Here is a 144,179-nt window from a genome sequence, read left to right as displayed (position 1 = left end):
GTGTGTGTGTGTGTGTGTCTGTGTGTGTGTGGTTTCTGTAGATAGAATCCAGGATACACACATGCTAGGCAAGCACTCTACCACTGGAAGCATCCAAAGTTTCTTACTTAATATTTCATGCCTTTTTCATTCTTAGTATAAAACAGTAATTAACTCATTTTGGCCATACATAAACACAGCTAATGCATACCAGGTAAACCTCTCACTCTAATCTCTCCCTCACAGTTTACCCAATAGTCAAGCTATCTTATCTTAATGAATTCCACACCACATTTCCCCCAAGAAATAATATGCATGCATAATTATTATGAGGTTTGTGTATGAGTTGGCTTTGATAACTCATTTAAACTTCACATCCTAGTCACAATCTGCTGTAGGATAATGATGGTGCACTGTGAAGATTTGTCGCATATATTGGTTGAATAAAAAGCTGATTGGCCAGTGGCCAGGCAAGAAGTATAGGAGGGACAACCAGACTAGAAGAATTCTGGGAAGAGGAAAGGCAGAAACACAGTCACCAGACAGATGTAGAGGAAGCAAGATGAGAATACCTTACTTGGAGAAGGAAATAAGTCACATGGCTAAATGTGTATAAAAATTATGTGTGAATTTAAGTTGTAGAGGTAGTTAGTAATAAGCCTGAACAATAGGCCAAAGAGCAGTTTATAATTAATATAAGCCTCTGTGTGTTTATTTGGGACTGAATGGTTGTGGGAAAGGGCAAAATAGAAACATCTGTCTACAACTATCTGTATATCAGATGGTGAAGCTAGCCACTAGCTAACAGACAGTCAGGAAGTGATATAGATGGACAGAGAGAGGAATTGATAAAGAAGGGGGAGACAGGAACTCAGTCTCTTTTTGGCCGGGAAGTTGGGAGGTAAAGTGACAGTCGTTTGGCTCCTTCATCTCTCTGATCTCTCAGCAGTTTCCCCAATATCTGACTCCGGACTTCAATTTTTAAGACCTGTAAGAACTCATGCTATACTGGGGGACTGAAGAGATGGCTCTGTGTTTAAAAGAATAAGCTGTTGCCCGCTCTGCCTGCCCCCTACTTCCCTTGGTCCCTGGCTCATTGGGGCTACCAGGAGTCCCTGTGTAGGTGCTGAGAAGTTCCATCTGGATGGGTGAGTGTGTGCTACCCTGGGGCAGACTGTCCCGGTAGAGAGCACAAACCCCCCTATACTAAGGCTACCCAACCAGAGCAGTGAGTGCCTGCCTAGCGGGCAGGCCTCAGCAACCCCGGAAAGGGAGCGCAGGCACCTCCAGCTTACAAGCTGCAGTGTTGCCTGTGTTCTACTCGACCCCGCCCTACCCCCTGCAATCGCCCTTTTTTCCGTGGGTCATTGGAATACCAGGCATCCCTGTTTTGGTGTTGAGGAGTTCATCTGGAAGGGAACGGTTCCTGCCCCTACACTGAGGAGATACACCCAGAGAGATAGTCACAGCAAAGACTGGTCCAAGACACCAGGCCTCTCCTGGCTCCATTTGAAGGAAGAGATGGGCAGGCGCCAATGCAAGAATTCCCCCAACAACTTGAAAGGCAACATGACATCACCAGAATCCAGGAATCCCGAAATAAGTGTACACCCTAATCCAGAAGAATTAGAAGAATTCGACTCAAAAGTGAATTATATGAAAATAATAGAGGACCTTAAACAGGAGGTGAAAAACTGCCATAATCAATTAGAGATTACAAACAAAAAGGTAGAGGAAATGAATAAATCTCTCAAAGATACCCAAGAAAACCAAGAGAAACAAGAAAAAGTAATCAAACAGGTAAGGGAAACGGTTCAAGACTTGAAGAATGAAGTGGAAGTAATAAAGAAAACACAAACCGAGGGAAGGATGGAGATGGAAAATTTGGATAATTGAACAGGAACTACAGAGACAAGTACCACCAACAGATTACAAGAGATAGAAGAAAGAATCTCAGACACTGAAGATACCATAGAGAAAATAAACACTCTGATCAAAGAAAACAGCATAACCAACAAATTCTCATCACAAAACATTCAGGAAATCTGGGACACAATAAAAAGACCAAACCTAAGAATAATAAGGATAGAAGAAGGAGAAGAAGCACAGCTCAATGGTCCAGAAAATATATTTAATAAAATTATAGAAGAAAACTTTCCCAACCTTAAGAAAGATATTCCTTTGAAGGTCCAAGAAGCATACAGAACACCGAATCGACTGGATCAAAAAAAACATCTCCTCGTCATATAATAATCAAAACACAAAACATACAGAATAAAGAAAGAATATTAAGAGCTGCAAAGGAAAAAGGTCAAGTTACCTATAAAGGTAAACCTATCAGACTTACACCTGATTTCTCTATGGAAACCATGAAAGCCAGAAGGTCCTGGATAGATGTACTGCAGAAACTAAGAGACCATGGATGCAAGCCCAGACTACTATACCCAGCTAAGCTTTCGTTCACTATAAATGGAGAAAACAAAATTTTCTAGGATAAAAACAAATTTAAACAATACGTAGCCACAAATCCAGCCTTACAGAAAGTAATTGAAGGAAAATCACAAACCAAGGAGTCCAACAATGCCCACAATAACTCAGACATCTAATGACCCTTCACCAGCACAACTTGAAGAAGGGAAACACACAAACTCTACTACCGAAAGAAAGAAAGAAAGAAAGAAAGAAAGAAAGAAAGAAAGAAAGAAAGAAAGAAAGAAAGAAAGGAAAAATGACTGGAGTTAACAACCACTGGTCATTAATATCACTTAATATCAATGGACTCAGCTCACCTATAAAGAGGCACAGATTAAGAGATTGGATACGAAAACAGGATCCAACATTCTGCTGCTTACAAGAAACACACCTCAACCACAAAGACAGACATCTACTCAGAGTAAAGGGCTGGGAAAAGGTTTATCAAGCAAACGGACCTAAGAAACAAGCAGGTGTGGCCATACTAATTTCTAAGAAAGTTGACTTCAAACTAAAATCAATCAAAAGAGATGGAGAGGGACATTTTTTACTCATAACAGGAACAATTCACCAGGATGAAGTCTCAATCCTGAATATATATGCCCCTAATATAAAAGCACCCACTTATGTAAAAGAAACCTTACTAAAACTCAAGGCAGTCATCAAACCACACACACTAATAGTAGGAGATTTCAACACTCCTCTCTCACCAATGGACGGGTCAATCAGACAGAAACCTAACAGAGAAATAAGAGGATTAAGGGAGGTAATGAATCAAATGGACTTAACAGACATCTATAGAACATTCCACACAAATAGGAAAGATTATACCTTCTTCTCTGCAGCTCATGGAACCTTCTTGAAAATAGACCACATACTCGGTAACAAAGCAAACTTACCTAGTTACAAAAAAATATCGATAACCACCTGTGTCTTATCAGATCACCATGGATTAAAGTTAGAATTCAACAACAAGGCTATCCCCAGAAAGCCCATGAACTCATGGAAACTGGACAGTCAACTACTGAACCACACCTGGATCAAGGAAGAAATAAAGAAAGAAATTAAAGTCTTTCTTGAATTCAATGAAAACGAAGACTCAACATACTCAAACCTATGGGACACTATGAAAGCAGTGCTAAGAGGAAAGTTCATAGCATTAAGTGCCCACTTAAAGAAAACGGAGAAAGCACACATTGGAGACTTAATAGCCCACCTGAAAGCTTTAGAAAAAAAAGAAGCAGACTCACCTAGGAGAAGTAGAAGACTGGAAATAATCAAATTGAGGGCTGAAATCAACAAAATAGAAACACAGAAAACAATCCAAAGAATCAATGAAACAAAAAGCTGGTTCTTGGAGAAAATCAATAAGATTGATAAACCCCTATCCAAACTAATCAAACGGCGGAGAGAGAATACGCAAATTAACAAAATCAGAAACGAAAAGGGAGATATAACCACAGACACAGAGGAAATTCAGAGAATCATTAGATCTTACTACAAAAACCTGTATGCCACAAAATTGGAAAATGTAAAAGAAATGGACACTTTTTTAGATAAGTACCATATACCAAAGTTAAACCAGGACCAGGTGAAAAATCTAAATAGACCTGTTAGTCGCGAAGAATTAGAAGTTGTTATAAAAAACCTCCCCACCAAAAAGGGCCCAGGTCCAGATGGCTTTAATGCAGAATTCTACCAGAACTTCCAAGAAGACCTAATACCTATACTCCTTAATGTATTTCACTATATAGAAATAGAGAAGTCATTGCCAAATTCCTTTTATGAAGCTGTAGTTACTCTGATACCAAAACCACACAAAGACACAACCAAGAAAGAGAACTACAGGCCAATCTCACTCATGAACATCGACGCAAAAATACTCAATAAAATACTGGCAAACTGAATCCAAGAACACATTAGAAAAATTATCCATTATGATCAAGTAGGCTTCATCCCAGAGATGCAGGGCTGGTTCAACATACGAAAATCTATCAATGTAATCCATCATATAAATAAACTGAAAGAAAAAAACCATATGATCATTTCATTAGATGGTGAAAAAGCATTTGACAAAATTCAACATCCCTTTATGATAAAGGTATTAGAGAGATTAGGAATACAAGGGTCGTACCTAAGTATAATAAAAGCTATTTATAGCAAGCCGTCAGCTAACATCAAATTAAATGGAAAGAAACTCAAAGCTATTCCACTAAAATCAGGAACACGACAAGGTTGTCCACTCTCCATACCTCTTTAATATAGTGCTTGAAATTCTAGCAATAGCAGTAAGACAACATAAAGCGATCAAAGCGATTCAAATTGGAAAGGAAGAAGTTAAACTTTCATTATTTGCAGACGATATGATAGTGTACATAAGCGACCCCAAAAACTCCAGCAAAGAACTCCTTCAGCTGATAAACACCTTTAATAGCGTTGCAGGATACAAGATCAATTCCAAAAAATCAGTTGCCCTCCTATACACAAAGGATAAGGAAGCAGAGATGGAAATCAGAGAAGCATCACCCTTCACGATAGCCACAAATAGCATAAAATATCTTGGGGTAACTCTAACCAAGGAAGTGAAGGATCTATTTGACAAGAACTTTAAGTCTATGAAGAAAGAAATTGAGGAGGATACCAGAAAATAGAAGGATCTCCCTTGCTCCTGGATTGGGAGGATCAACATAGTAAAAATGGCAATTCTACCAAGGGCAATTTATAGATTCAATGCAATCCCCATTAAAATCCCATCAAAATTCTTCAAAGATCTTGAGAGGACAATAATCAACTTTGTATGGAGAAACAAAAAACCCAGGATAGCCAAAGCAATCTTATATAATAAAGGATCGTCTGGAGGCATTACCATCCCTGACTTCAAACTCTATTACAGAGCTTCAGTATTGAAAACACCTTGGTATTGGCATAAAAACAGAGAAGTCGATCAATGGAACCGAGTAGAAGACCCTGATTTTAACCCACAAACATATGAACACCTAATTTTTGATAAAGGAGCTAAAAGTATTCAACGGAAAAAAGAGAGCATCTTCAACAAATGGTGCTGGCAGAACTGGTTGGCAACCTGTAGAAGAATGAAAATAGATCCATATCTATCACCATGCACAAAACTCAAGTCCAAATGGATTAAAGACCTCAATATTAGTCTGAACACACTGAACCTGATAGAAGAAAAAGTGGGAAGTACTCTACAACATATGGGTACAGGAGATCACTTCCTACGTTTATCCCCAGCAGCACAGACATTAAGGACAACATTGAATAAATGGGACCTCCTGAAACTGAGTAGCTTCTGTAAAGCAAAGGACACTGTCACTAAGACAAAAAGGCAACCCACTGACTGGGAGAAGATCTTCACCAACCCTGCAACAGACAAAGGTCTGATCTCCAAAATATATAAAGAACTCAAGAAACTAGACTTTAAAATGCTAATTAACCCAATAAAAAAATGGGGCACTGAACTGAACAGAGAATTCTCAACAGAAGAAATTCAAATGGCCAAAAGACACTTAAGGTCATGCTCAACCTCCTTAGCGATAAGGGAAATGCAAATTAAAACAACTTTGAGATACCATCTTGCACCTGTCAGAATGGCTAAAATCAAAAACAGCAATGATAGCCTTTGCTGGAGAGGTTGTGGAGAAAGGGGCACACTCATTCATTGCTGGTGGGAATGCAAACTTGTGCAACCACTTTGGAAATCAGTGCGGCGATTTCTCAGGAAATTTGGGATCAACCTACCCCAAGATCCAGTAATACCACTATTGGGAATATACCCAAGAGATGCCCTATCAAATGACAAAAGTATCTGTTCAACTATGTTCATAGCAGCATTGTTTGTAATAGCCAAAACCTGGAAACAACCTAGATGCCCTTCAATGGAGGAATGGATGAAGAAAGTGTGGAATATATACATATTAGAGTACTACTCAGCGGTAAAAAACAATGACTTCTCGAAATTTGCGTGCAAATGGATGGAAATAGAAAACACTATCCTGAGTGAGGTATCCCAGACCCAAAAACAGGAACATGGGATGTACTCACTCATAATTGGTTTCTAGCCATAAATAAAGGACATTGAGCATATAATTTGTGATCCTAGAGAAGCTAAATTAGAAAGTGAAACCAAAGAAAATCGTATAGTCATCTGCCTGGAGAGAGCAAGTAGACAAGATTGCAGGGCAAAAACTGGGAACTTGCGGGTGAGGTGGCATGGGGCAAAGAGGAAATGGGATGAGAAATGTGAGAAGGGGAGGATGGGAGGAGCTTGGGGGATTGGGATGGTTGGGATATAGGAAGGGTGGATACGGGAGCAGCGAAGTATATAAACTAACTAAGGGAGCCCATCTAGAGGGGTTCGCAGGTGTCCAGGGAGATGTCCCCAGCTGGTACCTTGGGCAACTGAGGAGAGGGAACCTAAAATGACCCTATCCTATACTGATGAATATCTTACATATCACCTTAGAACCTTCATCTGGCGATGGATCGAGGTAGAGACAGAGACTCAATTTGGAGCAACGGTCTGAGCTCTTAAGGTCCAAATGAGGAGCAGAAGGAGGGAGAACATGAGCAAGGAAATCAGGACCACGAGGGATGCACCCACCCACTGTGACAGTGGAACTGATTTATTGGGAGCCCACCAAGGCCAGCTGGTCTGGGACTGAATAAGCATGGGTTGAAACTGGACTCTCTGAGTATGGCGGACAATGAAGGCTGATGAGAAGCCAAGGACAATGGCACTAGGTTTCGATCCTAATACATGAACTGTCTTTGTGGGAGCTTAGCCTGTTTAGACGCTCACCTTCCTGGACGTAGATAGAAGGCCTTCGTCTTCCCGCAGGGCAGGGAATTTGGACTGCTCTTCAGTATCGAGAGGGAGGGGGAATGGTGTGGGGGGAGGAGAAGAGGAGTGGGGATAGGGAGAGGGGAGTGGGGGGAGGGGGCAATATTTGGGAGGAGGGGAGGGAAATGGGAAACGGGGACAGGTGGAAATTTTAATTAAAAAAGAATAAAAAAAAAAGAATAAGCTGTTCTTCCATAGGACTAGAGTTTGGCTTCCAGCCTCCACATAATATAGCCTACAATCACCTGCATCATTTTCAGGGGAATAAATGCCCTTTTCTGGCTTCTTTTGCAGGTACCTGCACACACTTGACACACACACTTATACAGATACACACACATATACATAAGTAAAATTAAAATAAGCATTTAAAAAATAATTTTACCATAGTAATGTAAATGCTGGAATTAGCATTGAAATCTAGACACTGAATCGTGATTCCAAATGGTCACCTTCAAGTTCAGAGGGCAAGAGACAAAGACTCCATCCTTTATTTGCTTCAGCAATCCTTTCTGGGAAAGTGGCCACCCACAGGATTCCCATGTTCCAGAGGCTGGCTCACACCCATGTACATATAAGCATGCCATACCCATACAAATATAAGCAGCACTAATTGAATTTACTGAGTTAACCAAAAGAAGAAAATATGAAGCTGGAAAGAGGACATGTTGAGGAGGGTGTGGGGAGACTTAGAAGAGAGAAGTGGGGGGTGATGTAATCATATTTCATTGTACACAAACATGAAATACCCAATGATAAAGGAAAATATAGTGTAAAAGAATCACGGGGCTGGAAAGATAGCTATGTGATTAAAATCACTTGCTTCTCAAGCACGAAGACCTGAGTTTCTATAGCAACATCAATGAAATATCAACAACTTAGCTCCCCAAGCAAGACCAATGTGGGTGAGGGAAATCTCACAGGGTCCCAACCCTAGACAAAAATCTTTAAACAACTAATGACATAAGAGACAAAGAATCTATCCTCTTCATAAATGAAGCCCCTGATTTATATCCAACCCCAAGTGGTCAGTTCTATATACATGTACACATGAGCAGCACTGACATACTCAACAAGTTGTATTTATATATTTATTAGGACATATGCTATACAATACTAAGATTTTAAATTAATTTATTTATTTATTAAAGATCTCTGCCTCTTCCCTGCCACTGCCTCCCATTTCCCTCCCCCTCCCCCAATCAAGTCCCCCTCCCTCATCAGCCCAAAGAGCAGTGAGGGTTCCCTGCCCTGTGAGAAGTCCAAGGACCTCCCACCTCCTTCCAGGTCTAGTAAGGTGAGCATTCAAATTGCCTAGGCTTTCACAAAGCCAGTACGTGCAGTAGGATCAAAACCCAGTGCCATTGTTCTTGACTTCTTAGCAGTCCTCATTGTCCGCTATGTTCAGCGAGTCTGGTTTTATTCCATGCTTATTCAGACCCAGTCCATCTGGCCTTGGTGTGTTCCCGATAGATCATCCCCATACTAATTTTTAAAAGACCATGATTATGAGGCATGGAGAAACATGAAAGCAATTGTAGGGAGGAGTTAATAATGTAAATCAATTCCAAAATATGAAACTTTATAAACAAATTTAAAAATAATGGAGGCAAATTTCCAAGAGTTAACATTGAACAAGACTACAGTATTTTAATTTCCAAAAACCCAGGCATACATAGCTTCATGAAACCCTGTAATCCTGGCACAGCCGTGGAATAGTTGTGGGAAGAGGAGAGTTGAGAGGCTTACTGGCTACCAGCCGACCTCCAGATACAGTGAGAGAACCCTTCTCAAAGAGAATGGCAAAGTGGCATGCCCATTGTCCTCTTCTGATCATTCCACAAGCACACAGGCAAGTACACTCACATATGAACAACGAGAGAGAGAGAGAGAGAGAGAGAGAGAGAGAGAGAGAGAGAGAGAAATTCTATGGTAACCTTGAAAGTATTTCCACATAGGTAATATATAGGACATTTACGTTTATTTGGCATTTGATTCTCTGGAGGATGAGCTAATCTACAAATTTATTAAAGGGACAATGTTGCACTATTTGGTGTCTTTTCCATATACTCTAAATCTTTTAGTTATTTAGACAACTTTGTAAAATAATTTATTTTATGTAATTTCATAAATCTAATCCTTAAATTGTGGACTTTCTTTCTTGTTATCAAATGCACCCCCAATGTCTCGCAATTGCATAAACTTTGACACAACAAATAAATTTTACATATTCCATGTTTTTGCTATACATAAATGTTATTAATTCTATGTATACTTACATACAACTTAAATTATAATATAAAATTTAGCTAAATTTCAACATTACCAAAATATCTTTTAACAAAATTTACAAAGAAGTTGATTTTCCCCATTTAAAAGGCCAAAGGGATACCAGGTGCTATGTAAAATAGATATTTCTGTGCATAGATATTGGGTAGGTGGTTGGGAAGGTGAAAGAGATTTTTAACTTATGTTACTTGGTGATAATCTTTGGTAGAAAAATCAAATCACCACTGTAATAATGTTTTCATATTAGAGAAAATTAAGGGTTATGTAGGACTTCTAGTAAAGAAAATGGAGACATATTGTGACATAATAAGAAACTAAATATAAGAATATATTTTTTATTTAAAAGAAGGAAATGGAACGCTTATGTTTTTGCTAAATAATGAATGACCTGTGTTACCATTGAAAAGACTGTGGTTTAAATCCTAAGCATTATCTATCTGCCATCCAGTATCTGATAACAGGAATAATGGTTGTAAGTCAGGAGATCAAATGGTCTTCAAAACACAAGCTGGTGGAGTTAAGATAAACATCCTCTAAACATTAACATTACAACATTCTTCTCAAAACTTGGTTCCCAGGAGGATTTTGGAAAGCCTTCTACGAATCTCCTTGGTTTTGATGGAATAGATGACAGGGTTAAGCATTGGAGGAACAAAGAGATAGATAAGTGACAGGAGTGTGTGTACATAATGTGGCACATGCCTCCCATAACGAGCAAACATAGACACACCTACCTTAGGCACATAGAATATTAGCACAGCACACAGGTGTGACACACATGTGTTCAGAGTCTTCAACCTTTCTTCATGGGAGGCAATAGCCAGTACAGAGCGAAGTATGAGCACATAAGAGAGGAGAATGAAAGCAGAATCAAGTCCAAAGGTAGAGATGACAATGGACAGACCAAATATGTTATTAATAGAGGTGTCACCACAGGGCAGGCGAATCAGATCTGGATGAAGGCAGTAGGCATGAGAGAGCACATTAGCCTTGCAGAAGGGCAACCTTTTCAAGAGGAAAGGTAGTGGGAAAATCATGCAGAAACTTCGAAGGAAAACACACATGCCCATCCATACCACCCGGGCATCAGTGAGCACTGTGGAGTAGCGCAGTGGGTTACAGATGGCTACATAACGATCAAAGCTCATGGCCAGCAGGATCCCAGACTCCATGAAAGAGAAGAGGTGGATAAAGAACATTTGAGACATACAAGAGTTAAAACTGATTTCTTTTAAGTGGAAGCAAAACACAGCCAAGACTGTGGGCAGTGTGGAGAAAGACACACCCAGGTCGTTGCCTGACAGCAGAGACAGGAAGTAGTACATGGGCTGGTGAAGACTCTGTTCTTCTTTGATGATGAAAAGTATCAGGGCATTGCCCACTATGGAGATGGTGTAGAGTACGCCAAGGAGCAGAAACAACCAATGCTGAGAGGTCTCCAGCCCTGGCAGTCCTGTCAAGATGAAGGGAGGCAACCCAGAGATATTATGTTCTTCACGTCTCATCCTGGGACCATTTAGATGTTTGGTCCTCTATCCTGTAAAGACAACAAATACACATTATTATGCTTAAACTGTGGAAAACAAAAATTTTTCCCTCATATGACATCCAATCCCTTATTTTAAATCATTAATCTACTTTGATTATTATCACTCATTCTTATCTCTTACTGAAACAAGGTTCTTGAAGTCTCTAAGCTGCCTTCATTAAGTCATCTGAAACAACCCTCTTCTTTACCCGTGCCTATTACTTTTTCCTCTAAAGGTTAGACTATTTCCTTTTCAATGTATGAATAGTGGTTTTTTTTCAAGAACTGAGATAAAACTCCTTTGTTCTCTACTTCCAATATGCCCTCTCCTGAGGCAAGACACATTCACTAGACCACAATCATTTTTCCCTCTTTCCATACTTCCATGCTACTCAACCTTTAATGTCCAGTTATGATTTCCAGTTCCACACCACGGCACAGTCTCCTAGGTCTTCCAGTCAATATACACACAAGTAGCACTATGCAGGCTGAGCATGTTGTATTTGTGCACTTAAAGATATTTATATACACATACATACACATATATACATGTAACACTTAATGAAAAGTAAGGCCATAAATTTGAAAGAGAGCAAAGAGGGGTATAAGGGAGAGTTTTGGGGAAATGGTGATATGATATAATTGTATGATAATCTCAAAAATAAAAACTAAAAGAAAAGTTTAATTAAAAACAATCAGGAAAACAGTGAATAACCAGAAAGACATCCATCCAAGCTCAAATCAATCATACCTGTATTGGCACCTGAGAACCTGAGACAGGAGGATTGTGACTTCCAGTCAGCTTTGAATAGAAAACCAAAACCTGCCGGGTGGTGGTGGCGCACGCCTTTAATCCCAGAACTTGGGAGGCAGAGGCAGGTGGATCTCTGTGAGTTCGAGACCAGCCTGGTCTACAAGAGCTAGTTCCAGGACAGGCTCCAAAACCACAGAGAAACCCTGTCTCGAAAAACCAAAAAAAAAAAAAAAAAAAAAAAAAACCTGTCTCAATTAACAAAAATCCTACGGAGATAGACTTCCAGACACTCATCAGCCACCCAGCTCATTCCCTCCTGCCACCTTATTCTTCTGTCCCTTCATCGCAGTGCATTGCTTTTCGTCCTGAAGAGCTAGACTTATGTGATTTCGTAAAACTTATTTCAGGATTACATTGTACTCGGTTCCTGAAATCAAGAAATTACTAGTAACTTCTGTAAACTACAGCATTGCTTTCACATGTGTTCTGTCTTTGACTGACCTCATCATTATGCCTACAGTTATAACTATACCCCAAATACTGCCCGGGCATCTCCTTTGCCCTCTGCATTAACCAGTGAACAGCAAATGAAGTTACTGACTCAAAGTGCTTGTGCAAGCACCTCCCTATCACATTCAACCTGTAACCCTTGCTTCCAGGCCCAGGACACCACATTACTAGTCTACTATAATAGACTTATAAACGTCACTTCACTCTCTAATTCATCAATAATCTAACACAAGATATTTTAAAGGGCGTGCATGAAATGACACTTTTCTTACTATAAAACTTAAATATTCCCTTATTGAATGACCATATTCAACTTCTTAGCCTAGAACTAAAGGCCTCTATGATCAGTTCTTCATGTTTCCAGCATCAGTTCTCCAAAACATCTTTCTTTCCTTTGTCTCCAGGTACATTCTCTCTGTTTTCATTCCAATATTTGCTTGTATCTTTCCAGTTTTTAATGGTTTTTATGACTATATAACTGCAGTCGTTCAAATAAGGTTTCAGAGTAAAACATGAAAATAGAAAGATTATATATTTTTCTATACGTAGAATGTCAGTTTTTAAAAAACAAGAACTAGCTGAAAGAATAGACTATTATGGAAGAGAAAAGGCAACAAAAAAAGGAGTAGGTGATTTAATAAAAGTATACTGAAAACAACATCATGCATGTATGTCAGGAAATGACATAAACTCACCAATCTATGAATTAACATTAATTAATGAAAGTGAAAATTAAGAAAAACCTCATTTTTCAGGGCTGTAACTCATGGTGCCATCTTCCATGAATTCTTGGTATATAATTAATATAAGTAGTTCCCCTTTTACCTTTATCGTGTTGAGTTGGCACATCCTTTTGTAAGTATGTCTCTACACATACTTCTTACAGTACTGGGATTCTTACCATGAATGGAGCTCTCTGGCCAACAACAAGGACCCAACCTTGACTCCTTTACAGTTAAGTTCCAGTTGTGTTGTTCTTAGCACAAAATCTTGGCCAGAAGAGGTAAGTCACACATTGTTCCTGGATTTTGATTCACGAGTTTTAACACAGAAATGTTAATAAACTAACCTACTAGGAAAGTTGAAAGTCAAAACTGAACAGATGTATACATTCTTTATACCAAAGGTTGTGTGAGTATGAATTCTGAGCTTGCTGTATAGCCTACTCTCTCCCTCTCATCCACGCTCACTCCTCTATCTATGCACAGAACTCCTCTCCTTTCTCTTCGGGATGCTTTTTGTCATATATCCTTTATCAACCTCCCCTTTGTTTCTCTTACATGCAAGCTTTTCATACTCATTTTATTTCTCCCTTAATACTATAAAGTCACTCATAAACTGTAATCTTTTAATATTAAGTAGGATTTAAACGAGCAGGTCTAAAAGAGCCAAGGTCTTTGATGAATATGCTGACTACTAGATTTTTCTGAGAAAAGTATTGAAGGGGCAATAGTCACAAAGCTTTCATATTCAAAGTACAATCTGACGCAGTATTCCTTCCAAGAAAGTAGTGTCTGATACGGAACGCGGGTGGCATGTCTCTGATCAAAAACAACAGACAGAAAATATAGAAAAAGGAAGGCAAGAAGAAGAGTCTGCAGGAAAGGCAAAGGCAAGAAAGAATTGGGTTCTTTAGAAGGTAGTGTTAGTGCTGTAATTGCTAAGCTGACAAGCAAGTCTTAGGACTTGGATTTGGAGTTTCAAACACTTTAGCTCTCTTGTCTGAAAGTCACATGCACGGTCTGTATAAAAAAAGAAAGAGCAGTTCTGGGGAACCTGTACCCCCTCTCCATGATCCCCTGCTGCTTCTTTCAACTCTGTGCTGAGAGCTATATGATTGCATCTGGAAAGTCCCTTAGGTTCTGACCAGCTCAGGTGCTCATGGGCTTCTGGGAATACAAAATATCCACAGCAGCCATGCTTGCTGGACTCAGCATCTCATCTCTCTTGGGGTTATGCCAGAGCAGAAACAATCAGAATTAGAGAAGATCTGCAAGAAGACTGGGTCTTATCCCTCATTCACAGAAGTGAGTGAAAATGACTCCCTAATTTTTGTAGCTTGATAATAATGTATTCTTCAAATCTAAATCTTCCAGTTCAATTTATGGCCAGTCCACCAGTGTGTGTGTGTGTGTGTGTGTGTGTGTGTGTGTGTGTGTGTGTGTTCACACAAGCACACTTCTAGTCAGTATCCACCAAAAATGCTAAATTCTTTAAACAGAACTCAAATCCCACATAAGCTTCAACATTTAACTCAATCAGGACACATGTAAATCATGCCTGATCATGAAAGAAGCTATTCTGAACCCTGGGGGAAGCTCTAGTACACACAGCTGGTCGGGCACAGAGTGTGGATACACGTCATATCACAGAAAATGTTTTCGTAGTAAGGTGTTGAGATGTTTCACTGTGTTCTTTTCTTCCAAGACATCTTTGGAATAACTGCTATTGGGCAAACATTAGGGTAATAGGGATTCGTAGACGAAATAAAGATGAAGAAATTAGATGGCTTGAACTTTAATCTATATTCTACCTTCTGTTCAAGAAAATATCCAACCTCTCCCTGCATAGCTTCATTTTTCACCTATAAATAGATATAGTGATATATCATAGAATTACTGGAGTGATAAAAAAAGAATATGAGAAAGAATTGAGCCTTCTGGCTGCCATGTAGCACTCAGTGAGGTTAGTCTTGGTGTATACGTTTCTGAATTAAGTTCTAATAGGAAATGGATGCTGACTGAAGACTACAGAATGACTTAAACGCTCCCTTTTGCAAACATACCTGCAGGTACATATTAAAGGAATAATGTAGAATAACAAAAGATTATTACTAGTGTAAATTTCAATGCAGTATTAAGACTTCTTTCAAGATGCACAGAATCCTTTCTTGAAGAGCCTGGAAATTAGTTACATATGTAGTATGCTTGACTCTCCATGAAAATTATTATTGATGTCAACATAATAGGCAAAATACCTCTCAAAAGATGTCCCCATTTATAACCCATGAGTATGCTATGTTTTCTGTCAAAAATTAATTTTACATGTGTAATTAAGATTATGGATACTAAGATAATATTTTTGTTCTGTTATTTTTGGATAGAATTAATGATATAAAACTAAGTACATGGGTTCTTGAACTCATAATATGTTTTTAAAGTAAAGATACAGTAGATAAGTAGAGGCCTGAGTATAGGAGGCACTCAGTGCCTCCTTATCTGCAGGAGACAAATGAGAAGGCATGGGCATTACTGAAGGCAGCCTTGAGGGAAAAGAGCTGATGCCTAAATATGTAGTCAGATAACGGATGCCCCAGTCTCATAGCCAAGAGGAAATGAAACATACCAGCCACCTTTAAAGTAGGTTATTCCCCATAGTTTATGACCTATGAAACATATAAGAGTGTCTTGTTTTAAGATACTGAGTGTAGACACATTTCTTGTGGCTGCAACAGAAAACTAACAGAGTGAGCTTTAGGCAAAAGGAAGAGGACAGACAAAGAATAAAGGATTATTTCCAGAAGATCTGACAATCTAAATATAGTGGAGAGAATGCTGACATGGGGAATGGGTGTTACAAGGGAGCATGCGGATGAAAGAGCAGAGAATTTGTTCACATTAACTTATAAGGGCTGTGGGTGGTGGCAACAGTGAGGCCAAGCAATTTAGAGACTGGGAACACTTTCACCACTGCTATAAATAGAGAAAAGAAGATACACACAAACTTATTATTAGGAAATTGAGAGTATCTCTCTATCAGCAATATTCTTCTAAGACAAAATGTAAAATCATAAGCTAAAAGTGAATTTGAGATTAGTAGTTGTGGTGATTTAAGAAGAAAAACCATAATGAAATAGGGTCTAGGATAAAACTAAGTGGAAGAAAACTTGTCTGAGTTTAATACCTCTAATAGCTATGAAAGAGGGAGTCTGGAAATGTTCAAATCTGGGATTATTATAATATTGAGTTTATCACTTCCTTTAATCTGACTACACACTTCATCAGATTACTCTTCAATCAAAGACTTTTTTTAATTGCTTGACAACTACCTATAGTTGGATTTTTCTTTGGGTAACCAGCTTTCAAATGACAACACAGAGACTCATTATTATGAAGGCTCAGACATAGCTTAGGCTTGTATCACTATCTTTTATAACTTAAATTAACCTATTTATTTTAATCTGTGTTCTGCCACATGTCTTGTTACCTCATCTCTCAGTTCTGCTCATACTGCTTCCCCCACATCTGGGTGATGACTCTGTTCACTTCTTTCCAGAGTTCTTTCTCTGCCCTGAAGTCCCACCTATACCTCCTGCCTAGTTATTCGCCCTTCAGCTTGTTATTATACCCAGTCACAGTGATACATTTTTAGTCAGTGTACAAATATCCCCTAACAACCACCCCCTGCAGTCCACTTTTCTCTTCCATGCCTGTATAAAACTGCCATCAAGGGTGTTGCCTTGGTGCTCTCCAACACTCAAATCCTGTGTCCTGGATTATATGTGTTCCTTTCTTTTGTGTTCATACTTATTTGCTGAAGGCATTTCTTTTTCATGCATTATTGAAAATAAGTGAAGTAAAATCCAATGTGCTGATGCAAATATACAGAGAAATATATAGTATGGTTATCAAATCAAAGGAATTAGCATATATTCACCTTTAATAATTATTTCCTTGTGGTGAGAACATTGAAACTCTTTTAACTCCTTTGAAATGTGTGCTGATACCTAGTTTGTACTCTACAAATAAAGCTTGCCTGAAGACCCGAGGGTAGAGCTAGCCACTAGTTAACCATGGAGATCTGGAGGTCTGTACAGACAGACTGCAAGTGGTAAAGTTGGGTGGAGAGAGGAATCTAAGACAGGAGGAGACAGGAAGTTGGCCCTTTTTCAACTAAGGAGTTAGCAAGGTGAGAGTTAGCTATGGCTTGCTCCTTTCTCTCTCTAAGCTCTCAGCATTTGCCCCCTGTCTGGCTCCAAGTTTTTATTATTGAGACCAATTAGAACTTGTGTAACAATTGACACCCAACTTTACTGCACCAATTCACAAGAGTCTCTTGCCTGTAGCTTTGCAGCCACTGACACAAACGGGAGTTGCACACGGGATCTCCTACCAGAGTCGCTGCCCTAACAGCTAGGTTTTCTTTTCTTTTTTCCCCAAGTCTCCTAATGAGTTGGGGATTTTCCTGTTGTAACCTTTCTAAAGCAGTCTCCAGCTGCCACCCAAAACTCCAGAAGCACCTGGTCTCCTAACGCCACAGGACTTATCTGCCCCAAGACAGCTGGCTTTGCCGTTAGACAGCTTCCACCATGTGTGCCCCTTCTTCACAATCCCGTGTGCATTTTTCACACCTCCGGCTCTCTCTCTCCCCCGTGGGGTGCTGGCTTCCCCTAGAACACCTCTTCTTGGGCTGCCGCTCTCAGCTCACAGCTACACGCTAGCAGCTGCAGCTGTCTTCAGCCACACTGTGCCCTGCCAGTGTTCACTTCTCAGATGTGCTACACAAGTTGTTATTGGTCATGGTCAGGAGAAACACTGAGAAAGAAGATTAGATTCAGAGTTCTTATTTGAAAATATAAAGGTGGTTTAGATATACGCTATAAAGGTAGGTTATTGAGTTTTCTCTGAAAGGAAAATGGGGAGATATAGAAATAGAATATTAGATGTAGCGCCAACTACCAGTCTATAGTCCACCATCCCAGAGTAGTTAGGTAACAAGGAGAACCCTAAGATAGACATGTGGATCCTCCTGGGAAGGGGAAACAGATAAGATCTCCTGAGAAAATTGAAAGTGGAGGGGAAAGAAGGAAGGGTGGGATGGAAGGGAGAGGAGAGAAGGGTGGAGTAGGAGAACATGAGGGAACAGGATGCTCAAGAAGGGAGGATAGTGATGGAGAGAAAGGAAGGAGGTATCTTGATTGACGGAGACATTAAAGGGCTAGTGAGAAACATGGCACTAGGGAAATTCCCAGGAATCCACAAGGATGACCCCAGCTAAGACTCTAAGCAACAGTGGAGAGGACGCCTAAACTGGCCTTGCCCTGTAATCAGATTTATGACTGTCTTAATTGTCATCATAGAACCTTCAACCAGCAATGGATGGAAGCAGATACAGAGACCTACAGTGAAGCACCAGTCGAGCTACCGGAAACCAGCCCAAGAGCAGGAGGAGTGATAATATGAGCAAATGGGTCAAGACCATGATGGTGAAACCCACAGAAACAGCTGACCTGAACTAGTGGGAGCTCACTGACTCTGGACTGATAGTGGGGTAACCAACACAGGACCAAACTAGGCCTACTGAGGGACAGCTGTGAGGCTTGAGCAGTCTGTGGGGTCACTGGCAGTGGGACCAGGATTTATCCCGAGTGCTTGAACTGGAGTCTAGGAACACTTTCTCTTTGGAGGGATACCTTGCTCAGCCTAGATATAGGTGGGAGAGCCTTGGGCTTGTTTCAAAGTCAAGTGTTGACTCCCAATGGGAAACCTTATCCTTTCTGAGGAGTGGATGGAATTGGGTAAGGGGAAAGGTGGGACAGCAGAGGGGAGGGAGTGGAAACAGGGATAGCTATATAAAAGGAGAAAAGATTGTATTTAAAAATTCTTAATTAAAAAAAAGGAGAAAAAAAAGAACAGAACAAGTGGACAAGACAAAGTGTCTGGGTTATTTGGGTTTTTTTCCATTGCTCTGAAGTCTTAATTCAGACCTAATCTTGAATTATTTTGGTAATCATGGCAGGAATTTTTAGTAGAACAATAGGAAAGTTTCTGTTAAGGACTGTAGGATCTGCTTGGTGGCACTTTCTGCTGGAACGAAGTGGGAAAGCTCCATCACCTACCTGCCTTCCAACTGCATACTTAGAGGGTGTGCTCTGTAGAGCCTGTAACAGCAATGCACAGGAGGAAGACTCGGGCCCAAACTGCTGTTTCACTGAGACTCCTTAGGTGTGTACTCAGAATGACAAAAGGTCAAATAACCATTGACGCCCAAGTCACTTCCTAGTAACACTTCATTCATACAACATTCTTCTAATCTCATGAGCCCAATAGGTTCTCCACGCATGGTTTTGAGAAATGTCTTCCTTTGCTGCTCTATAGACTAAATATGTTGACATTCCTCCAGTGTTCTGAGCAGGCACACAGACTTCATGGTCCTTAGTCTTACTTTCCATATCATATAACAAAGTGTACCCTCTCTTTCTCAACAAAATGAGGAGCATTTGTTATCTGTTTATAAGAATGAACCATGAACTAATCACTGCTTGAACAGGGAAGGCTCAGTCTTGAGAAGAAGTTAAAGCCAATACCCCAGAGTACATCTGTGACACTGGTACCCACAGCCCTGGGATGGTGTGAATTTTGATGCAAATCTAGCTCTTATTAGTGCACTAGCGAATTGGCCTTCAGTATGTCTCTGGATAAGCCAGGGGCAGACCCAGAGAGAACCATGTCCCACCTACTTACTGGTCTGGGAAGAACAGGACTGTCCTTAGGAAATATCCATGAGTCTCTCCCAGATGCAGAAGACTTTGAAGAGTAAGAGGTAGATTCTTAGTGACCTTATCAACTGTGCTGTGGAGAAATTAGCTTTTTCTTAGGGTTTCCAAAAGCCTTTTACAAGCACAGTGAAGACCCAAAGTTTTGCGTCAGGGTCTTTTAGAGCTGTGGTAACAAGTCAAAGCAATGTGAGGGCATTTGTGGCAGCACTAACTCATTATGTCATATTTATGATAGAGCCAAAATCACTAAACAGTCAAATCAATTTAAATAGATTTATTTAACCCTCCCCCTCCCCCTATCACCTCCAGCTTGAGAAGGAACTGACCTCCCCTTTATCAGTTGCAACACCTGGGAAAGTGGGCCTTGCCCCTCATCTGGGCAGCACAGTAGAGTTGACCCTGTTGAGCAGGAAGGGGTGGACTAGCCCAAGAAATATGAGCATGGAAGATCTGATCCCACTCCTTATCTACCATAGGGCAGCACAGGTAGGGGAAGAGATGCCCCTCCTCTGTGTGCCTGAAGCCGTGGGTGAGCTGGCCCTGGGGGCATAAGGACAGGAGAGCTGCCCCTGCCCCTCACCAGATGCGGAACTTGGGGAACAGGCCCTGTATATGACCCAGGCAACTGTGTTGGCAGAGGTGAGGGTGAGCCCGCCCTGAAGCTGAGTATGCAAGAGCTCCTCACTACTTGTCTGTCATCCAGCGGTGTAGTTGGGGGAGAGTTACCCCTGCTTACCCCTTGCTGCTGGCAACAGACACTCCCCCTTAAACTGCAGCACTCCAGAAAGTGGACCCTGCACCTCGCCTGGGCAGCACAGTAGAGCTGGCCCTACTGATGGGGCACTGCCACAAGAAGTTGAGTGTGGAAAATCTGAGCCCGCCCTTCATCTGCCATATAGTGCTGTGCACAGGGGAGTGATGCCCTCCTCACCCCTCACCACCTGTGACAGGGGAGAGAACTGGCCCCATTCTTTGATCATTGCTGCAAGGGATAAAATAACCAGGGTGATACCAGAGAAGTCACCATGGTAGTACCGACAAGGGAGAGGTTGTGGGCTGACCAACTCTGCAACTACCCAGGCCCAGAACCAAGATTATGAGTTGGCCCACCCTAACATCCACCCCATCTGTGATCTGCTGGAACACAGGAAAGGATCGGTCCTGCAGACCCAAAGCTGCAGGATCTCACAACACAGGGGAACAGCAGGATAACCAAGAGGAGTCTCAGTGAGGGTCCAGCATCAATAGTGTAATACAAACCAGAAGTTTCGAATCAGACCAATGACCCTTCGCCATGACACTTACAAATAAAGATAGATGGATCAAGGGCTTACTCTGTGACCTGTGTCACACTACAGCTCCATGATGAGACTAATTTTTATTTTTTCTTTTATTTTTCTCTTAAATTTTATTTTATTTTGGGTGAGGTTGCAAGGGCAGAAGGTGGATACGAAGAGACAGGGAAATAAATGGGATGGAGATGCACGATGTGAGAGACACAAAAAATAAAAAAAAAGAAAGTTTAAAAAAAATTACTTAAGCATTTGACTCTGTTAATTGCTATTATTATAAACCGTAGTGCATAAGGTATATTCTAAATAAATATATAAAGTACAGTTATAAAATATTTTTTTAAAAAGTTTACTTTATCCAATTGTAATGCAAATAGTATTTACACTATGATAAAAGCTCAATATAAAATTAATCTTTAGTCAAAGCATGATGAATTTTAGAATAAGATGATTGGATGTGATACTTCAACCAGAAAGGTTATTGGTGCACAGCTAGATGAGAATGCAACTATTTGTTCACTCGCTCCTCACTGTGCATCTCTCTGATGCATTGCAGTCCCCGTGATGGAGACAAAAGAGAAGAACAATGGACAAAGCCTAGGTAGAAAGGACAAATTAGCTCTATACTGAGGCGGTAAAAATCTAGTCCCTGAGGGCAGTGTAAACACGATGCAGGTAGCAAGCAGTTAGCTCCACTTGGGTTAAGATTCGGGAACTTTCAGACAAAACATTCCTTTAGACATTGACTCACTCACACACACCATATTTTAAGAGATTTTTTTAACACTAAATTTTCTTTCTACTTGGAACAGGTGCGTACATGTCACAGGGTCATATAGCTGTCAGAAAGTACAATTTGCAGGAGTCAGTCTGCTCCTTTCACTATGTAGATCCCCAAAGCAAACTTGGTGAGTCAAGTTTAGTGACTCATTCATTTTTTTATCCACTGGACCAAGTTACTGGTCTGCATGTTGTATTTTAAAACTCAGTACAGAATCTTGCGTTTGTTACCATTAAATAGAAATTAAATGTATATATAAGATATGCTTGTTATTATATAAATGATAAATTATTTTATTTCTACTTCAAAACAAGCCAATATGATAGATGAAAGACTGATACTTCATTTTACAAGCAAAAAAAATCAAGACTGTAAAATCTCAAATTTCATTTACACTTTCTCTTATTGGAGCAGTGAGAAACTCAGAGAACTAGTAAACACTTTCTAATATAAAACTCTAATTTGTTAGAAGGAAACAATAGTTTATAGGTTTGTTGATTTGTTCAAACTTTATTTTCTTCTCTTAGTTACTCAATTGTTATTCCTTATTCAATCACCCTTCACTTATTCCTTCATTATTAGTCCAACAGATCCTATCTTAACGGGACAATCCTGGCAAGTGTAACGTGGATGGGCAGAATGTCACAAAATTATTGCCACAGAATGGTTCTACTCTTTGAGGAGAAACGTATCTACGAAGAGTGACAGAACAGTCACTACAGTTATAAGCGAAGGGCTGGCAACTTCCATGAGCAGAAACTAAATGCTGATGTACCTCTGGTCTCCCTTGTGGGGAAAACACTTAAGGAATCTTAAAGTCAAATAGATCATTGCAACCGTTCAGACCCCAGGTATCACAACACCATCACTTAAAAATAGCATTTCATTGTTGTAATGGCTAAAGTGCTGTTGGTTTTCTTGAAAACAAGATTGCTTTCTGTCTCCAAAGAAAAGTTAACAAAGTTAAGTTCTAGGTATGACCCTAAATGGTGTTGGCAGGTACTAGCTTAATAATGTAGATTAAACTTCTTAGCAGTGATCTTAGGACTTTAAGCACACACCTCACATCCCTAAATTAATCTCACCCTGCTCTGGTGCATGGCTATTCATACTTCCAACACTAGATCACATTTCTGTCTTTGCCAGAATTACAACTTGACCCTGAAAAGCATCTTGAGAAGTCTCCTACGAATCTCCTTTGTCTTAATGGAGTAGATGACAGGATTTAACATGGGAGGAACAAAGAGATAGAGGGTAGACATGAGGATATGAACCGCATGAGGTAAGCCAGCCCCAAAACGATGCACAATGGACACACTGACCATGGGCACATAGAAGATGAGCACAGCCAAGATGTGGGACACACATGTGTTGAGTGTTTTCAGGCGCTCCTCCCGAGATGCAATGGCCAGCACTGATCGAAGGATAAGCACATAAGAGATGAGAATGAGTGCCGAGTCCAGGCCAAAGGTGAGCAGCACAATGGACAGCCCATAGTGGCTGTTGAGGGAAACATCAGTACATGCCAGCTTAATCATATCCACATGTAGGCAGTAAGCGTGGGAGAGGATGTTCTGAGGGTGGCAGAAGGGAAGTCTGTGCAAAAGTACTGGGAAGACCACAATGAGAACAAAACTCCGGAGGACTGTTCCCAAGCCCATGGCCACAATTCTGGCATTGGTGAGCACTGTAGCATAGCGCAGTGGATTGCATATGGCTACATAGCGATCAAAGCTCATGGCTAGAAGAATGCCAGACTCTGTCCAAGAAAAAAGATGTATAAAAAACATCTGGGCCAAGCATGCGTTAAAGGCGATCACTCGGGCATGGAAACAAAGGGCAGCCAGAACAGTTGGCAGAGTGGAAAGAGACACACCTAAGTCATTCACAGACAGCAGGGACAGGAAGTAGTACATGGGCTGGTGCAAGCTCTGCTCCTCCTTGACAATGAGGAGGATCAAGGAGTTGCCTACAATGGAGATGGCATAGAATAAAATGAAAGGGAGGGACAGCCAGACCTCCATGGCTTCCATTCCTGGAAAGCCTGTCAGAATAAAGCTGGGAGCCTCAGAGGCATTGATCCTGAAGTTACCCATGAGAGGACAGGGTAGTTTGTCACCAGTCAGATCGGTGTTTCATACAAGCTACACCATGTGTCCAGTCCTGGCACAATCCCTGCGGAGGAAAAGGCAGCACGCAGGGATTTTCATGACAACACATGCATAACCTCTGAAGGCAACTGAGCTAAAAAGTAGGGAAACTCTAGCCGTGAGAAGAGGCTTCTTTTTAAGGCTCTTTCAGGAGAAAGAACTGGCAGTCTCTCCAAGGGAGCCGTCTCATTCAGCCTCTTAGTAGCTCCCTGAATATGGTCTTTATGGCCATTCAGTCAGCTCCATCCATATGCTTCACACTTCATAACCATGACCTAAGATGATCTACTGGAAATTAAATTTTCATCCTGAAAAATAAGGAAATAGGTGTACAAGTAAAGAAAATAAATCACCCCAAGGATCTTGATAAGGAAGCTACATGGCTATAATTTCAATTCTAACCCACTACAATCCCCAGTATTTTCCTATAAATTGATTAAAATATCACATGCTTTCATATTCATAACATACCATTGTTGTTCCTCTATTAGAATATCAGATTTCCTTAGATGTAGAAGCTAATAAATGCTACCCTACACCAGCCCAGTGAGATCATGAGAGTGACAAGCCTTTCATTTTACACCCTTCGCCTTTGTTTTCTTATATATGCTTTATAACCATCCATTTGAGAAAGAAAGACACTTAACAATATTTTGTAACATTTCTATGGCAAACCTACAAATCTTCGGGGGTCTGATCAATTTCTGTGTCTCACAGGTAATCATTAACACACACACATCCATCATTGAACAACATACAGTTTCCATATTTACTATTCTATACAACCCTCAGGAAAGATCGTTTTCTGTGGCAGAAGTATTCTATCAGGAAATATTAATACTAAATATCAGGAGAAAATTGCCTGTTGGAGGATAAGGGTTTTGAAAAGAGTCCCAAGGATCCATGAATGAAGGGCAGGTTTGCTGGGAAGCAGCATTAGTTTTGATGAGATAGGAAAGACAGACAAGAAACACTCAGAGAAACCTTTAGAGTGGGATGAACCCCTGACAGCATCATGCAAAGAAAGAACACTGCTGGTTTTAGGGAAAACTGTCCCAAGGTGAACAGACTTCTTGAACACCCTAGTCTCATTCCACTATGAAATACATTCCATGGTAAGGAAATCTAAAACTGCCTTAATAGAAATCTGCTTCTGCAGAGAAAGAATAGCACTCGTATCTGATCCTGCTGTAACCAGAGAGTATGCAGAGGCCTCAGCAGCCCTGCTGATGCTAGCGTCATTTCTGCTTCTTTGTAATTTTCCATGCATTTACACCAAGGAACAAAATAAGAAGAGTGAAGAAAGAAGTGACAAAGAGAAAGACAAAAATAGAAAAAGAGGAGGAAAGGCTGAAATCAAATGGTTTTGTTTGTTTGCTCAATGGTGCTGTTTGTTTTCTCAAGGCAGGGTTTCTCTGTAGCCCTGACTGTCCTGAAACTCTCTCTGCAGACCAGGTTGTCTTCAAACTCACAGAGATTCGTATGCCTCTGCCTACAAAGTACTGGGCCACCACCACCCAGAAAAAAAATGTTTTCTGTTTTTGTTTTTGTTTAAAGAGGAAATAATATGAAATGGTAAGGGTCAAATGAGGAAATGCAAGATGAGAGACAAAAGATTAGGAAGACAGCAACAGCAACACTGAAAATAAGGATTACGAGAAAGACAGATAAAACCACACACAGCTACAAGCAGCTACCTCAGCCTGCCTCATGCTCTTGGCCACCTGTGATGGGGCCTGGTGAAGGATACAGAAGAATCCATATTCATGCTGAATTTCTCAGGAGCCACTTCTCAACTTCTGAGCAATGGAGAACATACAACAAGACCTAATAGTCTTCACCCAAACACTGCTGGGAATAGCTTGTTCATCACAAGATTCTGATGTTTACTACTGTCTATTCCCGTGGGTGCCTCAAATTTCTGCGCAGAGAACATGACAGAAGTCCCTCTGCCCCCAGCCAAACAGAGCTTGCATGCACCTATTGCTTGTCCTCGTGTCTGCTGGAGTCCTGAAAACAATGTGTCAAGTCAGAGCCCAAGAACCAACTCTAGTAAATGATAATAAACAAATATAATTCATTCTTCCTCACCTCCAGATAGACAGAGCCCTTCTTCGCAAGCCTAGTTCTCACTTTAAGACCCCTTTCCAGGTAAGGAGTAGAAACTCTACTGTAAAGCTAGCTAATCTCATAGACAATAGAAACAAATGTTTCTCAATGATGCCCTGAGTTTTCGGTGTCCTCTGAACACCATCAAAGCTTAAGGGCATTGCCTTATTTAATCTTCACAACCAAGTTCACAGACAAGGAATCCCCCCACTTCACACATGAGAAAACTGGAGGCTCAAAAAGTCAAAGCACACTCAAAATTATTAGTACCAAGTGGCAAGGCTGCTTTCAAACACAGAGCATTCGATTATTCACTTACAATTATTACAGCACATACCAGACAGACATGATAATGCAAACCTATAATCATGGCAGACTAAGCCAAAAGGATTATAAACTGGAGACCACTCTGGTTGAGTCTATGGCCTTGGCTAGCATGAGAGAAATATAGCCACACTCGGCACCCATAAATAACTAACCCACTGCTATTTCATTTTTGTCTTCTAGTTACACTCAGTTTGCTGAAAATGGCCAGAATTTACCCTCCTCCAAAGCTGAATAAGCATACTATTGTACATGTATGGTCCATATTTTATTTTTCATTTAGCAGCTTTTGGAGACCGGGGCTGATTTCAGGCCTTAGCTGTAAAAAGCACTGAAACATGCGTGAGACTGCATGTGTCTCCTCATTATGTAGATATCATTCTTTGGGAAATATACCGAGATAGGAATCTAGGGTGGATTTAATTTTAGAAATTTATGACTATATGAGTACCTGTAATAGACCTGCTAGTTCATATTCCTGTCAGGAGTAATGAGTCCCTCCCTCTCCCTAAACTCATCAGTATCTGTTGTAGGATTTTTATTAATTCTTTGAGGGTTTCATGGGGAGGCCCAAAAATATGAGCCTATTTTCACCTTGTCTGATGGTCAGAGAGTTAGGAGGTTCCTCAAAATTGATGACAACATCAGGGTTGCACATTCTGACTCAGGATTTGGTTACTTGGTTCCTATGACATTAAAACGAATCATATAGGTAGATCCACTCCATCCTGACAGATGGTCAGGATATGCGAGCATACTTCTGTTCCTTCTTTTGTAACAGGAGGTTACCTGGGGAGTGGCAGTTTTCAGGATATTTAGTCTAGGGTGGGTTCACTGTCTAAACAGCAGAATGCTAATGACTTGATGTCTCAAAGTGTTAAAACTGTTCGAGTAGGTTTTTTGTATTGTGTTAAAGAAGTCTTTTGTTGCCTTCCCCCCTTTTGTTTTGGGGGTATAAAAGCATACGGAATATTAAACGCCGATGATCTCAGTATTCACTGGAACTCCCTCCCAGTAGTATTCTATGTTTCTGTTTTATTATTTTTACTTGCTTTGTCGTATTCTTTACTAAATTTTCTGATCCCCATGCCCCTACCCTGGCAAGTGGTATTTTTGTCAAGGTTGGTCCCTGATAGTTTCACAGCAATGTGTTCTGATGATATTCAACTCTTTCCAGATCCATGCTCCCTTCCATACTGACCTAACTTTGTGTCCTTTTTATTCTTGGATGTGTGGTCTTCACTGAAGAGTGGATGACTTAACAGGGCCTACACCTTAGAGAACATATGTCTCCCTTTCCCGGCAACTAACAAACGTCAATAGCTCCATGATTAGGGGTAGGATTTTGTGTTCAACTTCTCTCTCCATACTGAGATTTGGTCTAATTGGGGCTTGTTCAGATTTTTATAGCTGTTGCAACTTGTGTGAGTTTATATGTGCAGCCACCCTCCTGGATCTAGAAAGTAATCTTTAGTCATCCCCCACCTCTGTCTGCTACACTCCTTCCACACCTTCTCTACAGTAGGTCTCTGAGTCTTGGGAGAGATATGAGATATGGATGGTCCCTTCAGAGCAGACCATTCTGCTGGTTCAGATTCTCTGCTCTCTAGCTAGTTGTAGGTCTCTATATTAATTGCCATTTATTTCTCTGATGAGGGTTGAGCAATGTATTGATCTATGGGTATAATGATATCATTAAGAGTCTATTTAATAGCATGTTTATTTAAGTAGGGTAACAGTAGTAGATTTTTCTCTAGAACCTATGACCTGTCTAGTCACAGGTTCTTAATCTGATAATGGTACCAGATATGGGTTTCATTTTGTGAATGGAATTTAAGTCCAATCAGAGAATGTTTGTTTACTCCCAAGATGTTTGTGATTCTAAAACACTGTGGACTTGTCTTATCTTTTATTTTGTTAAAAAACAAAAATCAAACCACCTCTTTATATTGTCTTTATAAAAGAGATGAAGAGGACTCATATCTTTTCAGGGTGCTGGGCAGGTATTGAACACTGCTAAAATAAATTCTAAAATAAATTATTAAGTGATATTGAAATTAACATAAATTTTAATAATAAGTTTTTATTGTAAGTATTCTTTTGATGTTTAATTTTCTTTGACTAAGCAAAAATATTCAGAGCAATATGGGGAAATTTGGCTTCCTAAATGACAGCTCTTGGACTCTTCCCTGGTGCACTGCTTCCACAGACACTTGTCAGTCAAATAACCAGCAAGCTAATCAATATATGGGGTGTGGGGGGGGTTGAGAAAGAGGGGGTGGAGAGAGACAGAGATGTTTTCTGGAATTTATCATTCTTATAAAACAGAATAAAATGAAAAACACGTATCAAAAACTATTCATAGTTTTTATGACATTACAGTATTTCTGCCCCATTCAGACATAAGTCACAGATTATGAAGCATACATTACATATAAATTTTAAACACATTATTTTCCTTCTTAGTCATATGTATTCAGATAGTTCACTTGCTTGTTTATTTTTATATGAATATGTGCATGCCTGGGTGAGTTTATGTATACCTTGTAGTCCCTGTAGAAAACAGAAGAGAAAGTATGATTTTCTGTCTGGAGATTACAGGCAGTTAGGAGCTACTGGAGGTGGGTCCTGGGAACTGAAACCAACTCTTTGGCAAGATTAGACATGCTCTTTCCGAAATATTAATAATTTTAAAGTATATTTTGTGAAATTAAGGCTAATGGACAGGGAGTATGCACACGTCCCTGATCATCCCTTAGAGATGGCCTGTGTCCATGGAAATCATAGCATACAGCACATAGCAAAGGAGACAAAAGAAGGAAAGAGAAGAGAAAATGAGCATAAAAATTGGCAACGCTGCAGAAGATATGGAGGAAGGATTGCAGAACTCAGTGACATCAATGATACCACAAGAAAACCCACAGAACTAACTAACATGGGCTCATAAGGGTTCACAGAGACTGAACCAACAACCAGGGACCCTACATGGGACTGACGTAGGCCCTCTGCATGTACTACAGTTGTCTGGCTTGGTCTCAGTGTAGATCTCCTAGCTGTGGGAGCAGGGGATGGCTCTGACTCTGTTGCCTGATTTGGAAACCCATTCCTCCTGCCTGATTGCCTCATCGAACTTTAGTGAAGGAGAAGGTGCCTGGTCTCACTGCAGCTTGATACACCACGACTGGTTTATATCCATGAAATGTTTATCTAAAGAGAAACAATAGAGGAAGAGTGGATAAAGACAGGGAGATACTGGGAAGAGGGGAAGTTTTCGTTACGATGTAAATACGAGAAAATAAAAAAAATGCAGAAATGTTGCTCAATATTTTCCGCCTAAATCCCCATCATGGTAAACCTCTTTTATTCCTTTTTTTATTTTCAACACTTCCTTATTATTTTCTTAAAAAGTTAAAACAATGGATCAAATCCTTCGAGCAAGTCCTCTGAGTTTTAGATTTGAGTATATCCCAATCTATACGCAACCACATCCAGACCTGAAATAATCACACAGAAACTCTATTAATTAAAACACTGCCTGGCTAATAGCTTATGCATATTTCTAGCTTACTCTTATCTCTTAAATTAACACATTTCTATTATCCTGTGTATCACTACAAGGTTGTGGCTCACCTGGTAAAATTCCATCTCGTGTCTGTTTCCTTTGGCAGCTACGTGGCGTCTCTCTGACTCTGTCTTTTTTCTCCCAGGATTCAGTTTAGTTTTTCTTCCTAGCTCTATCCTGCCCTGCCACAGGCCAAAGTAGCTTCTTTATTAACTAATGATGATAAAATATATTCACAGAATACAGATGGGAGTCCCACATCACACATTCTCAAGAAGATATACATAGCATAGATAAGCATTATTCAATTAAAAACTATTCATGGAATATTTTAATGTTATATCTAATCTTAAAACAATTTAGTCCCATCAAATATTTATCAATATACAGTTTTTCTTACAACAAATTATATTCAAAAACCACAGTGAGAGATAACAAAATTAACTAACGTCTAGTTTTTATATGCTTCATATTTATTTACTCATAAAATAACACCCAACTTATTCTACATATAGTATATTACTTATTGTTCTGTTGCTGTGATAAAACTCCGTGACCAATCGCATCTTAAAGTTTATTTTGGTATATGGTTCCAGATGGACAAGAGTCCATGTTGGACAATTGAAGGCATGGCACCAAACAGCAAGCATAACATCAAGAGTAGGAAGCTGAACGCTCGTATCTTCACAGGCATGAAACAGAGAGAGAAACCTGGAATTAGGCACGGATTCTTAATCTTAAAGTCTGCCCACAGTGGTATACTTCCTCCAGCAAGGCTGCATCACATAAGTCAGCAGCAGCAACAGGGGCCACATGTTCAAACCACCACACACAGGTAAGAAAGATCACTATATTGATTGATAAGCTATTTTTTGTTCACTCCGAAACTAGGCTCTGTGCTCTGGTTGAGATGCCTAGGGTGAGCCTACATTTTTTCTTTGCTAGTCAGCAATCTGTTTATCTCCGCCATGAAGAGGCCTTGAAGGCAGCCTGGAAAAGCAATCTGAAAAGGGATTGATGTTACCATTAATATCTTTCTTTCGTAGTATCACTCAAGCCCCTAACTTTTCATTAGCAACAATAGCTGATTTTTCAATTTCTCCATTGTAGTCATCCTCATCACACCAGCAATCCACACGTTTCCACAGAGTCTGGAGTGTAGGCTTCAGACAACCAGAATTCCTAAAACTGTTGCTAACCTCTAACTATGGTACACATCCTACATGGCAGAAGCAAGAGTCATTCCCATTGAATTTGTTTATATCAACCACATTCTTCCAGTGTACTGCTTTACATAAATAAAATTAAAAGTGACTGAATGTGAACTGTATTCAATTTCATTAATGTTGGACACATAAAGTAATTCAAAAGAAAAGAGGAAGCTGTATTCATCTAACTAGGGAAAACGTTTTCTGAAATGTTTGTTTATAAGTATAATAACTGATGAAATGAGAAAATTAACTTTCCTTTGTGAGTGGTTATCAATTAGAGACAGTTTCTGGCTTAGGGATAGAGGCTGGTTTTATTTCCCCTCTCCAACCTGTGTAGGCCCCATGCATGCTGAATGCACATATTTTTATCTTATGTTTGTGGATATTTTGCATGCATATATGACTGTGTGCCATGTGCATGCAGTGTCTTCAGATGTCAGAAGCAGGCATCATATTCCCTGAAACTGAACTTACAGCTGTAAACCACCATGTGATTTCTGGGAATCAAACCTAGGTCTTCTGGAAGAGCAGGCAGTACTCTTAACTGCTGAGCCATCCTTCCTGCCCTTTGACTGTGGAATTTTAAGCGGCATCTGGGGGCACAAGGGCATTCACCACCACTGACTGCTATTACTCTATTCACATAATATTTCTTCCTGAGCACAGAATTCTGGGGAACCACAGTAACTGGGCACTCAAGAAAACTCAGAATGAAAGAAAAAAAAAAAAAAAAAAAAAAACGGAAGCAAGGAAAGAAGACAGACCAAGACCAGGACAGAGAATAAAGAACAGACAAGAGTTAATTTCCACTTCCCTTCAAAAGTTACTGCAATTTTTTTCCTCACTCAATTCTTTCCTCATTTATTAGCTTCTCATTTTCTTTCTCCCTCAAGAGGTACACAGCATGTCCCCTCAGAGGAGGACATGGAGTCTTTCCTCCTGAGCATTGCAGAATGAATCAATAAATAACCTCACTTAATGAGTCATGTGACCAAAGCAGAGCAGAATACAAGCTGAGCGGAAGACATTCAGAGAATTCAGAAAACTTTAAAAGGGGCAGACAATTCAACAAGAATAACGCTGAGTCTCCTCACTCTCTCAAGCCACATCCATCTGAATTTGCAAGGACACCCACCTTCCACTCCAGCAAAGCTTCAAACACAGGTACACGCCTGTTCAATTCGTTGTACCTCTTCTTTCTCTCTCAACAACTCTGCATTTATGTAATACATCTCAGAGCGGCTGTGAGCCCACACAGGACTGCAGGGATCAACACTCCACCAAAATGGATGCCCCCTGCACAGGTATGTTTCTAAAATCAGATTCCAAAACAAAACTGTGTTTGATTTAAAGAAAGAAAGAAAAGTCTCTCAGAGTTACAGCACTTGTGGTGTGTGAGTTTGACTAAACTGCGTTTGTCTAAGCAAGATCTCAAAAACTCAGTCACCAGAGTGATTCCAAAACAGCTGAGGCACATTTGGAAGAGGCCCCAGTTGTGAAACCAAGTGAGACACTAACTCAATATGCCTTCATACTGTGTTTGTACTCTGTCCCCATCCTCTCAGCCACAGATGCTGACAGAGCAGCAGATTTCTCACAACAATAGTTGGAAATCCTGCACAGGTATAACGCTGGGCCAAAAAGAGGGAGAGGGAGTGTGTAGTGGTTCCAGCTTGCCAGATTCTACCACGACAGATCATTACCAGAGTAAGCCAAAACCACCCAGTGTTATCCCTGGAAATCTCAATGCAAGTAGGAAGAGGGTACAAAGTTCAGACACGGAGTAAAGTTATAACATTAGGAAGCGACAAGGAATAAAATGGTTTCTTTGGAAGTGATAGAAAATTAAATATTGACATTGGGTGAAAAATACCAACACAGAATCTGGATATATAAAACCAAGTTTAAGTCCTACAAGAAACATTGAGTCCACATCAAATAGGCAAGAGTTTAAAGATGGCTAAACAGCATAATAGTGACAGAAGTACCCTGGAATGCTAACTGAAATAAGAAAAAATATATAGAAGGGGAAATAAAGAAAACTGAAAATTATGTGGGTGGGGATATGGGTGAGGAAAACGAAGAAAAATCCATCCAAGGGAACAGGCTAAAAGACTCTAGATAATACACAAGACTTTTTCACAACACGAGTCAGGAAGTATTTGTTTAGGAACATAAACAGATATCTTGTGTTGTATATAAGAGTAGCATTGATGAATAATAGAGGAAATATCAGAGGCTTCAAGGGATTCTTGAGCAAGTGACAGACCATTTTCTCAGCCTACGAATGTGTGAATGAGCCTGATACATATTATTGCAGGGCAGGCATGCCGTCACCCCTTGGATAGAGCCCTTCATGTGCCAAGACGGACGTCAGCCTCCAATGTAAGTGACAGTCTCCCAGTCACTTTCTTCCTGACTGGGATCCCAGGGCTGGAGTTTGCCCACCCCTGGATTGCCATCCCTTTCTGTGTCATGTATCTGGTAGCACTGCTTGGTAATGCTGCCCTCATCTTTGTCATTGGGACAGAGAGTGCGCTTCATGCACCCATGTACCTCTTCCTCTGCCTTCTCTCACTCACTGACCTGGCTCTCAGCTCTACCACTGTACCTAAAATGCTGGCCATTCTGTGGCTCCATGCTAATGAGATTTCCTTTGGCGGATGCCTAGCCCAGATGTTTTGTGTCCACGCCATCTATGCTCTAGAGTCCTCAGTTCTCCTTGCCATGTCCTTTGATCGATATGTGGCTATCTGTAACCCTCTAAGATATACAACCATTCTCAATCATACTGTCATAGGCCAAATTGTCTTTGCTGGGATAGTCCGCAGTGTAGTTATTGTGTCCCCCTTCATCTTTTTGCTAAAGCGACTGCCCTACTGTGGTCACGATGTCATGGCCCACACATACTGTGAACATATGGGTGTTGCTAGGCTTGCCTGTGCCAACATCACTGTCAACATTGTCTACGGGCTGACTGTGGCTCTGCTGGCCATGGGCCTGGACTCAGTTCTCATTGCCGTCTCCTATGGTTTCATCCTCCGGGCTGTCTTTCGTCTTCCATCCCGTGATGCTCAACGCAAGGCTCTGAGTACCTGTGGCTCTCACTTTGGTGTCATTCTGGTTTTCTATATACCTGCCTTCTTCTCCTTCCTCACCCACCGCTTTGGTCACAACCGAGTTCCCAAGCATGTACACATCTTCCTGGCTAACCTCTATGTGCTGGTGCCTCCCGTGCTCAATCCCATTATCTACGGAGCAAGAACCAAGGAGATCCGGAGTCGATTTGTAAGACTGCTTCATTTGGGAAAGGACTTGGTATGAAGTGTAAGCAGAAGTTGGAAACAAAAATAAAATATTCTGGGTATTATATCATCAGATCTCTGGAAGGAAGAGGATTGACCAGATGAAGTGGAGACTTAATGCTTTTATTAAACAGTTCATTTTTTTTCACTGGGGTTTTGAAGGAATTCTGAATTGTCCAGAAGAATGATATTTTCATTCTTCTCTCAAAAGTAATGTCCTGGCTAGCTTTACGTCAACTTGACACAAGTTATATGGAAGGAAGGAACCTCACTTAAGGAAAGCCTCCATAAGATCCAGCTTTTCTTAATCTGTGACTGATGGGGGAGGGACCAGATATCGTGGGCGGTGCCACCTCTAGGCTGATGGTCCTGGGTTAGCAAGCTACCCAGTATGTGCACCCCTTCCATTCACAGCTTCTCCATCAGTTCCTGCCCTGCCAGAGTTCCTGCCCTCGCTGCTGTTGATAATGGACTGTTATATGGAACTGTGGGGGAAATAAACCCTTTCCTCCCTGAGTGGCTTTGGTCTTGGTGTTTCATTGCAGAAATAGTAACCCTAACAAAGAAAAGTGGCTACTGCTTGCTAAAGAAGGCAGCTGCCAGCCTTATGAAAAGACTGGGGTTTGTGAAAGGGACACTCTCCTGTGAGTTCAAGTGAAAAATAAAAACGAGTTTAGAATGAATTTGAATCTGAGTTCTGCCATGTCACCCCTTCAGAGAGCAATTGAAGTCCAAAGTGTCCAATCAGAGTGCCTGAACTTAAACTTTTCTACTCGCTAATTGTGTAGCTGTGGACATGATGCTTAGTACCTATGTGTCTTATCTTGGCCAGTTATTAAATGGAGGTATTAGCATCTAACTCATATTAGGGTATGAAATGTATATGTCAATAAGTGTAGGAAATGTTTTAGGGTATTGCTTGTAAAGGTTCAATAAGCAGATAAAATTAAGAAGTTTGACTGCTTCTCTAAACATTAGTAGGAACTTCTTTACCTCTTTTTTAACATTATTGTATTCCACGGAGTTATTGTGGTAACTACATTATAGAACAAATATGTAATATGTAAATGGTGTTTAAGGTGTAATTGAAGTCTAATGAAACTGAATTTCCTCCCATCGTTCCTCCAGTCTTCTGGTTTGAGATCTAGTTCATTTCAGTCCTAAAGTTGCCCCTTATGAACATTCCAGGGAGCTGAGTCAGACTCGATCAGTAATCTCAGTTCTAAAACTTACAAGTTCACCTACATTGTTCAAACCAGGTGACAGCTAATATTTGCATTTCAAAATAAGATGATGTAATTCGGGAAAACACCTAAGGTTATCCAATGATGTAGACAGTATCCTGTTTATTATCTAGTCTTTTGTGATAAAAAACTAATATAAGCTCTGGAACCTGGTGACCAGAAGTTTAACTCTCAGCAACTTGATTCAAGACATCCCATTTAACCAGCCCCACCTCAGTAAATGCTTGTTGTGGTATCTGAAGCAAAGCAAGCAGTGGATTCAGAATGGTAGTAGTTAATGGTATTCAGTTAATACTACTTAACTGAATCTACATGTTTTCAATCTCCCATCCTTAAACAGAAGTCATCTCCAATTGACTTTCAAAGGAACCATTCGTTTTCTTCAATGGAAGGTTACTGGCTACATAAACCACACTTAGGAGCAGGTCACATGCTCAGCAGTGCACGGCAACATAGAGAAAACTCAATGATGGTTTTGTAAATGTTTTTGTATCATAATGTTTGTGCATTTTTTAATCTGCCTAATCTTTCACTTGAGTATTATGTTTCTGATTTTGTGTTTATGGGTTATGGTCTTGGATGTCTGTGTGTGTTATGTTTTTCCATTTTTTAAAATTCTGGTTTGTTTGTTCTGCTTGTTTATTTTCTAAAGAAAGAGAGGAAGAAGGTGTGGGGCTGGGTAAGAGAAGAGGTGGGGAGAATCTGGGAGGGTGAACTGTGACCAAAATTAATTGCATGAATTTTCAATACATTTTTTGAAGATCTTTATTAAAAAGATCTGTGTGTTTCACATATTTGTATGACATTCCAAAATAATATAATGGCTACTTCTTTGATGCTTTGTTATTATTTGAAGTTGTATAATAGCAGGTGTTTAATATGTGCTTGATAAAGAATCAATAATATGCTAATACTGTGGCAGAATTGTTACAACGTGCTGTGTGCATAATAATCTTTGATAACTCAATAAATAAATGGTGTGTTCAATATGTTATTGTGATAAGCAATTTAAAAGCATGCCTAGTACATAGACTGGTACTGAGACACGGCTGAGTGACTCAACTCTTGTTTCTAGTCCACTGAGCCTGCTTATCCACAGACTCAAGACAGAAATAAAGAAGAGCTGTTTTTAGCCAGCAAGGCAACTGAGGGAGAGTTATCACGATGTTCACGAGTGAAACTCTAAGACAAGTGTCAGCTCTCATCATAGAGTACCATGCTAAGCTGTAAATACAAGTTCACACACCAGGAGCCACCAGGAGCCAGGGTTTCGTGTCTTGGTACAGGAAGTTCAAAGGAGAAGATCAAAATGTGGAGAAGAGATAGTAAGAGAAAAGGGCAGAGCAGAAAAGAGACACAGAGGACCGGTGAAAAACTGTGTTTCTATGGGTGAAGAAATCCAAATATTGAGGCTAGACAAAGTTCTCCATTTCCAGAGCACAAGCAACTGCTTCAGCCTGCTCAGTAAGCCAGGTCATGCTAGAGTCTTAGACAAATTGAGAAGTCCTTACTCTTACATAAGAATCAATGAAGTTGGTTTGCCATAAACCTAAACTGGGACCCTATATTACTGAATGTGCTTGATTCTTTTTCTTTTAAGTCTTGTTATTTTAGTATGCACAGATGGGGCCCTTCTAGAATCAGTTCTCAGTGATTCAGCCCTCTTGAGAAACCAAAATTCTTCTGCAATTTGTATGAATGCCATTAGTCCGTCTATTTTTAACTTTCTTTTATTAACTCTTTGTGTCTTTCATACATGCACGTCCGTCCCACCTCCCGATCCTCTCACAACCATTGTCTGCCCTTGCAACCCCCCCACCCCAAATAAAATAAGATAAAATTTAAGAGAAAAAAAAGGAAAAGAGAGAAAAAAACAAAGGAAAAATTGATCTCATCATGGAAGCTGTAGTGTGACACAGTGAGTCACACAGCAAATCCTTTTATCCATATATCCTTACTTGCAAGTTTTCATTACAAAGAGTCATCGGTCTTGTTCAAGACCTCTAGTTTTTGCTATGCTGTCGATGCTGGGCCCTCATTCAAACTCCTCTTGGTTATTCTGCTGTTGCCGTGTATTGTGGAGATCTTGTAGCTTTGGGTCCTCAGGACCAGTCCCTTCATGTGCTCCAGTAGATCACAGATGGAGTGGATGTTGGGGTGGGCTAACACATAACTGTGGTTCTGAGTCTGGATAGTTGCAGGTTTGGTCAGCCCACCAGGTCTTCCTTTTCCTCACCACCAGGGTGAGCTCCCCTGCATTGCCCTGGTTAACTCACCCCTTACAGTGATGAACTAAAGGTGGGGCCAGTTCTTCTGCTTTCCTGTCCTCAAGGTCGGTTCTCCCACACCTACACCTTCAGACCAGCTCTACTGTGCTGCCTAGATGTGGCATAGGGGCCACTCTCAACAGTGCTGCAGCTGATAAGGGGCAGCAACAGCTCTCCCACCCTTGGAATCTCAGGGTCAGTTCTCCCATTGATGGGGTGATCTCTCCCCGACCCATGCTGCCACATGATAGACGAGTAATAGGGACGACTCTCCTATGCTCGCTCACCCACACCTTCCTTCACCAAGGGTTCTGGCTCACCATAGTCCATCTTTAAGCCTGCACCCCCAAGTCTATCTTTCTCTCATACACCCTCACCCCCTAGACACACACATAGATACCTACACACATATACAGTTTAGTATGTATATACAAAATTAAAAAAAAAAACCCAGTCCTTCTCTTAGGTAGAAGGTTAGATACAAGCAGATTGGAAACAGACCTTTCATAATCAGTACCTGCAGAAAAAAAAAGAAAAGAAAAGAAAAGAAAAGAAAACTGTCTGACTCTGATTACTGATCAAAGCTAAGAGATTCATATCTTTGACCTTGGGTGAAGACTCAATTCTAAACTACTCGGAAGATCCTCAGATGATGTCTGCCCATTGGCTTTCTGAACAAAGAACAAAGATATGCCATTGTCACCAACCTCTTAAGGCCCCTAAAAGGTTCATAGGCACATATGCTTGTAACCAAAATTTTTCACCAAGAACTTTCAGGTGTAGCTTTTTATATGAGTCACAAAGACCACTATCCTCTACAAAACACTTACCTAATAGTCTCCACTGATGGCATAACATCAGTTCTGGAGATAGTTCCTATAACCAATGTTTTCATCATCTCAAAATAACTCTGTTATTCTCCTTGTTCTGCCTTTAAAGACACTTGGTTTTATTTGTGTTGACACAACCAAAATTTACAAAGGCAACTGCATCACCCATTGCAGTGTTCTGCTATTATCTATTAAACTAGTTTCTTTTGAAGAACTATCCTGTTATTTAATTTCACAGAAGTTAATTTGGACAGCACAGCAGCAATGAGACTGATATTTTTTTTAATTGGTCAGATTCAAAGTCTATTTTTGAAGCACTCTCAGAATCTGCTAATGAGCAGGGAAGAGGATAGGAAGGAAGGAGGTTTGGATGGGGCATAAAGCAGGGAGAAGGAAGGTAGGAAGGAGATTGCGGTGGGGGACCAAGGGTACCTGTAATACTGTAAGGTATTTGGTTAGAAAAGATGGATTTTGCTATTTTCCTTTTTTGATTCTTCTTTCTTTATTACCTCCTCTTCTTCTTCCTCCTCCATCCTTTCTCTTCCTTCCTTCATTCTTTTCTGGAAAATGGGGGGAAAACCCTGGAAAAGGGGCAAGTTTTCAGAAGCTCACTAATGGCTTCATTATTTGTAACACATCACTGTGAAAGCTTTCACAGTTTGGCTATCTTACTTTGAGATCCAGAAAAGAATCTAGACTATCTTTATTCATCTGTCACATGACATCATGGGTAGGAAAGAGATGCCCTCCCACTCCCATCAATGCCTGAGGCAGGTGGGAGGGCTGGCCTTGAAGTCATAAGAGCAGGAGAGCTGACTTTGTCCCCCACCACTTGCAACACTTAGAAGAACAGGCCCTGCATCCTCCCTGGGCAGCAAAATAGACTCATTACTGTTGGTGGTGTGTGTGAGCCAGCTCTAAAGTTTGAGCATGAGAGAACTGTCTTCATTATTCATCTTTCATGTGGCAGCATGTGCTGTGGGAGCACATCCTGCTCCTTCAGCCAATAACCTTTAAGATACCAGCCCATGTGGACATGGTCTCTTATACTGTACAGCAGTAACCATGTACCTGCTCTTTTGCATCCAGCTCCTGCTTCCGGCTGCTACACTCTGTTTCTGTTCACACAGAGGACTGTTGTTTAGGACAGTGATCTGTAACTTTTCCCCTTAAATAAATAACCCTTTTATTATCCATAATTTTGAACTGGTGTGGGATTGTTTTGTGACTTAAGTCATCATCTGGCACCCAAACATTTGGTTTTAGAACCTCCCTGCTCTACTATCTGCTGCCAGCTTGGAGTGTGCTCAGCTAGGCAAGAGCCCTCCCTCAACTGGCTGCAGCCTCTGCGTGGAGCCAGCAGTTCATTTGGATATAGAATTCTCGTGAAGTGGCAGCTTTTCTTGCTGCAGATCAGCCATGGTTCTTTATATTATCTTATTACTCACCTCAGAGCGGCTTCTAGTCCCACTGTCTGTGTCCCACCACATGCATACTGCATGTAAATTCAGATTGGATACAGGCTTTCCTGGGTACCTGCTGTTATCTTGTTATCCCTGTGCTCCTGCAGCTGCTAACTGATCAGGGCCCACCGTGGTGCACACAGTTCGTGATTTATATTAATAACTATTTTTTGATCTAAGCATATCTTTCAGCATTTCACACTAAAATCAGATTCATACCAGTCACATGACTCCAAGTGCATCACTGGGCCCAGCTGGGTTAGTTTTGTAGGTAGCCTGTGACACATACTGGCAGGTAACGCTTATTGCACCTAATCCAGCTAATTAAACCACAGGTAAGATTTAATATCCTAAATATAGATCATAAGTTGCTAGTTTAAAATGGCAATATTTCAGACAACCTAACTGTGCAAGATTTCAATAGCCTCTTTACTTACACCATTTGTGAGGTTTTACAAGACTTATATGATGTCTCTTCTACATCACTATTTTTGATTCTGGGGATTAGTATTGTCCTAAATATTTTTTTTCTTAAAAATATGGTTTGACAATAGGAGCTAGAATGAGGCATTTTTAGGAGTGGTACAGTCTTTACAGACTAATACCACACTTCTCAAGAAAGAGTTTGGAAATCTGAAGAAGGATACTACCACTTTAACTAACAAAACTCAGTCAACTTAGGTACTTTTAGAAATGGTAGAGACTGGGACCAAGCTTCTTGGAAAAGCTGTAATTTATTTAAAGGAAGATTCAGCAATCAGGAGAAGGAAACAGCCGATTTGGCACATAGAACCCAATCAATGACATTGGGTGCTGGCACATTATTTGAGAGAATTCACACTGTTGAGCATATTAAGCATACTCTGTCAAGGGGTATGACAGATTGACTGATAGAATGTCTCTCCAGAAAAGTAATATGCATGCTATAAAAATTATGTCCAAGGATGAGACATTATCTCTACTGGACAGACTTCATACCTTGGAATCCTCAAAGAGGGCAGTAGAGCAAGACATTGGACAGGAGATTCAGATATTACAAAAAACAGTGGTAAACAGATTTGGAAAGATTGAGAAAATTGAATTTGATGACCAGGAACAAAAGGTAAAAAGGCAAAATTTAACCTTGTCAGTATGTAATAATTTATGGGATAGCTTCCTCAGAGTTCTGCCTGCCTTTCCAGTAATAACATCAGAAAAAGTATCTGGCCCCAAATACCAGTTGTTGGGATAACTCCTGATTTAATAATTCATTTAAACAAAACCTTAGATGGTGATAAAGATTTGAATAGTCCCAGAGAATTAACAGCTGAAGCAGAAAAGGAATTGACAATTGTTGAGGAGAAATTACAGGAGGCACATGTGGATAGGGTGAATCTAAATCTTAATTGTATTCTAGTTAAGATTTCCAGAATTTCTCCTACAGGAATTTTAATGCAGAAGGACAATATTATCTTAGAATGGATCTTTTTACCACATAAACCAAGTAAAAAATTAAAAATTTATGTAGAAAATGTCTCTGAATTAATTATAAAAGGTAAACTGACACTTTGTCAATTGGCAGGTATAGACCCAGCAGAGATTATACTGTCATTTACTGCTGAAGAAATAAAAAAATTATGGGAAGACAATGAATCCTGGCAAAGGGCTTGTGCTAATTTTTGGGAGAAATTAATAGCAATTATCCCAAAAGCAATAAACTTAACCTTAAAAAGAGAACTTCTTGGATTCTTCCCCGAATTGTAAGTAATACACCAATAACTGGAAACTGTACATTTTATACTGATGCAAATAAATCAGGAAAGGCAGGTTATAAATCAGAAAAATTAAGTAAGGTGGAACAAAGCCCTTATAATTCTGTACAGAAGGCAGAATTATATGCTATTCTTATGGTACTAAGGGATTTTAAAGAACCTCTTGATATAGTTACTGATTCACAATATGCAGAAAGAGTTGTTTTGCATATTGAAACTGCTAAATTTATACCAGATGATATGGAATTGACTTCATTATTCATCCAGGTACAAGACATAATCAGGAATAGGCTTTGTCCTATATACATAACACACATCTGGTTCCATACAGGTCTGGAAGGTCCTTTAGCACAAGGTAATGCAAAAATTGATCAATTATTGAATGGAAGTGTGTTGCAGGCCTCAGAATTTCGTAAAAAAATACATGTCAATAGCAAGGTTTAAAGAAAGAGTTTTCTATTACATGGCAACAAGTTAAGGAGATTATAAAGAGATGTCCTACTTACTCTTTCTATAATCAAAAAACATTGCCTGCAGGGACTAACCCAAAGGGTACTCAGAGGACTAAGATCTGGCAGATGGACGTGTTCCACTTTATGGAATTTGATAAATTAAAATATATACACCACACCATAGACATGTATTCAGGTTTTCATTGGGCAACAGCTCAGAAAAGGCTGATTCAGTAACCACACATTTATTGGAAGCTATGGCCATCATGGGTATACCTGCACAAATAAAGATAGACAATGGCCCAGCATATGTATCTAAGAAAACGAAGTGGTTTTTTTCTTATTAAACTATATAAAGCACATTACAGGTATACCAAATAATCCTATAGATCAGGCAGTTATAGAAAGCTCAAAACATACTATAAAGGATATGCTGAACAAATGGAAAGTGATTGAAAATACCCCCAGAAATAGATTGTGTAATGCTATATAACCTTTAATTTTCTTAACGCTAAAGAGAAAGGAACAACACCAGCAGAGAGGCATTGAATAATGGAAAAAATTTCTGAATTGAATCAACCAGTATACTTCAAGGATGTGTTGACCTCACAATGGAAACCAGGAGATGTGCTATGTTGGGGAAAGCGTTTTGCTTTTGTTTCTACAGGAGAAAAAAATTATGGATACCATCAAAATTAATAAAGATTTGCTTTGAAAAGGAGAAACCTATTGAAACAGAGCAGTGACAGCTCATCCAAAGTGTTGACAACCATACAGGTGGTAAGGAAAGCCATATAGAGTTGGGGCAGGATTCTGCTCTTATCTTTGCAGGAATATACATGTCATCAAAAATTTAAGAGACCCTGGATATTTGAATGCTGACAGAAGAAAAAATAACTATCCACTAAGGATCATCTAGAAAAACAGAATATGGATTATGTATACAAGTACTGGTTACACTTACACACACATGCACACATACACATATTGATTTTGGAGTTGGACAATGGCTCTGTACTTCTCTAAATCCAAGGGTGTTGTTAAAAGGAACATTCAGAGTTTCTGTCTCATATTGGGAGCCATCTGGTATGGGACAGAAGGAAGATTTTAGGAAAAAATTTACTTTCCCCATGTCTATTTTGTCTATATTATATTCTTTGTTGAATGTATGTTTATATGAATGATGTTTAAGTTTTCTATGATGAACAATAGATTTTTCCTACAGATTCTTTTTCTACAGTAATCTTTGAAGTTTCCAGAAAGAAGATGGGGCCTTACAGCAACAACTCCACCTACTTGAGATGTCATTGGGATGCTGACAACGCTACTATAAGACTGCTTTTTTATTTACCAGCTGCTGAAATGGTGCACCTTCTCATGACGTTCTGGCCAGAACTACAAATAAGAACTTTGGGGGAAAAAAACCCTATCAACTGCTCAGAAATTGTTTGCAGCCATACTAGACAATAATTGTGAAACTTAACCATCACTTTACTTTTGCAGTATCCCATTAAGAGAACATTGCCCCCATGGCAGCAGGAAGCAATTCTAGAAGATGATGCCCCCCATCCCAGAAAACTTTGTCCATAGAGTTGGGAACACTGTTTAGGGGTTGTTGATTATTACTTGTACTAGATAGAGGGTTGGGGTGAAAACTATGTTTGTTCAAAAAGGGGGGATAGTAATAGTGGCTAATAGAGTAAATACTTGTGAGCTATTATTCATGGATAATTTACATTGGTATTTTTTTGTATATTGATACAAATTCAAATTATATTTGCTATTTTTGTTTACATTATTTGTACACCTATACAAAGTTATTCTGTCAGATTGTGTGCATGCATAGTCTTACCTCTGTTTAGGACATTTTCTATATTGATACAACTTTTAGGATATATTTTCATATTGCATTATTGTTCCTACCTCTGATCAAGATACTTATAGATTGTTTACATTTTGAGGTCATTGTCCTCATTTGTTGCATATTTGTTTACAGATTATTTAATATTCTGACATGAAGTTTTAGTCTTTAAGTTATACCAGTATTAATTAGTATGGGTCAATAATTGTTCATGTTTATTGTACATACAGTCAGATCAATTAGGTTCTTTAGATACATAGAGATTGTATTCTGTCTAGATAGGTAATCTTCAACCACTTCAAGGATCTGTGGAACATGGCATTTAAATAATTTAGGGTTCTGTTGACATGAGACATGATTACTTCTGACAGCACCGATCTATTTCTGAGAGAATGTTGAGCATTGAAGACACTCCACTTGGAAGTTGTTTTCTTCTTGGCAGAACTGGCCTTTGGGCAAGGAACTGACAATGTCTCAACCACTGACAGGTTACATGATATCCGGAAATGGATAAGCAGGACTGTCAAATCTTGCCAAGACAAGGTAAGATGGTTTTGAAATTTTTTCCTACCTCTAAAAATAGTCTGTCATTTACACTGGGCCTTATCCAAAGTTGGTTGCTTCAACATCGCAAATGAGACTTTGGGTGATTGCTCAGGTAGCTAATTGTCTCCATCATATATTGTTTGCTTTGGAAGCTACTTGATTGAACTTCCTACCTGCTCAAGTAATATTACCACCCTTCTCAGTCCTCTGATGGGGTTGAAGATTAGATAGTCATAGTTACTGTACTCTTATGATCTAGCCAAGCCATTTCCTATGAATAGAATTTATACATTTAGCATATGTTCCTTGTTTAATATTGTTTATACTGGTTGTAATGCTAATTATACTTGATATTTGTTCCTAGTGTGTATAGTTTTGTATTGGGTTTGGAACTCTCTTATTTAAGCAAAAGGGGGAGGTGCTGTGGGAGCACATTCTGCTCCTTCAGCCAATAGCGCTAAGATACCAGCCCACTTGGGCATGGTCTCTTATACTATAAAAGCAGCAGTAACCATGTACCTGCTCTCTTGCATCCGGTTCCCAGTTCCGGCTGCTAGACTCTGTTCCTGTTCACACAGAGGACTGTTGTCCAGAACAGTGATCTGTAGGTTTTTCCCCTTAAATAAATAACCCTTTTATTATTCATAATTTTGAACTGGTGTGGGATTGTTTTGTGACTTATATCATCAAGCATGGGCATGGGAGAGATCCCACCCTACTGTCCATGAATGCCTAAAGCAGGTGGGAGAACTGACTACAAAGTTACAAGAGTGGAAGAGCTGTCACTGGCCCTGATCAGCAGCAGCTCTGGGGAGAGGGACCACTATGCCATGCCTGGACAACATTGTAGAGCTGACCTGAAGGTGTAGTTGTGGGAGAACTGACCCTGGGGACAGGAAAGCAGAAGAACTGGCCCTGCCCACTGCTCACCACTGCAGGGTGAACTAGCCAGGGCAATGCTGAAGAGTTCATTGTGATAGTGAGGACAAGGGAGAGCTGGCAGACTGACCAACCCTGCAACTACCCAGTCCTAGAACCAGAGTTATAAGTTGGCTCAGCCCAACATCCACACCACTTGTGTCTGCTGGAACATGTGAAGGAATCAGTCCTGCAAACTACAGGATAGCCTATCCAAAGCTACAGGATCTCCATGATACAAGGCAACAACAGTATAGCCAAAAGGGGTTCCAGCGAGGGTCCAGCATTGATAATGTAGCAGAAACCAGAGGACTTGAGTAAGACCAATGACTTTTTGCAATAAACATCTGCAAGTAAAGATATATGGACAAAGGGGATGGGGGAATGATTCTAGCCTTTGAAATGTGAACTTGCAAGTTATCATGATGCTTAAAGTCATGTAACCAGATACAAACACCATGGAAATGAAGGGCAAAGAAATGACTTCAAAATTTATGGACTAGGGAAATGTAGTCAATTTATTTTTAAGTCTATAAGAGAAAAAAATTAAGTTAAAAATTTAAGGTTCCATGGTGCCAAAGTGCTAAGATGTGACTGCTGAATTCTCAGCCTTCAATGAGGCATCTGCATCTCATGCTCCAAGGCTCAGTAACATCACAGAAGGGAAATAGGGGCCAGAGGACAGAGAGGAGCACTATAAAATACTGTCTTCTGTATATGACTTGTCTGTCACAGTTATGAACACACAGCAGCTATGGCTGCCTACTTTAAACGAGTATGCAAAGAAATAAAATAAATCGGCACAGAATTGAGGATAGTTAAAAAGAACAGACCTGTTCCCATTCATTGCAGTTCCATTAGCCACTCAGCAGGCAAGGCTTCTGCAGATAGACCGCTCCACTATCACTGGCCATCAAAACCTGTAATCTACAAATCCCACTCTGCCTCACAAACCCACCCATCCCCCACGACCTCAGCCCCTTCTCAACACAGATGGGATCTGTACCACTTCTTGGTCCAGTTTCTAGGTTCTAGGTCCCAGGACACACCCCGAGCCCACCTCCATTCATCATAGCCCCACTAGCCAGTCCACAGGCAGGCAGCTCCACCACTAAACCTCAGTGGACCTTGTAATCTACAAGCTGCACTCCACCCCACAACCCAACCATCCACCTAGGTGTCAGGGGTCCCTGTAGGCACAGATATACCCTGCACTAATCTTATTAAGAGTGCTCCCAGGAGGCACAGGATCTTGGCTAGGGATCAACATAATAAAAATGGCCATCTTACCAAAAGTAGTCAGATTGATTACTATTATATTTGTCATCATAGAACCTTCATTCAGTAGTTGACAGAAGCAGATGCAGAAATCCAGAGCTAAGCATTGGACCAAGCAACTGGAGTCGAGTTGGAGAGGGTGGAGGGATTATATAAGCAAGGGGAGACAAGATCATGATTGGGAAACCCACAGAGACAGCTAACCCAAGCTAGAGAGAGTTGTTGGACTCTGGACTGATAGCTGAGGAATCTGCATGGGACCTAGGCCCTCTGAATGTGGGGGAAAGTTGTGTAGCTTGGTGTGTTTGTGGTGCTCCTGGCAGTGGGACCAGGACTTATCCCTAGTGCCTGAATTGACTTTGGGGAGCCCATTCCCTATGGTGGGATACCTTGTTAAGGCTTGATACAGGGGCGGGGGGCTTGGTCCTGCCTCAATTTGATGTGCCAAACTTTGTTGACTCTCTATGGGAGACCTTACTGTCTCTGAGGAATGGCTGAAGGATAGGGAATAGGTGGGGGGAGGAGCAGGAGGATGGGAGCAAGGGAGACCTGTAGTTGCTACATAAAATGAAAATAAAATAAAATAAAATAAAGAAGTTGAAGAAAGATTGGGACTTCTAATCCCAGAGAAAGAAGCAAGGGAAATAACCCACAGAATCATGGGTAAATACACTATTACACAGAAGGCCTTAAACTGATTTCAAACACTTCTGGCTTTACTGCTTGCAGGGGTGGCGAGGAAGGGATGGACAGCAGTGTCTGTCTTGCAACATAAGATTCTTGGAGCAGCTCAAAATTAAACATTAGTAAAGAAGAGAGTGAATACCATCTGGAAAAATACCTGGACCTCTCTGGACCTTCAGATTTCTCTTCCCCAAGTCCACAGTTTAATTTGAAACTAAGAAGGGGTAGGGAAATAGTGACTGCCGGTTTCCTGCTGACTGCTCTAGGGGTGAGGAGCTGTCCACATGGTGGGCATCATTCTTTTGTCTGAGGTTTTTGTCCTGCCTAGTTCCCTCAGTCGTTAAGCCCCTCCCCCCAAAAAATCACACAGCAGTCTACATTAGTTAAAAACTGATTGGCCCATTAGCTCAGGCTTCTGTGTTACCCATGTGGCTCAGTACCTTTTTCAGCGAGGCAGTCACATCTTGCTTGTTCTGTGTCTGGGTCATGACTGCATTTTAATTAATATAATTTTAAACTGTTTTAATTAATATAGTTTCTGTGTGGTTATTTCGGGCTGAAGCTAGCTGGGTAGCTGGGATGAACAAGCAGCCTTCTCCTTACAACAAGATAAAAAAAAAAAAAGACTACCAAACCTTGCCAAGACAGGGTAAGACAGTTTTGAAAATTTTTCCTGCCTCTAAAAATGGTCTGTCAGTTACTCTAGGCCTTAGCCAAATTTGGTTGCTCCAGCATTGCAAATGAGACTTTGGGTGATTACCCAGGTAGCCAGTTGTCTCTGTCACTTATTGCAAATTTTGAAAGTTGCTTGATTGTACTTCCTGTTTACTCAAGTAATATTATTTGCCTTTTCAGGACTTTGATGGGGTTGAAGACTAGATAGTCATAGTTACTTCCCTCTCATGACTTAGCCAAGGCATATATAATACAAGATTTAGAACCCTCAGGATAGGTAACTATTAAAACCTGTGGATTCATTGCAAATTTATGTGGTTTGAATCACCGAGACCCCCTGAAATGTTGATGTAAAATACTCCCAAGAACGCAGCACCCCCACTCAGCAGGAAGTAGGCAGACAGGTTGACGACGCCCAAATTCCCTAAAAGATTGTTAAAGCAGGGCCCCTTCAATGGTTCAGGAGCAGGAGCAGCGAGCCTGCTTCCCTGAGTTCTGCTCCACTCTATGCAGCAGTTTGGGTCCAGAGTGAATGCTGCTGGGGCCAGAAGGCAGCTGGAGCAGAGTTTTTCCACCACAGCTACTGCTGCCGGACTTGATCTCTCACAGACAGTGCAGATGGCTGAGACTGTCAACCAGCAGGCTGAAAAGAGTCAGCAATGCTTTGGACATATTCAATTGGGCATATTGACCTTGAACCAACAAGTAGCTCTGGTTCAGGAGCAAGCTGACTATCTTTGGACTTTTCAACAGTTAATCATGTTATGTGTGTTACTCATGGCACTGTATTGCATGCTTCTGCTACTGTTATGGAACTCAGCCATCATATGAGAGGGGTTTGGAATACTGCTTTTGTTAATTTTACCACCTGGTTAGTGCATGCTAGATGGTTGCAGCACTGTTCTGGCTCGTTGGTTGTCAGTCCTGGGGATACTTGGTTTAGGGCCAAGTGTCTGGGTAGCCATGGACGGTCAATACTTTGGGGGAAGAATGCTCCCTAAAACAGTGAATATTAGAGGGCTATTCACCATGACAGGCAAGGTATTATAAAATAAAATGGGGGGGTAGTTGTCGTGATTCATTCAGCTGCCTCCACTCCCCCTGACTGACAGTGGAACGTACTTGTGGTCTAAATTGACAAGGATGTTTGTGTTCTTTCTGGCCAGTGGGTCTCCACAGAAGCAGAGGTATAAAAGGTTGCAGGGCAAAATAAAGGTTGCTGTTCTTCCACCTGAAAAAGCAATGTCTCGATCTCAATCCCAGCATTCCACGCCAATCTCGGCTATCCAGGCTATGCTGGCTGTAGCACTAATTAATCTTTATCAATAAAAAAAATCAGGGGTAAGAATCTAAAAGATCAGAGAACAGGGAGCAGCCAACAGTTGCTTCCTATCTCTTCCATTCCTCTGTCCAAATAGGACCAGATCCTCTCTCGCCTTGCTACTTCCTGTCTCCTGTCTCCAGTTGTCTAAATCTCTATGGTCACCTAGTGGCTAGCCCTGTCTTCTGACTCCAAAAAAAGCTTTATTTGTCAAACACAGTCAAAATACTATACAACAGGGCTGGAGATGGCTCAGCGGTTAAAAGTACTGACTGCTCTTCCTAGAGGATCTGGGTTCAATTCCCAGCACCCACATGGCAGCTTATAACTGTCTGAAAATCCAGTTCCAGGGGATCAGACTCCTTCACACCAATGCAGATAAAAGAAACTTAAATAAACCATAAGAAATATATTTTTAAAAAATACTATACAGAAGGAGTTAGAGGAATGAGCAACCATGTCTTTGTCTACTACAGATTTGAACCAGTACCTCCTCTGTTTCTTCCAACAGTCTTCTTGGGAATTAAAACCATAAAATGTTCAGACAGTCATTTAGGTCTTCAAGAACTTTCTCTGCAGACACAATTTCACTCCTGTCTCCATACAAAGATTTGACTTTGTGGTCAAATCAGTCTGCAATCAATCCCTAAACGTAGTGACAAAAATGAAGGCGGCCAAGAGAGCACAGCACTGGTCATACTGCTGAGCAGTGCCACAATGTGTGAGTAATTGTGCAAAATACACAGTGGCATTTAGTTCAGAGGAAAGGCTTTCCCATGAAACATAATTATAGAAAAATTATTAAACAAAAAGGACACAAGAGAGCTATGAAGTTAGGTTTTTTCTATAATGAATTTATAATTTGATTAAAGTAAAAATCATCCATTGTTTTTTACTACAGGTATTCTGATTCTTCAAACAAAGTATGGTGATGTTTTGAGTGGCTGATACATACTCTGCCAGCATGTAGTGCTACAATCTCCAATCTGCATGATGCCCTGTAACTGCTTCTCTGCAGTCACAGATACAGACAAGATGGAGCTCTACTCAAAATGAGTCCCCAGCAGATCCCTTGCCAGTGTCACACCAACCTAAGTGAGTTTTCATGAAAGGGTATCCTGTGTGTGTCACATGACTGCCGTGCCTCCTGCCTGGCTACAGGCTCCTGCTATGAACCTACCCCTTCATCTTACAAAGCATAAGTACAGTCCTGTTCTCCCACCACTGGGCCCCTGACGCTATCCAGAAATCCCTCCATTTGGTCTTCTCTGGTCCTGGAGCCTGAACTCTCCTGGGAACACCCACTATGCTGTGTCATCTCAGTCTTTCTGTTTACTTATGGCAATCTGACTCCAAATAAACTCCGTATTGAGCAGTAAAATCTCACCGTGTCCTCTTGAATCAACTACCTCATCAAAAACCTCTTTAAATGTAAAACAAAACAGCACAGGGTCTTATTTCTTAATTGAGCCTGGACTCAGATGTACAGCAACTGTACTGTCTCTGTCTCCTGAGTACTGAGATTGTATCAAAACCATCATGCCAGGTTCTGGTATTCAACCTCACCAATCCTTTATTACAGTCACACTGATCACATCAAGGAGACAAAACAGACACCATAGTGGATATCATTTATATGCCAGAGGCAATGTAATTTCCTAGAAACATTCTATTGTTCATATTTCACAACACATCACAAGGGTAGTTCATGGGCAACACCATCATTCACTGTGAAATGGAAATCACAGGATTTAATGTACTTCATAAGAAACAAAAGGAACCCCACAATTATCCTCTCAAAATATAAGTGTGAAAACAAAACAATAATCATAGATATCTACAACATTTTAGAATACACTTAGTGACAGATTCCAGGATCTAACACCAAGATATCAGGAAAGTCAAATCTTCACTCCTCCCATTTGCCCGCTTTTGCATGGATCACCATTCCAGGACATCTCCCCAGTAACTAACAGAGAAAGCAACTACTGAGTGTGCAGTGGATGCTTGATGTGCATCAAACTTGCTCTTTTTTAAAAACTTACATAATGCGTTCACATTTGTGTATGTGTCTAGGCCTGTGCGTACTGCATCATGTGTGCGGAGGTAGAGGATAATCTGTGGGAGTTGCCTGCCTCCTTCCAACATGAGGTTTAATTGATTGAACTCAGGTCAGAGAGTGAGCTTGGAGGAAAATGCTTCTACCCTCAGAGCCTCCTAACACAGCTGAAATCTATTTTCTGACACTGACCTACAGTATTGTGCACTCTACAACAGTAAAATTGTGAAAACAACAAACAATAAACAAAAAAAGCAAAAAAAATCAAAAAACCCCACAAAGCTTAAGTTTTTGAGGTTGCTATTCAGGGTTACACTACTATGTGGAATGACAGGATTAGAACCCAGGTACTCTGAACACAGTCTTAGTGGTTACCATTAGAGATATTTCCTTATTAAGTTTTGATGAAACACAGCACTGTAGTTAAACTGATGTACAACTAAAGGCTCATTCCTAGGCTGGAGACTCTGACATATATTTTCTCCAAGCTGGAGAAGAACTTTCTGTCATTTTCTGTCAGTGACAGAGGACTGGGGTTTTAGACGTGGCAGAGCTGAGACAAGTGGCTCAGGGACAGAGCACCTCCTCAGCATGCACAAGGCCCAGGCTGCCATCTGTAGCACCACAAAACAGGAAGAGCGGGTTAGCAGAGGTCTTACCTCACCTTGTGAGGAGTCATTGTCTTTGGAAATATGGGAAGAGATGAATTGCTATTGTCTTGTAAACAGACAAGTAACTGGATTAAGGAAAAGAATCCATACTGGTTTGTATTTAGAAGTGTAGAGTATTAAAATAGAAAGACCAGATGTTAGTGCCAGTGCTTACTTACCAGGCCAATTCACCTGATATAGCCATAAGGAATTAAACAAGGCCTAGATTGGAGGGACCACAGCAAGACAGAGGCTGTGACAATTTTGTTGAGAACAATCAAACTTTTTATACAGAATATAATCATAATTTCCAGGATCAATACAGTTTTAGTTGCCAGGAAACAATGAAGTTTAGAAGCTATACAGGGTACCCAAAATTAATGTCTAAGACCTATGGCCTGTCAACCTTCCATGTGTCCTTGACTACTAAGGAAACATACAGAGCAACACAAAGTAGGTTGAATGCTTTACTGTTTGAGGGAGTGCATCAGTATCTCAGAAACTGAAAGGCAGGAGCCATGGACTCTAACCTGAAAAACCTATAACACATGCTTCTCATGTAACTCCATGGTTCCCTACAACCAATGATAGAAAAAAACTGTAATGATACCATGGACTTTGGGCATTTGAGCTACATCAGACATGGGGCACTGTGCAAATATGGGTGAGGGGTTAGGAGGGTGACCCACAGACTGTCATTGGCTCTGAACATGTCATAGGATTAAAATATGGATAAACAGCATCAGGGAAAGAACAGTCACAGAATCTATAGATGAGAGCTCCATGGTTGGAAACATCATAAAATGAGAGAGTGCTAGCTTCTCGGTCCAGGAAAACTCCAACACGAGTGGGAGGATGAGTCGGAGAGAGGAGCAAAACACTGGCATTGTGGGTGACAGAACACTCTTCAAAGGCATTATATACAGACCTGTTCGTCATCCCTATAACCCAGTAGCCACATTTTGGCTGATATTTTACATCCTGTTTAACAATAGAATTTTTTAAGACTCTGAAGCCCTTTTCATTCACTGCATGAAGCTGGGGTTGAGCACATCTTCCATCATTTATTCCCAGGAGCCAGGCATCACAGCTAGACACGTCTACTTCCCAGTAATGTTTTCCTGAGTAGATAGCTGGATACCCTAGGACACCTAAATCATAGGACTCGGAAACTTGCAAATTTCTTCTATAACCACTTCTATGTTGTATTTGTCTTTTGTCCACATTAATGACAATGTTTTTATTGTTGAGTTGAGGCAGGGTCACGTGAACTGCAGAAAAATGAGACATATAAATTATGAGTCACATGAGAAACAAGGTACTGCCTTATTTGTGATTTAAGTTGCAATGGCCTGAGGAGAAAGTGAGAGGGATCTTGGCAGAGCCATTTTTAAAGTCAAAGAGAGGCAGATTGTTGTGCATATTGGGAGCAGTAACATAAAATGTAAGTATTAGTAGAGAAATAAACTCTGAAAGACATTAAGATGAGAGAGGCTGATGGTGGGATTTCTCCTTACCCCAGTGGCGCTGGGCTTTCCGGAGCTCTGAAATCATGAAAATGCACAGCATTAAATGCAAGCAAGGGAATGAGAACATTAAAGTCAATGTGCTCTGCGGAGTTGGGGAAGGTCTGAAACAGTGACATAGGACGGGATGAATGATGATGTCCATTAAATATATTGCCATCACTGGGACACACTATCTGCTCTTCTCAGTTTCTCTACCCATGATCAGAGACATCACTCTCTATCCAGAGAGTACAGCCCCAGCCACCCCTTAAAGTCCCCCAGGTAACCGCAGAATGTAGCTGCTCTCACCTTGAAACATTTGCAGCATGCTCTTCAGATCCGGAGCTGGTACGATCCTTCTGTGTTTCCTTGGAACCATTTTAGGCTGTTTTAGACTTAAGGTCTGACTCCTAGGGACAAAATATTGACCTCCACATCTCAGACAGTGTGACTTCTGACCACCATGTGGTGCAGGACAATTGTCTATATTCTGTCAATTATATTTTAAATAAATGCTGATTGGCCAGTAGTCAGGCAGGAAGTATAGGCAGGACAACCAGATAGGAAGTAGAGGCGGGTCAAAGAGAACAGGAGTATTCTGGAAAGGAGGAAGCCCATTCCTTCCCAGTCCTGTCCAGCCACCGAAGAAACAGAATGTGACCTGCCCTGCTGAAAAAGGTACTGAGCCATGTGGCTAACATATACTAGAATAATGGGCTAATATACGGTATAAGAGCTAATATGAAGCCTGAGCTAATGAGCCAATCAGTTTATAACTTATGTAGACCTCTGGGATTTTCTTTGGGATTTGCCGGCTGTGGGAACTGGGCAGGACAGAAACCCCAACAAGCAAGTCCTCATGTTACAACCATGGACTCCCTATCACTCCCTATCATTCTAACCATAGAGGTCCTGAAGTTCTCCTGAGAATTTTGAGAAGGGAGAGAGTAGATACTAACCCTGCAGACATGAGAGACACACTCATGACCCATCACAGTTACTTGCTGTGTGATATTTCGAATGTCTTCTTAGGAGCAGAGCTGCTCACTCGTACAGTTAAAAACTTTCTTCCCCACTCTCACATCTTCCCTCCTGGAACTGTTAAGAAATGATTAACTAGCAAATCTTAAAACAAATCAAACTAAGGTACCTAAAAATTAATGTGTAGGCCAGGCAGGGGGCCAAAAGCCTTTAATCCCTGTACTTAGGAGGCAGAGGTAGGTTGATTTCAGACATCAATGACAGCCTGATGTACAGAGTGAGTTCCAGGCCAGCCAAGGCTACACAGTAAAACCTTGTCTGAAAAACAAAACAGGTAGGCAGGTGGGCAGGAGGGAGGGAGGGAAGGAAGAAAAGAAGGGAGGAAGGAAGGAAGGAAGGAAGGAAGGAAGGAAGGAAGGAAGGAAGGAAGGAAGGAAGCTGTGTTCTCAAGAACAGTCTAAAGTTGGGGTGCAGAAACTGCTCCTGGGTAATAGAGTCATAGAGTCTGAGAAAACCCTCTGGTGAAAATCAAGACTTCAAATACTTTTGTCAATATGGATACTCTTAGCCAGCTTCTAAATTAAGTTCTATTTTAAGAAGACAGTTTTGGAAAAGAAGATAGGAACATCAACTTATACAGAAATAAGCTGCATATGTTCAGAACATGCCTGATGCTGACAATCTGCATGTGACTCTTTACATAGAAGGGCACAGCTTTTCAGTCTTCTGAAGTATGTGGCTTAGGTGGAGCAGTTGTGCCCACAGACTCAAGTTGTTTTTGAAAAATCTAAGTACCCAAGACCTTCAGCGACTCACTGAGATACAGACTGCAATGCACAGAGTGGGCCAAGAGGTGAGTGGCCAGCCTCCCATCTGGACAGCACAGTCTCTAGGCCCTAGGAACTGAAGCAAAGCCCCAGGACCCTTCCACACCCATCTCAGCTGCACTAGTGATCACTGGGCAAGCCTCCTTCAGGAAAGCTGCTTTATCACCCCCCACCAGACCCTGTAACTACAAGTCCCACTCTGCCTCTAAACACACCCATCCCATGAAAACGCAGCAGTTCCCTGACACACAGAAGGGACCAATAGCAACTCCCTGGGACAAGGCAGCAACTGCAATGATTGGTTCAAGAGAGGATTCCTAAGACACAGACGCCAACTTCAAGAATTGAACCAAAAAGCAAAGACACTGCCTTCACCACTTGGAGGAAGAGATGGGTAGGGACCAATGCAAGAATACATTCAGAATACATTTGAAAACCTGATGAGCAATATAGCAATACCAGAATCTAATGGTCCTACAACAGAAAGGCATGAGCATCTTAATCCACAAAAAGCAGAAGAAAATGACTTTAAATATAACTTTATGAAGATGATATAGGCTCTTAAAGGGGAAATGAAAAACTCTTTTAAAGAAAAAGAGAAAAAGAGAAATATAAAATTGGAATAAATCAATAAATCTCTACTGAAAGCCAAGAAAACAACAACAAAAAAAAAAGGAATCAAACAGGTGAAGCAAATAATTCAATAAGTTCAAGACTAAATTTAAATGGAGGCAATAAAGAAAACACAAACCTAGGGAATTCTAGTAATTGAATATCTGGATAAATGAACAGGAACTACAGATGTAAGCATAAACAACAGATTACAAGAGATGGAAGAGAGACTCTCAGGTGTTGAAGATACAATAGAGGAAATAGACACATCAGTCTAAGAAAATGTTAAATCCAACAAATTCTTAATGCAAAAATCAAGGAAATCTGGGACACGATGAAAAAGACCAAACATATGAATAATAAGGAAAGAAGAATGAGAACTCCACTTCAAAGGCACAGAAAATATATTCAACAAAATCACAGAAGAAAAACTTTCCCAACCTACAAAAGGATATAGCTACAAAGGTACAAGAATCTTACAAAGCACCAAATAGACTGGACCCCCCCAAAAAAGTTCCCTCATCATATAATAATCAAAACACTAAATATACAGAATAAAGAAAGAATAGTAATGACTGCAAAGGAAAAAGGCCAAGTAACATATATAGGCAGACCTATAAGATTTACACCTGATTTCTCAATGGAAACTCTGAAAGTCAGAAAGTCCTGGACAGATATGTTGCAGACACTAAGAGACTACAGAAGCAAGTCAATACTACTATATCCAGCAAAGCTTTCAACCACTATACACAGAGAAAACAAGATATTCCATGACAAAACCAGATTTAAACAATACCTAGTCACAAATCCAGACTTACAAAAAGTACTAGAAGGAAAACTCCAATCCACGGAAGTCAGTTGCAACCACAAAACCACAGGTAACAGATAACCTCACACTGGCAGACCCCAAAGAAGGGAAACACACAAATACTACCACCAGAAAATAATAGGAATTAACAGTCACTGGTAATTAACATCTCTTAATATCAATGGACTCAATTCACCTACAAAAACACATGGGCTAACAGAGATACAAAAAGAGAATCCATCCTTCTGCTGCATACAAGAAACACAATCAAACCCCAAAAGACACACATTACCAAAGAATAAAGGGTTAGAAAAAGATTTTCCAATAAAATGGACCTAAGAAACAAGTTGGTGTAGCAATCTTAATATCTAACAAAATAGACTGCACACTAAAATCAATCAAAAGAGATTTAGAAGGATATTTTATATTCATCACAGGAAAAATCCATCATGATGAAGTCCCAATTCTGAGCATCTATGCCCCAAATATAAGAGTACTCACAAATGTAAAAGAAACATTACTAAGGCTTAAATTGCACATCAAATACCACACACTAATAGTAACAGACTTCACCACCCCGCTCTCACTGATAGACAGCTCTGCAAGACAGAAACTTAACAGAGAAATAGAGAACAAACAGATGTCATGACTCAAATGGACTTAACAGACATCTTAGAACATTTCACCCAAGCACAAAAAAATAAAAGTTCTTCTCAAAGTCAGACTCTCACTGCTGATAGTTTACATAAGTGATCCCAAAAATTCTACCAAGGAAATTTTACAACTCATAAACACTTTCAGCAATGTAGCAGGATACAAGATTAACTTAAAAAAAATCAGTAGCCCTCCTGTACACAGATGATAAAAGTCATGGGGAAAAAAAATCAGAGAATCAACACCCTTCACAATAGCCACAAATAGCATAAAATATCTCGGAGTAACTCTAACCAAACAAGTAGAAGACTTGTATGACAAAAACTTTAAATCTTTGAAGAACAAAATTGAAGAAGACACCAGAAAGTAGAAAGATCTACCATGCTCTTGGGTAGGAAGAATTAACAGAGTAAAAATGGCAATCTTATCCAAAGCAATATCCATATTCAATGCAATGTCCAGCAAAATCCTCCAAAGACCTTGAAAGAATGGCACTCAACTTCATATGGAAAAGTAAAAAACTCAAGATAGCCAAAGCAATCCTGTACAATAAAAGAACTTCTGGAGGCATCACAATCCCTGACTTCAAACTCTACTACAGAGGTACAGTACTGAAAACAGCTTGGTATTGGCATAAGAAAAGACAGGAAGACCAATAGAACTAATTTGCAGACCCAAAGATCAATCCACACATCTTTGAACACCTGATTTTTGACAAGCAAAAAATATCAAATGGAAAAAGAGCATATTTAACAAGTGGTGCTGGCATAACTGGATATCAACATGTAGAAGAATGAATATAGACCTATATCTATCACCATGCACAAAACTCAAGTCCAAATGGATCAAAGACCTCAACATAAAGCCAGCCGCACTGAACCTTATAGAAGAGAAAGTGGGAAGTACACTTGAATGCGTTGGCACAGGAGACCACTTCTTAAATATAACCCCAGCAGCACAGACACTGAGAGAAACAATTAATAAATGGGACCTCCCAAAACTGAAAAGCTTCTGTAAAGCAAAGGACACAGTCAACAAGACAAAATGACAGCCTACAGAATGGGAAAAGATCTTCACTAACCCCACATCAGACAGAGGTCTGATTTCCAAACTATACAAAGAACACAAAAAAATGGACACCAGAAAACCCACATAATCCAATTTAAAAAAATGAATACAGACCTAAACAGAGAATTCTAAACAGAGGAATCTCAAATGGTTGAAAGACACTTAAGGAAATGTTCAACATCCTTAGTCATCAGAGAAATACAAATCAAAACAACTCTGAGATTCCATCTTACACCTGTAAGAATGGCCAAGATCAAAAACACTGATGAAGCCGGGCGGTGGTGGCTCACGCCTTTAATCCCAGCACTCAGGAGGCAGAGGCAGGCAGATCTCTGGGAGTTCGAGGCCAGCCTGGTCTATAAAAGCTAGTTCCGGGACGGGCACCAAAGCTAGAGAGAAACCCTGTCTCGAAAAACCAAAAAAAAAAAAAAAAAAAACCAAAAACAAACAAACAAAAAAAAAAAACACTGATGACAACTTATGCTGGAGAGGTTGTGGGGAAAAGGGAACACTTCTGCATTGCTGGTGGGAAAGCAAGCTGGTACAGTCCCTTTGGATGTCAGTGTGGCGATTTCTCAGAAAAATAAAACTGGAAAGGAAGAAGTCAAACTCTCACTATTTGAAGATAATATGATTGTTTACATAAGTAACCCAAAAATTCTACCAGGGAACTACAACTGATAAACACCTTCAGTAATGTGGAAGGATACAAGATCAACTCAAAAAAACACTAATCCTCCTCATTAAAAATGATTAATGGGCTGAGAAAGAAATAAGAAAACACCACCCTTCATAATAACCACAAATAAAATGAAATATGTTGGGATAGCACTAACCAAAGAAGTGAAAGACATATATGACAAAAACATTAAGTCTATGAAGAAAGAAATTGAAGAAGATATCAGAAAATAGAAAGATCTCTCATGCTCTTGGAAAGATAGGATCAACAAAATAAAAATTGCCATCTTACCAAAAGCAATCTACAGATCCAACGCAATCCACATCAAAATCCCAACCCCCACATCAGACAGAGGACTGATCTCTAAAATATATAAAGAACTCAAAGAACTAGACATCAAATACCAAATAATCCAATTAAAAATAGGATACAGATCTAAACAAAAAATTCTCAACAGAAGAATCTCAAATGGCCAAAGGACACTTAAGGAATTGCTCAACATCCTTAGTTATTAAGTAACTGCAAATCAAAACAACTCTGAATACCATTTTACACCAGTCAGAATGGCTAAGATCAAAAATACCAATGATAGCTTATGCTGGAAAGAGTACAAACTTGATCAGCTGCTGTGGAAATCAGTATGGTGATTTCTCGGGAAATTGGGAATCAATCTACCTTAAGACATTGGAATACCATTTTGGGGCATACACCCAATGGATGCACACTCATACCAAAGGACATTTGCTAAACTGTGTTCATAACACTATTTGTAATAGCTAGACGCTGAAAACAACCTAGATGTCTCATCTGAAGAATGGATTTTTAAAAATGTGGTTCATTTACACAATAGAGTACTAGCCAGGGATAAAAAACAATGACATGTTGAAATTCTCAGGCAAATATATGGAACTAGAGACAAACCACCTGACTGAAGTAACCCAGACCCAGAAAGACAAACAGGGTATGTACTCATTCATATGTGGATACTAGATATAAAGTAAAGGATAATGATCCTATAGTCCAAAACCCCAGAGAAGTTAGATAAGAGAGACAAACAAGGATCTCCATTAGAAGGGGAAATAGATGAAATCTCCTAAGAGAATTGGAAGTAGAGGAGGAGAAAGGGGGGGCAGAAGGTAAAGGGATTAGAAGAAGGGGAGGGGGAAGAGAACATGAGGGAATGGGATGGTCAGGATGGAGAAAGGACAGAATGGGAGAGCAAGGAAACAGATATTGTCATTGAGCAAGCTATTATGGTACAAGAAAGAAACCTGGCACTAGGGAAATTTCCAGGGATCCACAAGATGATCTCAGCTAAGGTCCTAAGCAATAGTGGAGTGGAGAGGGTGCCTAAACTGGCCTTCCCCTGTAATCTGACTAACAACTACCTTAATTGTCATCATAGAACCTTCATCCAGGAACTGATGGAAGCAGATGTGGAGATCACAGTTAAGAACAGGGCCAAGTTCCAGTGTCCCATTGAAGAGAGGGAGGAGTGATAATATGAAATAGCTGATATGAGCTAGTGAGAACTCACTGACTCTGTACTAACAATGGGGTTATCTGCATAGGACCAAACTAGGCCCTCTGAATGTGGGTGACAGTTCTGTGACATAGGCAGTCTGTAAGGCCACTAGCAGTAAGACTAGAATGTATCCATACTGCATGAACTAGATTTTTGAAGCCCATTCTCTTTGGAGGGATACCTTGTTCAGTCTAGGTATAGGGGAAGGGGCCTTGGTCTTGCCTCAAAGTGATATGCCAAACTTTGTTGACTCCCCAATGGAAGCCTTACCCTCTCTGAGGAGTGGATGGGGGTTGGGGTGGGAGAAGGTGGGCAGAACAGAAGAACAGAGAAGGGGAGGGAGTAGGAACTGGGATTGATATGTAAGAGAAAAGATTGTTTTTAAAAACAAATAAATAAAAACAAAAAAAAAGAAAAGAAAAATTTAAGTACAACCACAAGGGAACTCTAGATCTTTTCTATCCCCATGAGAAAAACACAGATCCACAGGAATTTTTCCCAGTATACAATTCTGTAAGCACTGCAGACAAGGAAGACATACCCTATCTAGGATAACTCTATCAATCAAGTACCTATGAGCTGCAGACAGAGCCAGACACAAGCACAGAGCATGGACAGAATGATGGAACCACAAGGAGTCTGAAAGTTCCTGTGATTCCATTTGCCTCTTCCCACTGCTGAGCCTAACTCTATGGTTCCCCTTACCTAGTCCCCTAAAAGAGAATCAAATCTGTCCCCAGTAGTTACAAAACAGTCAGAGCCTGTCTTTCTTTACATCTTCCTCCTTCTTACTGTAACTTCAGAATAACACTTTGTCTAAATTCCCCCAAATCCACGGGAGATTTATTCTAGTCAGATACTAAATCATTCCCATCACACAACAGGGCTATTCTTCCATGTCAGCTCACACATACCTTGTTAGGACATGATTCACACCCTAGAGAGAAGGGAGAAAACACAGTCACTAACATGTTCTGTATGTTCTTGCAAATCTTGGTCACACTCTCACTGGGTGCAGAGACAAATTCAGAGAATTAAATCTGTCACCCACAGTTCTCCAAGACAAGATATAAACAGAATACATGACTCTTTACTTGACTTACATGTAAACTAAGACTATTTTCTGTCCCATACTACAAGGTTTTGGAGAGCAAAGTTGAATAAATGGTAGTTTGAAAGCTTACCTAGGTTTTGCTGTGTGTACAACTAAACACGCAAACACATGACTCTATCCATACTCCATGTCAGCTCTCCATCACCTTACTTACAACTAACAATATAAGAAGCTGATTCCTAAATTATTTGAGTCATTTAGACACAATTAAATATGTTAGGAATAAAGAAGCCACAAGGACTAGAACCATAGATAGTTAGATACTTAAAACCAACTAACAAATCTCTCAATCTCTTTTTCTTTTCTCTGTAATTGTTCTAGCAGGATAAGAAGTTAATCTAAAGAGACATATGTGTTAAATTGAAAAACTATTGAAACAATAATCATCCCCCAAAATGGGAATTTCTCCAGGATTCTCACACTGGAGAAGAAAAACAGCTCAGAGAGAACTGGTCACTGAAAAAAGATTTCAAGCACTTTTAATTACTTACCAGACCAAATTAAAGTATGAGTCTATGATGGAGGAAGGTCATTGGTTAATAAAGAAACTGCTTGGCCTGATAGGTTAGAACATAGGTGGGTGGAGTAAACAGAAGAGAATGCTGGGTAGGAAGAGGAAGTGAGCTCAGAAGCCATGCCGCTCCTCTCCAGGGCAGACGCAATAAAGCAAACCGCCAGGTCAGACATGCTGAATCTTTCCCGGTAAGACTGGTGCTATACAGATTACTAAATATGGCTTAGGCAAAATGTGAGAATTAGCCATTAAGAGGCTAGAACTAATGGGCCAAGCAGTGTTTAAAAGAATACAGTTTCCATGCAATTATTTCGGGGCATAAGCTAGCCAGGTGGCCAGGAGCCGGGTAGCAAGATCGCAGCCCTCAGATCCTTCTACAAGTCTATAGCCCAGATAATGATGGAAGAAAGATCACACTTTGACAAGGAATACTCATTTTTGTATATCTTTGGTTCTCTACTTAAATTTTGATAATACTTTGAGAAAATGAAGATGGACAAAGGGGTTTTGTTAAAAAAAAAACCCTTTTGTCCATCTTTCAAATGCAGCCACATTAATAAATATCCTCTTTCATCTTTCCAATATAATTTTTGCTCCTTTATATAAATAGATATCAAGACCTGACCCACCAGGTCCACTCTGATATGTTAAGTGGACACCCTAGTTAGCCATATATACTGGGTTTGAGACCTAATATTGTGCAAATATTCTCTCATGTTTGGATTTCAAATAACTTTAGTAGATTTAAGTCAAGTTACAATCTTTGAGAAATGTGACCATTCTTCTAGCAACTAGCTAGGGCAAGTAGTAATTCTACGTCCTTGTATATCTGTGAATACCTTAAATAGAATGTTCTTTCCTTGGATGTTAAGCACTGACCAAAAGCCTTCTGATAAAGATAACTGCAGAAAAGCAGATCTTTGCTTTTGCCTAGGGGAGAGGAACAAGGCCTGGTAGTAGCCCACATGTAGCCCAAAGGTATAGAAAACAGTTCTGAACTGTGAAAATTAATTGCCAAATATGCAACAGAAAGGGAGTTACCTAGAGCAAAAGTCTATAGCAAAAGAAAGACATCTAATATAGGTGCATAATTCCATCTAATATAGGTGATGAATGAGTGTCCTCAATAATAATTAAATCAATGCAAAGTAAACCAATAAACTAAAGGAGTATAACTTCCTAGAACTACCAAGGTCTATAAGATTGGCAATTGAGGTGAAGGAACCAAATTCTTACAGAGACATTCATCACCAGAATATGACTTTGGTTTAAAGTATTTAAAAATGAGATAGACATAAAGTGCAATACAAACTTTATACGTGTACAGATAGAGAAGACATCTTTCATCTCAGCAACTCAAAGACAGAGGAGGGAAACTCTCTGAGATCTTAGATGGCATCTGCCCTCCCACTGGCCACACCACTGAATCAGAGACAGTGGGGGTGAAAGTCTCCAAACATCCAAGGGGAGACCATTGACACTAATATCAAATTCAGGTGAAAAGACTGTTGAATATGCTTCACACATGCTCACAATGCAGTAGGGTAGTAACTACCCATGGTGCAACAGATCTCTCCAAGATTCTGCTACTATACTTTGTTTGATAAACTAAAACATGCCATTTCTGCTTGCCATCCAGGCATGCAATGATTTCCCCAGCTTCTGAAACTAGTTCAGGAAAAAGTTCAGGAAGGGTCCAGAGAGCCCTACTGTCCTCCCCAGGAAGATCACAGCAGCACAAAGGGAGGGAAATGGCTTCCAGGTGTCCTGACTCTCAGCTGCCGACCTCCTGTAGTCTTACCTGCAGCATCTCTACGTTTGAGCACTGCAACTGATGCTTGACAGCTGAGATGAGGTCTCTTACTGACTCCCTCTGCTTCTCCAGTTCATTTTCAAACTTTTCCAATCTTTTGACAATGTCTTCCTCCTCTTGCACCAGCTTCTCCACCTCATTCTTCTCTTTGGAGTCCAGGAATTTTCGCATTTCTTTAAACTCCTTCTGGACATTTTCTACATCCCTCTGTATTTGACTCTTCAGGGATAAGAAAATGGAGAGTTATTCAGACTGTCCTAATGGGACTGAAAGACAGAAAACCACTGTTCTGATGGGGAGTTCTAAACAGGAACTGAGCTTGGGAAGGGAAGGCATCTGTCTCTTTTCAGTGTCTGTTCATGACATTCCAAAACAAAGATCTCAGATCACCTTTACCAAGGCTACCTGAGCCAAAGTGGGTATGTGGGTGTGACTCAGTTTTCACACAGCTGTTCCTGACTCCAGTTCCTGCCTGTATATCCCTGATTCTACCTCTGAATCCCTGAGAAAAGCTAACCCCAAAAATAGAACTGTAACAGTTCCCACGCATCTTCCCAATGGTCAGTTCCAGAAAGCACCACAGGAAGAGTCCCAGGACTCAGTGCCATTCTCACCAGGCCCCTGCCATGCTGTCAGCTCCTCACACAGCCAGGCTCAGGTCTGATGCACTCTCTCTGCAGCCTCAGCTCCAAGGGAACAGGCAGAGAGGACTAATCAAGGCCTCTTGTTCCCATCAGCCTCCAAGGAATGAAGAGCCAGGGAGCTTCTTGCCCAGGTTCCTCCCAGGCATCAGGCTAACTTCTTTAGGAGGTAGGGTCCCCACTTGCCTCCCAGAAAGTTCTCTCCTTTTGAAGGTCATCTTTCAATTGGTCACATCTTTTCTCATTAGCCATCTGCATCTCCAGGACAGACTGGAGCATCACCTGTAGGAGAGGAAATGTAGCAGAGTCAAGCTGCGTGCTTAGTAGGACAACTGTTCCTAGTCAAAGGCCAAGAAATCCTTCTGAAAAGACAGGAGGTCTAAGACTGTTCTCTTTTCAATATCATGTGCCATGATTTATGGACATAAAGTATGTAATCTTCAGTCTCCAGCTCAATCCATACTTGATTTACACACACACAGCCCCATACAGACAGACATAGAAATCTCTCTTAGTCAGTCATCCCACCAAGTACACACATCTCATTTTGATTCTGGCATCAGAAAATTGGGGTAATTTTGTTAGCTCTTCTGGTCTTTCCCATAAACATATACATACACACATGCCCTGCAATTGACACCTGCATATTCCTTTTCTTTTCTTTTCTTTTTTTTGAACCTGGGTCTTACTATACAGCCCAGGTTGGCCTGGAATTTCTGTCTACACCTGTATAACCTCAAACTCATCAGTGGCCAGAGTCCTGGTATTGAGCCATACCCACCACACTGTCCATGTGTATTTTCTTTTGTAACTTTTTTCCTTTTTTTATTGTATTTTTTTCTTATGTTGTCACAGGCTGCCCTACATGGGGCTGCCATATGTTGGGAGCCACATTTTTTAGGTGACTTTTGCCAGGTTCCTAGCCATAACCAGTTTCTACATTCCAGGGTTTGATCATGAGGATTAGAAATGTTAGATAGGAGGAACAAAGATAAGAAAGAATCAAAGAGACACAGGATAATAATAGGAGGCTAACAGCCTCCTACATACTGAGTTGGGAGTTCTGAGTTCTCTGAGTTTGCTCCTGTTTAACTTTTCATACACGTTTGTACCTCAATACAACACAGGGAAGAAGGCAAAAGACTGCTTTAACATGATAAAAATGACAACTAGAACAGTTGCTTGCATCAATACTTTAAGACATCAAGTCATTATTACAAGGAAAGCATTCTGTTGTTTAGGCAGTCAACCCATCCTATCCAAGTATAATGAAGGCAGCCTCTCCCTAGGTCAATCCTCCTAATTCAAAGGGGAGCAAAAGTATGCTTGAATTCTCTGTCCTTTGGTCATGGTGGAGAGCATCTCCCTATATGGGCCATCTTAATGTCCAAAACACCAAGTGACCACACCATAGGTCCGGGTGTGTAGCCACAGCTGTCAACAACTTTGAATAAGCTCAAACACTCTGACCTTCAGATGAGGAGGAATAGGCTCACATTTTTGGGTCTCCACAGGTTTTTTCTCATTGAAAATAGATTTTTTTTTATGCAATACATTGTGATTACAGATTTCCTGGCACCTACTCCTCCCACTTCCTCTCCACCTCTCCTCTTATTCAGATCCACACACTGTATGTCTCCTGTTACAAAACAAAAAAGCAACTGTTTCTCAGCCTCTAGAGATTAACCCAAACATAACAAAGGCTTCGATGAAACATTTCACTTAAAGCCAGACACAAGGCTTTACTTTCCATATCGGTACAGCCCTGACTTATCATTATGAGAGAAAGAACCCCCAAATATGGGTGTAGTTCATTTTGTGTGGTCATCTGTCTCCTACAGGGCACAGGACCTTTCCTTAAGAACAGTTTATTTCCCCAGTGAGACTCGCTTGGAGAAAAGTAAGCTTACAAGTAGGTATCAACTGGAGCTTTCTTCTGGGCTACGGATGGGCCATGTGCCCACTTCTTCCAGCTCTAGAATCCCATCTGGTGCAGACACTTGCAGACTCTGTGCATGCTGCAACAGTCTCCATGAGTTTACATGTGCGCTCACAAACAACCAACAGAAAACAAAGTCCCAACACGGAACTTGCCTCTGCATCTCACTATGGAATTATTTCCCCTCTTCCCAGATGTTTCAATGCTACACGCACATTCTCTTCACTGCTACACATCATTCACTAACTATCCCCATGGTTGGACGTCCTGGGACTGGTTTTTAGATAGTAGGAATGAATCTGATTCATTCATTAAAAAACATAAGAAGATAAATATAAGCAGTTCTGTTCTTGGCTTTTCTTGGTCATCAACTCAACTTTACAGGACAGTTTCAAATTTATTTTTCTACCCTAGTATTTGTAGTCCAGGCAGATTCTCGTGCAAATAAGTGGAATAAGTCATTGTGTTCTTTTAGGACTCTAAAGGTAGGAAAGGATGGAATGATATACCAACCCCAGAGCCTATGATGTCCAGGTAATTGACCTGACACACCAAGTGGAGATTTCCCATTTGTTACTGTCTCCTGCTCTGTGTCCCACACCCTCCCACTTCTTACCTTATACTTATTGGCCACCTCTTCAACGAGAGATGTTTGGTGACCACGGTGATCCTGAGATCTCTCACAAAGCCAGCAGATGGCCACCATGTCCTTCTCACAGAAGAGCTGGAGTTTCTCTCCATGTTGTGCACAGACATTCACCTTCTGCTCCTCCCCAGAGCTGGACTTGAACCCTGTTAGCCTCTCCACTATGTTGGCCACATGCCAATTAGGTCTCAGATTCCCAAACAGGTAACTATCTCGGCACACAGGGCAGATGCCCTCCCCTTCTTTGCCTTTGCTGGACTCATAGTTCAGTGTGATGCAGGCTCGGCAGAAGCTGTGACCACAATCTGCACTCACAGGCTCCACCATGAGGTCCAGACAGATAGGACAGGTCACCTCCTCCTTGACCATCCCGAGGACTGATGAGGCCATTGTTGCTGTGATGCGAGTCTGTCTCTCCGAACTCCTAACACTTCTGCTCAGGTACCTGAGTGACTGGGATGATGAGAAGGGGCAGAAGTGAGAAAGGGAAAATCAGCACTGAACCGTGAAGAGATCAATGAATGTCCTCGATGATAAGGGAAAAGAACAAAGGAGAGAGATATGGAAAGTTCAGAGACATGGCAAAGGAGCATGTTGTCATCCTTTCCAGTCCTCTGCTATGTTTCATCCCAAATGACTAATTTCAGATGCAGGATTGTTATTTCCTTTCACTGAAGACCAAGAAGATCGTGTTTCCTTCCATCAGCCTCGTGTAACCGACCTTCTGTCCTTCCCTTTCTTTTCCAGGACAAAATCATATCTTCAGTGTTACAAGCATCAAACTACTCACTTCTCCCCTGCTGTACTTCCTCCTTCATTGGCACCAGGCAGTGTGACTTTCTGATCCTCTGCTAACCAGTCTCTTACTAGAAGCCTGGTGCTGACCTGGAGTGTACACAGTCCCATCTCCTGATAACTCATAGGCAATGATTTCTCTTATTGTCATTTAATAAATGACAATATCTGTGTTTGTATAAATGGTTAAGATAAGCCCTGCACTAGATGTATAGTGATGGCCACTTACAAGGCTCACTTGTCTTCAATACACAAAAAGGGGATAAATAGCAGCCCTTTAGATGCTATTTAGACCTCTTTCAGAGGACCCTGCTCTACCCCATAGAGTTCACCAAAGGAAAAAGGTGACAGCCAGGACAAAATTGATAGCCAGAACATTGGATGTGTGGAATTATTTCTCCAAACACTGCAGATTCTAAGGAATCTTGTGTCTGTAAGTGTTGAGAATTTATCCTGTATGTTTCCTCAAATACAGTGGCTGCCCCTTAAGCAACTGCGTCCTAATCAGCACCTGCAACCTGGCAGCTACCAGCAGTCTGAAGGGCACAAGGGTGCAGGCTGTAGAAATTCTGTTCCCTCACAGGTTCTCTCAAGGCCACTAAGGTAAACTTCAACTAGATCTCTACCCTCTATGACCCCAGGATTCAAAGACTGAGGTGAAATTCTGCTCCTTCAGAGAGCTTGAAAAATCAATAGCTAGTATAATGATCTGTTCTGTCTCTTTAAGAGACAAGCCACACCCACTCACTCCCCTGTCCATTGTGGCAGGCTGATCTTCAGCTTCCAGCCTGAGCTCCTTCCCTTTTTCCATCTTCCTTTCAAAGGGGCAGCTCCTGCCTCTACCTACTTTTCCCCTTCCCCCTTCTGTCTCCTCTCTCTCTCTCTCTCTCTCTCTCTCTCTCTCTCTCTCTCTCTCTCTCTCCTTTCTTCTCCCCTTCTAACTTCCCCCTCTATAACTCACTGAATAAATATCAAACCTCACTCTGCCTGGCATGCCTATACATGTCTCTGCCTCTTGCCTGCCGCTGCCTGTGTCTCCCTGCCCTGGACCAGCCACCTCTGAGGCTCTGAGGGACATGCATCTGTCCCTGCCTGGGACTGGCTGCTCTTAGGGCCTGCTGCCTGCTGCCACTGTTTGGGGACCTGCAGCATTTCTGCTGCCTGCCACCACAGCATTTTTATTAATTCATTTCAGCTAGCCCTTTCTCCTTGCTTGCTGCTCACAAAAGCAGTGTGTCCCTCTGCTCCACCCACATTTAAGAGTCCTTGATACATCAGGTCCATCCCTACCAACTCCTGTCACCTAGTTGCTGTCTCAACCTCTTGATCTTAGGTTAATTTTATTTAATAAAGCAAATGTAACATGTCTTTTCATTGTTAACAAAAGCAGTAGGGAAAAAAAATCCAATACACTTTAAAGTAATATTCCACATAAGTATGGTCTAGAAATTTAACAAATATGTTGATGGGAGATTCCATGTATGAAGGACAGCAGGATACTGAGTTCAAAATCACATCAGAAATATACTTCAAAGTAAATTAATTTTACCTGATAACATGTCATATTAGTTCAGCAGTCAAAGCCAATGGGCAACCCACAGCTCATCTGATGGAGGAGTTACTTTCATTTAATACAGAAACTGCCTTGGCCCATTTATAGGCCAGCCCTTAGATGGGTGGAGTAAACAGACAGAATGCTGGGAGAAAGAAGCCAAGTGAGTGAGTTGCCATGATTCTCTCACTCCAGACAGACGCAGGTTAAGATCTTTCCTGGTAAGCCAGCTCGTGGTACTACACAAAATATTAGAAATGGGTTAGATCAAAATGTAAGAGCTAGCCAATAAGATGCTGGAACTAACGGGCCAGGCAGTGTTTAAAAGAATGAAGTTTCCGTGTAATTATTTCAGGGCATAAGCTAGCCATGCGGGCGGCCGGATGCCAGAGACACAGCCCTGCCGCTCCTATATTACAACACTCATCAGCAAACGAAAGATGAGGAACTCTTCCCATTTTTGCTCGAAACTATATAATAACACACGCCATTGTTTCAGGAATAAAAATCCTATAAATGTTTATTTTTAGGTATAAACATAAATTTCTTCATCTTAAAGCCATGCATGAAAACTACACCACTAAGTAACAAATTTAAAGCAATGGAAAGAAAACCTTTTTTAAAAGTCATGCTGAAAACAATGGTGTTCATTGTTGTCATTTCTAGTAAACACAGCGGGACAGGGGAAGTACCAGCAGTACTGGAAAGAAGTAAAACAAATACAAGACAGGGTTCCTTTGTGTAGTATAGCCATTCAGGAACTTACTTTGTACACTGGGCTGGCCTTAAACTCATAGAGATTCACCTCTCTCTGTCTCCTTAGCATTTGGATTAGAGGCTTCTGCCACCACCACCCAGTCACGTTTGTTTTCCAGGTGAAAGAAAAGCCAGTGAACTCAGTAAAGATGCAGGATGTAATAGCCAGTATAGAAAAATCATAAAGGGTGAGGAACCCAAAGGGAAATTAAGAAGCTGGGGCTGTTGTGCTGACCTCTAAACCTGGCTTCTTGGCAGGCGATGCCAGAGGATGGCAATCTCAAGGCTCTACAGCTCAGCAGTGGTGCACTTGCAGCACAGTAAAAGGGCTGGAGGGGTGTTCAGTGGTTGAGCTCCACCTGCTGTCACACAGACCCTAAGCTACAGGCCCAGTGTAATAATTCTGAGTGGAAGGAACCTTAGCAGTGGGTGAGAGCCACGGAGGAACAGATAAATATACCATAAAGACAGAGCTTAGGTGAGGAGTTTATTGGGAAAGATAGAGAGACATGCTTGCCTCTTCTGAATAGAGGAAAGAAAATGGGAATGGGTGGAGCTTCTCTCTCTCTCTCTCTCTCTCTCTCTCTCTCTCTCTCTCTCTCTCTCTTCCCAGCTTGTCTCTTAAAGGGACCTTTTGCCCCTTAGAAAGCCCACCAAGGGTCAGCCCCTCCCCCAAGGCTGCTCAAGACCCTACCTATAGGCTATTTAAGACCTGGCTGACAGACCTAGCCCATGTTCTTCCATCTGCTTCCCTGAGAGTCACCCAGCAGTTTCCTCTCTGTTTATTAAACCGGATTTGTTAATTCGGCTTGATTAGCTTATTGCCTTGGTGGTAGAGAACACCCAATAACCAGGAATTCAATACTTAATAGTTTCCATTGAACTAAGTTGCTATAGCATCCTTCAAATGTTCCCCCATTCCAGAAAAATAAATCAGTTTTTAAAGAGACACCAAGGAACGATAACTAGGTTTTTTAGATGCAGACAATACAGCTGCAGACAGGTTCCTTCTTTTGTGGCTGGGGTGTGTGATGGATAAGGAAAACTCCATTGGTGTAGACATCCATTCTATATTCCTAAAAAAGAGAAGCTCCTGGCTACTCTCACTCCTTGCTTCCCTCTACAAATTGCAAAAGTGTTATAAGTAACTCTTATTCCTAAAATAATGTGGGGGAGTCCCCCGGGGGGCTCACGGACCAAGCTCTGGCGGGTCCCCAGCGGTGCCGGGTGCCGGCTCCAGGGTCCGGCACCCGAGCGGCGGCAGAGGGAAGCCATGCGGCAGAATTCCCAATGCGCGGTGGTTGTGAGCAGACCCACGGACACAAAAAGTAGCCATAAAAACATTTATTAAAAGGGGAGAAAGGGGGGAGGGAGAGGAGAGAGAGAGAGAGAGAGAGAGAGAGAGAGAGAGAGAGAGAGAGAGAGAGGAAGAGAGAGAGGAAGAGAGAGAGGGGGGAAGAGAAAAGAGAGCGCGTGGCCACGCTAAAGAAACAGAGAAAGAAAGATGGCACAGACAGGTCAGAGGTAATGGGAGTGGGTGTGGCTTGTCCCTTAAAGGGAAAGGAAAGCACAACAGTAACTGCTTCCTCTGGCTTCAGGAACCCACTTACTGCTGTGTGAGAGAGCTCCTCACAGCTGAGGGAGTTCCAGCAGTTTCTCACTCAGCTATACATTCCACACAAATGAGATAATTGGCTGCTCAGCTTAAAACACCCCTCCTCCAACCTCATGTGTGACAAGCCTTTGATTTGTTCTTAAGGCTATTGTTGGCCTTCTAGCAGTAATTAATAAATTCATTTAATTATAATTTAAGTAGAGTCTGTGGTCTTTTGTTGGAATGTTTTCTTTGTCAAGGCCACACCATCCTCTGGCTCTCCCTCCCTTCCCCTCCCACCCCAGCACTCAGCAAGAAGCAAGCAGTTCCTCTTTCCCGACTCTTATCAGTTTCAAATTAAACTCACCAAAACAAAGAGTGTTTTCTTCCAAATTCTAGCCTCTAGATATGCTCTCAGGCCTTCAGACACCAACCAAGAGATCCTGGATCTGTAGAGAGAGCGAATGGAGGCCACAGTGTCCTGAGGACTCCGTCCCTAAGTCTGATCTCTGCTGAGTCAGAAGAGAAATGAAAGTTAAGACACTAAGGGCTGAAACTGAGAAAGAGAAACTAAATAACTACCAGCCAATGGGATGCTAGCACATTGTTATCTGGTTCTACCATCAGAGGAATTCAGTTCCCCTAATTCGGCTCTGCTTTCCCCAAACTTAGGACACAGTGCTACAGGAAATTGACAGGTTACATGTTCAGACTCATGTTACAATCATCTAAAAATGTCTTGATCCTCTGGAAAGCTGCCCCTGTTGGAAAGAAAGCCTTCCCCATGGGCTCCTCTTACACCTGAGCCCCTGGCTGGGTTTTTCTTTGCAGGGCAGGTGTGGCTCAAAGGGAAGGAAAGACAAGGTGTGAGGACAGAGAACTTCAGTGTCCTCTGGGGCTGGACTCTAGCACTTTCAGGTTGAGAACAGAGAGGAAGCTGCAGTTCAGGGCAGCTGCTCACAATCAAGATTCCCACCCAGCAGGGACAGGATGGGAGGAGCCCCATGCAGAGCCCTAAAGAGACACTTCCCACACTCCCAGCAGTGAAACTAGGGAACTGCAGGGGCTCTCCAGCTGCCCAAGGGTGTCCTGCAGACTAGTTGTTCTGTTGCTGTCCAGAGCAGGGTCTCTTCCCAGTCCTGATTTGATGCATTCATTATATCCCTTTGAGGAATCCCTTCCCAGAATGGCTCTATAGGCTCCATATGAGTTAGGATTTCTATTACAGACCTCTGATATTGACTCAGCGTCCCCTGAATTAGAAGTTGAAATTTTGTAGGGCTCAGAATGAAATGAGATTCAGTTGGTACCTTGCATGCCCAGCAATCCTGGAACCCTAGCATGGATTCTGAGTGGCAGAAAACCACATGTGGTGGCATATAGGTATGTAATCTGCCTTAGTTAGTTTACTATTGCTGTGAAGAGATACTATGATCATACACATGATGATGACAAGTAAAGGAGAACATTTCATTAGGTCGGTCTTACATTTCACAGGTTTTGTTCAGTAGTATTTATCACAGTTGGAATCATCGCAGCTTGAAGACAGAGATGTTGCAGAGACAGCTGTGCCCTTGCATGAGCAGGCAGCAGGAAGAGAGTGTCTGTGATGTGGGATTCACCTCTGTATGCTGTGAATAAAGAAGCTCTTCAGCCTATAGCAGGGCAGAATATAGCCAGCCTGGAAGAGATCTAGAGAGAAAGCAGGTGGAGTCAGAGAGATGCCATGTAGCTGCTGAAGGAGACAGACTCTGGAAGGAACCTTACTGGTAGGCCACCACTTATTGCAACACAAAATAACAGAAATAGGTAAATATAAGATGTAAGAGTTAGTTAATAAGAATCCTGAGCTAATAGACCAGCAGTGTTGTAATTAATATTGTTTCTATGTGATTATTTTGGGTCTAGGTAGCTGGGAATTAAAGAGCAGTTTTTGCCTACAGGCCTGGCTGGAGCTACTAAAACCCTGAAGACCCTGCTAAGGGCACACTTCCTTCTATAATGCCAAACCTTCTCAAACAAAGTCCCACCTACTGACAGTGCTGCTTACTGCCCATGAACCAACTGAGCCATTTCCATCCAGACCATCACACTATGATAATCACCATGACTAGGGCACTGTTTGATTCAGAATAGTGTTTTATTTGGTGCTTATAGCTTCAAAGGGTTAGGGATCATGACCACCACAGTAAGGAACATGGCAGCAAGCAGAAAGGAACAGTGACTGTGATGGCTATCCTTCCTTGTCAACTTGAGTACATCTAGAATTAACTAAAACACAATGACTAGGCACCTGTGAGAGATTTTGCCTCAATTAAATCATTTGAAGTTGGAAGACCTACTTCTTTTTTTTTTTTTTTTTCAACTTCCTTAGCAATCAGGGAAATGCAAATCAAGACAACATTAAGATACCATCTTACACCGGTCAGAATGGCTAAAATCAAAAACACCAATGATAGCCTCTGCTGGAGAGGTTGTGGAGAAAGGGGCACTCTCATCCATTGTTGGTGGGAATGCAAACTTGTGCAACCACTTTGGAAAGCAGTGTGGCGGTTTCTCAGGAAAGTCGGGTTCAACCTACCTCTTGACCCAGCAATACCACTATTGGGAATATACCCAAGAGATGCCCAAACATACAACAAAAGTATATGCTCAACTATGTTCATAGCAGCATTGTTTGTAATTGCCAGAACCTAGAAACAACCTAGATGTCCTTCAATGGAAGAATGGATGAAGAAAGTATGGAATATATACATATTAGAGTACTACTCAGCAGTAAAAAACAATGACTTCTTGAATTTTGCATACAAATGGACGGAAATTGAAAACACTATCCTGAGTGAGGTAAGCCAGACCCAAAAAGAGGAACATGGGATGTACTCACTCATATTTGGTTTCTAGCCAATAAAGGACATTGAGACTATAATTCGTGACTCTAGAGAAGCTAAATAAGAAGGTGAACCCAAAGAAAAACATGGAAGACCTACTTCTAATGCAGATCTTTGAGGCAGGAAATACTCCCTTAATTTAGATCTTCCCAGGTTGGAAGACACATCCTTAATCTGCACTACACCTTCTGCTGGCAGCCTGTATAAAGGACATGAATTAAGGAACCGTGCCCTTTCTTTGTGTGCTTTCTCTTGCTCTCACTAGCAAGTCCATTTCTTCATTGACATTAGAGCCCATTTCTTCAGGATTCTAAAATATGCTGAAGATCACTTAAGAAATCAGCTCGTGCACTGAGTAACTACTGAATTCTTGGACCGTCCATCAGTAGACAGCCATTTTTGGGTTAGTTGGCCTGTAAGTCATTCTAATATCTCCCCCTCATATAGATGCAATCTGTTAAGTTCTATTCCTTTAAAGCAGTGGGGTTCTAAACCCAAGGTTTGTGCCCCATTTGGCAAGCCTCCAACTCCAAAATATTTGCATTATGTTTTATAATAGTAGCAAAATTACAGCTATGAAGCAACAACAAAAATAATTTTATGGTTGGGGCCATCACAACACAAGAACCAGTATTAAAGGGTCACAGCATTAGGAAGGTTGAGAATTCTGACTAATACAGTGCTGAATCAGGGGATGAGAGATCACAACTCAAGACACAAACATGAAGCAGAGGGTGGGGAACATTGGTAATGGCCACATCTATTGTCACTTCAAAGCCTGCTCCCAATGACACGCCTCCTTCAATAAAGCAACTCATTTGTTCCTTATCCTCTCTGACCTACTGAAAATTGACATAAGGTGTGGCAGATAAACAGATATGTCACCACAATTGAATTTTACTTAACGTACTTGTTTTTCTTCCTACTTCTCCTCTTTTGAAATATGGTCTCATAGTAGACCCTAATTTGACCTCTGAGCTCCTGCATCCCCAGTGCTGAAATCATGAGCTTCTGCTGTTCCTACCCTTTTAGGGATTGAACCCAGGGCCTTGTGAATGCTGGGCTAGTGCTCCATTGCTGAACTAATCCCTCACTGAAGCTTCACATCTTGATGAGGTCATGAGCCTCTATTGTTGTTCTTCCTATGAACAATTGTAATGTGTACCTATCCTTCTGAATTGTGACTAATGATGTAGAAACCTTTTACCATTTTTGTTTTGTTTTGTTATTGAGGCAGAGTTCTTCTCTGTATCCCAGCCTGGGCTGGAACTCACTATGTGCTTAGGATGCTCTCCAACTCCTACCAATATCCCTCCCTATCTTAAACTCCTGAGTACAGGGATTACAGGCTTGAGAAACTAGGTCTTCATCCCTATCAAATATTAACCATGCCCTTTCTGTTTTCTCCCGAAAGCTTTCTTGTGTTAGTGATGAGTCTGTCCCTACCACTATGCTCTTCCTACATCAACTACTTTGCTAAACAGTTTCCTCAAAATGGAGGAATGTCACTGTATTGATCTTCAATCAAACTGTAAGTTCTGTGAAAGAATCATGAAGCTTTCGAGAGACAGAGACAGAGAGAGACCTGCTTGCCTTTTCAGAAGAATAGAGGAAAGAAAATGGGAGTGGGTGGAGCTTGTCTCTTAAAGGGACCTGCATATGGACTACATAGTGACATAACAGACATAGCACTCTGGGCTGGCCAAGGTACTGCCTGAGTGTGTCCTGCCAGGTGACTGGGGACAGCATAATACCTGAATCCTAACACCCAGACCTCACATGACTGCTCAATGCTACCTGTAACTCCAGTTCCAGTAGATCTTAACATTCTCTTCTTGTTTCTGACAGTGCTGCATCCAAATGCTGCAGAGGTATACATACAGGCAAAACACCCACAGATATAAAATGAAAATAAATGAGTCAATAAATTTAATAAAAGAAAGACAGAGAACAATGATATTTATGTAACCATCAAAACTAGGAAAAATGAATGATTAGGAAATAATTACTGCGAGATGAAATACCTGCACACAAAAAGTATAGTACTGCTGAAAAAATCTAAGGTAATACTGTTACATATAAGGATGGAACCTGTATTCATGGATTTGAATATTGTTAAAATGTCTATACTAGGGGCTAGACAGATGGTTCATGGGTTTGAGCACTGGTTTCTTTTCCTTGGTCCTATTCTCAGCACCTACAAGGTGAGTCACAACTGTCTGTAACTCCAGTTCCAAAGAATCTGATGTCATCTTCTGGCATCTGTGGGCACCAGGCATTCAAGTTGTGCACAGACCTATATCTAGGTCAGACACCCATACACATAAAACGGCATTAAAACAAAACAAAAAAAAAATGAATCAATGAAATGTCATGCTACCTAGGGCTGGAGAAAGGGTTCATTGTTACACGTACTCACTGTGCCTTGCAGAACATCCTAGTTCAGTTCATGGCACCCACGTGAAGCAGCTCATAGGTGCCTGTAACTCCAGTTTCAAGGAGTTCACCAGTTCTGACCACCTCAACCATCCTTTCAAATGTATATATACACAGGCAGACCCACAAATACATAACCCCAAACAAAAAGAAACTTTGTTAGCTTATTCTTGGGTTTTTCTCTTTTTTTTCCAATAGTGTTTGGTTTTTACCCTAGGTCCCTGGGTTACCTAGCCTCTGACTTTTTTTTTTTTTTAGAAGCAGGATATTCTGAAGGGCCGTCATACCTTGTCTTCGCAAAGCTTAACACTCCTTTCTCTTGTGTCCTACATGTTCAATTAGTACAGCATGCTGTCAGCATTCAGGGCAAGAGCATTTTTTTTATTCCATGTGGAGTTTCTTCAGTGCCCATCATGTTCTCTGAAGTAAATTGGTGATGCTAGGCACAGGCATGTCTCATTTCCATATATCAAAAAAAGAACCTATGTTAATAAACATTTTAAATGCCATATTCTGTAGGTCTCTAAAGTGTTTAAAGATGACCTTTCTAGAATTTATCTCTGACCTTAAAAACATACCTGTTGAGGGAGCTGCGGGTCTCTTCCCACAGCCTGGCTCCCGGCCGCCTGGCTAGCTTATGCCCTGAAATAACAACACACAAATTGTATTCATTTAAACACTGCCTGGCCCATTAGCTCTAGCTTCTTAATGGCTAATTCTTACATCTTGATTACCCATTTCTACTAATGTGTGTAGCACCCCAAGGTGTGCTTACTGGGAAGATTCTAGCCAATGTCCATCCTGGGTTGGAGCTTCATCACGTCTGCCCCAGAGAGGAGAGCTATCGAGTCTGAGCTCACTTCCTCTTCCTCCCAGCATTCTGTTCTGCTTACTCCGCCTACCTAATTTTCTGTCCTATCAGGGCCAAGGCAGTTTCTTTGTTTAACCAATGACCTTCCTCCATCACATACCTACTATGAATACAAGTTTGATTGTAATAGACGACTAATTGCTAACCTGCATTTCCTTATTATCTTAAATACTTGGTAATAATAACTTTCAAGGGCTAGAAACTCACAATACATTGCTAAATGAATTGCATGGGTGCCATATCTTGAACAAAATTAGAAATGTATATACAGTGTATTCTAACAAAATAATCTCCAAGTTTGTATCAATATGCAAAAAATACAAGCCAATGTAAAATATTTAAAACTAGCAGTTGCTTTTTGGTATAAAAGTAGATTCAATAATCTACCTTTTAATCCTATTTCTATTTCTTTTCAGAGTAGATTCAATAATTCTCTCTATATCCCTTCATGTCTATATCCCCATTGATAATATCTTCCCTCTGCATCAATTTTCCTGTAGGAGAATGCTTAGAAGGTAAAATAACCAAAATGCAATCAAGTATTGGATCCAAATTATTTATCCTGAAATTTCTATTCAACAAAAGTCAATTCTCTCTCAGGTTCAGCTGATAATGCTCTTGGACTATTTAAGTCCTTGACACTGCCTAACGTTTTTAAGAAATTTCTCAGGTCATATTTTCTATTCCAGTAGTGGACCTTAGATGTGAAATGTCTCCTAGCAATCTATGGAACTCATTAAGAGTCAACAATGGGCCAGGCCGTGGTGGTGCAAGCCTTTAATGCCAGCACTCGGGAGGCAGAGTCAGGCGGATCTCTGTGAATTCGAGGCCAAATTGGTCTACAAGAGCTAGTTCCAGGACCGGAACCAAAAGCTACGGAGAAACCTTCTTTCAAAAATTAAAAAAATTAAAAAAAAAAAAAAAAAAAACAAGTCAGCAATGGATGTCTCCAAATTCATACATTTCGGGGTATAATTTTCTGTAGAACTGTTTTATATCCTAAGTAACTAGTAGAATCTCCTCTTTGAATTTTTTCAGGAACAATTTGTAACCCCCAACAAGGCAAAATTTTCTTTACCTTTTCAAATACTCTTTCTAAAGTATTTACATTCGAGTTAGCTAGTAAAATATCATCCATATGATGGTAAAAAATAATATTTGAGGAAATTGCTTACATATAATTTACAATAACGGACATAGATCTTAGATCTGTTACCATTCTCCATTTTCCACATTTCTTTTTAATAGCTAATACACTTTACCTATTCACCTTCCCAGCTGAAAAGTGACTGAGCTCCTGTGTCATTAAACCTTACCACTTCCTCTCAGCCCAACAATATCACTTCTGTCTGTCTGTACAGACCTCCAAACCTCTAAGTTGGCTAATGGCTAGCTCTGCCCTCTGATCTTCAGGAAAGTTTTATTTGAAAATAAGATATCGCGACTCTTTTATTTTCTTTAGACCTGATCATATTAGGTCCCCCAACAAGTCTTGGACTTTGTATCTTCCTACATCAGCTATCTTTGTAGCTGGAGTTACTAGTACAGGCTGAATTTTATTTAGGCATGGCAGACATGAATCAAGGAAAAGTCAGACATATATAATCACTTTTAAGTAACATTAACAATTCTCTACAGACTTGAGGCTGATTTTGTTGTTGTTGTTGTTGTTGTCACACTACAAGTAAATGCATAAGATTCTGCAGAAAGACTGGGACTTCTAATCACAGAGACAGAAGCCAAGGAAACAAACTCATAGAAACACGGGTAAATACACTATTTCACAGAAGTCGTTAAACTCTGTATTAAAACACCATTCTGATTTTACTTCTTCAGTGAGGGACAGCAGTATCTGTCTTGCAACAGGGAATTCTTGGTGCAGCCCAAAATTAACCATTAAAAAAGATGAGAGTGACTGCCATCTGGAGAAATACCTGGACATCTCTGGACCTTGAAACTGGTCCTCCTCAAGGCCAGGCTTCCTTCTGGCTCCTCATCCCTAGAGCACTCAGCAGGAAGCCAGCAGCCATCCTTTCCCTACCCCTTCTCAGTTTCAAATTAAACTCATCAGAGCAAAGGCTATGTTTTCATCTCAATTCTTCCAAACTCTGTCCTCTAAAATTGTTCTCACACCTTCAGACAGCAACCAAGAGATCCTGAATCTGTGGAGAGGAGCAGATGGAGGCCAGAGTAAATGTCTTGAGGATTCATTCACTAAGTCTGATTTCTGGTAAGCCAGTAGAAAAAATGAAAGTTAAGAGTTTGAGGGCTGGAACTGAGAAAGAGAAACTACAAAACTATCAACCAATGGGGTGGCACCACACAGTACTGGCACTGTGACTGTGCAGCTCACTCTATGTAACTAGAGTGAATCAGTATAGGTCAGCCCTGCCCACCAGTAACTTGGGACATTTTCCAGTGCTCCAGGGACTTGTTATGTCACTGTTTCAAACTCGTGTCACAATCAACCTAAAAAATCCTAACCCTCAAAAATCTTCTTCTAATGGGAAAGAAAGAATGCCCCTGGGATGCTCTTGCACCTGAGTTCCTGATTGCATTTTACTTTGTAGGGGCAGGTGTGTCCCAAATAGAAGGAAATACTAGGTGAGGAACACAGAATTGCAATGTTCCTCTGGGGTTGGACTTAGCCACTTACAGGATGAGAACAGGAAGGAACATGCCATTCAGGGAAGCTGCCACACAGTCAGAAAAGATATCTCACTCAGCAGGGACAGGACCAGGAGTTTTCACATGCAGAGCCCAGCAGGAACACTTCATAATGCTTGCACCAGTTAACCTAGCAACCTGCTGAGGGCTCTCCAGCTGCTCAGGGGTGTCCTACAGATTATGCATTCTGTTGCTGACCAGATGAAGTTCTCTTGGCAGGGCTAATCTGATTGACACATTGCTTCCCTTCCAGGAGTCCCTCCACAAATTATCTCAGGAGACCTATATCTGAGTTAGAATTTCCATTACAGACTTCTGATGTTGCCTCAGTGTCCCCTGATTTAGAAGTCGAATATATGTAGAGCTGAAAATGTGCCTAGCATGGGTGGAGTCCTGGGGTGCATCCTCACTACTATGTAAAAGTAGTTGTGGTGATGTATGCAAGTAATTACTTTTTTACTGCTGTGTGTTTTAGCATCAATTTCTACTGCTGGGAAGACATACCATGACCACATGAACCCTTATAAATGAAAACATGTAATTGGGGCAGAGTCTTAGTTCATTATCATCCTGGCAAGAGGCATGGCAGCATACAGATAATCAGCAGGCAGCAGGACGAAATAAGCCACTGGGTCTGGCTTGAGCTACTGAAACCCTAAACCTCACCCCCAGTGATACCCTTCCTCCAACAAGGCCACACCCTACTCAAACAAGGTCATACCTCTTAATAGTGCCATTCTTATGAGCCATGGTCATTCTAACCATCACACTGTGATAATCATGACTGAGGGACCATATAAGGAAGGTATCAGATTTGGGGCTTACAGTTACAAAGGGGCTGAGATCATGAGGATGACAGTGGGGAACATAGCAGGAGGCAGGGAGGCATGGTGTTTATGATGGTTATTTTTCATTGTCAACTTGACTCCATCTAGAATTAACTAAAACACAAATGACTAGGTACCTTTGAGAGATTTTTTCCTTAATTAACATTCAAAGTGGGAAGACCCACTTCTAATCCAAATCTTTGAGTTGGGAAAATCCACCTTTAATTTAGATCTCACCAGCAAGCCCATTCCTTCACTGGCATTAGAACCTATTTCTTTGTGCTATTGATTTATGCTGAAGACCATTTGAGATATCATCCTGTGGACTGAACAACTACTGGATTTGTGAACCTTCCAATGTTGGATTAGTTGGCCTATAAGTCTTTCTAATACCTGCCCCTATTTATAGATTCATTCTATCATTTCTATTCCATCAGAGTAGTGGTTCTCAAGGCAAGGGTTGTGCCTCCTTTGGCAAATCTCCAACTCCAAAATATTTGCATTATGATTCATAATAGTAGCAGAATTACTGTTATGAAGTAACAACAAAAATGATTTTATGTTTAGGGGTCACCACATCATGAGTAACTGTACTAACGGGCCAGAGCATTAGGAAGGTAACAGGGAAGTTTTGTTAACCAATTATCTTTAAGAGGTTGGACTAAGGTAGGGTGTGGCTTTCTCGGACTAGGAATAAAATTGGGTGTGCAGCTCACATGCTCTCTCGCTCTCTCTCTCTCTCTCTCTCTCTCTCTCTCTCTCTCTCTCTCTCTCTCTCTCTCTCTGTGGTTCCTTCACAGCACAGCTGAGCTTGAACTTCTTGTTCCCATTTTATGAGTTTTTTCCTTATAATAAATAAAAATATAATTGCTTTCTCTTTTAGCTACCCTGATTATTTCCCAAATTGAGCTAACTTCTACAGTTGCTCCCTGAATCGTGGGGTTGAGGTCTCCAGTGGCTCTAGCCAGTCATCATCAGGCTCCACGTCATTCATTTAGGTATGGAATTCCTCCTGTGCAGTGGCCCTGAGTAGCTGCTAGCTGCTAGTCCTTCATATTTTCTCATTAAATTCATCAGAGCCACTCCAAGTCCTCAGGCACCTTGACGCTCCGCAACTACATGGATGGCTTCTAGTGGGATTTACACTAAATAACTGTTTTTAATCTGAGCATATCTTTCAGCATTGAACACTAAAATCAGATTCAAACTGACCATGCAGCTACATGTGTACAGTGACACCTACTGGCAGGTAACAGTTATTATACCTACTCCAGCTCAAACTCAACCACAGGTAAGATTATAATTTAAAATTTATATTATAAATTATAATTTAAAAGGTCAAGATTACAGACAATTTAACAATTCATGAGTTCAAAAGCTTTTCTACTATGCCATGAACGATGTTATGCAAGGTTTATATGATTTACCTCCTACATCCCTCTATTTGATTCTGGAGATTGGTTTAATCCTTCATAATTTTTCCTTAAAAAGATGGTTTGAGAAACCGCCACACTGCTTTCCAAAGTGGTTGCACAAGTTTGCATTCCCACCAGCAATGGATGAGTGTGCCCCTTACTCCACAACCTCTCCAGCAAAGGCTATCATTGGTGTTTCTGATTTTAGCCATTCTGACAGGGGTAAGATGGTATCTTAAAGTTGTCTTGATTTGCATTTCCCTGATCGCTAAGGAAGTTGAGCATGACCTTAAGTGTCTTTTGGCCATTTGAACTTCTATTGAGAATTCTCTGTTCAGTTCAGTGCCCCATTTTATAATTGGGTTGATTAGCATTTTACAGTCTAGTTTCTTGAGTTCTTTTTAGATTTTGGAGATCAGACCTTTGTCAGTTGCGGGGTTGGTGAAGATCTCCCAGTCAGTGGGTTGCCTTTTTGTCTTAGTGACAGTGTCCTTTGCTTTACAGAAGCTTCTCAGTTTCAGGAGGTCACATTTATTCAATGTTGCCCTTAATGTCTGTGCTGCTGGGGTTATACGTAGGAAGTGGTCTCCTGTGCCCATGTGTTGTAGAGTACTTCCCACTTTCTCTTCTATCAGGTTCAGTGTGTTCAGATTGATATTGAGGTCTTTAATTCATTTGGACTTGAGTTTTGTGCATGGTACCACTCTTGGGAATATACCCAAGAGATGCCCTATCGTACAACAAAAGTATATTCTCAACTATGTTCATAGAAGCATTGTTTGTAATAGCCAGAACCTGGAAACAACCTAGATGCCCTTCAATGGAAGAACGGATGAAGAAAGTATGGAATATATACATATTAGAGTACTACTCAGCAGTAAAACACAATGACTTCTTGAATTTTGCATGCAAATGGATGGAAATAGAAAACACTATCGTGAATCAGGTAAGCCAGACCCAAAAGGAGGAACATGGGATGTACTCACTCATAATTGCTTTCTAGCCATAAATAACGGACATTGAGCCTATAATTCGTGATCCTAGAGAAGCTAAATAAGAAAGTGAACCCAAAGAAAAACATATAGTCATCCTTCTGGATATTAATCTTCATCAGGTGATGAAAGGAGACAGAGACAAAGACCCACATTGGAGCACTGCACTGAAATCCCAAGGTCCAAATCAGGAGCAGAAGGAGAGAGCACGAGCAAGGAACTCAGGACCGCGAGGGGTGCACCAACACACTGAGATAATGGGATTGATCTATCGGGAACTCACCAAGGCCAGCTGGACTGGGTCTGAAAAAAGCATGGGATAAAACCGGACTCGCTGAACATAGTAGACAATGAAGACTGCTAAGAAGTCAAGAACAATGGCATGGAGTTTTGATCCTACTGCATGTACTGGCTTTGTGGGAGCCTAGGCAGTTTAAATGCTCACCTTACTAGACCTGGAAGGAGGTGGGTGGTCCTTGGACTTTCCACAGGGCAGGGAACCCTGACTGCTCTTTGGGCTGATGAGGGAGGGGGATTTGATTGGGGGAGGGGGAGGGAAATGGGAGGTAGTGGCCGGGAGGAGGCAGAAATCTTTAATAAATAAATAAATAAATAAATAAATAAATAAATAAATAAACATGGTTTGATAATAGGGCCAAGAATGAGGCAATGTTTAAAATGATACAGTCTTTACATACTGATAATGACAAACTAAAAGGGAAATTTTAGAGCAACAGGGAAAAGCAAAAGGACTTGAGATATCCCAAGATCAAATTCTAGGTGAGGGACTTTACTCTGATCTTCAGGACCAGGCTCTCTACAACAAAAACACCTTATCCCTATGTAGCACAGCAGCTTTAAATGCTTGTACAGGATTCAGGAACCATAAAAGAGAACTGAATCATATATTAGGGTTAAACATGGTCAGAGAGAACTCTTTTATGACTTTTTACAAAGATTAACTAAGGCTGTACAAATAGGGGTAACAGACCCAAAAACTAGACATGTACTATTTGAATCTTTTGCTTTTGAGAATGCCAACTTAAAATGCAAAAAGATCCTTGGGCCATTAAAGGTCAGATCAGTACCAATGAATGAATGGATTTTGTATACAATAATTGTTGAGACACTTGACTATAGTACTAAAGGTTATATAGGAAAAGCAATTTCCAATGGTATGAGAAAACATAAAATACCAAATGTTTTAATTGTGGTAAAATAGGGCATCTGAGAATGGATTGTTGACAAGGAATTCCTAGAAATAATGTCTGCTCTGAGAATGGCAAGAACAGAAGGACTCAGCCTTCAGGTATATGTAAGAGGTGTGGCAAAGGCCGACATTGGACCAATGAATGTAGGTCAACAAAAGACAGACAAGGCAACCCGATACCACCAGGAAACTCCTTGGGGGTCCTCTCACAGGCCCCCATGATAAACGTGGCCCATTATAAGTAATGTTTAAGTTTTCCACGATGACCAATAGCATTTCCTACTGATCCTTTTCCTGCAGGAATCTTTGAAGTTTCCAGGAAAAAGATGGGGTCCCACAGCAACAACTCTGCCTTGTTAAGATCACTTCATGATGCTGATAGCAATGCTATAAAACCACTTTTTAAGTACCAGCTGCTGAAATGGTACACCTTCTCATGATGTTCTGGCCAAAACTCCAAATAAAAACTTTGGAAACAACCCTATTGACTGCTCAGAAATCATTTGCAAATATACTAGACAGTAATCTTGAAGCTTAACCATAATTTTACTTTTGCAGATCCCATAAAGACAACATTACCCCCATGGCAAGGGAAGCAATTCTAGAAGACGATGTCCTCTCTTCCAAAAATTTTGTCCTCAGGATTGGAAACACTGTTTAGGGCTTATTGTGTATTACTTGTATAAGGTAGATGGTTGGGGTGGAAACTATGTAGGATTAGAGATTTTTTAAAAAAGGATAATAATAGTGGATAATAGAGTGAATACTTGTGAGAAATATTATTCATGGATAATTTACATTGTTATAGTTTTTAATTATGTATACAAGTTCAAATTATATTTGTTATTTCTGTTTACAATATTTGTACACCTATTCAAAGTTATTCTGTCAAATTGTATATATGCATGTTTCTACCACTGTAGAAACATTTTGTATATTGATACAACTTTTAGAATGTATTTTTTCATTGCATTTTATATTATGCTTAACTCTGACCAAGATATGTATACATTGTTTACATTTTGAGGCAATTTTCCTCATTTGTTGCACATTTGTTTACTGATTATTTAACATTCTGACTTGAAGTCTTAGTCTTTAAGTTGTACAAGTACTAAATATTATAGGTCAATAGTTGTTCATGTTTGTTATACATATAGTCAGATCAATTGGGTTCTTTAGATACAAAGAGATTCTATTCTACTTAGTTAGCTAATCTTCAACCACTTCAAGAATCTATAGAACATGGCATTTAAATAACTTAAGTTTCTGTTGAACTGAGACATGATTGCTCCTGACAGCACCAATCTAGTCCCGAGAGACTGTTGAGAACTTAAGACACTTCACTCAGAGTTTGTTTCTTCTTGGCACAACTGGCCTTTGGGCAAGGAACTGCCCATGCCTCAACCACTAACAAAGTACATGGTATCCAGACTGGATAGGCAGGACACAAAAAAAAGACTGCCCAACCTTCCCAAGACTGGGTAAGACATTTCTGAAAAGTTCCCTGCCTCTAAAAATGGTCTGTCAGTTATGACAGGCCTTAACCAAAGTTGGTTGCTCCAATGTTGCAAATGAAACTTAGGGTGATTGCTCAGGTAGACAATTGTCTCTGTCTTATACTGCTCCCTTTGGAAGCTGCTTGATTGAACTTCCTGCCTGCTCAAGTATTATTGTCTCCCTTCTCAGGTCTTCAGTGGGGTTAAAGATTAGATAATCATAGTTACTTTCCTCTTATGATTTAGCCAAGCTTATTTCTGATGCAAGACTTTGACTATTTGAAATAAAATGTTTATTAAAACATTTATCATTTGTTCCTTGCTTAATATTGTTTATGTTGTTTGTAATTTTATACTTGATAACTGTTCCTATTGTATACAGTTTGGTATTGGGTTTGTATTGCTCTTGTTTAGACAAAAAAAAGGGAGGTGATGGAGAAGTTTTATTAACCAATTATTTTTAAGAGGTGGAACCAAGTTAGGGTGTGGCTTTCTGGGACCTAGAGAAAAATGGGTGTACAGCCCAGGTTCTCTCTCTCTCTCTCTCTCTCTCTCTCTCTCTCCCTCGCAGCACAGCTGAGCTTGGATTTCTCATTCCTGTTTGGTGAGTTTTTCACTTATAATAAATAAAAATATAATTGCTTTATCTTTTAGCTATTTTTTGGTTGTTTCCCAAATTGAGCTAACTTCTAAAAGAAGTCTGAGACCACTGCTTTAGAGAATCCTGACTAATACAGTGCTGAATCAGGGGGTAAAAGGTCACAACTCGAGACACAAACATGAAGCAGAGGATGGAGAGCATTGGTAATGGCCACATATATTGAAACTTCAAAGCTTGCTCCCAATGACCAACTTCCTTCAATAACGCAACTCATTTGTTCCTTATATTCTCAGATCTAGTAAAAAGTGACATAAGGTGTGATGTTAAACATATGCCACCACAATTTAAATTTAACATATTTGTTTTTTTTTCCCTATTTCTCCTCTTCTTATTTCAAAATATAGCCTCATAATATATCCCAACTTGACCTCTGAGCTCCTCCTCCCTCAATCTTTCTAGTACTGGAATCATAAGCTTTTGATGCTCCTGTTTTTGTTTGGTATTTGCACTTCTAGGAATTGAACTTAAGGCCACGTGGCTATTTGTTGGGTCCCTAGAGGATAGGCCTTCGCACCCCCACTTGATCTGTTTTGCACTCTTGTGATTGGTTGAAAATTGGAAGAATCTATTGTTTTCAGCAATGTTTCTACAAGGATGTTTACCCCTATGCCATCGAAAAGCAGGAAGTGATAAGCTTCCTGCTTTTGCTGGTTTGGCCTCCCCTGCTGAGGGCTATATATACTGCATTAGAAAGTGGAATAAAGGCTTGTCTGCAGAACCTGAAGTTATGTTGTGTGTTAATCCCTATGTCCCTCGCTCAGAAGAGCAACAGTTGCTGTTCTGGTGCAGCAAAGTGGAGGTTTCCACCGAGATATGAGAAAGAAGGGGTAGCAGACGGGGTTGTCCTAGGCCAGTAAGGGTGGATTGCGGTAAAATGGGATCCACAAGCAGTAAGAGAGATACCTAAATTGTTAGAGCAACAAGGAACTGTGGTCAAAGAGAGAACTATAGAGGAATTTTTAAGAATATAGCCGCAGCAAACCCATGTTTTTTGACAGGTGGAGGTTTGAACATCTCCGATTGGAAGGTAAATAGAGGTTTGTAGAAACGGCTGCAAAAGGAGGGTGCTGATAGCATCCCTATATCTACCTTTTCGCTATGGCACCTGGTTCATGGCTCTACTTACTGATAAAATGAAAGTGAGACCAGAGGTTGTTGCGGCTAAAGAGAGGGCTCAGGAAGAAGAGGAGGTGTCTGTTTTCCGGCCTGGCACACAGTTGCTCTGGTTATAGAGGTACTCTATCCTAACAATCCAGGACAGGTGCTGAGACATCATGTGACTTTGGGCTTTAAGGAAATGAAGCAACTGAAAGAGGCCGAGGCAGAATACGGCTCTCAGGCCCCATTTACTCTTGCCATGGTAGAGTCTTTTGCGGCATTGGAATCTTACACCTAGCAATTGGTAGCAGCTATGCCGTGCAGTATTTTCAGGAGGAGATTACTTATTGTGGAGGGGAGAATATCAAGAAAATTGTTTACAAAAAGCTAGGCTAAATGCGCAAGCAGGACAGGCACAGCACAATCTAGACATGCTAACTGGAGCAAGAGCTTATGCTGACTTGGCCAATAAAATTGTGCTCAATTCTGCCGTATATATCCAGATGGTGGCTGCGGCTACCAAAGCCTTGCCGAACAAGGCCACAGGGTTTCAGCTGTCAAAAGTTATACAAGGGCCTTCAGAACCATTTCTGGACTATGTGGATAGGATATTGCAGCTTGCATTTGAGAATGCAAATAAATACTGTAAGGAAATCTTGCAGCCACATAAGGCAAAAAGCTTAAATGAAAACGTCTGAATCTGCCGGGATATTGACTGTCACATCATACAGGGCCAGGTGATTACCACCGCCATCAAGCCTGGGCAAGGATCACGGACAACTGGGGATAAAGCCTGTTTTAACTGTGGTGCCCCTGGGCATTAAAAAAAAACGATTGTCCACAGCTTCCTCAGGGAGCTACCACCAGACCAGGAAAGTGCCCACGATGTAAAAGGTGGACCCATTGGGCAAATGATTGCAGATCAAAGACAGATATAGATGGAAGGCCTCTGCCCATCTAAGCCAACAACAGGTCAACTGGCAGAGGGCCCTGCTCCAAAGCCCCAGAACCTAAGTGTATGGAGCAATGACACCAGGAGTCAGGGGGTCCCACTGGGCAGTGGCCGTATCCAGTTTGTTCCTTAGGGCAATCCTTTTGTGTCACAGATCTTGCCCACACTACCCCAGGAAGTGCAGAGGTACTGGACCTCAGTACCTCCACCCGAGTAGTCTTGACAGCCCAAATGGGGGTTCAAGCTTTACCCAGTAATGATTTGGGGCTGCTCTGTAGAGGGACCTTAGGGCATATTTTAGGAAGAAGCAGTACCATCTTGAGAGGAATTCAAATACATCCTGAGGTTGTTGGTGCAGATTATCAAGGAGAAATAAAAATTATGACATCAAGTTACTCAAGGAGTTACAGTAATTCCTCAAGGGATCGTATTACCCAACGGGTCTTAGTATCCTTAGTTAACATCTCCAACCCTGTGGCCAGGTTCAGTCAGGGTGCTAAGGGTTTTGGGTCATCTGGCACTGCAGCCTTTTGGGTAGCTCATATGAAAGAAAGGCCACGATTGGAATTGACTATAGATGGGAAGTCATTTAATGGGATTTTAGACTCTGGAACTGATGTCTACGTCCTGTCCTTAGAATTCTGGCCTAAGAAGTGGCCATTAGAAATTAGTACTGCCACCCTACATGGAATAAGCAAGTCCCCAGAAGAGTGGAAAAATATTAAAATTGCAGGATAATAAAAGCCATGAGGGTTACTTTCAGCCATATGTCCTCCCAGGACTACCTGTTAATCTCTGGGGAGATGTCCTGAGTGAGATGGGAGCTGTCTTCACCACTTAGCCCACACTACCACCAGCAGCGTCCCAAATTATGCAGCAACTAGGATAGAGACCAGGACAGAGGCTGGGAAAAAATCTGCAGGGCCAGTTGCAGCCAGTGATACCAGATATACAAATTACCAGACTGCTGGGAGACTGAAGTATTCTAGGTCATTTTTAGTTAGGGTCACTTTTCCTAAGCCTGCCCCAATATTTATAACTTGGAAATCTGACGATCCAGTTTGGGTGGAGCAGTGGCCCTTAACTCAAGAGAAATTGCAGGTTGCTCATGCCTTGGTCCAAGATCAGCTGAAGGCTGGGCACATTGTCCCCTCTAATTCCCCTTGGAATATACCCATATTTATCATTTAAAAGAAATCTGGAAAATGGAATCTATTACTTCAGGAACTCAGGACTGTCAATGAGGTGATGCAATCTATGGGTCCACTTCAGCAGAGATTTCCCTTCCCTTCAGCCATACCCCAGGGCTGGCATATAATTATAGTGGATTTAAAGGATTGCTTTTTTACTATTCCTCTAGCCAAACAGGATGCCCTCGTTTTCCTTTTAGCCTCCCTTCAGGTAATTTTAAGGAACTAGCTTTGCGATTCCATTAATTGTACTCTCACAGGGAATGGCAAATAGTCCTATCATCTGTCAAACTTATGTTGCTGCTGCTTTGGAGCTTGTCCTCTGTCAGTTTCCACAGTTATATATTGTTCATTATATGGATGATTTATTAATAGCAGGGCTTGATCAAGATCAACTGCTCAAGGCTTATACTGAAATGCAACAGGATTTAGAGAAGGTGGGGCTGATCATAGCTCCTGAGAAGGTCCAAATGCAAGCCCCATATTCTTACCATGGGAACCAATTGGCCATGAATAAAATTAAGCCAAAAAAATTAACTATTGGGGCTGGAGAGATGGTTCAGAGGTTAAGAGCATTGCCTGCTCTACCAAAGGTCCTGAGTTCAATTCCCAGCAACCACATGGTGGCTCACAACCATCTGTAATGGGGTCTGATGCCATCTTCTGGCCAGCAGGCATACACACAGACAGAATATTGTATACATAATAAATAAATAAATATTTTTTTAAAAATTTACTATTGACACCTCTCATCTAGAACCTTATATGATTGACAGCAATTACTCGGAGAAGTACAGTGGATACCCCCCTCTTTAGCAATTGAAACAGGTGACTTAAGACCATTGTATGATATGCTCTTGGGATATCCCGACCCAACTTTTCCTCGAATAGTGATGCCTGCGGCCAGGCAGACCTTAATGCTTCTTCTGGACAACATTGAAAGGGACCACCTCCAGCAGATTAATTATGATCAATCGTTAAATTTTGTAATTCTTGCTTCCAATTTTGCCCCTATGGGAGTCTTTTGGCAGGATGGACCTATTTTATGGGTACACATGCCTGCCTCTCCAGCAGGGGTAGTCATCCCATACTATGAAGCTATATTACAATTACTTTGGAAAGCTAAGAAGGTTGCTGTCCAGACTTTTGGGAAGTACCCTGACTAGATTATAATACCTTATACTAAAGACCAGCTAGCACATTTACAGCAGTACCATGATGGGTGGACCCTTTTTCTCACCTCCTTTTCCAGAAGTTTTGGTTCTCATTATCCTCAGCATCCATTAATGGTCCTATTCAAAAATCATCCCGTTATATTCCTCTGAGTGATTAGAGGATCTCCCATATCCTCAGCTCATGCTGTCTTTACAGATGCTTCCCCTAAAGGTAATGCAGTAGTGGTTTCTGGAGGAAAAGTGTGGAAACATCCTGTGGGGGATGTATCAGCCCAAGCTGCAGAGGTAACAGCCTGGCTCATTGCTGTTCCCTCTTCCCTGGGGAACTTGTAAATTTGTATACTGATAGTGTGTATATGGCCTACATCTTTAAGCCACTGGAGACATCACCCCTACCTCTAAGGTGCATCATTTGCTCAGTTGTATTCAGCATTTGATTTGGCAGTGGACTGAGCCTTTGTTTGTCAGAATATCAGCAGTCATACCCAGCTGCCTGGGCCATTGTCAGCAAGTAATGATTTAGCTGATAAATAAAAACATGCTTGTTTTACTTCTGACCTTGCCCAAGAAATACATGATAAATTTAACCTTAGTGCACGCTCCCTTCGGCATCATACTCAATGCAAGTGAGAAGTAGCACGAGCCATTACATCTTCTTGTCCTTGGTGTGCTCCTTTCCTAAGCAGACCCAATTTAGGAGTTAACCCATGAGGGTTGTGACCAAATCAGTTATGGCAGATGGATGTTACACACCTGATTGTCGCAGGGACACTTAAGCTTGTCCATGTATCAATAGACAACTTTTCAGGAGTAATTTTTGCATCCTTGCATTCACTAGAATGAGCAAAAGATGCCATTGCACACTGCCTATCTGCTTTTGCCTATATGGGCACACCTGAGGTTATTTTTTTTATCATTTATTTTTTATTTTTATTTTTTTATTGAAAAAAATTTCCGCCTCCTCCCAGCCTCCCATTTCCCTCCCTCTCCTCCCACTCCCCCCCCACTCCTTTCCCCCTCCCTCTCCAGTCCGAAGAGCAGTCAGGGTTCCCTGCCCTGTGGGAAGTCCAAGGTCCTCCCCCCTCCATCTAGGTCTAAGAAGGTAAGCATCCAAACTGGCTAGGCTTCCACAAAGCCAGGACATGAAGTAGGATCAAAAGTCAGTGCCATTGTCCTTGGCTTCTCATCAGCCCTCATTGTCTGCCATGTTCAAAGAGTCCGATTTTATCACATGCTTTTTCAGTTCCAGTCCAGCTGGCCTTGGTGAGCTCCCAATAGATCAGTCCCTCTGTCTCAGTGGGTGGGTGCACCCCTCATGGTCCTGACTTCCTTCCTCATGTTCTCCCTCCTTCTGCTCCTCATTTGGGGCCTTGGGAACTCATTCCGGTGCTCCAATGTGGGTCTCTGTCTCTATCTCCATTCATCGCCAGATGAAGGTTCTATGGTGATATGCAAGATATTCATCAATATGGCTATAGGATAGGGCCATTTCAGGTTCCCTATCCTCAGCTTCCCAAGGAACTAACTGGGGACATCCCCCCTGGGCACCTGGGAGCCCCTCTAGTTTCAAGTCTCTTGCCAACCCTAAGAAGGCTCCCTTAATTAAGATATATGCTTCCCTGCTCCCATATCTATCCTTCCTTTATCCCAATCATCCCAATTCCCCAAGTTCTCCCCATCCTCCCCTTCTCATTTTTCTCTCCCCATTTCCCCCTACCACTATCCCGCCCCACTCCCGAGATTCCAATTTTTTGCCCAGCAATCTTGTCTACTTCCCATATCCAGGTGGATAACTATATGTATTTCTTTGGGTTCACCTTCTTATTTAGCTTCTTTAGGATCACAAATTATAGACTCAATGTCCTTTATTTATGGCTAGAAACCAATTATGAGTGAGTACATCCGATATTCATCTTTTTGGGTCTGGGACACTTCACTCAGGATAACGTTTTCTATTTTCATCCATTTGCATGCAAAATTCAAGATGTCATTGTTTTTTACCGCTGAGTAGTACTCTAATGTGTATATATTCCACACTTTCTTCATCCATTCTTCCACTGAAGGGCATCTAGGTTGTTTCCAGGTACTGGCTAATACAAATAATGATGCTGTGAACATAGTTGAACAAATGCTTTTGTAATATGATTGGGCATCTCGGGTATATTCCCCAGAGTGTTATTGCTGGGTCCTGGGGTAGGTTGATCCCGAATTTCCTGAGAAACCAGCACAATGATTTCCAAAGTGGTTGCACAAGTTTGCATTCCAACCAGCAATGGATGAGGGTACCCCTTTCTCCACAACCTCTCCAGCAAAGGCTATCATTGGTGTTTTTGATTTTTGCCATTCTGACAGGTCTAAGATGATATCTCAAAGTTGTTTTGATTTGCATTTCCCTGATCACTGAGGAGGTTGAGCATGACCTTAAGTGTCTTTTGGCCATTTGAACTTCTTCTGTTGAGAATTCTCTGTTCAGTTCAGTGCCCCATTTATTAATTGGGTTAATTAGCATTTTAAAATCTAGTTTCTTGAGTTCTTTATATATTTTGGAGATCAGTCCTTTGTCTGTTGCAGGGTTGGTGAAGATTTTCTCCCAGTCAGTGGGTTGCCTTTTTGTCTTAGTGACAGTGTCCTTTGCTTTACAGAAGCTTCTCAGTTTCAGGAGGTCCCATGTATTCAATGTTGCCCTTAATGTCTGTGCTGCTGGGGTTATACATAGGAAGCGATCTCCTGTGTCCATATATTGTAGGGTACTTCCCACTTTCTCTTCTATCAGGTTCAGTGTGTACAGATTGATATTGAGGTCTTTGATCCATTTGGACTTCAGTTTCGTGCATGGTGATAGATATGGGTCTATTTTCATTCTTCTACAGGTTGACATCCAGTTTTGTCAGCACAATTTGTTGAAGATGCTTTCTTTCTTCCATTGTATACTTTTAGCTCCTTTATCGAAAAGGAGGTGTTCATGTGTTTGTGGGTTAAGATCCGGGTCTTCTATATGATTCCATTGGTCGACTTCTCTGTTTTTTTGCCAATACCATGCTGTTTTCATTACTGTAGCTCTGTAACAGAGTTTGAAGTCAGGGATGGTAATGCCTCCAGATGTTCCTTTATTGTGTAAGATTGTTTGGCTATCCTGGGTTTTTATTTTTCCATATAAAATTGATTATTATCCTCTCAAGATCTGTGAAGTTTTTGATGGGACCTTGATGGGTATTGCATTGAATCTATAAATTGCCTTTGGGAGAATTGCCATTTTTACTTTGTTGATCCTCCCAATCCAAGAGCAAGGGAGATCCTTCCATTTTCTGGTATCCTCTTCAATTTCTTTCTTCAATGCCTTAAAGTTCTTGTCAAATATATCTTTCACTTCCTTGGTTAGAGTTACCCCAAGATATTTTATGCTGTTTGTGGCTTTTGTGAAAGGTGATGCTTCTCTGCTTTCCCTATCTGCTTCCATATCCTTTGTGTATAGGAGGGCAACTGATTTTTGGAGTTGAAATTTTATCCTGTCGCATTACTAAAGGTGTTTATCAGCTGTAGGAGTTCTTTGGTGGAGTGTTTGGGGTCGCTTATGTACACTATCATATCATCTGCAAATAAAAAAGTTTAACTTCTTCTTTTCCAATTCGAATCCCCTTGATCCCCTTATGTTTTCTTATTGCTGTTGCTAGAACTTCAAGCACTATATTGAAGAGGTATGGAGAGAGTGGACATCCTTGTCGTGTTCCTGGTTTTAGTGGGATGGCTTTGAGTTTTGCTCAGTTTAATATGATGTTAGTTGTCGGCTTGCTGTAAATAGCTTTTTATTATATTAAGTATGACCCTTGTGTCCCTAATCTCTCCAAGACTTTTATCATAAAGGGATGTTGAATTTTGTCAAATTCTTTTTCAGTATCTAATGAAACAATCATATGTTTTTTTCTTTCAGTTTATTTATATGATGAATTACATTGATAGATTTGCATATGTTGAACCAGCCCTGCATCTGGGATGAAGCCTACTTGATCATAATCGATAATTTTTCTAATGTGTTCTTGGATTCGGTTTGCCAGTATTTTATTGAGGATTTTTGTGTCGATGTTCATGAATGAGATTGGCCTGTAATTCTCTTTCTTGGTTGAGTCTTTGTGTGATTTTGGTATCAGAGTAACTGTAGCTTCATAAAAGGAATTTGGCAATGACTCTTCTGTTTCTATATTGTGAAATACATTAAGGAGTATAGGTATTAGGTCTTCTTGGAAGTTCTGGTAGAATTCCGCATTGAAACCATCTGGTCCTGGGCTTTTTTTGGTAGGGAGGCTTTTGATAACAGCTTCTAATTGTTCACGACTAACAGGTCTATTTATATTGTTCACCTGGTCCTTCTTTAACTTTGGTATATGGTATTTACCTTTTAAAAAGTGTCCATTTCTTTTACATTTTCCAGTTTTGTAGCATACAGGCTTTTGTAGTCAGATCTAATGATTCTCTGAATTTCCTCTGTGTCTGTGGTTATGTCTCCCTTTTCATTTCTGATCTTATTACTTTGCGTATTCTCTCTCTGTCGTTTGATTAGTTTGGATAGGAGTTTATCAATCTTGTTGATTTTCTCCAGGAACCAGCTTTTTGTTTCATTGATTCTTTGGATCGTTTTCTGTGTTTCTATTTTGTTGATTTCAGCCCTCAGTTTGATTATTTCCAGTCTTCTACTCCTCATAGGTGAATCTGCTTCTTTTTTTTCTAGAGCTTTCAGGTGGGATGTTAAGTTCCCAACGTATGCTTTCTCCTTTTTCTTTAAGTGGGCACTTAGTGCTATGAACTTTCCTCTTAGGACTGCTTTCATAGTATCCCATAAGTTTGAGTATGTTGAGTCTTCGTTTTCATTGAATTCAAGAAAGACTTTAATTTCTTTCTTTATTTCTTCCTTGACCCAGGTGTGGTTCAGTAGTTGACTGTTCAGTTTCCATGAGTTTGTGGGCTTTCTGGGGGTAGCATTGTTGTTGAATTCTAACTTTAATCCATGGTGATCCAATAAGACGCAGGTGGTTACTAATATTTTTTTGTAACTGTGGAAGTTTGCTTTGTTACCGAGTATGTGGTCAATTTTCGAGAAGGTTTCATGAGCTGCAAAGAAGAAGGTATATTCTTTCCTATTTGGGTGGAATGTCCTATAGATATCTGTTAAGTCCATTTGCTTTAATACCTCCATTAATTCTCTTATTTCTCTGTTGGGTTTCGGTCTGATTGACCTGTCCATTGGTGAGAGAGGAGTGTTGAAGTTTCCTACTATTAGTGTGTGCGGTTTGATGACTGCCTTGAGTTTTAGCAATGTTTCTTTTATGTAAGTGGGTCCTTTTATATTAGGGGGCATAGATATTCAGGATTGAGACTTCATCCTGATGAATTGTCCCTCTCCATCTCTTCTGATTGATTTAAGTTTGAAGTCAACTTTGTTAGAAATTAGTATGGCCACACCTGCTTGTTTCTTAGGTCCATTTGCTTGATAAGCCTTTTCCCAGCCCTTTACTCTGAGTAGGTCCCTGTCTTTGTGGTTGAGGTGTGTTTCTTGTAAACAGCAGAATGTTAGATCCTGTTTTCATATCCAATCTCTTAGCCTGTGCCTCTTTATAGGTGAGTTAAGTCCATTGACATTAAGTGATATTAATGACCAGTGGTTGTTAACTCCGGTCACTTTTTTAGTAGTAGAGTTTGTGTGTTTCCCTTCTTCTGGTTGTGCTGGTGAAGGGTCTCTAGATGTCTGAGTTATTGTGGGCATTGTTGAACTCCTTGGTTTGTGATTTTCCTTCTATTACTTTCTGTAAGGCTGGATTTGTGGCTACGTATTGTTTAAATTTGTTTTTATCCTGGAAAATTTTGTTTTCTCCATTTATAGTGAATGAAGGCTTGACTGGGTATAGTAGTCTGGGCTTGCATCCATGGTCTCCTAGTTTCTGCATTACCTCTATCCAGGACCTTCTGGCTTTCATGGTTTCCATAGAGAAATCAGGTGTAAGTCTGATAGTTTAACTTTATAAGTAACTTGACATTTTTCCTTTGCAGCTTTAATATTCTTTCTTTAATCTGTATGTTTTGTGTTTTGATTATTATATGGCGAGGGGATGTTTCTTTTTATTTTTTTTTTGATCCGGTCTATTCGGTGTTCTGTATGCTTCATGAACCTTCATAGGTATATCTTTGTTTATGTTGGGAAAGTTATCTTCTATAATTTTATTAAATATATTTTCTGGACCATTGAGCTGCACTTTCTCCTTCTTCTACTCCTATTATTCTTAGGTTTGGTCTTTTTATTGTGTCCCAGATTTCCTGAATGCTTTGTGATGAGAGTTTGTTGGATTTGCTGTTTTCTTTGATCAGTGCATTTATTTTCTCTATGGTATCTTCAGAATCTGAGACTCTTTCTTCTATCTCTTGTATTCGGTTGGTTATGCTTGTTTCTGTAGTCTCTATTTGTTTACCTAGATTTTCCATGTCCAGCTGGTCCTCAGTTTGTGTTTTCTTCCTTGCTTCGTTTTCAGTTTTCAATTTTTGAACTGTTTCTATTACCTGTTTGATTGTTTTTTCTTGGTTTCCCAGGGTATCATTTACGTATTTACTCATTTCATCAAACTTTTTGTTATACTTCTCATCCATTTCTATAAGGTCGTTTTTTACATGCTGTTTAAGGGCCTCTATCACTTTCATGAAGTCAATTTTTTCTAGTTCTTCTTGATTAAGGTGTTCAAGTCCTCCTGTTGTAAGGTCGATGGATTCTGGTGGTTTCATATTGTTTTTCAGATTGTTGGGTGAATTCTTGCATTGGCGCCTGCCCATCTCTTCCTCTGAATGCTCCCCTATGGATCTTCTTTTACAGGATCAGGTCTCCTTGCCCACTGATCTACCTTCCCAGTGATGTCACTCCCCAGTGATGGCTTTCCTGGTGCCTAGATCAGATCTCCCTGCTGCTTGGGTAGCTCATAAACAAAGGGCCTACCTTGCTTGCTGCAGGCAGGCGATTGAGACAAAGGAACTACCTCCCTCCAGGTTGCCCTCAGGATTCGGTCCCAGTACCCAAACAGGCTGAGCTAGGTGATTTTATGGGCCCGAAGAGGGGAGGCAGAAGGGGGGGTTCTGGATGCAAGCTGGGTGGAATAGGAAGAGAGAGGCAGTATCCGGGAGTATAGTCCCTGCAAGAAGACCAGGAAGTATAGGGGAGATGAGGAACGTCTGAGTTCCATGTCCCGGGCTGCTGCCCCGGGTCAGAAGGTCACTAACCCCAGTGATGGCTCTCCTGTTGCCGAGATCAGATCTCCCAAACCTGAGGTTATTAAGACAGATAATTGCCCAGCATATATCAGCAAATAAATTTTATCCTTTTGTTCATTCTATGAAATTTTCCATAAAACAGGCATCCCATATAACCCAATGGGTCAAGCAATTGTGGAAAGAGCTGATCAGACCCTCAGCAATATTTTCAAAAAATAAAAATCCAGGGGTTCATATTTTCCCCAGCAACTCAATTATCCACCATTCTCTTGGATGCTGAAGTGTGCTTGCCTATGGAGCGCCATACACAAGTTAGGGCTCAGAGCCTAGGATGAGTTCATTGGAAAGATCTGCAAACAGGAAGATGGATGGAGCCAACCCCCTCGTTAGCAAAGTTGAGGGGGGCTGTATGTGTTTTTCCTCCAGATGTGGATAAACCAGTTTGGGTGCCAGAGCAGTGCGTAAGGCCAGTGACTCAGGAAGAAGACTGTGACGCTCCTTCTGCTTCAGATGATGACTCTGGTAACAACAACGGAATTATGAGTGATGGGGAGTCTAGTGAGAAACCCCACCACACTTTTAATGCCAGTGAGTATTACATAATACCTATGGTCCCAAACCTGCTGCTTGGTGTTGGGATGCTGATAGAGATTTTAATCTCCACTGCACAGTTTATTGGGAGAATGTATCACTCAAGAGCCTGAAGTACAATACTGTTGGATACAATATGACTATTTGATCTTCTGTTTGCATTCCTGCCCCAATTTTTCTTTGTATTGTGGAATGACACTTTGGGGGGGGCGTGATATTCTTAATTGTTGTTCCAAGACCTGCAAGCTGAATAATTGCTGGGACAGTCTGATGGAGCTTTGATTGTTTGAGTGCCAGCTGTGATTCCTCTGCTGGTGCTGGTGTCTCAAGAACATCAGGAGATCATCCTTTATCGACAGTTGGTGAACAGCTGCAATTGTTACTGCTACTGCTGTCACTGCCACTGCAGCTGCGGTTGCTGGAGATGCCATTTCACCGACAGCTGTGACTACAAAGACTGTAGATCAGCTGTCTGGAAGGGTTAGCGAGTCCCTAAGACACAGAGTGCTCTGGACTCTCATATTGGACTTGGACTTTTAAATTTAAAGCAAAAAACTGTGCTTTTGCAAGAAAAGGTAGATTCCCCTTGACTCCTGCAACAAGTGTCTTGTACGTTATACCTGCTAATGTTATAAATGCTTCTGATGTGGCTGAACAGTTGAATGCATGTTTGGATGGCCCTTAGAATTCCTCCTTTTTGAATTTCACCCTGCAGACAGCTCATCATATTATTAGTATTAATAGCACATGGGTCCCTGCTGTGTCTGGATCCAGTTTGGGGAATGCCATGGCCCAGCTTGGGGGCTGGGTCCAGCGATTGCCTGAAATGCTCTCACTTGTACTGATATTATTAATGGGGTTATCTGTTTTTGGATTCTCTGCTGCTTTGTGCAACAATTCCACATATAGCACACTGTCACTTGACAAGTGTTGCTCAGGCTGTCTTCCGGTAATCAGGAAGTGCCCCAAGTCTGTCTGCAGATGCTGCAGAAGTCATGAGGGATCCCTATGTTGGGCAACTGTCCTGGTATAGAGAGCTCACCTAAGACAGGGATTAAGGCCTCCTGTAGACGGGTAAGAGTCTCTATATGGGGGAGTCCTAAGACAAGGGCTTTCACGCTTTTAAAATAAAAAGGGGGGAATTGTTGGGTCCCTAGAGGACAGGCTGTCGCACCCCCCTTGATCTGTTTTGCACTCTTGAGGCTGGATGAAAACAGGAACAAAAAAGGAACAATTTGATGTTTTCAGCAATGTTTCTAAGCATGTTTACCCCTAAGCCATTGAGTTATGGTGATGAGCTTCCTACTATTGCTGGATTGACCTACGCTGCTGAGGGCTATATATACTGTGTGAAAAAGTGAAAATAGGCTTGTCTGCAGAACCTGAAGTTGTGTTGTGTGTTAATCCCAACGTCCCTCGCTCAGAAGAACGACAGTTGCCATGTTGGCACAGCAGCAGTTGTGTAAGAAAAACAATGGGGAAGACTGAGCCATCCCCATTTTCAGTCTCACCCCCACTCTTGCATGCCTATCTCATGTGTTCCTTATAGTCTCAGATATACTAAAATATGACATACAGAGTGACAGCTGAGTTTTGTTTATCATACCTGTTGCCTCTTCCTCTTTCTATTCTTATTTTTAGAGACGGGCTCTCACAATGAACCCCAACCTGACCACTGTCTGAGTTCTGACTCCTTCAGCCTCCCCAGTGCTGAGACCATGGGCTTTTGCTGTTGTTTTCCTTTGGTCTTTGCACTTCAGGGACTGAATCCAGAACCTTGTGAATGTTGGGCCACTGCTCCATCCCTGAGCTAAACCCCTAGCCCAAACCCCACATCTTGATAATGACAAGAGACTGAACTGCTGTTCTTGCTGTGGACACAATGACTGTCAATCAATATTATGGTATTCTGATTTTTCTGAATTGTTAATAATTATGAAAAATTTTTACATCTTTTGTTTGGTTTTGTTTTCAAAGCAGGGTTATAATTAATATCCCAGACTGGGTTGGAACTGACTAGTGTTCAGAATGGTCTCTAACTCCTTGCAGTACTCCAAACTCAAACTGGCGAATACAGGTAGAATCATTATCCTTATTAATCTTTATCAACTAAAAAATCAGGTGTAAGAATCTAAAAGATCAGAGAACAGGGAGCAGCCAACAGTTGCTTCCTATCTCTTCCATTTCTCTGTCCAAAGAGGACCAGATCCTCTCTCGCCTTGCTACTTCCTATCTCCAGTCCTCTAAATCTCCATGGTCACCTAGTGGCTAGCCCTGCCCTCTGACTCCAAACAAGCTTTATTTGTCAAAACACAGTCAAAATATCACACAGCAGGTATAAGGGGAAGAAGTTACCATGTCTTTGTCTACCACAGATTTAAACCAATGCCTCCTCTATTTCTTCCTACAGCCTTCTTGGGAATTAAAACCACAAAATATTCAGATAGTCAATTAGCTCTTCGAGAACTTTCTCAGCAGACACAATTCCACTCTCGTCTCCATACAAAGATTTGACTTTGTGGTCAAATCAGTCTGCCATCAGTCCCTAAATGCAATGACAAGAATGAAGGTGGCCAGGAGAGCACAGCACTGGTCATACTGCTGAATAGTGCAGCAATGTGTGTGAGTCTAACTGTGTCAATACACACTGACATTTATTTCAGAGGGAAAGCTTTCTCATGAAACACAATTATAGAAGAAATATTAAACAAAAAGGACACCAGAGAGCTATGAAATCAGGTTTTGTCTTTAATGAATTTGTAATTTGATTAAAGTAAAAATCATCTATTATTTTATGCTATAGGTATTCTGATTCTTCAAACAGAGCATGGTGATGTTTTGAGTGGCTGATGCTTTCTCTGCCAGCATGTAGTGCTAGAACCTCCCATCTACATGCTGCCCTGTTACTGCCTCTCTGTAGTCACAGATAGAGACAAGATGGACCTATACTAAAAATGAGTCCCCAGCAGATCCCTTGTTGGTGTCACACCAACCTAAGTGAGTTTTCATAAAAGGGTATCTTGTGTGTGTCACATGACTGCCCTGCCTCCTGCCTGGCTGCAGGCTCCTGCTGTGAACCTAGCCCTCCATTCTACAAAGCATAAGTACAATCCTGTTCTCCCAACAGAGGGCCCCTGATGCTATCCAGAATTCCCTCCATTTGGTCTTCTCTGGTCCTGGAGCCTGAACTCTCCTGGGAACACGCACTATGCTGTGCCCTCTCGGTCTTTCTGTTTACTCATATCAATTTGACTCCAAATAAATTCCATATTGATGAGTAATCCCTCACCATGTCCTCTTGAACCAACTACCTCTTCCAAAATCTCTTTAAAAGTAAAACAAACCAGGGCAGGGTCTTATTTCTTAATTGAGCCTGGACTCAGATGTACAGCAACCATCCTGTCTGTGCCTCATGAGTACTGGGATTGTATCAAAACCATCATGCCAGGTTCTGGTATTTAACATCACCAATCCTTTATTACAGTCACACTGATCACATCAAGGAGAAAAAACAGATGCCATAGTGGATATCATTTATATGCCAGAGGCAATATAAGTTCCTAGAAACATTCTATTGTTCATATTTCACAACATAGCACAAGGGAAGTTCACAGGCAACACCATCATTCACTGTGAAATGGAAATCATAGGATTTAATGTACTTCGTAAGAAACAAATGGAACCCAAAATTATCCTTTCAAAATATAAATGTGAAAACAAAACAATAATTATAGATATCTACAACATTTTAGAATACACTTGGTGACAGATTCCAGGATCTAACACCAAGATATCAGGAAAGTCAAATCTTCACTCCTCCCATCTACCTGCTTTTGCATGGATCACCATTCCAGGGCATCTCCCCAGTAACTAACAGAGAAAGCAACTACTGAGTGTGCAGTGGATGCTTGATGTGCATTAAACTTGCTCTTTTTAAAAACTTACATAATGCATTCACATTTGTGTATGTGTCTAGGCCTGTGCGTACTGCATCATGTGCGCAGATGTAGAGGATAATCTGTGAGAGTGGCCTGCCTCATTCCAACATGAGGTTTAGTTGATTGAACTCAGATCAGTGAGCTTGGAGGAAAATGCTACTACCCTCAGAGCCTCCTAACATAGCTCAAATCTATTTTCTGATGCTATGTGTGCACTCTACAATATGTGTGCACTCTACAACAGTAATACTGTAACAACACCAAACAATAAACAAACAAAGCAAAAATAATCAAAACAAAAACCTCACAAAGCATAAGTTTTTGAGGTTGCTACTCAGGGTTACACTTCTATGTGGAATGAAAGGATTAGAATCCGGATATTCTGCACACAGTCTTTGTGGTTACCATTAGAGAAATTTCCCTATTAAGTTTTGATGAAGCATAGCATTGTAGTTAAACTGATGTACAACTAAAGGCTCATTCCTAGGCTGGAGACTCTGACACATATTTTTCTCCAAGCTAGAGTAGAACTTTCTGTCATCTTCTGTCAGTGACAGAGGACTGGGGTTTTGACGTGGCACAGCTGAGACAAGTGGCTCAGGGGCAGAGCACCTCCTCAGCATGCACAAGGCCCAGGCTGCCATCTGTGGCACCACAAAACAGGAAGTGCGGGTTAGCAGAGGTCTTACCTCACCTTGTGAGGAGTCATTGTCTTTGGAAATATGGGAAGAGATGAATAGCTACTGTCTTGTAAACAGACAAGTAACTGGATCAAGGAAAAGAATCCATACTGGTTTGTATTTAGAAGTGTAGGGTATTAAAATAGAAAGACTAGATGTTAGTGCCAGTGCTTACTTACCAGGCCAATGTCACCTGATATGGCCATCAGGAATGAAACAAGGCCTAGATTGGAGGGGCCACAGCAAGACAGAGGCTGTGACAATTTTGTTGAGAGCAATCAAACTATTTATACAGAATATAATCATAATTTCCAGGATTAATACAGTTGTAGTTGCCAGGAAACAATGAAGTTTAGAAGCTATACAGGGTACCCAAAATTAATGTCTAAGACCTATGGCCCTGTCAACCTTCCATGATTTTTGACTACTAAGGAAACATACAGAACAACACGAAGTAGATTGAATGCTTCACTGTTTGGGGGATTGCATCAGTATCTCAGAAACTGAAAGGCAGGAGCCATGGACTCTAACCTGAAAAACCTATAACAAATGCTTCTCAGGGTAGCTAGGCCATGGTTTCCTACAACCAAAGATAGAAAAAAACTGTAATGATACCATGGACTTCTGGTATTTGTGCTACATCAGACATGGGGCACTGTGCAGATATAAGTGAGGGGTTAAGAGGGTGGCCCACAGACTGTCAGTGGCTTTGATGACTCCATAGGATTAAAATATGGATAAACGGCATCAGGGAAAGAACAGTCACAGAATTTATAGATGAGAGCTCCATGGTTGGAAACATCATAAAACGTGAGAGTGCAAGCTTCTCGGTCCAGGAAAACTCCAACACGAGTGGGAGAGCCAGTCAGAGGAAGGAACGAGACACTAGCATTTTGAGGGACAGAGCACACCTCAAAGACGTTATATACAGACCTGTTTGTAATTCCTATAACCCAGTAGCCATATTGGGGCTGATATTTTACATCCTGTTTAACAATAGAATTTTTTATGACTCTGAAGCCCTTTTCATTCACTGCATGAAGCTGGGGTTGAGCACATCTTCCATCATTTATTCCCAGGATCCAGGCATCACATCTAGACACGTCTACTTCCCAGTAATGTTTCCCTGAGTAGATAGCTGGATACCCTAGGACACCTAAATCATAGGACTTGGAAACTTGCAAATTTCTTCTATAACCACTTCTATGTTGTATTTGTCTTTTGTACACATTAATGACAATGTTTTTATTGCTGAGTTGAGGCAGGGTCACGTGAACTGCAGAAAAATGAGACATATAAATTATGAGTCACATGAGAAACAAGGTACTGCCTTATTTGTGATTTAGGTAGCAGAGGCTTGAGAAGAAAGTGAGAGGAATCTTGGCAGAGCCATGTTTAAAGTCAAGGAGAGGCAGATTTTGTGCATATTGGGAGCAGTAACAGAAAACTTAAGTATTAGTAGAGAAATAAACTCTGAAAGACATTAAGATGAGAAGCTGATGGTGTGATTTCTCCTTACCCCAGTGGCACTGGGCATCCCGGAGCCCTGAAATGATGAAAATGCACAGCATTAAATGCAAGCAAGGGAATCAGAACATTAAAGTCAATGTGCTCTGCAGAGTGGGGGAAGTCTGGAAACTGTGATATAGGACAGGATGAATGATGATGTCCATTAAATATGATTCCATCACTGGGACACACTTTCTGCTCTTCTCAGTTTCTTTACCCATGATCAGAGACATCACTCTCTATCCAAAGAGTGCAGCCCCAGCCACCCCTAGCGTCCCCCAGGTAACCACAGAATGTAGCTGCTCTCACCTTGAAACACTTGCAGCATGTCTTTCAGATCCGGAGCTTGGAAGATCTTTCTCCGTTTTCTTGGAATCATTTCGGGTTGTTTCAGACTTAAGGTCTGACTCCTAGGGACAAAAGATTGACTCCACAACTCAGACAGTGTGACCTCTGACTACCATGGATTCCCTATCACTCCCTATCATTCTGACCATAAAGGTCCTGGAGCTCTCTTAGAATTCTGAGCAGGGAAAGGGTAGATACTAACTCTGCAGATATGAGAGACACACTAATGACCCCTCACACTTACTTGCTGTGTGAAATTTGGAAAGCCTTACTTCTTAGGAGAAGAGCTCCTCACTTGTACAGTTAACTTTCTTCCCCACTCTCACTTCTTCCTTCCTGGAACTCTTAAGAAATGATCAATTAGAAAATCTTAAAACAAATCAAACTAAGGTACCTAAAAGTTAATGTGTAGGCTAGGCAGGGGGCCAAAAGCCATTAATTCCTCCACTTAGGAGGCAGAAGCAGGTTGATTTCAGAGATTAATTATAGCCTGATGTACAGAGTGAATTACAGGCCAGCCAAGGCTACACAGTGAAACCTTGTCTGAAAAAAAAAAAAAAAAAAAAAACAGGCAGGCAGGCAGTCAAGAAGGAAGGAAGGAAGGAAGGAAGGAAGGAAGGAAGGAAGGAAGGAAGGAAGTTGGGTTCTCAAGAACAGTCTAAAGTCAGGGTGCAGAAACTGCTCCTGGGTAATAGAGTCATAGAGTCTGAGAAAACCCTCTGGTGAAAGTCAAGACTTCAAATGCTTTTGTCAATATGGATACTCTTAGCCAGCTTCTCAATTAAGTTCTTTTTTAAGAAGACAGTTTTGAAAAGAAGACAGGAACACCAAACTAATACTGACATGTGCTACATATGTTCAGACCATGCCTGATGCTGACAATCTGCATGTGACTCTTTACATAGAAGGGCACAGCTTTCCAGTCTTCTGAAGTATGTGGTTTAGATGGAGCAGTTGTGCCCACAGACTGAAGACTGTTTCGAAAAATCTAAGTACCTAAGACCTTCAGCGACTCACTGAGACACAGACTGTGATGCACAGAGTAGACCAGAGTAGAGGTGAGTGGCCAGCCTCCCATCTGGACAGCACAGTCTCTAGGCCCTAGGAACTGAAGCAAAGCCCCAGGACCCTTCCACACCCATCTCAGCTGCACTAGTGATCAGTGGGCAAGCCTCCTGTGTTGTAATAAGAGCGGCGGGACTGCGTCCCCGGCACCCAGCCGCCCACATGGCTAGCTTATGCCCCAAAATAATTACACGGAAACTGTATTCTTTTAATCACTGCCTGGCCCATTAGTTTCGGCCTCTTATTGGCTAGCTCTTACATATTGATCTAACCCATTTTTAATATTTTGTGTAGCCCCACGAGCTGGCTTACCAGGGAGGGTCTTAACCTTTGGTCCTGTAAGTTTATTTCCTTATTAAAGCTGTATATATCTATATAATCTGTCTACATTCATTTGCGCCACCACACTCCTGCAGGCAGGCTACTTTATCACACCCCCACCAGACCGTGTAACTACAAGTCCCACTCTGCCTACAAACACACCCATCCCCTGAGACCTCATGGTTCCATGACACACAGAAGGGACCAGTAGCGACTCCCTGAGACACAGACAGCAACTGAAATAATTGGTCCATAAGAGTATTCCTGAGACACAGACACCAACTTCAAGAATTGAACCAAGAGGCAAAGACACTGCCTTCACCACTTGGAGGAAGAGATGGGAAGGGACAGATGCAAGAATACATTCGACAACCTAATGAGCAATATAGCAATATCAGAACCTAATGGTCCTATAACAGTATGGCATGAACATCCTAATCCACAAAAACAGAAGAAAATGACTTTAAATATAACTTTATGAAGATGATATTGGCTCTTAAAGAGGAAATGAAAAACTCCCTTAAAGAAATGGAGGAAAAGACAAATATAAAATTGGAATAAATTAATAAATCTCTTAATGAAAGCCGAGAAAAAAAAAACAACCAAACAGGTGAAGCAAACAACTCAAATAGTTCAAGATTTAATTTAAATGGAGGCAATAAAGAAAACACAAACCTAAGGAATTCTAGAAATTGAAAATCTGGGTAAATGAACAGGAACTACAGATGCAAGCATAACCAACAGATTACAACAGATGGAAGAGAGAATCTCAGAAGTTGAAGATACAATAGAGGAAATAGATACATCAGTCAAAGAAAATGTTAAATCCAACAAATTTTTAACGCCAATATCAAGGAAATCTGGGACACCATGAAAAGACCAAACCTAAGAATAATAAGGAAAGAAGAATGAGAACTCCAGTTCAAAAGCACAGAAAATATATTCAACAAACGCATAGAATAAATCTTTCCAACCTAAAGAAGGATATAGCTACAAAGGTACAAGAAGCTTACAAAGCACCAAATAGACTGCATTCCTTCCAAAAAAGTCCCCTCATCATATAATATAATAATCAAAACATTAAATATTCAGATTAAAAAACAAATATTAATGGCTGCAAAGGAAAAGGCCAAGTAATATATAAAGGCAGACCTATCAGAATTATACCTGACTTCTCAATGGAAACTCTGAAAGAAGTTCCTGAACAGATATGCTGCAGACACTAAGAGACTGCAGGAGCAAGTCAACACTACTATACCCAGCAAAGCTTTCAATCACAATAGACAGAGAAAACAAGATATTCCATGACAAAGCCAGATTTAACAAATACCTAGCCACAAATCCAGACGTACAAAAATTATTAGAAGGAGAACTCCAACCCATGGAAATCAGCTGCAACCACAAAAACACAGGCAACAGATAACCTCACACTGGCAGACCCCAAAGAAGGAAAACACACAAACACTTTTACCAAAAACTTATCACTGGCAATTAATACCTCTTAATATCAAAGGACTCAATTCACCTACAAAAACACAAAGGCTAACAGAGACACAAAAAGAGAATCCATCCTTCTGTTGCATACAAGAAACACATTCAAACCCCAAAGATATACATTACCAAAGAATAATGGGTTGGAAAAAGACTTTCCAATAAAATAGACCTAAGAAACAAGCTGATGTAACAATCTTAATATCTAACAAAATAGACTTCACACTAAAATCAATCAAAGAGATTTAGAAGGACACTTCATATTCATCACAGGAAAAATCCATCATGAAGTACCAATTCAGAACATATATGCCCTAAATACAAGAGCATCCACATATGTAAAAGAAACATTACTAAAGCTTAAATCGCACATCAAACCCCACACACTAATAGTAATAGACTTCACCACCCTGCTCTCACTGATAGACAGCTCTGCAAGACAGAAACTTAACAGAGAAATAAGAGAACTAACAGATGCCATGACTCAAATGGACTTAACAGACATCTTAGAACATTTCACCCAAGCACAAAAGAATATAACATCTCAGAATTTCATGGAACCTTCTCTAAAACTTACCACATACTTGGTAACAAAGCAAAGCTCAATACAAAAAAATTGAAATAGCCCACTGTATCTTCTCTGATTACCTTGTCTTAAACTTAGATACTAATTGCAGAAAACCTACAAACTCATGGAAATTAAACAATGCTCAACTGAATCACCCCCATGGTCAAGGAAGAAATTAAAGACTTCCTAGTCTTCAACAAAAATGAACACACAACATACTAAAACCTATGTGACACTATGAAAGTAGTGCTAAGAGAAAAGTTCATAGTGCCTACATAAAGAAAGTGGAGAAATCTCATCCTAGCAACTTAACAACACAACTGAAATTCTAGAAAAATAAAAAGCAGACTCACCCAGGAGGAGTAGATGACAGAAATAGTCAAATTGAGGGTTGAAATCAATAAAATAGAAACAAAGAATCAATGAAACAAAGAACAGTTTCTTTGAGAGAATCAACAAGATAGACAAACACTTGAAACTAACAAAAATGCAGATATAGAATATTGAAATTAACAGAATCAGAAGTGAAAGGGGGGACATAACAACAGACACTGAGGAAATCCATAGAATAATTAGATCCCCAAAACTGGAAAATATGAAGAAATGGACAATTTTCTGGATAGGTACCACATACCAAAATTAAGTCAAGATCAAATGAACAATTTAAATAGACCTATAGCTCCAATAAAGGAGGAGGAGGAGGATGACGAGGAGGAGGAAGAGGAAGAAAAAGAAGGAGAAGAAGAAGAGGAATAAGAAGAAGAAGAAGAAGAAGAAGAAGAAGAAGAAGAAGAAGAAGAAGAAGAAGAAGAAGAAGAAGAAGAAGAAGAAGAGGCAGTCATCAAAAGTATTCCAACTAAAAAAAAAAAACCAGGGCCAAATGGTTTTGGCACAGAATTCAACCAGAACTTCAAAGATGAGCAATTCCTCAAATTGTTTCCCAAAATTGAGAGAGAAGGAACATTGCCAAAATCTTTTTGCGAGGCTATATTTACCTTGATACAAAACCAAACAAGGACTCAACTAAGAAAGAAAATTACAGACCAATCTTCCTCATGAACATTGATGAAAAAATGCAATAAAATACTGGCAAACCAAATCCAAGAACACATCAAAAAAATCATCCACTATGATCAAGTTGGTTTCAGCACAGAGATGCAGGGATGGTTCAACATATGAAAACCTGTCAATGTAATCCACCACATAAATAAACTGAAAGAAAAAAAAAACATATGATCATCTCATTAGATGCTGAAAAATCCTTCAACAAATTCCAACACCCCTTCATGATAAAGGTCTTAGATAGATCAGGAATACAAGGAATGTATCTAAACATAATAAAAGCAATATATAGCAAACCAACTAACAACATCAAATTAAATGAAGAGAAAGTCAAAGGGATACCACAAAAATCAGGAACAAGACAAGGGTGTCCACTCTCTCCATATCTATTCAACATAGTACTCAAAGTTCTAGCTAGAGAAATAAGGCAACAAAAGAAGATCAAGAGGATAAAACTGGAAAGGAAGAAGTCAAATTATCACTATTTGAAGATGATATGATAGTTTACATGAGTGACCTGAACATTTTTACCAGGGAATTACAACTGATAAACACCTTCAGTAATGTGGGAGGATACAAGATCCTCTCAAAAAAAATCAGTAGCCCTCCTAATTAAAGATGATAAATGGCCTGAGAAGGAAATCAGAGAAACACCACCCTTCACAATAAACACAAATAAAATGAAATATCTTGAGCTAACACTAACCAAAGTAGTAAAAGACATGTATGACAAAAACATTACATCTATGAAGAAAGAAATTGAAGAAGACATCAAAAAATGGAAAGAGAGGCACCGATGCGCAGGCGGCGGAGGCACCAGCGCGCAGGCAGGCCCAGGCGGCAGAGACACCTGCAGGCAGGCAGGCCCAGGCAGCGGAGGCACTGGCAGGCAGGCGGGCCCAGGCGGCAGAGGCACCGGTGTGCAAACCAAGCGGTGGAGACACTGGCAAGCAGACTCAGCGGATGCGGGATAGTACAAGCATGAAACAGTGAAGCCCACACTCAGAACAGATCACCCCGCTACAATTAAATCAAACCCATTAGAAAGCATCGATAAGAGGAGATGGGCAGACGCCAAGGCAAGAATTCACCCAACAATCTGAAAAACAACATGAAAACACCAGAACCCAATGATCTTACAACACAAGGACTTGAACACCCTAACACAGAAGAAGAGGAAAAAACTGACTTTATGAAAGCAATAGAGTCCCTTAAACAACATGTAAAAAACGCCCTCATAGAAGTGGATGAGAAGTATAACAAAAAGTTTGAAGAAATGAGTAAATACGTAAACGATACCCTGGGAAACCAAGAAAAAACGATCAAACAGGTAATGGAAACAGTCCAAGAATTGAAAACTGAAATGGAAGCAAGGAAGAAAACACAAACTGAGGACCAGCTGGATATGGAAAATCTAGATCAACAAGCACAGACTACAGAAACAAGCATAATCAATAGAATACAAGAGATAGAAGAAAGAATCTCAGATTCTGAAGACACCATAGAGAAAATAAACAGACTGATCAAAGAAAACACCAAAACCAACAAATTCTCATCACAAAACATTCAGGAAATATGGGACACAATAAAAAGACCAAACCTAAGAATAATAGGGATAGAAGAAGGAGAAGAGGCACAGTTCAAAGGTCCAGAAAATAATTTTAACAAAATTATGTAAGAAAACTTTCCCAACATAAAGAATATTCAAAAAGCATACAGAACACCAAGCAGACTGGATCAAAAAAAAACGTCCCTTCACCATATAATAATCAAAACACAAAATATACAGATTAAAGAAAGAATATTAAGAGCTGCAAAGGAAAAAGGTCAAGTAACTTATAAAGGTAAACCGATCAGACTTACACCTGACTTCTCTATGGAAACCATGAAAGCCAGAAGGTCCTGGATAGAGGTACTACAGAAACTAAGAGACCATGGATGCAAACCCAAACTACTATACCCAGTCAAGCTATCGTTCACTATCAATGGAGAAAACAAGACATTCCAGGATAAGAACAAATTTAAATAATACGTAGCCACAAATCCAGCCCTACAGAAAGTAATAGAAGGAAAATCACAACCCAAGGAATCCAACATTGCCAACACTGCCTACAATAACTTGGGCATCTAGCGACCCTTCACCAGCACGACTCAAAGAAGGGAGACACACAAACTCTTCTACCAAAAGCAATAAGAATAACCGGAGTAAACAACGACTGGTCATTAATATCACTTAATATTAATGGTCTCAATTCACCAATAAAAAGGCACAGCTAAGAGATTGGATACGAAAACAGGATCCAACATTCTGCTGTTTGCAAGAAACTCATTTCAACCACAAACACAGGCATCTACTCAGAGTAAAGGGTTGGGAAAAGGTTTTTCAAGCAAATGGTTCTAAGAAAAAAGCAGGTGTGGCCATACTAATTTCTAACAAAACTGACTTCAAACTGAAATCAATCAGAAGAGATGGAGAGGGACAGTTTATACTCATAACAGGAACAATTCAGCAGGATGAAATCTCAATCCTGAATATCTATGCCCCTAATATAAAAGCACCCACTTATGTAAAAGACATCTTACTAAAACTCAAGGCAGACATCAAACCACACACACTAGTAGTAGGAGACTTCAACACACCTCTCTCACCAATGGACAGGTCAATCAGACAGAAAACTAATAGAGAAGTAAGAGAATTCTTGGAGGTAATGAAGCAAACGGACTTAACAGACATCTATAGAACACTCCACCCAAACAGGAAAGAATACACCTTCCTGTCTGCAGCTCATGGAACCTTCTCGAAAATTGACCACATACTCAGAAACAAAGGAAACCTCCACAGATACAAAAAAATATAAGTGCCCACCTGTGTCTTATCAGATCACCACGGATTAAAGTTAGAAGGCATCAACAATGCTACCCTCAGAAAGCCGACAAACTCATGGAAACTGAACAGTCAACTACTGAACCACACCTGGGTCAAGGAAGAAATTAAGAAAGAAATTAAAGTCTTCCTTGAATTTAATGAAAACAAAGAGACAACATACTCAAACCTATGGGACACAATGAAAGCAGTGCTAAGAGGAAAGTTCATAGCACTAAGTACTCACTTAAAGAAAACGGAGAAAATACTCCCCGGGCTCCCTGCAGGGGCTCTACCCCCCATACTGCCTCTCTCTTCTTGTCCCACCCAGCTTGCACCCAGAACCCTTCTTCCTTCTGTCCCCTTTCCTCTTTGGGCACATAACACCATCCAGCTCAGTCTGTCTGGCACTGGGGGCAAATCCTCAGGGCAAATAGGCAGGCGAGACCTACTTTGTCTCACTGGCCCGCCTGCACCAACCAAGGTAGGCGCTTTGTTTACGAACTACCCAACCTGCATGGAGATCTGATCTCGGCACCAGGAGAGAAAGCAGTGCGGTGAGTTTGTGACCAGCGGTGGCGGAAGCAGCCCTGGACAGGGAACTCTGAAGTTCCTCATCCCCCTCCCTATACTCCCCGGGCTCCCTGCAGGGGCTCTACCCCCCCCCATACTGCCTCTCTCTTCTTGTCCCACCCAGCTTGCATCCAGAACCCTTCTTCCTTCTGTCCCCTTTCCTCTTTGGGCACATAACACCATCCAGCTCAGTCTGTCTGGCGCTGGGGGCAAATCCTCAGGGTAAGCAGGCAGGCGAGACCTCCTTTGCTTCACTGGCCCGCCTGCACCAACCAAGGTAGGCGCTTTGTTTACGAACTACCCAACCTGCATGGAGATCTGATCTCGGCACCAGGAGAGACAGCAGTGCGGTGAGTTTGTGACCAGCGGCAGCTGAAGCAGCCCTGGAAAGGGAACTCTGAAGTTCCTCATCCCCCTCCCTATACTCCCTGGGCTCCCTGCAGGGGCTCTATACCCCGCATACTGTCTCTCTCTTCTTGTCCCACCCAGCTTGCATCCAGAACCCTTCTTCCTTCTGCCCCCTTTCCTCTTTGGGCACATAACACCATCCAGCTCAGTCTGTCTGGCGCTGGGGGCAAATCCTCAGGGCAAGCAGGCAGGCGAGACCTCCTTTGTCTCACTGGCCCGCCTGCACCAACCAAGGTAGGCGCTTTGTTTACGAACTACCCAACCTGCAAGGAGATCTGATCTCGGCACCAGGAGAGACAGCAGTGCGGTGAGTTTGTGATCAGCGGAGGCGGAAGCAGCCCTGGACAGGGAACTCTGAAGTTCCTCATCCCCCTCCCTATACTCCCCGGGCTCCCTGCAGGGGCTCTACCCCCCCATACTGCCTCTCTCTTCTTGTCCCACCCAGCTTGCATCCAGAACCCTTCTTCCTTCTGTCCCCTTTCCTCTTTGGGCACATAACACCATCCAGCTCAGTCTGTCTGGCACTGGGGGCAAATCCTCAGGGCAAATAGGCAGGCGAGACCTCCTTTGTCTCACTGGCCCGCCTGCACCAACCAAGGTAGGCGCTTTGTTTACGAACTACCCAACCTGCAAGGAGATCTGATCTCGGCACCAGGAGAGACAGCAGTGCGGTGAGTTTGTGATCAGCGGAGGCGGAAGCAGCCCTGGACAGGGAACTCTGAAGTTCCTCATCCCCTCCCTATACTCCCCGGGCTCCCTGCAGGGGCTCTACCCCCCCATACTGCCTCTCTCTTCTTGTCCCACCCAGCTTACATCCAGAACCCTTCTTCCTTCTGTCCCCTTTCCTCTTTGGGCACATAACACCATCCAGCTCAGTCTGTCTGGCGCTGGGGGCAAATCCTCAGGGCAAATAGGCAGGCGAGACCTCCTTTGTCTCACTGGCCCGCCTGCACCAACCAAGGTAGGCGCTTTGTTTACGAACTACCCAACCTGCATGGAGATCTGATCTCGGCACCAGGAGAGACAGCAGTGCGGTGAGTTTGTGACCAGCAGAGGCGGAAGCAGCCCTGGACAGGGAACTCTGAAGTTCCTCATCCCCCTCCCTATACTCCCCGGGCTCCCTGCAGGGGCTCTACCCCCCCATACTGCCTCTCTCTTCTTGTCCCACCCAGCTTGCATCTAGAACCCTTCTTCCTTCTGTCCCCTTTCCTCTTTGGGCACATAACACCATCCAGCTCAGTCTGTCTGGCGCTGGGGGCAAATCCTCAGGGCAAATAGGCAGGCGAGACCTCCTTTGTCTCACTGGCCCGCCTGCACCAACCAAGGTAGGCGCTTTGTTTACGAACTACCCAACCTGCATGGAGATCTGATCTCGGCACCGGGAGAGACAGCAATGCGGTGAGTTTGTGACCAGCGACAGTGGAAGCAGCCCTGGAAAGGGAACTCTGAAGTTCCTCATCCCCCTCCCTATACTCCCTGGGCTCCCTGCAGGGGCTCTATACCCCGCATACCGTCTCTCTCTTCTTGTCCCACCCAGCTTGCATCCAGAACCCTTCTTCCTTCTGTCCCCTTTCCTCTTTGGGCACATAACACCATCCAGCTCAGTCTGTCTGGCGCTGGGGGCAAATCCTCAGGGCAAGTAGGCAGGCAAGACTTCCTTTGTTTCACTGGCCTGCCTGCAACAAGCAAGGAGAGACATCACTAGAACACCAGGAGAGCTAGCACTGCAGAGAGCCATCACTGGGAAGGTACATCAGTAGGCAAGGAGACCTGATCCGGTAAAAGAACATCCAGAGGGGAGCATTCGGAGAAAGAGATGGGCAGGCGCCAATGCAAGAATTCACCTAACAATCCGAAAAACTATATGAAACCACCAGAACCCAGCGACCTCCCAACAGGTGGACATGAACACCTTAATCATGAAGAGGTAGATAAAATTGACTTTATGAAAGTGATTGACGCCCTTAAACAACATGTAAAAAATGCCCTTATAGAAATGGATGAGAAGTATAACAGAAAGTTTGAAGAATTGAGTAAATCAGTGAATGATACCCTAGGAAACCAAGGAAAAACAATCAAACAGATAATGGAAACAGTACAAGACTTAAAAACTGAAATGGAGGCAAAGAAGAAAACACAAACAGAAGGCCAGCTGGACAGGGAAAATCTAGGTAAACGAATAGAGACTACAGAAGCAAGCATAACCAACAGAATACAAGAGATAGAAGAAAGAATCTCAGATTCTGAAGATACCATAGAGAAAATAAACACGCTGATCAAAGAAAACAGCAAGGCCAACAAATTCTCATCACAAAACATTCAGGAAATATGGGACACAATAAAAAGACTAAACCTAAGAATAATAGGAATAGAAGAAGGGGAAGAAGCGCAGCTCAACGGTCCAGAAAATATATTTAATAAAATTATAGAAGAAAACTTTCCCAACCTAAAGAAAGATATACCTATGAAGGTTCAAGAAGCATACAGAACACCGAATAGGCTGGATCAAAAAAAAAACATCCTCTCGCCATATAATAATCAAAACACAAAGCATACAGAATAAAGAAAGAATACTGAGAGCAGCAAAGGAAAAAGGCCAAGTTACTTATAAAGGTAAACCTATCAGACTTACACCTGACTTCTCTATGGAAACCATGAAAGCCAGAAGGTCCTGGATAGATGTACTGCAGAAACTAAGAGACCATGGATGCAAGCCCAGACTACTATACCCAGCCAAGCTTTCGTTCACTATAAATGGAGAAAACAAAATTTTCCAGGATAAAAACAAATTTAAACAATACGTAGCCACAAATCCAGCCTTACAGAAAGTAATAGAAGGAAAATCACTAACCAAGGAGTCCAACAATGACCACAATATCTCAGACAACTAGAGACCCTTCACCAGTGCAACACAAAGAAGGGGAACACACAAAATTTACAACTTAAAAAATGACCGGAGTTAACAACCACTGGTCATTAATATCACTTAATGTCAATGGACTCAACTCTCCTATAAAAAGGCACAGACTAAGAGATTGGATACGAAAACAGGATCCAACATTCTGCTGTTTACAAGAAACACACCTCAACCACAAAGACAGGCACTTACTCAGAGTAAAGGGTTGGGATAAGGCTTATCAAGTAAATGGACCTAAGAAACAAGCAGGGGTGGCCATACTAATTTCTAACAAAGTTGACTTCAAACTTAAATCAATCAGGAGAGATGGAGAGGGACATTTTCTACTCATAACAGGAACAATTCATCAGGATGAAGTCTCAATCCTGAATATCTATGCCCCTAATATAAAAGCACCCACGTACGTAAAAGAAACATTGTTAAAACTCAAGGCAGCCATCAAACCGCACACATTAATAGTAGGAGACTTTAATACTCCTCTCTCACCAATGGACAGGTCAAGTAGACAGAAACCTAACAGAGAAATAAGAGAATTAATGGAGGTAATGAATCAAATGGACTTAACAGACATCTATAGAATATTCCACCCAAATAGGAAAGAATATACCTTCTTCTCTGCAGCTCATGGAACCTTCTCAAAAATCGACCACATACTCGGTAACAAAGCAAATATCCACAGTTACAAAAAAATATTAATAACCACCTGTATCTTATCAGATCACCATGGATTAAAGCTAGAATTCAGCAACAATGCTACCCCCAGAAAGCCTACAAACTCATGGAAACTGAATAGTCAACTACTGAACCATACCTGGATTAAGGAAGAAATAAAGAAAGAAATTAAACTCTTCCTTGAAGACAATGAAAATAAAGAAACAACATACTCAAACCTATGGGACACTATGAAAGCAGTTCTGAGAGGAAAGTTCATAGCACTAACTGCCCACTTAAAGAAAACAGAGAAAGCACACATTGGAGACTTAACAGCCCACCTGAAAGCTCTAGAAAAAAAAGAAGCAGACTCACCTAGAAGGGGTAGAAGACTGGAAATAATCAAACTGAGGGCTGAAATCAACAAAATAGAAACACAGAAAACAATTGAAAGAATCAATGAATCAAAAAGCTGGTTCCTGGAGAAAATCAACAAGATTGATAAACCCCTATCCAAACTAATCAAACGGCAGAGAGAGAATTTGCAAATTAATAAGATCAGAAATGAAAAGGGAGACATAACCACAGACACAGAGGAAATTCAGAGAATCATTAGATCTTACTACAAAAGCCTGTATGCCACAAAACTGGAAAATGTAAAAGAAATGGACGCTTTTTTAGATAAATACCATTTACCAAAGTTAAACCAGGACCAGGTGAACAACCTAAATAGACCTGTTAGTCGTGAAGAATTAGAAGCTGTTATCAAAAACCTCCCTTCCAAAAAAAGTCCAGGACCAGATGGTTTCAATGCGGAATTCTACCAGAACTTCCAAGAAGACCTAATACCTATTCTCCTTAATGTATTTCACAATATAGAAACAGAAGAGTCATTGCCAAATTCCTTTTATGAAGCTACAGTAACTCTGATACCAAAACCACACAAAGACCCAACCAAGAAAGAGAATTACAGGCCAATCTCACTCATGAACATCGACGCAAAAATCCTCAACAAAATTCTGGCAAACCGAATCCAAGAACACATTAGAAAAATTATCCATTATGATCAAGTAGGCTTCATACCAGAGATGCAGGGCTGGTTTAACATACGCAAATCTATCAATGTAATCCATCATATAAATAAACTGAAAGAAAAAAACCATATGATCGTTTCATTAGATGCTGAAAAAGCATTTGACAAAATTCAACATCCCTTTATGATAAAAGTCTTAGAGAGATTAGGGATACAAGGGTCATACCTAAATATAATTAAAGCTATATACAGCAAGCCGACAGCTAATATCAAATTAAATGGAGAGAAACTTAAAGCCATTCCACTAAAATCAGGAACACGCCAAGGCTGTCCACTCTCTCCATACCTCTTCAATATAGTTCTCGAAGTTTTAGCAATAGCAATAAGACAACATAAGGGGATAAAGGGGATTCAAATTGGAAAGGAAGAAGTTAAACTTGCATTATTTGCAGATGATATGATAGTGTACATGAGCGACCCCAAAAACTCCACCAAAGAACTCCTACAGCTGATAAACGCCTTTAGTAATGTGGCAGGATACAAGATCAACTCCAAAAAATCAGTCGCCCTCTTATACACAAAGGATCTGGAAGCAGAGAGAGAAATAAGAGAATCATCACCTTTCACGATAGCCACAAACAGCATAAAATATCTTGGGGTAACTCTAACCAAGGAAGTGAAAGATCTATTTGACAAAAACTTTAAAGCATTGAAGAAAGAAATTGAAGAGGATACCAGAAAATGGAAGGATCTCCCTTGCTCTTGGATTGGGAGAATCAACATAGTAAAAATGGCAATTCTACCAAGGGCAATTTATAGATTCAATGCAATCCCCATTAAAATCCCATCAAAATTCTTCACAGATCTTGAAAGGACAATAATCAACTTTATATGGAGAAACAAAAAACCCAGGATAGCCAAAACAATCTTATACAATAAAGGAACTTCTGGAGGCATTACCATCCCTGACTTCAAACTCTATTACAGAGCTACAGTAATGAAAACAGCGTGGTACTGGCATAAAAACAGAGAAGTCGACCAATGGAATCGTATAGAAGACCCGGATTTTAACCCACAAACCTATGAACAACTGATTTTTGATAAAGGAGCTAAAAGTATACAATGGAAGAAAGAAAGCATCTTCAACAAATGGTGCTGGCACAATTGGATGTCAACCTGTAGAAGAATGAAAATAGACCCATATCTATCACCATGCACAAAACTCAAGTCCAAATGGATCAAAGACCTCAATATCAATCTGAACACACTGAACCTGATAGAAGAGAAAATGGGAAGTACCCTACAACATATGGGCACTGGAGATCGCTTCCTATGTATAACCCCAGCAGCACAGACATTAAGGGCAACATTGAATAAATGGGACCTCCTGAAACTGAGAAGCTTCTGTAAAGCAAAGGACACTGTCATTAAGACAAAAAGGCAGCCTACTGACTGGGAGAAGATCTTCACCAACCCTGCAACAGACAAAGGTCTGATCTCCAAAATATATAAAGAACTCAAGAAACTAGACTTCAAAAGGATAATTAACCCAATTAAAAAATGGGGCACTGAACTGAACAGAGAATTCTCAACAGAAGAATTTAAAATGGCCAAAAGATACTTAAGGTCATGCTCAACCTCCTTAGCGATCAGAGAAATGCAAATCAAAACAACTTTGAGATATCATCTTACACCTGTCAGAATGGCTAAAATCAAAAACACCAAGGATAGCCTTTGCTGGAGAGGTTGTGGAGAAAGGGGTACCCTCATCCATTGCTGGTGGGACTGCAAACTTGTGCAACCACTTTGGAAATCAGTGTGGCGGTTTCTCAGAAAAATTGGGATCAACCTACCCCTGGACCCAGCAATACCACTCTTGGGAATATACCCAAGAGATGCCCTATCATATGACAAAAGCATTTGTCCAACTATGTTCATAGCAGCATTATTTGTCATAGCCAGAACCTGGAAGCAACCTAGATGCCCTTCAATGGAAGAATGGATGAAGAAATTGTGGAATATATATACATTAGAGTACTACTCTGCGGTAAAAAACAATGACTTCTCGAATTTTGCATGCAAATGGATGGAAATAGAAAATACGATCCTTAGTGAGGTAACCCAGACCCAAAAAGAAGAACATGGGATGTACTCACTCACAATTGGTTTCTAGCCATGGATAGGGGCCACTGAGTCTATAATTTGTGATCCTAAAGAAGTTAAACAAGAGGGTAAACCCAAGGAAAAACATATAGATATCCTCCCAGCTATGGGAAATAGACATGACTGATGGGCAAAAAATTGGAATCTTGGGGGTGGGGTGGGATGGGGATGAGGGGTGATGGGGAGAGAAAAGTGTGAAGGAGAGGATGAGGGGAAATGGGGGAATCGGGGTGATTGGGGATAAAGGAAGGTTGGATAGGGGAGCAGGGAAACTCATACCTTAGGTAAGGGAGCCACCTAAGGGGTGGCAAGAGACTTGAACTTGGAATGGCTACCAGATGCCCAGGGCAATGTCCCCAGTTAGTTCATTGGGGCACCTGAGGATAGGGAACCCGAAATGAACCTATCCTATAATCATACTGATGAATATCTTGCATATCGCCATAGAACCTTCATCTAGCGATGGATGGAGATAGAGCCAGAGACCCACACTGGAGCACCGGACTGAGCTCCCAAGGTTATAATGAGGAGCAGAAGGAGAGAGAACATGAACAAGGAAGTCAGGACCATGAGGGGTGCACCCAACCACTGGGACATTGGGGCCGATCTATTGGGAGCTCACCAAGGTCAGCTGGACTGCTACTGAAAAAACATGGGATAAAACCGGACTCTCGGAATGTGGCGGACAATGAGAGCTGACGAGAGGCCAAGAAGAATGGCACAGGAACTTTCAACTGGCGATAGATCGAGAGAGAGACAGAGACCCAAATTGGAGCAATGGTCTGAGCTCTTAAGGTCCAAATGAGGAGCAGAAGGAGGGAGAACATGACCAAGGAAATCAGGACCACGAGGCGTGCACCCACCCACTGTGACAGTGGAACTGATCTATTGGGAGCTCTTCAAGGCCAGCTGGACTGGGACTGAATAAGCATGGGTTGAAACTGGACTCTCTGAACATGGCGGACAATGAAGGCTGATGAGAAGCCAAGGACAATGGCACTAGGTTTCGATCCTAATACATGAACTGGCTTTGTGGGAGCTTAGCCTGTTTTGTTGCTCACCTTCCTGGGCCTGGATGGAAGTGGGAGGACCTTGGTCTTCCTGTAGGGCAGGGAATTTGGACTGCTCTTCAGTATCGAGAGGGAGGGGGAATGGACTGGGGGGAGGAGAAGAGGAGTGGGGATGGGGGAGGGGAGTGGGGGGAGGGGGCAATGTGTGGGAGGAGGGGTGGGAAATGGGAAACGGGGAGCAGTTGGAAATTTTAATTAAAAAAGAATAAAAAAAATGATAAAAAAAAAAAAAAAAAAAAAGAAAACGGAGAAAGCATACATTGGAAACTTAACAGCACATCTGAAAGCTCTAGAAAAAAAAGAAGCAGATGCGCCCAGGAGGAGTAGAAGACTGGAAATAATCAAACTGAGGGCTGAAATCAACAAAATAGAAACACAGAAAATAGTCCAAAGAATCAATGAAACAAAGAGTTGGTTTTTGGAGAAAATCAAGAAGATCGACAAACCCTTATCCAAACTAATTAAACGACAGAGAGGGAACACGCAAATAAATAAGATCAGAAATGAAAAGGGGGATATAACCACAGACACAGAGGAAATTCAGAGAATCATTAGATCTTACTACAAAAGCCTGGATGCCACAAAACTGGAAAACGCAAAAGAAATGGACACTTTTTTAGATAAGTACCATATACCAAACCTAAACCAAGACCAGGTGAATGATCTAAATACACCTGTTAGTTGCAAAGAATTAGAAACAGTTATCAAAAATCTCCCTTCCAAGAAAAGCCCAGGACCAGATAGTTTCAATGCAGAATTCTACCAGAACTTCCAAGAAGACCTAATACCTATACTCCTTAATGTATTTCACAATATAGAAACAGAAGAGTCATTGCCAAATTCCTTTTATGAAGCTACAGTTACCCTGATACCAAAACCACACAAAGACCCAACCAAGAAAGAGAATTACAGGCCTATATCACTCATGAACATTGACACAAAAATTCTCAATAAAATACTGGCAAACCGAATCCAAGAACACATTAGAAAAATTATCCATTATGATCAAGTAGGCTTCATCCCAGAGATGCAGGGCTGGTTCAACATATGCAAATCTATCAATGTAATCAACCATATAAATAAACTGAAAGAAAAAAAACCATATGATCATTTCATAAGATGTTGAAAAAGTATTCGACAAAATTCAACACGCCTTTATGATAAAGGTCTTGGAGAGATTGGGGATACAAGGGTCATACCTAAATATAATAAAAGCTATTTACAGCAAGCCAACAGCTAACATTAAATTAAATGGAGAAAAACTCAAAGCCATCCCAATAAAATCAGGAACACGACAAGGATGTCTACTCTCTCCATACCTCTTCAATATAGTGCTTGAAGTTCTAACAATAGCAATAAGACAACATAAGGGGATCAAGGGAATTGATATTGGAAAGGAAGAAGTTAAGCTTTCGTTATTTGCAGATGATATGATAGTATACATAAGCGACCCAAAAAACTCTACCAAAGAACTCCTACAGCTGATAAACACCTTTGGTAATGTGGCAGGTTACAAAATCAACTCCAAAAAATCAGTTGCCTTCCTATACACTAAGGATAAGGAAGCAGAGAGGGAAATCAGAGAAGCATCACCTTTCACAATAGCCACAAATAGCATAAAATATCTTGGGGTAACTCTGACCAAGGAAGTGAAAGATCTATTTGACAAGAACTTTAATTCTTTGAAGAAATAAATTGAAGAGGACACCAGAAAATGGAAGGACCTCCCTTGCTCTTGGATTGGGAGGATCAACATAGTAAAAATGGCAATTCTACCAAAAGCAATCTATAGATTCAATGCAATCCCCATCAAAATCCCATCAAAATTCTTCACAGACTGGAGAAGACAATATTCAACTTTATATGGAAAAACAAAAAACCCAGGACAGCCAAAACAATCTTATACAATAAAGGATTGTCTGGAAGCATTACCATCCCTGACTTCAAACGCTATTACAGAGCTACAGTATTGAAAACAGCTTGGTATTGGCATAAAAACAGAGAAGTCGACAAATGGAATCGAATAGAAGACCCTGACTTTAGCCCACAAACCTACGAACACCTGATTTTCGATAAAGGAACTAAAAGTATACAATGGAAAAAAGAGAGCATCTTCAACAAATTGTGCTGACAAAACTGGATGTCAATCTGTAGAAGAATAAAAATAGACCCATATCTATCACCATGCACAAAACTCAAGTCCAAATGGATTAAAGACCTCAATATCAGTCTGAACACACTGAACCTGATAGAAGAGAAAGTGGGAAGTACTCTACAACACATGGGTACAGGAGACCACTTCCTACATATAACCCCAGCAGCACAAACACTAAGGACATCATTGAATAAATGGGACCTCCTGAGACTGAGAAACTTCTGTAAAGCAAAGGACACTGTCACTAAGACAGAAAGGCAACCCACTGACTGGGAGAAGATCTTCACCAACCCCGCAACTGACAAAGGTCTGATCTCCAAAAAATATAAAGAACTCAAGAAACTAGACCGTAAAAGGTTAATCAATCCAATTATAAAATGGGGCACTGAGCTGAACAGAGAATTCTCAACAGAAGAAGTTCAAATGGCCAAAAGACACTTAAGATCATGCTCAACTTCCTTAGAGATCAGGGAAATGCAAAATAAGACAACATTAAGATACCATCTTACACCTGTCAGAATGGCTAAAATCAAAAAACACCAATGATAGCCTCTGCTGGAGAGGTTGTGGAGAAAGGGGTACACTCATCCATTGCTGGTGGGAATGCAAACTTTTGCAACCACTTTGGAAAGCAGTGTGGCGGTTTCTCAGGAAAGTCGGGATCAACCTACCCCTGGACCCAGCAATACCACTCTTGGAAATATACCCAAGAGATGCCCTATCATACAACAAAAATATATGCTCAACTATGTTCATAGAGCAGCATTGTTTGTAATAGCCAGAACCTGGAAAAAACCTAGATGCCCTTCAATGGAAGAATGTATGAAGAAAGTATGAAATATATACATATTAGAGTACTACTCAGCAGTAAAAAACAATGACTTCTTGAATTTTGCATACAAATGGATGAAAACACTACCCTGAGTGAGTTAAGCCAGACCCAAAAAGAGGAACATGGGATGTACTCACTCATATTTGGTTTCTAGCCATAAATAAAGGACATTGAGACTATAATTCGTGATCCTAGACAAGCTAAATAAGAAGGTGAACCCAAAGAAAAACATTTAGTCATCCTCCTGAATATTAACCTTCATCAGGCGATGAAAGAAGACAGAGACAGAGACCCACATTGGAGCACCGGACTGAAGTCTCACAATCCAAAAGAGGAGCAGAAGGAGAGAGCACGAGCAAGGAACTCATGATCGCGAGTGGTGTACCCACACACTGAGACAATGGGGATGTTCTATCGGGACAGCTGGCCGGGGTCTGAAAAAGCATGGGACAAAACCGGACTCAGCGGACAATGAGGACTACTGAGAACTCATGAACAATGGCAATGGGTTTTTGATCCCATTGCAAGTACTGGCTTTGTGGGAGCCTAGGTAGTTTGGATGCTCACCTTACTAGACCTGGATGGAGGTGGGTAGTCCTTGGACCTCCCACAGGACAGGGAACCCTGATTGCTCTTTGGGCTGAGGAGGGAGGAAGACTTGATTGGGGGAGGGGGAGGGAAATGGGAGGCGGTGGAGGGGAAGAGGCAGAAATCTTTAAGAAATTAATTAATTAATTAATTAATTAATAAAAAAAGTTAGGACAAAAAAATGGAAAGATCTCCTATGCTCTTGAAAAGGTAGTATCAACAAAATAAAAATGGCAATCTTACCAAAGCAATCTACAGATTCAATGCAATCCCCATCAAAATCCCAACACAATTCTTTATAGACCTGGAAAGAACAATATTCAATATCATATGGATAAACATAAAACTCAGGATAGCCAAAGCAATCCTCTATAATAAAAGAACTTCCAGAGGCATCATCATCCCTGACATCAAGATCTACTCTAGAGCTGTAGTAATGAAAACAACTTGGTATTGACATATAACAGACAGGTTGACCAATGGAATCAAATAAAAGACCTGGATATTAATCCACATACCTGTGAACACCTAATTTTTGACAAAGAAGCTAAAATTATACAATAGAAAAAAATCTTCAACAAATGGTGATGCTGTAACTGGATGTTGACATGTAGAAGAATTCAAATAGATCCGTATCTACCATCACACACAAAACTCAAGTCCAAATGGATCAAAGACTTCAACACATAGCCAGACACACTGAACCACCTCATAGAAAAGAAAGTGGGAAGTAGCCTTGAACATGTGGGCACAGGAGACCAGTTCCTAAATACAATACCAGCAGCACAGACACTGAGATCAACAATCAATAAATTGGACCTCCTGAAACTGAAAAGCTTCTGTAAGACAAAATTGCAGCCTGAAGAATAGGAAAAGATATTCACCAACCCCACATCAGAGAGAGGACTGATCTCTGAAATATATAAAGTGTAGTGATGAGGTGAGCAGGCCTGCTTTGCATCCCACCCAGCTCCCGCACGGCTAGCTTCCCTCAAAATAATTACATAGAAACTGTATTCATTTAAACACTGCCTGGTCCGTTAGTTCTAGCCTCTTATTGGCTAATTCTCACAACTTGCTTTAACCCATATTTAGTAATCTGTGTAGGACCATGAGGTGGTGGCTTACCGGGAAAGATTCGGTATGTCTGACCTGGCTGCTGACCAACTATGTTTCTTTCTCCCAGCATTCTGTTCTGTCTACTCCACCTATCTAAATCCTGCCCTATTAAAAACCAAGGCAGTTTCTTTATTAACCAATGAGAGTAACACATAGACAGATGACCCTCCTCCATCAATAAAAAACTCAAAGAACTAGACATCAAAATACCAAATAATCCAATTAAAAATAGGGTACATATCTAAAAAAATAATTCTCAACAGAAGCATCTCAAATGACCAAAGGACATTTAAGGAATTGCTCAATATTATTAGTCATTAAGTAACTGCAAATCAAAATGACTCTGAGTACCATCTTACACCAGTCAGAATGGCTAAGATCAAAAACACCAATAATAGCTTATGCTGCAGAAGATGCTTATGCTGGTGGGAGTAAAAATTTGATCAGCTGCTGTGGAAATCAGTATGGTGATTTCTCAAGAAACTGGGAATCAATCAACCTTAAAACATAGGAATAGCACTTTTGGGCATATACCCAGTGGATGCACACTCATAGTACAAGGACATTTGCTAAACTGTGTTCATAACACTATTCGTAATAGCTAGACCCCCCCCCAAAAAAAACCTCATCTGAAGAATGGATTTTTAAAAATGTGGTTTGTTTACACAATGGAGTACTAGCCACGGATAGAAAACAATGACATCTTGAAATTTTCAGGCAAATAGATGGAACTAGAGAAAAACCAACTTGACCAAAGTAACCCAGATCCAGAAAGACAAACGGGGCATGTACTCACTTATATGTGGATACTAGATATAAAGAAAAGGATAACAAGCCTATAGTCCAGAATTTCAGAGAAGCTAAATAACCAGGAGAACCCCTAAGAAAGACAAACCAGGAACTCCATTGGAAGGGGAAATAGATGAGATCTCCTGAGAGAATTGGGAATGGAGGGGGAGAAAAGGAGGACAGAAGGTAAAGGAGGAAGAGAACATGAGAGAATGGGATGGTCAAGATGGAGGAAGGACAGAGAGGAAGAGCAAGGAAACAGATATTTTCATTGAGCAAGCCATTATGGTGCTGGCAAGAAACCTGGCACTAGGGAAATTCCCAGGAATCCACAGGATGACCCCAGCTAAGACCCTAAGCAATAGTGGAGTGGAGAGGGTGCCTAAACTGGCCTTCCCCTGTAATCAGACTGATGACTACCTTAATTGTCATCATAATACCTTCATCCAGCAACTAATGGAAGCAGATGTGGAGATCCATAGTTAAGGACAGGGCCAAGTTCCAGAGTCCAGTCGAAGAGAGGGGGGAGTGATAATATGAAATAGGTGATCTGAGCTAATGGGAGCTCATTACTCTGGACTTACAGTGGGGTAACCTGCATAGGACCAAACTAGGCCCTCTGAATGTGGGTGACAGTTCTGTGACTTAGGCAGTCTGTAAGGCCACTAGCAGTGAGACCAGGGCATATCCCTACTGCATGAACTGGATTTTTGAAGCCCATTCTTTTTGGAGGGATACCTTGTCAGCCTAGGTATAGGGGAAAGGGCCTCGGTCCTGCCTCAAAGTGATATGTCAAACTTTGTTGACTCCCCAATAGAAGCCTTTCCCTCTCTGAGGAGTGGATGGGAGTTGGGGTGGGAGAAGGTGGGCAGAGCAGGAGAAGGGAGAAGGGGAGGGAGTAGGAACTGGGATTGAAATGTAAGAGAAAAGATTAATTTTAAAAATAAATAAATAAGAACAAAACCAAAAAGGAAAAATTTAAGTACAACCACAAAGGAATTCTGGATCTCTTTTAGCACCATGAGAAATACACAGATCCACAGGAATTTTTCCCAGTATACAGTTCTGTGAACACTGCAGACAAGGAAGACATATCCTATGTAAACTGAATTTATGAATCAAGTACCTGTGAGCTGCAGACAGCCAGGCACAAGCACAGAGCATGGACAGAATGATGGAACCACAAGGAATCTGAAAGCTCCTGTGCCTCCATTTGCCTCCTCCCACTGCTGAGCCTGACTCTGTGACTCCCATTACCCAGACCCCTAAAAGAGAATCAAATCTGTCCCCAGTAATTACAAAACAGTCAGAGCCTGTATATCCCTGCATCCTCCTCCTCCTTCTTATTGGAACTTCAGAATAACACTTTGTCTAAATTCCCCCAAACCCATGAGAGATTTATTCTAGTCAGATACTAAATCATTCTCATCACACAACAGGGCTATTCTTCCATGTCAACCCAAACATACCTCGTTAGGACATGATTCACACCCTAGAGAGAACGGAGAAAACACAATCAATAACATGTTGTGCATGATCTTGCAAATCCTAGTCACACTCTCACTGGGTGCAGAGACAAATTCAGAGAATCAAATCTGTCACCCACAGTTCTCCAAGACAAGATATAAACAGAATACATTACTCTTTACTTGATTTACATGTAAACTAAGACTATTTTCTGTCCCATACTACACGGTTTTGGAGAGCAAAGATGAATAAATAGTAGTTTGAAAGCTTACATATGTTTTGTGTATGTACAACTAAATGCACAAACACATGACTCTATCCATGCTCCATGTCAGCTCTCCATCACCTTATTTACAACTAACAATATAAGAAGCTGATTCCTAAATTATTTGAGTCATTTAGAAACAATTCATTATGTTAGTAATGAAGAAGCCACAAGGACTAGAACCATAGATTGTCAGATACTTAAAACCAACTAACCATATCTCTCTTTCTCTTTCTCTTTTCTCTGTAATTGTTCTGATAGGAAAAGAAGTTAATCTAAAGAGACATATGTGTTAAATTGAAAAACTATTGAAACAATGATGATCCCCCAAAATGGGGATTTCTGGGAGAAGAAAAACTGCTCAGAGTGAAAATTGGCCACCAAAAAAGATTTCAAGCACTTTTAATTACTTACCAGACTAAATTAAAATATGAGGCTATAACCCAGATAATGATGGGAGAAAGATCACACTTTGACAAAGAATACTCATTTTTGTATATCCTTGGCTCTCTATTTAAATTATGATATCACTTTGAGAAACTAAAGATGGACAAAAGTTTTTTTTCCCCAAAAAAACTTTTGTCAATCTTTCAACTGCAGTCACATTAATAAATATCCTTTTTCATTTTTCCAACACAATTTTTGCTCTTTTACATGAACAGATATCAATACGTGACCCACCAGGTCCACTTTGATATGTTAAGTGGGCACCTCAGTTAGCCATATATCCTGGGTTTGAGACCTAATATTATGTGAATATTCTCTCATGTTTGGATTTAAATAATATTAGTAGATTTAAGTAAAATTACAGTCTTTGAGAAATGTGTTCATTCTTCTAGCAATTAGCAATTACCTTGGGCTCCTTGCCTATAGTTGAACTTCCTATGGAAGTTCACTTTCCATAGTGGAACTTGGTGTGGCACAGGTCTTGGGTTTGGTGTCACAACCAATCCCAGTTTATATGTGCTGCTGCTAAGCTGTGCCCAGAAGACACTCTCTTCCTGGTAGACCTTTATCACCTCTGGCTCCTACATTCCTTCTGCCCCTTCTTCTGCAGTGATTCCTGGGCCTTTGAATTAGAGGTGGGCTATATATATTCCATTTAAAGCTGGACAGTCTATAGTCTCTTCTTCTCTCCACCTTGGCCAGTTGTGGGTTTCACTATGTAATCCTGATGCCTGAAACTCACTATATTGGTCTATATATTGGTCTGGCTTGCCTTAAACACAGGAAGCTTCATTTGTTTCTGCATTCTAACTGCTGGGATTAAAGGTGTGAGCCAGCACACCTGGCTGTAGGTTGGGAAGTTTTTATTCCATTTTCATTGTTGTGTGTCCTCATGTTTTGTTTCTATGTATGAGAAGCTCTCAAATCCTGGGATCCCAGGCAGTAGATGCTTGGCTACACATGGATTTATTTTATATAACATAAACCAAAAAAGCAGATTTCATAGAAAAAAGAATTCTGGGGAGAACTGATCATTCTAGTTATAGATGAATTCTGGTGTTTAAACTTGTCCTCACAGAGACATCTGTATGTTCATGTCCACTGAGTCATTGTCACAGTAGATAAAATTCAATCAACTGGAGAACTAATCAACAGATAAAATGATATCAGTGTATAATGTTAAAATATTAGGTGTAGTAGGAGCTCCGGGCTGTGTTCCTGCCACCCCAGCTCCTGGTTGCCTAGCTAGCTTATGCCCTGAAATAACAACACACAAATTGTATTCATTTAAACACTGCCTGGCCCATTATATCTAGCCTCTTCTTGGCTAATTCTCACATATTAATTTAGCCCATTTCTAATAATCTGTTAGCACCCCAAGGTGCGCTTACCGGAAAGATTCTAGCCTACGTCCATCCTGGGTCGGAGCTTCATCACGTCTGCCCCAGAGAGGAGCTGCCCTGAATCTGAGCTCACTTCCTCTTCCTCCCAGCATTCTGTTCTGTTTACTCCACCCACCTATGTTCTAAACTATGAGGCCAAGCAGTTTCTTTATTACTTAACAATGAAATCAACAGATTAATATATGACACTCCCACATCAATTAGGTATTCAAAGCAAGAAGTATTGTCATTTGTTGTAACTTGTATGAAATCAGAAAATTTACGTTATACTAAATCATGTGGGCACAGGATAAAACAACACTAAGTGATATTATTATATATGTGTCATATACAAAAATTAACAGGAGCTTTAAAGTTCCAGGCTTTAAGACTTCCTATCAGGATTCAATTAAAGATGCCATGATAAACTAAGGAGGGGGGGGGGCTAAAAGTCTGAGGGTAAAAAAATCAACTCACAACAACTACCGTCTATCCATGTTTCTTTATTCTTCTCTCAATCCTTATTCTTCCTTGTTCTCTCTTGCTCTACCTTGTTCTTCCATGTTCTCTCTTGTTCTCCCCATTACAAATATTCTCAGTCATATACATCCTTTAAACCAGAAATTCCCAGCCCTAGCAGGCTTCAAGGGCTAGAATGCTTTCACCCCATAAAAAAAAAAATCAGATAAGGGTTTTCACACACACACACACACACACACACACACACACACACACACACCAGCCTGTCAGCTCAAAAGCGGCTAGTGCACACTGGTGAACTCCTTAATGGAGAAAGTTAGTTAAGAAAGGAATTAAATAAACTGGAAATTCTGGAGGGGAAGGTCAGTGTGCTACACTACGTTGTTAGGCGATCAATAAAAAGCTAAAATGTTTATTTTCAGTGCTCTGCTTTTTTCCTCTCCCAGCAGGTATAGAATCGGGTAAACAAGCAACGATGTAAACAGTAAGAGAGAAGTCATGGCTCTCGATCAGATAGCACATACACCAGAAGCTGTGGTTTCTATGGGTTTCAGTCTTGAATTCTGCTCTAGGCAGTAGAAACAAAGAAGGGATCCAGGCCTCTAAATCATCCGTTTCGGAGTATGCTGTTATCAGCTGTTCTAGTCCTGGGGTAAAACCAGACCAGAAGCTTGGGTAAGTCGTAACTCTATGTCTTTGGATATTTGTGAATACCTTAAATAGAATGTTCTTTCCTTGGCTCTAAGCACTGACCAAAAGCCTTCTGATAAAGATAATTGGAGAAAAGCAGATCTTTGCATTTGCCTAGGGGAGAGGAACAAGGCCTAGTAGTAGGAAACTGTTTTCACATGTAAACCAAAGGCATAGGAAATAGTTCTGAACTGTGAAAATTAATTCCCAAATATGCAACAGAAAGGGAGTTACCTACAGTAAAATCTATAGCAAAGGAAAGCCTCTTTATTCACAGAGCAATAATGCCAAAATTTCCCTGAATCTTAGTTTAACCTTTATCAAAGCCCTTGGTTCTGATAAATCATTGTGAAAACATGGCTGAGTAATTACCATATAATGTTGTGGTTTGTATCAAAAAATTAATCTCACAAAAGTAAAGATTAGAATTTGGGTTATGAGAGGCTAGAGGCAGAAAAAAGTGGGCAGATTCTTTGGTTAAGTGATACAATTTCAGGCTTGTAGAGTGTGGTGTCTGTAGTTGGTATCTATGTGAACTAACTTAGTTTAGTCATATATACATAATTCCATCTAATACAGGTGATGAATGAGTGTCCTCAATAATAATTAAACCAATGCAATGGAAACCAGTAAACTAAAGGAGGACGATAACTTCCTAGAACTACCAAAGTCTATAAGATTGGCAATTGAGGTGAAAGAACCAAATTCCTAATATGCATCACCAGAATATGACATTGGTTTAAAGTATTTAAAAATATGATAGAGATAAAATGCAATACAAATTTTTACATGTACAGATAGAGAAGACACCTTTCATCTAAGCAACTCGAAGACAAAGAAAGGAAACTCTCTGAAATCTTGGGTGGCAACTCCCCTCCCACTGGACACCACTGAATCAGAGGCAGTGGGGGTGAAACTCTCCAAACATCCAAGGGGAGACCATTGCCACTAATGTCAAATTAAGGTGAAATGACTGTTGAATATGCTTCACACATGATCACAATGCAGTAGGGTAGTAACTACCCATGATGCAACAGATCTTCTCTACATGGTTCTGCTACTGTACTTTATTTGATAAACTAAAACATGCTATTTCCCCTTGCCATCCAGGCATGCGATCATTTCTCCAGCTTCTGAATTGGTTTAGGAAAGAGTTCAGGGAGAGCCCAGAGAGCCATACTGTCTTCACCAGGGAAATCACAGCAGCACAGAGGGAGAAAAATTGCTTCCAGGTCTCCTGACTCTCAGATGCTGGACCTCCTGTAGTCTTACCTGCAGCATCTCTATGGTTGAGCACTGCAACCCATGCTCCAGATCTGAGATGAGGTCACTCACTGACTCCCTCTGCTTCTCCAGCTCATTTTCAGACTCTTCCAGTCTTTTGACAATGTCTTCCTCCTTTTGCACCAGCTTCTCCACCTCATTCTTCTCCTCTGAATACAGGAATTTGTGCATTTTTTTAAACTTCTTCTGGACCTTTTCTACATTCCTCTGTATTTCGTTCTTCAGGGATAAGAAAATGGAGAGTTATTCAGACTATCCTAATGGGGCAGGAAGACAGAAATCCACTGTTCTGATGGGGAGTTCCCACAGGAACTTAGCTTGGGAAGGGAAGGCAGTCTTAGGAAAGCATCTGTCTCCTTTCTGTGTCTGTTCATGACATTCCAAACCAAAGATCTTAGGTCACCTTTAACAGAGTCACCTGAGCCAAAGTGGGATGTCTTGGTATGGCTCAGTTTTCACAGCTACTTGCAATACTCCTCATTCTACCTCTGAATCCCCGAGATAAGCTACCCCACGAATGGACCTGCGACTGCTCCCAAGCATCTTCCCAACAGACAGAGTTCCAGAAAGCATCACAGGAGGAATCCCAGGACTCAATGACATTCTCACCAGGCCCCCGCCATGGTGTCAGCTCTTCACAGAGCCAGGTTCAGCTGTGATGCACTCTATGTCCAGTCCCAGCTACAAGGGAACAGGCAGAGAGGACTAATCAAGGCCTCTTGTCCCCAGCAGCCTCCAGGGAATGAAGAGCCATGGAGCTTTTTGCCCGGGTTCCTCCCAGGCATCAGGCTAACTCCCTTAGGAGGTAGGGTCCCCACTTGCCTCCCAGAAAGTTCTCTCCTTTTGAAGGTCGTCTTCCCACTGGTCACATCTTTCCTCATTAGCCATCTGCATCTCCAGGGCAGCCTGGAGCTTTCCCTGTGGGAGAGGAATTGTAGCAGAGTCAAGCTGTGTGCTTAGTAGGACAGCTGCTTCTAGTCAAAGGCCAAGAAACCCTTCTGGAAAGACAGGAGGTCTAAGACTGTTCTCTTTTTAATATCTTGTGCCATGATTTATGCACATAAAGTATGTAATCTTCATCTTCAGCTCAATCCATTCTTGATTTACACACACACAAGCCCCATATAGACAGACACAGAAATCTCTCTCAGTCAATCTTCCCACCAAGTACACACATCTCCCTTTGATTCTGGCATCAGAAAACTGGGGTAATTGTGTTAACTCTCCTGCTTTTTCACATGAATATACACATGCACACACGCCCAGCAATTGACATCTGCATATTCCTTTTCTTTTTTTTTTTTTTGTTTTTTTTTTTTTGTTTTGAACCCAGGTCTTACTATGTAGCCCAGGTTGGCCTTAAATTCATCAGTTGCCAGAGTCCTGGTATTGAGCCATTCCCCACCACACTGTCCACATGTATTTTATTTTGTCATTTTTTTTCCTTTTTTATTGTATTTTTTCTTATGTTGTCACAGGCTGCCCTACATTGGGCTGCCATATGTTGGGAGCCACATTTTTAGGTGACTTTTTCCGGGTTCCTAGCCATAATCAGTTCCTACATTCTAGGGTTTGATCATGAGGATTAAAAATGTTGGATAGGAGGAACAAAGATAAGAAAGAATCAATGAGACACAGGATAATAATAGGAGGGTAACTCAGCCTGCTGCATACTGAGTTGGGAGTTTTGAGTTCTCTGAGTTTGCTCCTGTTTAACTTTTCATACACATTTGTACCTCAATACAACACGGGGAAGAAGGCAAAAGACTGCTTTAACATGACAAAAATGACAACTAGAACAGTTGTTTGCATCAATACTTTGAGACATCAAGTTATTAATTACAAGGAAAGCATTCTGTTGTTCAGGCAGTGAACCTACCCTATCCAAGTATAATGAAGGCAGTCTCTCCCTAAGTCAAAACACCTAATTCAAAAGAAGGTGCAAAAGCATGCTTGAATTCTCTGACCTTTGGTCAGGTTGGAGTGGATCTCCTTTTATGGACTATCTTAATGTCCAAAACACCAAGTAACCACACCCTAGGTTAAGGTGTGTAGCCACAGTTGTCAACAACTTTGAATAAGCTCAAACTCTCTGACCTTCAGACGAAGTGGAATAGGCTCACATTTTTGGGCCTCCACATGTTTTTTTTCATTGAAAATAGATTTTTTTTATGCAATACATAGTGATTACAGATTCCCTGACATCTATTCCTCCCACTTCCTCTCCACCTCCCCTCCCATTAAGATCCACACCCTTTATGTCTCCTGTTACAAAACAAAGAGGCACCTGTTTCTCAGCCTCTAGAGATTAATCCAAATAGAGCAAAAGCTTTGCTGAAATGTTTCACTCAAAGCCAGACTCAAGGCTTTACTTTACATATCAGTACAGCCCAGACTTATCATTATGAAAGAAAGAACCCTCAAATGTGGGCATAGTTCATTTTCTGTGGTCATCCATCTCCTACCAGGCATGGGACATTTCCTTAAGAATAGTTTATTTCCCCAGTGAGACTCCCTTGGAGAAAAGTAAGTTTACAAGTAGTTATCAACTGGAGATTGCTTCTAGATTAGGGAAGGGTCATGTGCCTACTTCTTCTAGCTCTAGAATCCCATATGGTGCAGACCCTTGCAGGCTCTGTGCATGCTGCAACAGTCTCCATGAGTTTACATGTGCGCTATCAAACAACCAACAGAAAACAAAGTCCCAACACGGAACGTGCCTCTGTGCATCTCAGTATGGAATTATTTCCCCTCTTCCCAGATGTTTCAACTGTCACACACACATTCTCTTCATTGCTGCACATCAGTCATTTACTAGGCCCATGGTTGGAAGTCACTGGACTGGAAATTAGGTAGTATGAATAAATCTGACATAAGCAACGTAAGAAGATAAATATGAAGTGATTAGCAGTTCTGCTCTTGGCGTTTCTTGGTCATCAACTCAACTTTACAGGACAGTTCCAAATATTTTTCTATCCTAGTATTTGTAGTCCAGGCAGATTTTCATGCAAATAAGTGGAATAAGTCATTGTGTCCTTTTAGGACTCTAAAGGTAGGAAAGGATGGAATGATGTACCAACCCCAGAGCCTATGATGTCCAGGTAATTGACCTGACACACCAAGTGGAGATTACCCATCTGTTACTGTGTCCTGCTCTGGGTCCCACACCCTCCCACTTCCTACCTTGTATTTATTGGCAACCTCTTCAACGAGAGATGTTTGGTGTCCACGGTGCTCCTGAGATCTCTCACAAAGCCAGCAGATGACCACCATATCCTTCTCACAGAAGAGCTGGAGTTTCTCTCCATGTTGTGCACAGACATTCACCTTCTGCTCTTTGCCTGAGCTGGACTTGAACCCTGTTAGCCTCTCCACTATGTTGGCCACATGCCGATTAGGCCTCAGATTCCCAAACAGGTAATTAACTCGGCACACAGGGCAGACACCCTCCCCTTCTTTGCCTTTGCTGGACTCATAGTTCAGTGTGATGCAGGCTCGGCAGAAGCTGTGACCACAATCTGCACTCACAGGCTCCACCATGAGGTCCAGACAGATAGGACAGGTCACCTCCTCCTTGACCATCCCCAAGACTGATGAGGCCATTGTTGCTGTGATGCTGAGTATGTCTGTTCGTACTCCTGACACTTCTGCTCAGGTACCTGTGTGACTGAAATGATGAGAAGGGGCAAAAGTGAGAAAGAGAAACTCAGCACTGAACCGTGAAGAGAACAATGAATGTCCTCGATGATAAGGGAAAAGAGCAAAAAAGAGATTCAGAGAGAAGTTCAGTGACATGGCAAAGGAGAATGCTGTCATACTTTCCAGTCCTCTACTATATTTCATCCCAAATGACTAATTTCAGATGCAGGATTGTTATTTCCTTTCACTGAAGACCAGGAAGACCGTGTTTCCTTCCGTCAGTCTTGGGTAACTGGACCTTCTGTCCTTCCCTTTCTTTTCCAGGACAAAATCATATCTTCAGTGTTACAAGCATCAAACCACTCACTTCTCCCCTGCTGTACTTTCTCCTTCAACAGCACCAGTCAGTGTGACCTTCTGATCCTTTGCTAACCAGTCTCTTACAGAAGCCTAGTGCTGACCTGGAGTGTACACAGTCCCATCTCCTGATAACTCATAGGCAATGATTTCTCTTATTGTCATTTAATAAATGACAATATCTGTGTTTGTATAAATGGTTAAGATAAGCCCTGCACTAGATGTGTAGTGATGGCCACTTACAAGGCTCACTTGTGTTCAATACACAAAAAGGGGATGAATAGCACCCCTTTAGATGCTATTTAGACCTCTTTCAGAGGACCCTGCTCTACCCCATAGAGTTCACCAAAGGAAAAAGGTGACAGCCAGGACAAAATTGATAGCCAGAACATTGGATGTGTGGAATTATTCCTCCAAACACTGCAGATTCTAAGGAATCTTGTGTCTGTAAGTGTTGAGAATTTATCCTGTGTGCTTTTCCTCAAATACAGTGGCTGCCCCTTAAGCAACTGTTGTCCTAATCAGCACCTGCAACCTGGCAGCTACCAGCAGTCTGAAGGGCACAAGGGTGCAGGCTGTAGAAATTCTGTTCCCTCACCGGCTCTCTCAAGGCCACTAAGTTAAACTTCAACTAGATCTCTATCCTCTATGACCCCAGGATTCAAAGGCTGAGGTGAAATTCTGCTCCTTCAGAGAGCTTGAATAATCAATAGCAGTATAATGATCTGTTCTGTCTCTTTAAGAGACAAGCCACGCCCACTCACTCCCCTGTCCATTGTGGCAGGCTGATCTTCAGCTTCCTGCCTGAGCTCCTTCCTTTTTTCCATCTTCCTCTCAAAGAGGCAGCTCCTGCCTCTCCCTACTTTTCCCCTTCCCCCTTCTGTCTCTCTCTCTCTCTCTCTCTCTCTCTCTCTCTCTCTCTCTCTCTCTTCTCCCCTTCTCACTTCCGCCTCTATAACTCACTGAATAAATATCCAACCTCACTCTGCATGGCATGCCTATACATATCTCTGCCTCTTGCCTGCCACTGCCCATGTCTCCCTGCCCTGGACCAGCCATCCCTGAGGGACCTGCAGCTGTCCCTGCCTGGGACTGACTGCTCTTAGGGCCTGCTGCCATTGTTTGGGGACCTGCAACATTTCTGCTGCCTGCCACAGCCGGGGATCTACAGCATTTTTATTAATCTATTTCAGCTAGCCCTTTCTCTTTGCTTGCTGCTCACAAAAACAGTATTTCCTTCTGCTCCACCCACATTTAAGAGTCCTTGCTACATGAGGTTCCTCCCTACCACCTCCTGTCAGCTAGTTGCTGTCTCAACCTCTTGATCTCAGGTTAATTTTATTTAATAAAGCAAATGTAACATGTCTTTTCATTGTTAACAAAAGCAGTAGGGAAAAAATCCAATACACTTTAAAGTAATATTCCACATAAGTATGGTCTAGAAATTTAACAAAGATGTTGATGGGAGACTCCATGTATGAAAACCAGCAGGATACTGAGTTCAAAATCACATCAAAAATTATACTTCAAAGTAAACTAATTTCACCGATAACATTTTATATTAGTTCAGCAGGCAAAGCCAATGGGCAACCCACAGCTCATCAGCAAACGAAAGATAAGGAACTCTTCCCATTTTGGCTCGAAACTATATGATAACACACACCATTGTTTCAGGTATAAAAATCCTACAAATGTTATTTTAGGTATAAACATAAATTTCCTCATCTTAAAGCCATGCATGAAAAGCACACCGCTAAGTAACAAATTTAAGGCAATGGAAAGAAAACCATTTTTTAAAAGTCATGCTGAAAACAATGGTGTTCATTGTTGTCATTTCTAGTAAACACAGCAGGACAGGGGGAGTACCAGCAATACTGGAAAAGAAATAAAACAAATACAAGACAGGGTTCCTTTGTGTAGTATAGACATTCAGGAACTGACTTTGTATACTGGGCTGGCCTTAAACTCGTAGAGATCCACCTCTCTCTATCTCCTTAGCATTTGGATTAGAGGCTTCTGCCACCACCACCCAGTCACGTTTCTTTTCCAGGTGAAAGAAAAGCCAGTGAACTCAGTAAAGATGCAGGATGTAATAGCCAGTATAGAAAAGTCACAAAGGGTAAGGAACCCAAAGAGAAATTAAGAAGCTGAGGCTGTTGTGCTGACCTCTAAACCTGGCTTCTTGGCAGGCGATGCCAGAGGACGGCAATCTCAAGGCTCCATAGCTCAGCAGTGGTGCACTTGCAGCACAGTAAAAGGGCTGGAGGGGTGGTTCAGTGTTTGAGCTCCTCCTGTTGTCACACAGACCCTAGACTACAGGCCCAGTGTAATAATTCTGAGTGGAAGGAACCTTAGCAGTGGGTGAGAGCCACGGAGGAACAGATAAATATACCATAAAGACAGAGCTTAGGTACGTTAGGTTGGGAGCATAGGCCCCAGTCCCTGGAATCTATCTCAGCCCCTAGGCCTGGTCTGGACTTCAAATCCCAGCAGGTCAGGTCTTGACCCCTCCCTGGGGGTGGGATCAGGGCCACTCCCCAGTGTATTTAAGTGATCCCCCAAAAGAAGAACATGTGGTCCCCCTTTCTTCCTCCCAGGGGTCGGTTTTCTGTGGCTTCCCGTTTCCCCCTCGGGGGCCACCCGAGAGTGCAGATCTCGCATTAAACCTAGATATTTCTTAATTTGGCTTGTTTTGATTTGGCTTGATTGGGAATTTTTGCTTTGTCAGAGAGCTCAGTTAGGAAATATTCCTAACAAGGTGAGGAGTTTATTGGGAGAGAAAAAGAGACCTGCTTGCCTCTTCAGAATAGAGGAAAGAAAATGGGAATGGGTGGAGCTTTTCTCTCTCTCTCTCTCTCTCTCTCTCTCTCTCTCTCTCTCTCTCTCTCTCTTCCCAGCTTGTCTCTTAAAGGGACCTTTTGCTCCTTAGAAAGCCCACCAAGGGTCAGCCCCTCCCCCAGGGCTGCTAAAGACCATACCTATAGGCTATTTAAGACTTGACTGACAGACCTACCCCATGTTCTTCCATCTACCTCCCTGAGAGTCACCCAGCAGTTGCCTCTCTCTGTTGATTAAACCTGGGCTTGTTAATTTGGCTTGATTAGCTTATTGCCTTGGTGGTAGAGAACACCCAATAATCAGGAATTCAATACTTAATAGTTTCCATTGAACTAAGTTGCTATAGCATTCTTCAAATGTTCCCCCATTCCAGAAAAATAAATCAGTTTTTAAAGAGACACCAAGGAATGACAACTAGGTTTTTTAGATTCAGACAATACAGCTGCAGACAGGTTGCTTCTTTTGTGGCTGGGGTGTGTGATGGATAAGGAAAACTCCATTTTGTATAGACATCCATTCTATATTTCTAAAACAGAGAAGTTCCTGGCTACTCTCACTCCTCGATACCCTCCCCCAAATTGTGAAAGTGTTATGAGATAAGTAACTGCTTCCTCTGGCTTCATGAACCCACTCACTGCTGTGTGAGAGAGCTCCTCACAGCTGAGGGAGTTCAAGTAGTTTCTTACTCAGCTACACATTCCACACAAATGAGTTAATTGGCTGTCCACCTTAAAACACCCCTCCTCCAGCCTCATGTGTGACAAGCCTTTGATTTGTTCTTAAGGCTATTGTTGGCCTTCTAGCAGTAATTAATAAATTCATTTAATTATAATTTAAGTAGAATCTGTGGTCTTTTGTTGGAATGTTTTCTTTGTCAAGGCCACACCATCCTCTGGCTCTCCCTCCCTTCCCCCACCCACCCACCCCCTCCCGCCCCCCCCAGCACTCAGCAGAAGCAAGCAGTTCCTCTTTCCTGGCTCTTATCAGTTTCAAATTAAACTCACCAGAACAAAGAGTGTTTTCTTCCAAATTCTGCCCTCTAGATTTGCTCTCAGGCCTTCAGACACCAACCAAGAGATCCTGAATTTGTGAAGAGGAGCGAAGAGAGGCCACAGTGTCCTGAGGACTCCGTCCCTAAGTCTGCTGTCTGCCGAGCAAGAAGAGAAGTGAAAGTTAAGACTTTTAAGGCTGAAACTGAGAAATAGAAACTAAATAACTACCAGCCAATGGGATGCTAGCACATTGTTATCTGGTTCTACCATCAGAGGAAATCAGTTCCCCTAATTCAGCTCTGCTTTCCCCAAACTTAGGACACAGTGCTACAGGAAATTGTCAGGTTACATGTTCAGACTCATGTTACAATCATCTAAAAATGTCTTGATCCTCTGGAAAGCTACCCCTGTTGGAAAGAAAGCCTTCCCCATGGGCTACTCTTTTTTTTTTTTTTTTTTTTCCAGTGGGCTCCACCCAGTGTTTTTTTTTTTTATTTATTTATTTTTATTCTTTTTTAATTAAAATTTCCACCTGCTCCCCATTTCCCATTTCCCTCCCCTCCTCCCAAATATTGCCCTCCCCCCACTTCCCTCCCCCTATCCCCACTCCTCTTCTCCTCCCCCCACTCCATTCCCCCTCCCTCTCGATACTGAAGAGCAGTCCAAATTCCCTGCCCTGCGGGAAGACCAAGGTCCTTCTATCTACGTCCAGAAAGGTGAGCGTCCAAACAGGCTAAGCTCCCACAAAGCCAGTTCATGTATTAGGATCGAAACCTAGTGCCATTGTCCTTGGCTTCTCATCAGTCTTCATTGACTGCCATGCTCAGAGAGTCCGGAATCAACCCATGCTTATTCAGTCCCAGACCAGCTGGCCTTGGTGGGCTCCCAATAAATCAGTTCCACTGTCACAGTGGGTGGGTGCATCCCTCGTGGTCCTGATTTTTTGCTCATGTTCTCCCTCCTTCTGCTCCTCATTTGGACCTTAAGAGCTCAGACCGTTGCTCCAAATTGAGACTCTACCTCGATCCATCGCATGGGCTACTCTTGCACCTGAGCAAGCGCCTGGCTGGGTTTTTCTTTGCAGGGCAGGTGTGACTCAAAGGGAAGGAAAGATAAGGTGAGGACTGAGAACTACAGTGTCCTCTGGGGCTGGACCCCAGCACTTACAGGATGAGAACAGAGAGGAAGCTACAGTTCAGGGCAGCTGCTCACAATCAAGATTCCCACCCAGCAGGAACAGGATGGGAGGAGCCCCATGCAGAGCCCTACAGAGACACTTCCCACACTCACAGTAGTGAAACTAGGGAACTGCAGGGGCTCTCCAGCTGCCCAGGGGTGTCCTGCAGATTAGGTGTTCTGTTGCTGCCCAGAGCAGGGCCTCTGCCCAGTCCTGATCTGATACATTCATTATATCCCTTTGAGGAATCCCTTCCCAGAATGGCTCTATAGGCTCCATATGAGTTAGGATTTCTATTACAGACCTCTGATATTGACTCAGCGTCCCCTGAATTAGAAGTTGAAATTTTGTAGGGCTCAGAATGAAATGAGATTCAGTTGGTACCTTGCATGCCCAGCAATCCTGGAACGCTAGCATGGATTCTGAGTGGCAGAAAACCACATGTGGTGGCATATAGGTATGTAATCTGCCTTAGTTAGTTTACTATTGCTGTGAAGAGATACTATGATCATACACATGATGATGACAAGTAAAGGAGAACATTTCATTAGGTCGGTCTTACATTTCACAGGTTTTGTTCAGTAGTATTTATCACAGTTGGAAGCATCGCAGCTTGAAGACAGACATGTTGCAGAGACAGCTGTGCCCTTGCATGAG

At 41.2% G+C, this 144,179-nt stretch overlaps 5 protein-coding genes across 8 annotated transcripts; 1 reads left to right on the top strand and 4 right to left on the bottom strand.

The window, feature by feature from the left end:
- Positions 1-10,161: 10,161 nt before the first annotated feature.
- On the bottom strand, positions 10,162-11,106 carry LOC130880300 (olfactory receptor 51I2-like). The gene has a single exon (XM_057779272.1). It carries the CDS (start codon positions 11,104-11,106, stop codon positions 10,162-10,164), a length of 945 nt encoding a protein of 314 aa, XP_057635255.1.
- A 12,006-nt stretch (positions 11,107-23,112) lies between these two features.
- On the bottom strand, positions 23,113-24,060 carry LOC130880312 (olfactory receptor 51I2-like). Its single transcript, XM_057779287.1, has one exon. The coding sequence runs from the start codon at positions 24,058-24,060 to the stop codon at positions 23,113-23,115; it is 948 nt and encodes a 315-aa protein (XP_057635270.1).
- Positions 24,061-33,615: 9,555 nt separating this feature from the next.
- LOC130879968 (olfactory receptor 52D1) lies at positions 33,616-34,644 on the top strand. Its single transcript, XM_057778781.1, has one exon. The coding sequence runs from the start codon at positions 33,616-33,618 to the stop codon at positions 34,642-34,644; it is 1,029 nt and encodes a 342-aa protein (XP_057634764.1).
- Positions 34,645-51,484: 16,840 nt separating this feature from the next.
- On the bottom strand, positions 51,485-142,390 carry LOC130879722 (tripartite motif-containing protein 30A-like). Of its 4 annotated transcripts, none has more exons than XM_057778501.1 (8): positions 142,358-142,390; positions 67,924-68,406; positions 65,555-65,650; positions 64,716-64,946; positions 62,201-62,223; positions 54,442-54,542; positions 54,142-54,168; positions 51,485-53,895 (listed from the first exon to the last, which is right to left on the bottom strand). In XM_057778501.1, exons 2-8 carry the CDS (start codon positions 68,341-68,343, stop codon positions 53,297-53,299), a joined length of 1,497 nt encoding a protein of 498 aa, XP_057634484.1. In that variant the 5' UTR covers positions 68,344-68,406; positions 142,358-142,390; the 3' UTR covers positions 51,485-53,296. The 4 variants fall into 4 exon arrangements, with proteins under 4 accessions (XP_057634484.1, XP_057634483.1, XP_057634485.1 ...); XM_057778500.1 differs by lacking the exon at positions 142,358-142,390 and adding an exon at positions 73,018-73,156; XM_057778502.1 differs by lacking the exons at positions 51,485-53,895; positions 54,142-54,168; positions 142,358-142,390 and adding exons at positions 54,210-54,254; positions 73,018-73,156.
- Positions 103,586-142,496, bottom strand: LOC130879721 (tripartite motif-containing protein 30A-like). The gene is made up of 8 exons (XM_057778499.1): positions 142,358-142,496; positions 137,703-138,186; positions 135,342-135,437; positions 134,508-134,738; positions 129,974-129,996; positions 106,798-106,898; positions 106,499-106,525; positions 103,586-106,255 (listed from the first exon to the last, which is right to left on the bottom strand). Exons 2-8 carry the CDS (start codon positions 138,120-138,122, stop codon positions 105,657-105,659), a joined length of 1,497 nt encoding a protein of 498 aa, XP_057634482.1. The 5' UTR covers positions 138,123-138,186; positions 142,358-142,496; the 3' UTR covers positions 103,586-105,656.
- Between the last annotated feature and the right edge of the window lie 1,683 nt (positions 142,497-144,179).

Source organism: Chionomys nivalis, chromosome 8 (assembly GCF_950005125.1).
Source record: "Chionomys nivalis chromosome 8, mChiNiv1.1, whole genome shotgun sequence".
In the NCBI taxonomy this organism is placed as follows: domain Eukaryota; kingdom Metazoa; phylum Chordata; class Mammalia; order Rodentia; family Cricetidae; genus Chionomys; species Chionomys nivalis.
This window is presented reverse-complemented; position numbering and strand designations above follow the sequence as displayed.

Bases quoted from the DNA above. Each gene is read 5' to 3' on its own strand.
- LOC130879722 (XM_057778501.1), bottom strand. From the start codon at position 68,343: ATGGCCTCATCAGTCCTCGGGATGGTCAAGGAGGAGGTGACCTGTCCT. The intron at 65,651-67,923 runs GTAAGAAGTGGG...CCTCTCCTACAG, and splicing joins AGGTGGCCAATAAGTATAAG to GTGATGCTCCAGTCTGTCCT. The intron at 53,896-54,141 runs GTAAGGAGAAAT...ATTTTTCTGCAG, and splicing joins GAAAGCCCAGCGCCACTGGG to TTCACGTGACCCTGCCTCAA.
- LOC130879721 (XM_057778499.1), bottom strand. From the start codon at position 138,122: ATGGCCTCATCAGTCTTGGGGATGGTCAAGGAGGAGGTGACCTGTCCT. The intron at 134,739-135,341 runs GCAAGTGGGGAC...TTATCCCTGAAG, and splicing joins AGGAGAGAACTTTCTGGGAG to AACGAAATACAGAGGAATGT. The intron at 129,997-134,507 runs GTAAGACTACAG...CGTTCTCTCTAG, and splicing joins CAACCATAGAGATGCTGCAG to GGTGTGAATCATGTCCTAAC.
- LOC130880312 (XM_057779287.1), bottom strand. From the start codon at position 24,060: ATGGGTAACTTCAGGATCAATGCCTCTGAGGCTCCCAGCTTTATTCTG.
- LOC130879968 (XM_057778781.1), top strand. From the start codon at position 33,616: ATGAGCCTGATACATATTATTGCAGGGCAGGCATGCCGTCACCCCTTG.
- LOC130880300 (XM_057779272.1), bottom strand. From the start codon at position 11,106: ATGAGACGTGAAGAACATAATATCTCTGGGTTGCCTCCCTTCATCTTG.